Source organism: Mauremys reevesii, linkage group 2, assembly GCF_016161935.1.
Source record: "Mauremys reevesii isolate NIE-2019 linkage group 2, ASM1616193v1, whole genome shotgun sequence".
In the NCBI taxonomy this organism is placed as follows: Eukaryota; Metazoa; Chordata; order Testudines; family Geoemydidae; genus Mauremys; species Mauremys reevesii.
In genome coordinates this window covers 75,569,993-75,679,603 of record NC_052624.1, presented here as the reverse complement: position 1 = coordinate 75,679,603, position 109,611 = coordinate 75,569,993, and the positions used below count along the sequence as shown (strand labels likewise).

Sequence of the window (109,611 nt, the reverse complement as noted above, 5' to 3'; positions counted from 1 at the left end):
AGAATTGTATTTACTTGCAAGAATCCAATCTGAGAGCCTGTGGGTGCTTGGATGAGTTATTCTAAAACATTTCCTAGACTGCTTTATCTTACATGGATTATATGACTATGTATTGATACGGAGCTCATCACCATAGTACTTAAAGTACAGAAGGTGGCATTGTGTATGAGTCTTAAATTTCTTTCAAAATTGGTGTTTGAGTCCCATATTAATCCTGCCAGGATTCTTCCTACTCCTACTCCTGGCCTCATCCCTATGATGTCCTGTTTCACACAATGAATTTAAAAGTGTCCGTGGGATTCTCTGTACTGGAGAAAAGAGCCTTTAGAGATAGCATCCAGCTTCTTTGAACACTTATTTTTATATCTTTGTAGTGATGTTTTATTTTTATGACATAAGATCATGTCAGCATCCAAAGTACTATAAGTATTACAAAGATTCATACATATTTAATAATGATCTGGATATAACAAATATGCTATTTTCAGCACCTGTGGCAATAACATCTTCAGGGCTAAATCCTCAGCTGATACACATTGGCATAGCTCTGTGGAAGTCCGTGGAGCCCCTGAGATCATACCTTTAGATAATTACCATTTTTAGTGTGCAGTCTTCCTCCTTTGTTTAATTCTATAAGCTTTATATATGTAATAATGGCTTTTTCTTAACACTGGATTGCTTTTGGGACCAATGCTTTAAGACTGTTTCCATACTTTACTCATCTGCAAACTTAAGTACACTCTTCTGTATTAGTCTGTACTATTTCTTCAGATTTGGTTCTCCAAAATTTTGATACATTTAATTCCTGTTTAATATTGTTGGCTTTTTTTATATTTGCTGCAGTAAGTGTGGGCGTAGCTTAATCAATTCCACTTGTTATACCATCAGTATTACTGACTTTGTTACCAGCTGGTCACATTTGTTGTCTTGGAACATATATCTGTTGTCCCCTCTTGCAGTAAGGTTGAGACTTGAGGATGAAATCCTATTCTCTAAGGCAAAACTCATTGCCTTGACTAGGGCCTGGGAGTCTCATTCTGTTAGGCCTCTTGATATTTTTTTCCCCAATCACACTATCAGCAATCTTGGAAAAAATATTTCTGTGAAGTTGTAGACTTAGTAAGACATTTTTGAGGGCGGCAGGAATTCTTGTAATTTTGTTATTTGAGTTTTAAGTGTAAGTTAATATATTTTGTAAAAGTAATGTTTGCTGATATTTCATGTTTTCTTGGATTTCTCATTTAACTCCACCCCATACCTCTTCTTTTGACACATGCATGGGGGGGGGGTTCTCTTGCAATTCTTACTCATGAGTACTCCTTAAGTTCTGCACCTTGAAATCAGTGCAGTTGTATGATCAGGCCCTTGGCCAAGTCTACATTAGCTATGTCAGCAAATATTCCTAGTGTAGACACAGCTCAAACTAGCAGAAAAGTGTTTGCCTGTATAGCTTATACTGGTTCAGTAAGTGAAATAAGCTACTCTAGCAAAAGCACTTTTACACTAGTATAACTGTGTCTACACTAGGGCTTTTGCAGTTATAAAAGTGTTCCAAAAAATAACCATGATACTCCTCAGGGGTACCTATGCTTGTCTGGCATCTTACCACCACCTGCCCTCAATGTTAGGCAGTCTTGTCTGTGACCGCTGGTGGTCACATCTGTTAGGAGTCAGGGCTTGCAGCAAAACCAGTCTCTGGTCAGTTTAATGAGCACAGCTGGCCTGTAGGAGGCTGTCTGGCTACACCACCTGACTGGTGGGAAGAATCAGCAGATCAGCTCTTAAGCCCAGCAGCAGCACTAGTTTGCTGGCTGCTCAGAGCATTTGCCAATGATAACAAGGTGATACGTAACATCATGGATTTGTCAAGACTAAATCGTGTCAAACAAACCTAATAGCTTTCTTTGACAGGGCAACAAGTCTTGTGGGGGAGCGGTAGATGTGGTATATCTTAATTTTAATAACGCTTTTGATACTGTCTGACATGACCTTCTCATAAACAAACTAGGGAAATGCAACCTAGATTGAGCTACTATCAGGTAGGTGCATAACTGGTTGGAAAATCGTTCCCAGAGAGTGGTTCACAGTGGTTGGAAGGGCATACCGAGTGGGGCCCGCAGGGATCAGTTCTGGGTCTGGTTCTGTTCAATATCTTCATCAATGATTTAAATAATGGCATAAAGAGTACAATTATAAACTTTGTGGATGATACCAAGCTGGAAGGGGCTGCAAGTGCTTTGGAGGATAGGATTATAATTCAAAATGATCTGGACAAACTGGAGAAATGGTCTGAAGTAAATAGGATGAAATTCAGTAAGGCCAAATGCAAAGTACTCCACTTAGGAAGGAACAATCCGTTGCACACAAACAAAATGGGGAATGACTGCATAGGAAGGAGCACTGCAGAAAGGGATCTGGGGGTCATAGTAGACCACAAGCTAAATATGAGTCAACAGTGTAACACTGTTGCAAAAAAAGCGAACATCATTCTGGGGTGTATTAGCAGGAGTATTGTAAGCAAGACACCAGAAGTAATTCTTCTGCTCTACTCTGCGCTGATTAGGCCTCAGCTGGACTATTGTGTCCAGTTCTGGGCGCCACATTTCAGGAAAGATGTGGACAAATTGGAGAAACTCCAGGGAAGAGAAACAAAAATTATTTAAAGTCTAGAAAACATGACCTATGAGAGAAGATTGAAAAAATTGGGTTTGTTTAGTCTGGAAAAGAGAAGACTGAGAGGGGACATAACAGTTTTCAAGTACATAAAAGGTTGTTACAAGGAGTAGGAAGAAAAAATGTTGTGCTTAACCTTTGAGATATGGGGCAAGAAGCAATGGGCTTAAATTGCAGCAAGGGAGGTTTAGGTTGGACGTTAGGAAAAACTTCTGTCAGGGTGGTTAAGCACTGGAATAAACTGCCTAGGGAGCTTGTGGAATCTCCATCATTGGAGATTTTTATGAGCAGATTAGACACACCACTTGTCAGGGATGGTATAGATAATACTTAGTCCTGTCATGAGTGCAGGGGACTGGTCTAGATGATCTCTCAAGGTCCCTTCTAGTCTTATGATTCTATGGGAGGGACAGCTCAGTGGTTTGAGCACTAGCCTGCTAAACCAAGGGTTGTGAGTTCAATCCTTGAGGGGGGCCACTTAGGGATCTGGGGCAAAAATCAGTACTTGATCCCTGCTAGTGGAGGCAGAGGGCTGGACTTGATGACCTTTCAAGGTCCCTTCCAGTTCTAGGAGATAGGTATATCTCCAATTACTATTATTATTTTATGAAACCTTAGAATCTTGGTTCATTTGCCCACAGTATTTTCTCCAACTCTTTCTTTGCTTTTTTAATAATTCTTTGTGCCACTGCTTTACATCTTTTATAGTTCATTAAGTCCTTGCTACTCATTGTACTTTTTGCTTGTTTGTATGCTTTCTTTTCTTTCTTTCTTTCTTTCTTTAATTGCTGCTTTACAATCTTCATTCCACCAGGGAATTGGATTTCTGCATTTTTGGCAATTTGATGTCTTACATATAGCTAGGTTGGCTGCTGCTACAACTTCCTTTATTTTATTATCATGAAATTCCTGTAGATTATCACTTAGGTCATTGGTACTTAGATACTCAGCACACTTACTCTTAAATAATTTGTTTTTCTAAGGCTATGTCTATGCATGTTCTTTAAAGGCTTACGTCGGCATAACTTATGTTGCTCAGTGGTGTGAATAAATCACCCCTCTGAGTGACATAAATTACACTGACATAAGCACCGCTGGGGACTACACTATGTCAGCAGGAGAACTACTCCAGCTTCTGCCACTCACAGAGGCTGGAGTAGTTAAGCCAACGGGAGACCACTCTCACGTCAGCTTAGAGCAACTACATTAGAGAGCTTACAGTCGTGCAGCTGCACTGCTGTAAACTCTCTAATATAGCCATGCCTAAGGCTTCAGGTAGGAATTCCTTCAGTGTTTTCAACATTACCTTTTCCTTGATATGTAATTAGCGGAATGGGAAGTGATCATTTCCTATTCCATCTTCAGAGATTTCCCAGCCACAACTACTTGTTGCAATTCCCAGATCTAAACATGAAAAGGTTCCACACCAAATTAACCTAATAGGTGCTCCAGCATAGGCACTAACTTTCCCTGGTGCCAGTGGGGGCTCATGCTCCCCCGGCCCCGCCCGACTCCACCCTTTCCCCGTGCCTGCCCCGCCCCATTCCAACCTCTTCCCCAAATCCCCGGCCCCGCCTCTTCCCCGAGCGTGCCGCATTCCACCTCCTCCCCCCTCCCTCCCTTCCTCCCTCCCAGCCACACGAAACAGCTGTTTCGCAGTGCAAGCACTGAGAGCTAGCGGGGGAAAGCAAGCACGCAGCACGCTCAGAGGAGAAGGTGGAGGTGAGCTGGGCGGGGAGCTGCCGGTGGGTGCTGAATGCCCACCAATTTTTTCCCGTGGGTGCTCCAGCCCCGGAGCACCCACAGAGTTGGCACCTATGTACTCCAGTATTGAGCAATACCATGTTATGCATGTCAATGAACTGTTTCAGGCATTTGCCATTATAATCCGTTTTCCTGCTTTCCCATAATTCATTTGGCTATTAAAGTCTCCACAAATAATATACTCGCCTTTGACACCCTTAACTAACTCTTCTAATTGTAGATTATCTAGCTTTTTACATGGGTTGTAAACACTATAGGTTCCTACGAAGGTGGTATTATTCTGCAGAGGAACCTCTACAGCATTGTACTCAAAACTTAAGTTCTGTACATCTGTTTCAACATAACTAAGACCTTCCTTTGTAAATATACGGATCCCTCCTCCTCTTGTTATTCTGTCAGATCTGATTATATCTTACCCTGGAAGTCTACGCATAAGTTCTCTCGCTAATCATGTTTCTTGTACACATATATCAGGTTTTCGTTTTCAAAAACATTTTTCTTTAATTCCTGACCAAGTGTGGTTAAACTACGTGTGTTCCAGCAAAAAACTGTTAGAACCATGTTGTTTAAACTACTATTACCTTCATTTAAAATTACATGAATGCAGACTATTGAGAAATTGCCAATATGCAAATATTTTTCTGCCACTTTTGTTATAATTTATCTTCTTTGTCTTCTTCCCTGTCTTTCATCATAAATGCTATAAACTTCACTTTATCTACAAGCAAAACATTATCTTTCCTGCCCTAAACAGTGCATTGTTGTACCAGTAGCTGTTTTCCTTCTCTGGTATTTTCCTCCTTCTCCACATTCCACCGTGAATATCTTTTGTTAGCTACTGCATAGGAGATTTTATGGATAGTTTTAGTTTTCTGTTTCTCTCCAGCTCGTTCTGCTCCCACTGTGCTTATCCCCACAATTGCTGCATTTTAGTTCTGTTCCTTCCATACAGTTTTCATATGCGTGTTCTCCTCCACATTTACCAAGCCTCGTTTTCCCCTTACGGCTTGTGGACGGCTACCACATGCCCAAACCTTGGACATTTATAACATCTCAAACGGGCTGGGATATATGGTTTAAACCCAGAAGAGTTGATATCCTATACTAACCCTATTGGGTAGCATTGCATCTTTAAATGTTAAACCATGTCTCCCCCTTTCCTTCTAATTAGTTGCTTAACAAACAGCACTTGGTCCTCATCTGTACCCCTTTTAATTTTATCCTCAGTCATGCCTAGAGGAACTCCATACATTACCTCTCTTGCTTCTGTCATAAATTTAGGTAGCTGGCAAATTTCTTCTATTTTTCCTAAAAACGTAGTTTTAAGTTTATCAGACTGTTCCTTGTGTGTACATTCTAATAAATCTCCACCCTGCATTCTTTTAGCTCTTAATATATCTGACACTTCACATTAGCCATTCTGCTGTTTCAAGGGATTAGCATCTCCTATCTCCACATCTTCAGCAAATGATTTGATAATTATAAAATGTTGATCCTTTCCCTTATTCTTTGTATCATACCCATCTGCTCCCTTCTTTTCAGATACAGATATCACCATTCTTTTTTCTTCTTCCTACTCTGAAGCCATTCCTCACCCCTTGCTGCTTCTCCCTCATTTTCCATCATAACTTCCAGCCTCTCCCTCTCAACCTGTATTCTCAGCTCTAGCCAGCAAGCCCAAGCTGCCTCTGAATTCCCAGCCCAGGCCCCTTCTTTTCTCAGGTTTATCCCTGAATACAGGCCCAACCTGCTCCTTCACAAGTGAACTTCATCTTCCATTAGGTTTTATGAAGTCCTGGCTCTCCTGCAGGTGCTGTATGTTAATTGACCTAATTTAACCTGCTCTGCTTGGGTGGCATGGGCACCCATCACAGTTTCCTTATTCCACATTACCAAAAAGCTTTTGACCTCTAGGTGGCACTATATTACAAATTAATATATTTTCCCTTTAATACATATTTTAATATATATAAATGCAGCATTTTAAGGTGGAGTTATGGTTTAAAATGTAAGCTAATTAGTCAAAACATGTCATGTGCAGCCATTAGGAATTAATTTGGCAATCACATTCTATATACACATCACAAACTTGTTACAATTGTGAAATGAGTTCTTTTGAAGTGATAGGCAGCACATTGACCTACAGAATAAGGAATGGTGCTTCAGCACCTTTGTTTGTTTACATAGTGTAAATAAAATAACAATTGAACAGGAAGTCAGTGGAATACTTATGCTGCAACATCCTGAATAAACTTTTCATGGTAGTAGTTCTTGAAAAGAGGTAACTATCTTTCTCCCCAATCTTTGTACTCACCTTCAAAGCACTGCATGACTCTTTCCCTCCCCACACCTACATCTTTATTCTAATTTTTTAATACTATGTTTCTCCCATTTTCTCTCCTGAAAGATCCAGTGTTGTCCTCCCAGTAATTGGTCCAGTTCTTGGGAGCAGCTGAATTGTGCTTGGTGCAAAACTCGCTTGGGGTGGGGAACAAAAATGGCTTTATGCCACCTTTGCAGCTCCCCAGTTTTGGTGTTGGCCAGAAGCAGTTTGGCCCCCAGTGTCAGTACTTCCAAACATCATGGGATTTAATTGGTCCTGCTTTGAGCAGGGGGTTGGACTAGATGACCTCCTGAGGTCCCTTCTAATCCTGGTATTCTATGATTCTATGATTTGGGGAAGAAAAACTAGAATATTCATATTCAATGCACTATGTGTTAAATGCTCCTCTGTGCAAAGGGCTACCACAAAGTCTATATTCCTCTCAAGCGTTCAAAATAGGATTTAAGTAAGACTTGAGTGATACTTTGCACATGGGAGCATTTCAGCATAGGTATATTATAGTCCAATCCTCAATGAGGCAAAATTTCCATTAAGGTCAACTTCCATGTGAGTAAGAGCTAAAAGATCTGGCCCTTTACTTGCTTTGACATATTTATGTAACCAAACAAAATGTCCCCTAGTTGATGCAAAGCACTGACATGCTTGCATGACAAGTTGATTTGTATCATATGCATCTGAACAGTACTTTACATCCTGCCACATTGCTACCTTGTTTATTGACGAAATGATCTAAGATTCAGAAAATTGAAGACGTGTACATATATTGTATTAAATCTGTAGCCTTGAATAGACATTGGTCCTTGAGAATTTTCATTCTCGATGCTTTTCAATAAACTTACCTGTTTCATTCTGTGGAGGAGGTAAAAACTGAACATTTGATACCCTAGTGCATTTGAAACTTTAGTAAAATTGGGGGTGTTCAGTTAAAAATGAAATTAACAACTCTCCTAACATGAATGATAAATAAATGAAAAAGGAGAGAATTTACAGAATATTATTTTTTTGTTTGTGGTAGCGCTCATGATGTTTTACACATTTTTCCAGACATTCAAAAAGGAATGGGTCCTTCCTGAGGAGCTGTTGAAGTGTTTTCTCCAAAGATGTTGTCCATCTCCTACCCCTTCCACCAACTTAGGCCTGGTCTACACTAGGAGGTTAGGTCGAATTTAGCCGTGTTAGGTCGATTTTATAATGAATGCATCTACACAACCAACCCCGTTCCTCCAACCTAAAGGGCTCTTCAAATTGACTTCTATACTCCTCCCCAACGAGGGGAGTAGCGCTAAAATCTACCTTCCTGGGTCGAATTTGGGGTAGTGTAGATGCAGCACTGTGCAATTTGATGGTATTGGCCTCTGGGAGCTATCCCAGAGTGCTCCTATGTGACCGCTCTGGACAGCACTTTCGACTCTGATGTACTAGCCAGGTACACTGGAAAAGCACTGGGAACTTTTGAATTTCATTTCCTGTTTGGTTAGTGTGGTAAGCTCAGCAGAACAGGTGACCATGCAGTCCCAGAATCGCAAACGAGCTCCAGCATGGAGCGAACGGGAGACATTGGATCTGATTGCTGTATGTGGAGAAGAATCTGTGCAGGCAGAACTCTGATCCAGCAGAAGAAATGCTGATATATGTGCCAAAATCGCAAAGGGCGTGGTGGAGTACAGCGGGGCGGTTACCCTGCTCTGGCCTGGGAGGGGTTAAAACAGCCCTGGGAAAGGGCTGCCTCTGGGAGCCAATAGTTTAGGCTGATTGGGGAAGCTACCACAGCTGGGGCCACGCCCCAGTCATGCCACAGCTGGCCCTATAAAAGGCCAATGAGCCAGGAGCTGACACACTCTCTCTAGCGCCTTAGAGAGAGAAGGACCTGGCTGCCTGGGAAGGGTATCTAGGGTGGAGCAGTGCTGGGGATGGGTAGAGGGAGCTGGGGAGTTCCAGCCTAGCAAAGCCCCAGCCTGCAGGCCAAGTTAAGGGCCCACAAAGAGGGTACTAGAGCTGCAGAGGGGCAGCCCAGGAATAGACAGAGGCAGCTGGTCCAACCCCCCTTGCCGATGATGAGCGGTTTACAGACTGCTGTCTGCCCCAGTGAGCAGGGGCTAAATGGAGACTGGCAGTAGCCCCTGAGGCAAGGTGGGGATATGGGGTTGGGGGTTCCCCTGGGTGAGGAGACCCAGATTGTGGGTTGCTGCTAGGGGGCAGAACCCTGATGTGAAGGGCACCGGGGTCCGGGAGGGACACAGAGGCCAGCAGTAGGCGAGACACCGGCCTGCAGAAGGTGCTCCAGAGGTTGGAAGAGCTAATTCCATGCCGACCAGCAGGAGGCACTGTGCCGGTGAGTCGTCGCCCCGCCGCATGAAGAGAGGCTACACCAGGGATGCACAGCAGTGCAGTGTGAAAATTAAGAAGCTCAGGCAAGCATTCCAAAAGACAAAGGAGGCAAATGGTTGCTCCAGGTCAGAGCCCCAGACATGCCGCTTCTATGATCAGCTGCATGGCATTCTAGAGTGGGACCCTACCAGTACCTCAACACTCTGCGTGGACACCTGCAAGGTGGCAGCCTCACGCAACACGGATGAGGATTTTATGGATGAGGAAGAGGAGGAGGAGGAGAATGTGCAGCAGGCAAGCAGAGAATCCGTTCTCCCCAGCAGCCAGGACCTTTTCCTCACCCTGGAGTCAATACCCACCCACGGCCTATTGTTCCCGGACCCTGATGGTGGAGAATGCACCTCTCGTGAGTGCACATTTGTAACGACAGGGGTTAAAAGCAATTATGTTTAATGTTTGATTTGCCCTGGGATGCATTCGCGGACAGTACAGCTAATGGCAAAGTCTGTTAACGTGGCTGGAGATTGAGATATTCTCCAGGGATATCTCCATGAAGCTCTCCTGGGGGTACTCTGAAAGCCTTTGCAGAAGGTTTCTGGGGAGGGCTGCCTTATTTCGTCCTCCACAGTAGGACACTTTACCATGCTAAGCCAGTAGCAAGTGGTCTGGAATCATTGCAACACAAAGCATGGCAGCCAATGATCCTGGGTTTCAGTCGCATTCATGCAACATTCGGTCTTTATTTTTCTCTGTCAGCCCCAGGAGAGTGATATCATTCATGGTCACCTGGTTGAAATAGAGGAAGTTTTGTAAGGGAACAGTAATCCTCCTCTGTTTGGTGATCCCTGACACATTAGACCCCGGTCATGCTGGGCTGTTTGCGCTTGGCTAAAAGGGATCATCCTGGAGAATAGCCACATCCACCCCAAAACCACAGCCCCTCCTTTTAAACGACAAACACACTCCCATTGGTTGCTATGGGAAAGGAGGGTGCTGGAGTTTGAAACCATTCCCACATGTTATGAACGTGGAAGAAGCCAACCCCATGTACCCTTTGGCTTACCATGGCTGCCTGCAAACCAAATTCTGTTGCCCAGCCATGAGTGGTGTGTCACCATACCGGCAGGCGCTCAATATAAAAGGCAAAATGCAGCCTTGTACCTAAAACACATGTTCTGTCTGCTGTGAATTGCTTGATTCACTGTGAAAGAGTCTCCCTTTTGTTCTCAGAAATGTATCTTCTTTAAATTCTACTCTCCCTTTTTTCCCCCTCTGCAGCTGCAAATGCTTCTGTGCTCCCTGCATCAACTCTGTCCCTGAGATTATTGCAGATTAGAAGGTGAAAAAAACGCACTCGCGATGACATGTTTTCAGAGCTCATGCAGTTCTCCCGCACTGACAGGGCACAGCTGAATGCATGGAGGCATTCAGTGGCAGAGGCCAGGAAAGCATACAGTGAGCATGATCAGAACACGCAGGAGGAGATGCTGAGGCTACTGGGAGAACAAACGGACATGATGCGGTGTCTGGTGGAGCTGCAGGAAAGGCAACTAGAGTACAGACCCCTGCTGCATCCATTGTGTAACTGCCTGCCCTCCTTGCCAAGTTTCATATCCTCCTCACCCAGACGCCCAAGAACGCTTGGGGGGAGGCTCTGGGCACCCTGTGCCTCAACTACAGGGGATGGCCCAAGCAACAGAAGGCTGTCATTCAAACAGCTTTCATTTGTAGGGTGTGGCTACAATAAGCACTGTGGCCTTGTCCTTCCCCACCCCGTTATCAAACCCTTTGTACACCCCGGCTTCCTTTTACTAGTCAGAGTTGTCAGTGATCTAAAGTTCTTTTTAATAAAGAACGAATGGATTCAGAACAATAGGGACTTTATTTCCTGTGCCAGCTATGGTCGACGGGGGGAGGGAGATTGACTTACAGGGAAGTACATTCACCAAAGGGGGTGGCTTTGCATCAATGACGAACACACACAACTGTAACACCGTAGCCTGGTCAGTCATGAAACTGTTTTTCAAAGCCTCTCTGATGCGCAGCACACCTAGGTGTGCTCTTCTAATTGCTCTGGTGTCTGGCTCTTCAGAATTGGCCACCAGGCGATCTGCCTCAACCTCCCACCCACCATAAACGTGTCCCCCTTACTCTCAGAGATAGAATCATAGATTATTAGAGTTGGAAGGGACCTCAGGAGATCATCTAGTCCAACCACCTGCTCAAAGCAGGACCAAGCCCCAAATGGCCCCCTCAAGGATTGAACTCACAACCCTGAGTTTAGCAGGCCAACAGCAACCAGTAATAACAACGGGAATATTGCTTTCGCTGAGGTCTAACTTACTCCACAAACTGCGCCAGCGCCCTTTTAAACATCCAAAGGCACATTCTACCCCCATTTTGCACTTGCTTAGCCTATAGTTGAACTGCTTCTTACTGCTGTCCAGGCTGCCTGTGTACGGCTTCAAGAGCCATGGGAGCAAGGGGTAGGCTGGGTCTCCAAGGATAACTATTGGCACTTCTACATCCCCAATGGTAATTTTCTGGTCTGGGGAAAAAGTTCCTTCCTGCAGCTTTCCAAACAGCCCGAAGTTCTCAAAGATGCTAGTGTCATGCACCTTTCCTGACCATCCCACGTCGATGTAGATGAAACAGCCCTTGTGAGCCACCAGTGCTTGCAGCACCATTGAGAAGTACCCCTGGCGGTTTATGTACTCTTTGGCAAGGTGGTCTGGTGCCAAGATAGGGATATGCGTTCTATCTATCACCCCACCACAGTTAGGGAACCCCATTGCAGCAAAACTATCCTCTATGACCTGCACATTTCCCAGTGTCACTATCCTTCCTAGCAGAAGGGTATTGATTGCTCTGGCTATTTGGATCACAGCAGCCCCCATGGTAGATTTGCCCACTCCTAATTGATTCCCGACTGACTGGTAGCAGTCAGGCATTGCAAGCTTCCACAGGGCTATCGCCACTTGCTTCTCAGCTGTCAGGCAGGTTTCATCTTGGTATTCCTGCACTTCAGGGGAGGGGAAGGCAACTCACAAAGTTCCATGAAAGTGGCCTTATGCATGAGACAGTTTCGTAGCCACTGGGAATCATCCCATACCTGCAACACTATGCGGTCCCATCAGTTTGTGCTTGTTTGCCAGGCTCAGAATTGGTGTTCCATTGTATCAACATGCCCCAATGCCACCATGGTATCCCAATTGCTACATCCCGGGCTTTCAGGAACGTCTGTGTCCATGTCCTCCTCATAATCTTCCTTGTGCTGGTGGCTCCTAGCTAGGTTCTGTACATACTGCAGGATAATACGCAAGGTGTTTGCAATGCTCACAAAAGCAGTGTGCAGCTGAGCAGGCTCCATGCTTGCAGTGCTATGGCATCTGCACAGATAACCCAGGAAAAAAGGCGCAAAATGATTGTTTGCCGTTGCTTTCAAAAAGGGAGGGAGAAAGGGGAGACTGACGACATGTATCCAAAACCACCCGCAACAACGTTTTTGCCCCATCAGGCATTGGGAGCTTAACCCAGAATTCTAATTGGCAGCGGGGACTGTGGGATAGCTACCCACAGTGCACCACTCCGTGAGTCAATGCTAGCCATGGTATGGAGGACGCACTCCGCCGACCTAATGCACTTAGTGGGGACATGAACTATCGATTGTATAAAATCGGTTGCTAAAGATCAATTTCTATAAAATCGACCTAATTTCGTAGTGTAGACATGCCCTTAGTGTTCACCCTTTACTCTGTTATACTATAACATTTGCAAGTATTTTACTAATAGGGTAGTAAACTAAAAGGGGATACTGTATTTCAGGGTTCGGCAACCTTTCAGAAGTGGTGTGCTAAGTCTTCATTTATTCACTCTAATTTAAGGTTTCGCATGCCAGTCATACATTTTAACATTTTTAGAAGGTCTCTTTCTATAAGTCTATAATATATAACTAAACTATTGTTGTATGTAAAGTAAATAAGGTTTTTAAATGTTTAAGAAGCTTCATTTAAAATTACATTAAAATGCAGAGCCCCCCTGACTGGTGGCCAGGACCTGGGCGGTGTGAGTGCCACTGAAAATCAGCTCGAGTGCTGCCTTTGGCACACGTGCCATAGGTTGCCTACCCCTGCTGTATTTGCATTACTACCTACCTTTTACCAGATGTTACCTGAGCCAAAAAATGAGTCTCAATAAGAGTTCTCAAAGCAGACTATGTGCCTCCATATCGGAAAGAAAAATTTTAACATACTTTTTCATTACAAGCATTTTTTTTTTAATTTTCTAAAGATGTTTCAATAATACTGAAGCATTTTTCCCCATGCCAAACCTAACATAAGGCTGGCTATATTTTGTAGCAGTCATGCACTTTGCTAGAAGGCACTCGAATATTCCAATTAATTTTTTTTGTTGCTGTTGATATAGAAGAGGCTTTGTTTATTTACTATTTTACTAACAGACTGATCCTCTGTAAAATTCAGCACCCGGTGTTTTATAATACATATTTGCAGATCACATGAGTGACATCCAAATTTTTTGTTACTTATGTGAAAACCAGCAGGGAATCCATAGTTATTGACTCCCCTTATTCTGTGTGCCAAATCATAAGGTCCTTACTCCAGATGGCTTCAGGATCTTAGCATGTGGCACTTTATGATTACATATGTTGTTGTTCTTTTTTGGCCTAGGTTTTAACATGCCCCGTTTCATAATATAATTAAATCCGTTGTTTGTAGCTCTGATCAATTCAGGGTGGAAGGATTTAGTAATAAAGTGTTTTTTCCTCAGGCAAGTGCACCGCAGAGTAAAAAACAAAACAAAATAGTATCTTCAGTTTATTTTCCAAGTTGCTAATACACTGAATTCTATTTGTATTTCACTGGAAATCCTATCAGCTTCTAAACACTCCAGCATCCTAACCTTTGCCCCTGGTTAATATATGTGGCTTCAGAGGAATGAGAGTTGTCCCCAGATTTTGATGCAGTCATCAAAATGCAATAGCAAAATATTTTGCCTTGTAGTTCTTTGTGGCTGCATTTGGCCAGCATATCTTCCCTTTTCACACTCTCTTTTTGTAGTTTCTAGGATGATCCTGGCAGTTCAAGTACATTTGCTCAGCTCTCTTCATGGCAACTCATATTTATCAGCCAAAATGGTAATTAGCATCCATGTTCAGCACATTGTTCACATTCCTTAAGTAAGACAACACTCACTAAAATGTGGACTAAACCAAATTCCTACACAGTTTCCTGAAGACTATATATAGCTCTAGAGACAAAGGTTTAGGATCACTGACTGTTGCAGTGTACAGGAGCAGGGTAATTCTGCTGACTTATCTTGGCATCCAGACCAGGTGCATTGTCATCAGATCCAATAATCATAGAAATGAGAGATGTAGAGCTGGAAGTGACTCACAGTCCAGACTAGACTTTAAAGTCCGAAGGGAGCATCATGATAATCTAGTTTGACCCCCTGCACAGTGTAGGCCATAGAACCTCACCCACTCATTCCTGTAGTTGGCACCATAACCTCTGAGTTACTGAAGTCTTCAAATCTTGATTTAAAGACTTCAAGTTACAGAGAATCCTCCATTTACTCTAGTTCAGACCAGCAAGAAATGTGTACCCCATACTGCAGAGGAAGGTGAAAAATCTACAGGGTCTCTGCCAATCTGACCTTGGGAAAAAATTCCTTCCCGACCCCAAATATGATGATCAGTTAGACCCTAAGTATGTGGGCAAGAGTCATCAGCTAAACACCTGGGAAAGAATTCTCTGTAGTAACTCAGAGTCTCCCCGTCCACTGTCCATCTCTGCCACTGGAGATATTTACTAATAGCAGTCACAAATGGGCCATATGCCACTGTAAGCAATCTCATCATACCATCCCCTCCATAGACTTATCAAGCTCAGTTTTGAAACAAGTTAGGTTGGGTTTTTTTTGTCCACACTACTCCCCTTGCCCATTTGGAAGGCTGTTCCAGAACCTCAGCACTCGCATGGGTAGAACATTTCATGTAATTTCAAACCTAAAATTGTTGATGCTCAGTTTATATCCATTCATTCTTGTGCCAACACTGACCCTTAATTTAAAAAACTCCTCTCGTTCCCTGGTGTTTATCCCTCTGATGTATTTATAGAGAGCAATCATATCTCCCCTCAGGCTTCGTTTTGTTAGGCTAAACAGGCCAGGCTCCTTAAGTTTCCTCTCCTAAGGTAGGTTTTCCATTCCTCTGATCATCCTAGTAGACCTTCTCTGCACTGTTCCAGTTTGAATTCATCTTTCTCAAACATGATATCCCAGATGAGGTCTCTCCAGTGCCTTATATAATGGTAAGAACATTTCCCTATCTCTACTGGAAATACACTGTGTGATGCATCCTAGGATTGCATTAGCCTTTTTCACAGCTACCACATATTGATGGTTTATAGTCATCCTGGGATGGACCAATTCACCCACGACTTTCTCCTCCTCTGTTGATTCCAACTGATACATCCTTAGCTTGTATAAAAAATTCTTGTTATTAGTCTCTGAGTGCGTAACCTCAAGAAATGATCAAGTCCAGCCCCCTGTGCTGTAACAGGACGAAGTAAACCTAGACCATCCCTGGCCTCAGGTGTCTGTCCAACTTATTTTTAAAAACTTCCAATGTTGGGGATTCCACAACCTCCTTTGGAAGCCTATTCCAGAGCTGAACTACCCTTATAGTTAGAAAGTTTTTCCTAAGATCTAACCTAAATCTCCCTTGCTGAAGATTAAGACCATTATTTCTTGTCCTACCTTCAGTGAACATGGAGAACAATTGATCACTGTCCTCTGTATAACAGCCCTTAACATATTTGAAAACTATTATCAGGTCCCCTTCAGTCTTTTCTCAAGACTAAACAAGCCTGGTTTTTTAACCTTTCCTCATGGATCAGATTTTCTAAACCTTTTATCAGTTTTGTTCCTCTCATCTGGACTCTCTCCAATTTGTCCACATCTTTCCTAAAGTGTGGCATGCATAACTGGACATGGTACTCCAGCTGAGGCCTAACCAGTCCCAAATAGAGTGAGACACTTACCTTCTATGTCTTGACTATGACACTCCTGTTAATACACACCACAAAGATATTAGCTTTTTTCACAACTGCATCCATTGTTGACTCATATTCAACTTGTAATCCTCTATAACCCAGATCCTTTTCAGCAGTACTACTACCTAGCCAGTTACTCCCCATTTTGTAGTTGTGCATTTCATTTTTCCTTCCTAAGTGAAGTACTTTTCAGTAGGCTTTTATTTAATTTCATCTTGCTGAATTCAGACCAGTTCTCCAATTTGTCAAGCTCATTTTGAATTCCAATTCTGTCCTTCAAAGTGCATGCAACCCCTCCCATTTTGGTGTCATCTGCAAATTCTATAGGCATACTCTCCATTTCATTATCTAAGTCATTAATGAAGATATTGTGTAGTACTGGACCCAGAACTACAGGACCCTTGCAGGACCCTACTAGATATGCCCTCCCAGTTGGACAGCAAACCACTTATAACTACTTTTTGAGTACGGTCTTTAAATCATCTGTGCATCCACCTTATAGTAATTTTGTCTAGACCACATTTCCCTAGTTAGCTTATGAGAATGTCATGTGGGACTCTCTCAAAACCCTTACTAAAATCAAGATATATCACATCTACTGCTTCCCCACTACCCACTAGGCCGGTAACTATGTCAAAGAAGGACAGAGTTTGGGTGTGGCATGATTTTACAAATCCATGCTGGTTATTCCTTATAACCTCACCTCTCGTCCAGAAGTTCTCAAAGATCATTGTTAACAGTTCTGAGATTGCTTCAGCTAGTTCTGTAGGTACTCTAAGGGTATGGCTACACTTGCAGCTGTACAGCGCTGGGAGTCAAACCTGTCTTCGTACAGCTGAGTAGGGAAAGCGCTGCAGTCTGTCCACACTGACAGCTACCAGCGCACTGTCGTGGCTATATTTGCAGCATCTGCAGCGGCATTGGGAGCAGTGCATTATGGGCAGCTATCCCAGCGTTCAAGTGGCTGCAACGTGCTTTTCAAAAGGGGAGGGGTAGAGTGTAACAGGGAGCGTGGGGGAGAGAGAGAGTGGATTTTTGGAGCCGACACTCTGTCAGAAGCTGCAAGTTCCGACCCCCTCCCCCATCCCTCTCTCACTCACTGAAAGCAAACATCCCTCTTTGTTTTTTTCCTCACAGACCAGATAAGCAGCCTCCCCGAAACGGCCCCCGCCCCGCGCATGCCTCTCTCCTCAAGCCCCCTCTCCAAGCAAACACTAGCTGTGGGCGTTCCAAAGGGAGCTCATTCACAGCAAACAGTAGCTGTGTTAGCAACAAAGAATCCTGTGGCACCTTATAGACTAACAGACGTTTCTCAGCAGAGAGCTTGGTGGTGAATATACACTTCAGATGCAAGTAGCTGTGTTTGTTTTTTTGATAAGCAGCTTCGGGAGCCCGGAATTCACAACAAAACAAACAGAGGCATCACAACAAAACAAAGCATTATGGGAAGCTTCCGGAGGTCAGTTACAGAGTAGTAAGATTATTCCCTGTTTACACTGGCACCCCAGCGCTGCAGCACCAGCACTATTCTCTTTATTCCTCTTGTCGAGGTGGAGTACATCCAGCGCTGTAGCCAGGGAGATACAGCGCTGTATGTGCCTTGCCAGTGTGGACGGGGAGTGAGTTACAGCGCTGTAAAGCCATCACCAGCGCTGTAACTCTCAAGTGTAGCCAAGGCCTAAGATGAAATTTATCAGTCCCTACTATCTTCAATACATCTAATTTATCTAAATATTATTTAATTTGTTCTTCCCCCTTGTTAATATCAATTGTGTGGAGTATCTGGGCACCATTAAACTGTTTAGTGAAGAGTGAAGCTAAATAGGCATTAAACATCTCAGCTTTCTTGATGCCTCAATAATTAGCTCTCCTTCTCTGTTAAGTAGAGGACCTATGTTTCCCTTCATTTTCTCTTGCTTCTAATGCATTTAAGGAACCTCTTTTTATTGCCTTTAATGCCCCTTGTAGGGGCATAAAACTCATTTTGTGCCTTAGCCTGTCTGATTTTGTTCCTATGTGCTTGTGCTATTCTTTTGTACTCCTCCTTAGTAATTTCTCCATGTTTCTACTTTTTGTAGGATTTCATTTTTATTTTCAGGTCAATAAAGAACTCCTGATGAAGCCATCTTGGCCTCATACTATTCTTCCTATCTTTCCTTAGCATTGGGATAATTTAATACAATAATAATGTATATCAATAATAATTATATAACACTTAATGGGTTTGATTTTTTTCTTCCATATGTAAATGCGAAATAATTCCATTTAAGTCAATGACATTGCAGAGTTATGAAACTGGTTTAACTGCACAGCAAATCAGGCCCTAAAGCTTCAACATGCAATACAAGTATTAAGTAATTGATCTAAGTAATCCAAGTAAGTGCAGTATGTGCAACCATGTTGCAGTTCATACAGTAACTCCACACTTAAAGTCATCCTGGTTAACGTTGTTTTGTTGTTATGTTGCTGATCAATTAGGGAACATGCTCGTTTAAAGTTGAACAATGCTCCCTTCTAACATTGTTTGGCAGCCACCTGCTTTGTCCACTGCTTGCAGGAAGAGCAGCCCGTTGCAGCTAGCTGGTGAAGGCTTGTAACCAGGGTGGACCGGCAGCCCCCCTATCAGCTCCCCGCTTCCCTAAGTTCCCTGTGCTGCAGCCACCCAGCAGGCTAGCAATCAGCTGTTCAGCTGTCCCTCCCCCCACTGCCATGTGCTTCTCCTGCCCTCTGCCTTGAAGCTGCTCCCAGAGACTCCTGCTTGCTGTGCAGGGGGGAGGGGGGAGGAGGGGCTAATGTCAGGGTGTCCCTCTCCCCCCTGCTCCTGCACCCTGCTTAACCCTTCTCCATATAGAGTAGGGAGGAGACACAGACGGAGACAGAGAGAGCTTGGGGCAGCAGCTGCTGTCTCAACTTCCTGATCCACCTAAGAAGACAATGCACTTAAGAGTGGGTCAGCTTACTTAAAGGGTCAGTGTGCATCTCTCTCTCTCTCTCCCACACACAAGGTGTGTGTCTGTCTCTGTCGGCTATGCTGTCTCCCCTCCCTCCTGTTCGTGCTGCCATGATGAAAGGCTACATTAACAACAATGTGTTAACCCTTGAGGGCTCAGCCGAGTGCTAGTTCATGATTTAGCAGCAAGGTGTTCCCTGGGAAAAATCCCTCCCTCTTCCTCCCTCTAACTTTACCACCTCAACCAAGCTTCACAATCATCATAGCTGTGAACAGTATTAAATTGTTTGTTTAAAATGTATACTGTGTGTATATCTATATAATATATAGTTTTTTGTCTGGAACCTAACCCCCGCTCCATTTACATTAATTCTTATGGGGAAATTGGATTAGCTTAACATCGTTTCACTTAAAGTCACATTTTTCAGGAACATAACTACAACGTTAAGCGAGCAGTTACTGTAGATTAAATTTCCTACCAAAATATCGTGGGCTGGATTCTGGATAAATCCACTGTGTAAATCCAGAGCAAATCCACTCCAGATTGACACTGATATAACTGAAATCAGAATCTGGTCCCAAATGTTTGAATCTCAAACAAACATGTAAGTAGCAGATCATCGAAGGAAGACATTTTATGGTTCATTTGCCTTTCACCTGTCCCAGCAATAAAATGTGTGTCTGTCAAGAGCTAGGGGAAGGAAAAGGAAAGCCTCTGGCCTGCATAGATTCCAGGTCCAGACAACAGCCAGGAGAACTTGTGTCTGAGAGAGGTTAAGTTAGGCTCTGTTCAAGTCTGTCCTCTTACTGGGCAGTCTGTTGGTGCTTGCTGTTGAGGATTGGAGAGTGGGATGTTAATCATGGTTTCTGGTTCACTGAATTATCCTGTAATGACATTAGCACATATTTTGCATTCTGTGTGCAGGATACTGTCCTTCCCTTATTTGTCGCTCAGAACCAGTGAAGAGATAAGAACTGACGCTTGAAAATAATACAGTGCTATGACCCACCTAGGATATAAGTAAGACAGTCTCATTGGATGCAGAGAATCCAGCAGCGTGAAGCGTTTTTTGCCTTGTCCAGCTGGTGTCCTACACTCTCCAATGCAATTCAAAACACAAAGCTGCTTCTAGACAGCACTGCTTTGTTATTCACTTGACTTTACGAGCCTTGTCACAGTTAATTGGATTTGTGACGTGTTCAGATGTTTATTTCTTGACTCATCTATCCTTTCCCCTTCACAACACACATGCATGTAGAAACTACAGTAGACAAAATGTCACATGTGATTTAATACAGGACCTAAAAATATGCAGCCATGCATGGATGTGCAGTGAAAACTTTAAAATGTACACGGTGTTGCATACTTAAAATATTTAATTCTGATACATTTAAATATATTTTTCACTTTGCTTCTGTTTGTTCAGTCATAATGGATGTAGCAAGACCCTGTGCAGCTTCTATATTGTCTGGAGTTAGAACAATACTGAGTCATGCTTGTTACCAACACACCATCCATCCAGGTATTTAATCAATGTACACAAAGAACTATACAGACCCATTTGTGTGTTTCTAACAATGTGTGTTACCATTCCTTCATAAGTTTGGGTTTAAATAATAAAATATAATGTTTACATAATGCAGTGTAGTACCAGTGTTACTAAAATATCAAAGAGAGAGCGGGACTTCAATTCAGAAAAGCATTTAAGCAAATACATAACTTTACATTTGTACTTATCTCAGACTGAAGTCAGTGTGACGGTATTATCCCCCACTCTGGGTTGCCACCTGATGTACTGGGGTACCACTGAGCCTGCCTGTTCCACCAGCCTGGGCTCCTTTACACTGTCCTGCTGAGCCAGATCCTCAAGCTTCCTCTAGCACACACACAGGTAGGGACACGCCCAGCTGAAGAAAGACAGACACATAAATCAGCTCTGCATGGGAAGAATCAGCTAGGGAATTGCCCAGCACTCAAGTGCAGTCCCCCTCTGAAGAGTAAACTCAAAATTGTATTGTCTTGTGCTGCACAAAGAAGTGTACAGCGTAAGCTAATTGAATTTCGCCTCCTCCCTCAATGTGGAGGAAGATATGCACAGCTTTTTGTCTTTCCCTCCCCCCATTATGAATTCCACAAACTGGCTTTAGAATAAACAAAAACAAGTTTATTAACTACAAAAGGTAGATTTTAAGTGATTATAAGGGATAGCAAACAGGTCAAAGCAGATTACCCAGCAAATAAAACAAATGTAAGCTTAAGACACAAAAGAAACTGGCTACAAGTAGTAATTTCTCACCCTAAATGTTGTTTTAGGTATTTCTTTCACAGGCCAGACACCTTTTCCAGCCTGGGCTCAGCTCTTCTCTCCCCCTTTTGTCTTTATTTCTTAGATCTTTCCAGCAGTCATCCTGACCAGGGATTTAGTGAAGAATGCACCCTGATTAACTCACTTCCCTGCCTTAAATAGGATTTACATAGGGCAGGAATCCTTTGTTTCCCAGTTTGATCCCCACCCCATATTAGTGGAAAAGTACTAGTAGTCCAAGATGGAGGCCAGGACTAGGTGACATGATCCCATGACCTGCAGTGTCAAAGCAGCCATGAGTCAAAGGTTGTTTGCAGCATCCCAGGGAGATTAGCATCTTCAAAGTCCTATCGTTCTCCCTAATGGCCCATTTAGGCAGGTGTAAACCCACTTGTAATTATTACATAGTCAATATTCCTAACTTCATATACAGAAATGATACGTGCATACAAATAGGATAATCATATTCAGTAAATCATAACCTTTCCAATGATACCTCACATGACTGATATTGCATAAAACACATCTTAGTTATATTCAGATCATAACAATATCTCTCTGAAGAATAAGGGGCATAGTGTCACAGTCAGTAGCTATGCAATCGGTGTTATGATTTACAGCAGCTGAGGATCTGGTCATTTGTAATAATATAACGCAGTAAGATCTGATATTAAATCTTTGTTCGGAAGTGTGGTGAGACAACTATTTTTAATGTATAAATTTTACAGTGTGCAGTTTACGGAGATGTGAAATAGCAAGGTTCTGCTATGTTATTAAACTGTACAAGAGAATAGGGAAATCAAAGAACCGTTGATTGATGATTAACTCTAATCTCTCAGGTAAAAGACAGTGGGCCTGATTCACCACTATATTACTCCAATTTTATATCAGCATAACACCACTCATTTCAAAGGCTGTAATATCAAAGTAAGCCCAGCTGTGAGTTCAGACCAAGCTTTGCTTCACTGTGTATCAGTCAATGAAGACATGCTAAGTATGTAGCATGGTCAGAATAGGAAACAATATACTATGGTGTATTAGAAGGAGATAGATAATTATACTGAAAATGGTATAATGCCTTTTTCTTAAATACAAGACGAGTCCCGGTCCACACTGCAGCTGTTTTGCACCAGTCTGCCATCAACAAAATGACTGTAATGTTAGTAGACCTGACTGTCTGGCGATTCCCCAGCCTGGGGGAAATGGAGGTCTGCCATAGTGACTCCTATGCTACCCTCACTTCCAGCCTCATTGTAGGGTGTATAAATAGGAAAAAGGGGCATGGCCAGGATATTTATTTTCCCTGATGATCCCCAGTTGTACCTCAAGACTGGCTTGGCATCTGGCCCCCCCAGGACCAGATTATAGTGGGAGGAGACATACAGGTAGCTTAATGCCACCTTTATTGCCCCACTCAACCAAGCTTCAGAATCATAATCGCTGTGTACCAGTATTAAATTGTTTATCTAAAACTTATACTGTGTGTGTGTGTGTATTGTGACAGGGTCAGGCCAGATGGCTACAGGAGAGTGATAGAAGGCAGATATATTAGCCCCAGGTTAAGTAGGTCCCCTTTCCCTGGGTACAGTAACAGGGAAGGTTCCAGAATAATCAGGAACTTTCTGGAAACAATTAAGGCAGACAGGCTGATTAGAACACCTGCAGCCAATCAAGAAGCTGCTAGACTCAATTAAGGCAGGCTAATCAGGGTGTGACATTATTGATATAAATTGGGACCATATAGAACATGGGTTGCAACCAAGGTCCTGTAGTGGCACCAAATCTTATGTAAAGGGGGTCATATAAGGTGTCTAAGACCAGGTTATGGGTTGCTCGTTATGATTATGCTGTCTGTATGTATGTATCATTTTGTAGTTGAAGTTATAAGTATTGGCTCTGTACTGTCTGTACTTCAAACTTATGTTGTGCTTCTGGGAAACATCCCAGACAAGCTGGTGTTAGCCCTGCCTAGCCTGCTTGATGGCCCATTAAGGACCATCAGCTACACAATTGACCCATGGAGAGAAGGCAGACACGCCTTGTGACTCAGCAAAGTATGCAGGGACTGGCCCATGTGACTCCAGACTCCATTTTGCTGTAATTTAAGGACAAAGAGATTCTTGCACCTGGAAAAGCATATATAAGGCTAATGCCTCATCTCCATCTGGTCTTCAATCCTGCTTCTTACCTCTGGAGGGACTTTGCTACAAGCTGAAGCTCTGCACAAAGGACTGATGACCCATCCCAGCAGGGGATGTTCCACAGACTTGATTTGAACCTGCAGTTTATGCCATCACTGCTGCAAGCCTGAACTAAGAATTTTGCCATTACTGTATGTAATTGATTCCATTTAACCAATTCTAGCTCTCATCTCTACCTTTTTCCCTTTATGAATAAACCTTTAGATTTTAGATTCTAAAGGATTGGCAACAGCGTGATTTGTGGGTAAGGTCTGATGTGTATATTGACCTGGGTCTGGGGCTTGGTCCTTTGGGATCGAGAGAACCTTTTTCTTTTATTGGGGTGTTGGTTTTCATAACCATTCATTCCCAGGATGAGTGCACTGGTGGTGATACTGGGAGACTGGAGTGTCTAAGGATATTGCTTGTGTGACTTGTGGTTAGCCAGTGGGGTGAAACCGAAGTCCTTTCTGTCTGGCTGGTTTGGTTGGCCTTAGAGGTGGAAAAAACCCAGCCTTGGGCTGTGACTGCCCTGTTTGAGCAATTGGTCCTGAATTGGCACTCTCAGTTGGGTCCCGCCAGAACCGCATTGTCACAGTACCCCAACGCAAAATCGATGCAGGAAGGGATGACACAAACATCACTGACTGCATCCCAAGAGCCCCCCCTCCTTGGGTCTGTCTCACTACAGCTAGTGTTGGGCTAGAGGCCGTACCAGTGTATAACAGAAATGGTTTATCAAAGTCATGTTCAATAACATGACTGAATCTCTTTACAAACACAAGGTAAAACTTGGTTTGAACAACAGTGGATTGGATCTGCTTTTGCCTAACAGAAGTCACTGGCTGATGGGGTGGGCTCTCTGTGCTAACAGCTATTAGCAAGTCTTTCTTTTCCCTGCCAGCCAGGTAATTTGCATCAACACAAACTTTTAACTCCTTATCTGCTACCAATTCCAAGGCTGGACTCTGTCTTACAGAGATACCACACAAATCCAAAGGGTCTGAGAGCGAGAGCTGGCTTGCTCTCCTCTGCATCCTCAAGCATTCAGCCATAAAACTGTTCTGCTCTGAAACACCAGTAACTGAATCTGTCCTCAGATCCTGAAGCACAGACTGATCACTCACAGATTCAGCATGGAGACATTCCTGTCCCAACACCATTGTCTTCCCAACAAGCTGGCCACACACAGCCACCTGGTTATAGGGCTGCTCAACTTCCTTAACAGCTCCTACTCCATTTGAGACCTTTTCAAAGCTACCCACACTGGATCTCTCAAAAGGAAAGTCAGTGGATCCATTCACAACAGAAAATTTCTGGCTGTTAGGAACTAAAACTTCCTTGATTAAATCACTTTCGCACCCTTAAGTTGCAGTAAACTGCTTGCACAAATTACCATGAGGATTCCTTTCCCTATGAGCTTTTCTAAGCAGCAATTCACCCCTCTCAGAAATTCTGCTCTCACCCTCTTCACCTAGGGCTTGCTCTAAAGGAACACTTTCCTGAGCAACCACAGACTCTTTCTGGGTCTCACTTACATTTAGAATCACCTCAGGCCCATCAGGCAGATCTCTACACAATCCCCTTTCAGGCAAACTTATAGACTTTCTAGATAACCGGTTAGAAGGATTCTCCTTCCCTTGGCCATGAACAAGTTCAGGAATCTTTTCCTTCTTGCTACAAGTTGTCAAACTGTCAGTAGGTAACACAATTAAATCACCTTCCTGCTCTCCTTGTGCCCTGGCTAGGGTATCACCCTGATCAGACAGAGTTGCTGCACCCTTTTCCAGCCACACATTAGCAACTGGCAAACTACAAGCACCAGAATTGTCTGGTCTTTGGGATCTTGCTATGACACTAACTGGATGCAACCTAGTTACAGTGCCATTCTCCCCAGCAGACACAAACTTAGGACCATTCCCTTCCTGGGCTTTAGCTGTATTTACCACCAACTCCGAGACAACTGAATCACCCTCAACCATCACAGGCTGAAAGGCACCTTCTGTCTGCTCCACAGACACAGAAGAGCCAGAGACACATTCTCCTTCACCAGACACACAGCTTGGGATCTCATTTCCCTTGTGCCAGCACACAGGGCTGTTCACAGACAACTGCTTGGAGATTGGGGTAACTTCCTCCATAGGCAAGTCAATACCCCTGACAGACATAGGCACATTCCCTTCACTGTCACATTTCTCCACACAGGACACAGGTAAGGGATAGGGACACTCATCTTCCACTATCCCTGTCTTCCCAAACTGCTGACTAGACAAAGCCATCAGCTCACAAGGCTGCCTAGGCTCCTCCAAACTTTCCCTACCAGGCACATTGCCACTCCCAATGGATAAGCTGCTGCTTTTTTCACTACACTGAGCTACTTTCAGCAAATTAGTTACCCATTTCAGGTTCACTTCTACAAGCTGCACTAGCCACCAATCCATTGCCCATTACAAATTTACCCTCTCCTTCCTCAGTTAGGGCTTCCACCTGACTATTTACTTTAATTTGCTCCTGAGAAACATTTTCCTCACCCATGAGATCTTTCTGCTCTTGATCTAATTTCAGATTCACTTCTGAGATATCAGACCGACATTCAGAAACTCCATTCACAGACACACTGCTTTCTGGCACAGACAAACAGCTATTTTCCACCAGGTTAGAATCCCCCTCTCCACGGCCATAGCAAAACTGGTTAAACACAGAAAACTGCCCAGAGTAATACCACATATCAACACAGTTATAAACTGGATTTTCAAGAGGATACAGTCTCTGCTGTTCTTCCCTTGCTTTTTTGACTTGGAGCTGAAGTCTGGCAGTTTCTTGTTGCATCTTGTGAGTCTTCTCCTCAGCAGCCAGCAGCTCCAGACGCCTCTTACGAGCTTTTTCTTCTCTCTCAGCAGCTTCTTTCTTTCTCTCAGCAGCCTTTTTCTCCATTCGAATTTCTGCCAGTTCTTGCTCATATTCAAACTGCAGGCTATCTCTCAAGGCTTGCAGTTTCCTTGCTTTTCCTGATGCTTTCTGTCTCATGGTCACTGATCTTTAACCAACCAAACTCTCAATCCCAAATTTAAAATTTGGATAGCGTGGGGTTCTGACCCAAAGCTTAATTGACCTGGTTCTGTTTATCCAAGCACGACTACGCCACTGTGACGATGCGGTTCTGGCGGGACCCAACTGAGAGTGCCAATTCAGTACCAATTGCTCAAACAGGGCAGTCACAGCCCAAGGCTGGGGTTTTTCCACCTCTAAGGCCAACCAAACCAGACAGACAGAAAGGACTTCGGTTTCACCCCACTGGCTAACCACAAGTCACACAAGCAATTTCCTTAGACACTCCAGTCTCCCAGTATCACCACCAGTGCACTCATCCTGGGGATGAATGGTTATAAAAACCAACACCCCAATAAAAGAAAAAGGTTCTCTCGATCCCAAAGGACCAAGCCCCAGACCCAGGTCAATATACACATCAGATCTTACCCACAAATCACACTGTTGCCAATCCTTTAGAATCTAAAATCTAAAGGTTTATTCATAAAGGGAAAAAGGTAAAGATGAGAGCTAGAATTGGTTAAATGGAATCAATTACATACAGTAATGGCAAAGTTCTTAGTTCAGGCTTGCAGCAGTGATGGCATAAACTGCAGGTTCAAATCAAGTCTGTGGAACATCCCCCGCTGGGATGGGTCATCAGTCCTTTGTGCAGAGCTTCAGCTTGTAGCAAAGTCCCTCCAGAGGTAAGAAGCAGGATTGAAGACCAGATGGAGATGAGGCATTAGCCTTCTACAGGGCCGGCTCCAGACCCCAGCGCGCCAAGCACGCGCTTGGGGCGGCATTTTACCAGTAGGGCGGCAGCCGGCTCCGGCGGACCTTCCGCAGTCATGCCTGTGGGAGGTCCACCGGAGCCGCGGGACCAGTGGACCTCCCGCAGGCATGACTGCGGAGGGTCCGGTGGTACCGCGGCTTCCGGGGACCTCCCGCAGGCATGACTGTGGCGGGTTCGCTGGTCCTGCAGCTCGGGTGGACCTCCCGCAGGCGTGCCTGCGGATGCTCCACCGGAGCCGCGGGACCAGCAGACCCTCTGCAGGCACGTCTGCCAGAGGTCCCGCGGCTCTGGGAGATTAGGACCGCCAGAGCGCACCCCGCGGCGCGCCACCCTGCTTGGGGCGGTGGGATTCCTAGAGCCACCCCTGGCCTTATATATGCTTTTCCAGGTACAAGAATCTCTTTGTCCTTACTGTGGAAAATTACAGCAAAATGGAGTCTGGAGTCACATGGGCCAGTCCCTGCATACTTTGCTGAGTCACAAGGCGTGTCTGCCTTCTCTCCATGGGTCAATTGTGTAGCTGATGGTCCTTAATGGGACATCAAGCAGGCTAGGCAGGGCTAAACACCAGCTTGTCTGGGATGTTTCCCAGAAGCACAACATAAGTTTGAAGTATAGACAGTACAGAGCCAATACTTATAACTTCAACTACAAAATGATACGTACATACAGACAGCATAATCATAACGAGCAACCCATAACCTGGTCTTAGACACCTTATATGACCCCCTTTACATAAGATTTGGTGCCACTACAGGACCTTGGTTGCAACCCATGTTCTATATGGTCCCAAGTTATATCAATAACGTCACACAGGGCACCTGGGTTTAAAAGGGAGCTCACTTCAGTTTGTGGTACACGTGTGAGGAGCTGGGAGCAAGAGGCGCAAGGAGCTGAGAGTGAGAGGGTGTGCTGCTGGAGGACTGAGGAGTACAAGCATTATCAGACACCAGGAGGAAGGTCCTGTGGTGAGGATAAAGAAGGTGTTTGGAGGAGGCCATGGGGAAGTAGCCCAGGGAGTTGCAGTTGTCATGCAGCTGTTACAGGAGGCACTATAGACAGATACAATCCACAGGGCCCTGGGCTGGAACCCAGAGTAGAGGGCGGGCCCAGGTTCCCCCCAAACCTCCTGACTCCTGATCCAACACAGGAAGATCTCTGAGGCTAGCAAAATCCACCAATAAGCGCAGGACCCACCAAGGTAGAGGAGGAACTTTGTCACTATATATAGATGTATATAATATAGTCTTTTGTCTGGTGAAAAAAATTTCCCTGGAACCCAACCCCCCCATTTACATTAGTTCTTATGGGGAATTGGATTCGCTTAACATCGTTTTGCTTTAAGTCGCATTTTTCAGGAACATTACTACAACGTTAAGCGAGGAGTTATTGTAAATTTGACTATAGTGTCCCTATTTATCATAGATATATTAACTTGCTAAAACTTGTATATTTATCATTCTTCTCCTTTTGTTTATTGTATTATATAATTCCATGTCTATCTCAGGTGGGATGGTTTTCCAGTGATTTTCTCATAGCTATAGAGTTTGACCTCTTTTAAGCCTTTCTTTTCATTGAGATCCTTTATCCACTTCTTTATCTTTGGAGCTAGCTGGTGGGGGCTTGGAACCAGGGTGGACCGGGAGCCCCCCTATCAGTTCCCCATTTCCCTAAGTTCAACTTACCATTATAAGTGGTAAATTATGTCTCCGGAGGTAAATATGGAATTGTATGATGAAATTAAAAGAGGAAAAGGTGTGTTAAATGTGCAATCTGTTTGTGATAATAAGGGATGCTATGGCCCAATGTATACTAACAGCTCCAAAGATGTAAGACCAGGAAGAGTGGAAACAGCATTCTGCATTCCTTCATCTCGGACTCAAGAAAGCTGTAAGGCTATTAAATTTTGTAGTGATTTTGATGGCTGAACTGAAAGGGATAATACTGGCATTAAATTAGGTCACAGATGTGCACCCAGACACCATGGTCATTCTGTCTGATTCCTTATCAGGACTACTAGCAATCAGAAATGGCATTTCACGTGGCAGAAATGATATACTTAATGAAATATTGCTGCTAACAACAGAATTGATATATTTGGATGTAATCGTAGTAATAGCATGGATCGCAGCACATGGAAGGGTTGTGGGCAATGAGCTGGCAAAGTGGCAAAAAATGCTGTCAAACCACGAGCAAGTTGATTTAGAGATCCCGTTAAGTAAAGTGGAGTTTAAAAATCCAATTAAAAATGAGTTAAGAGAAGAATGGCAGGAAATGTGGGCAAAAGAAATAAAAGGGAAAAGATTCTGTGAAATATGCCCAAGAGTTGAAAATGCTGATATAATTCAAGGCCATCAGAGAAACAGTGAAGTGGCTCTATTTATAATATTAACTGGTCATTGTTGCTTAAATAGTAATTTGTTTCTAATATACAAAGATAAAGATGGATTACGTGGGGTAGGTAAGATCCAGGAAACAGTTGGTACTCTCTTTACGCTCCCACAGGAGATCATCAAAAGGGGGTATTTATATGAAAAATGTAGAGTCCTTAAAGTATCAACATTTTCACTGTAATGTCTAATAAGAGCATCAGAAAAATGGGATCCTATAAAAAAGCAATACTGAAATTCTTTAAGAGTACTGGGAAAAGTGAAAGATTTGAATTCAAGAATTAATCTATGTTGTCCAGTGTTTGGCAGTCATAGACTCAGCAAGTGAGACTGCTTCACCATAAAACACAAGAAAAAGAAGGAGGCTGCAGTCACCCCCTGGGATGAGGGAGGCCGTTAGTGAGAATGAGGAAGTCCAGGGGAAGAGTAATCTCTGAGATACTGTCCTGGAGTAAGGAGTCTAGCAAGAGGCTAGGAGGGGGTGAAGCAGCCATGGGGAGGTGGGGAGGTTTCTATGGCAAACCAAGAAACAGACAAGGGAAAAGAAAGAGGCTGTGTAGGAAAGATCCCAGGAAAACAGCAATAGGGATGGAGACTGAGTAGACTTAGATTGCTGGTTATAGGGTCCCTAAGTTGGAACCCAGTGTAGTTGGCAGTCCCGAGTTCCCCTGCCAGCCATTAGTAAAGAGGCACAAAGTCCTGAGCAGGGGCTGAACACCATCTGGAGAAGGCATTTGGACAGCAGTCCTGCATCTTCTTGTCTTTCTCCAGGCACGGCACTGCCATCTTCTGCCAGCTTCTTTAGGAGATTGAGACAATGTCAAAAAAAGATGAGTAAAGTAGAGCAGAGTGATCTACCACAAACTAACCACAGTTTAGTGGATGGGAATTTTCATGAAGCTGATAGCACCCAAAAGCTAGATTGAGTGAAAGCTAGATTGATGTATTTGAGTATCAAACTGAGAACATGTGAAAGTTAAGGAAAAATATTAGAACTAACCAGTTCCTCAGCTGGGGTAAATCAGATAGGCTAATTTCAGGGGCGGCGAGTTGTATGGGCCCGTGGTGCCCTGGCTCCAGCAAATTCAGGGCCCGGCTCCACCAATGTTTAGGGCCTGGTCTCTCCCCCGGTCCTGCCTGCTGCCCCCGCACACCTCCCCCGGAGCGTCACCTGGCCCTGCCTGCTGGCACTGCACACCTCCCCCAAACATCTCTGCCTGCCCTGGGCAGCAGGCAGCTGCCCACTACAGCTCCTCACTGCACTCTCTTGCGGCTGCTATTGCAGCAAGCTACAAGGGAGTGGTGCCGGGAGCAGGCTGAGGCGGCTACTGCGCCTGCGGAGGGAGGAGGGAGGCTCATTTACACCTGTGGAAAGTGCTACCACATCAGAAAGGTAGTATTTTACATCCACTTTGCATTAACTTAGCACAGGTGCAAATGACTGTGAAAGGTGCCAGAAGTGAAAAAAAATCAAGCCTTAGATGTCAAAGCACCTTACTAAGTTGGAAAGTATTATTATCCCCATTTTACAAATGGAGAAGTGGAGGCACCGAGAAGTTACAGTGCATGGTTTACCCAGGAAAACACAGAGCGTCCATGGCAGTTATTCACAGAATCAAGGGTGAAATCCTGGCTACACTGAAATCAGTGGGAGCTTTGGTCTTAACTTCAGTAAGGCCAGGATTTTACCCCAGATCTCTTGACTTTCTTCCTCTGCTCTATTCGCTGTATACAACATTGTCTCCTCTCCTACTAGCAGAATCCAGTCCTGCTCCCATTTACTTGTCTCATGGGGCTCTGGCTGCAGGGCTGTTTCATTGCTGTGTAGACTTCTAGGCTCTGGCTGGAGCCCAAGCTCTGGGACCCTCCCATCTCTCAGGGTCCTGAGCCCAGGCTCCAGACCAAGCCCAGAAGTCTACACAGCAATGAAACAGTCCCAAAGCCAAGCCCCATGAGCCCAGGTCTAGATGCTGTGTAGATTCACACTATCATCACTCTGAGAGCTAGAACCACGCTGGAGAGGACCCTGAAGGATGCCATCCACTGCCAATATGTGGAAAACCTGAAATGGAAGCTGGACCAGGGCAAGGCATTCAAGGTGACGTGGAAGTGGGATGCCAGCAACCACTTCCTCCCCGGGGGAAGCTTTACCCGATTTGTCAACTGGAGGTTCATCCACAGGGCTCGGCTCAACTGCATCCCACTGAACAGAGGCGTCCGCCTTGAGAATTGGGACAAGTGATGCAGGAAGTGCGACTATGCCAACGAGACACTACCCCACAACCTGTGTAGCTGCAAGCCCCATTCGAGAGCTTGGCAGCTGCAACACAACACCATCCAAGATCGCCTAGTCAGAGCCATCCCAACACCCGTGGGGAAGGTTGCTGTAAACTCCGCCATCCCCGGAACCGACAGCCAACTGTGACTGGACATCATCATCACCAACGAGGACCAAAGAAGATCATCATGGTGGACGACATAGTGACGTTTGAGAACAGGACCCCGGCCTTCTACGATGCCTGAGCTCGAAAGGTAGAGAAATATGCCCATCTGGCTGAAACCTTGAGAGCTAAGGGTTACCAGGTCCAGATACATGCACTGATCGTCGGAGCCTTAGGCGCATGGGACCCCAGTAACGAGCGAGTGCTGAGGAAATGCAGAATCAGTCAATGCTACGCTCGGCTGATGTGGCAACTCATGGTGTCGGACGCCATCAGGTAGTCAAGGGACATCTACATAGAACACATCACCAGACATCGCTAATACCAGGAGAGATGAGCTGGAGTGCTGATGAGAAGCGCAGTCAGGAAAGTAACTGAAATACTTTCCTCATGGATTGTATTTTCTAAAGGGACAACCTACCTAATTCTCAATTATTGAGGGATAATCTCCACTCACTGATATATTTTGTGTTCCACAACCAAATCTCTGTACAACTTTTCATGAGCAATGTACCCGAGTATTTGGATTCTAATATCTAAGCTGTACTATTAAATCTATTCACCTAAATTTGGGTTATTGAGGGTTATGTACTCTATTTATCATCTGACTTTTAAAAATCTAACTTTGTATTTGTGGATAATGTAAGCACTATACCTAGATGTACAGAAACTCTTTTCTCAATCTGTGTATTATATAATTTTTTTAACATTAGCTTTAATAAAATCTTTATACCCTCAGAGAACAATTAGCACCTCACAAGATCAGGAGCTAATCAACCTAACCTTATATGCTGGTGTATACTGTGCACCTGAAAAGCTCAGATTTTAATAGTCCATTTTTAAAATATGTTTCTTTCTGTAATATCAAAATAAAGAGGTTGCATTTATTGTGTGAGGACACTCACACGATATGAAAGGAGTTTCTGCTATATCAGACTACGTTAACCCTCCCATGAAAATACATTATGAATACAGGTTCCAGAATTGCCTTCTGTATTGGAGTCATAATAGGACATTCCATTTTGCTTTTATAAATCACAGTGGTTTCATTAAAGCACATATAGTCACTGCAGAATCTAGCAACTGTCATAGATGACTACCCAAAGGCATTGTAAACATGCATCTCCAAAGCTACCTGGTGTAGTAAGTGCAGGCCCTGATAAAGGCCCAGTATGAGGCCTGAGGCCTGAACTAAAGTAATGGTCAAGACTTTGCTAACATAAAGCAAAGTTAAGCTGTGAGCCAGAGGTAGGCCCTGCTCACAGAAGCTGGCACGAAAAGGGCTGATGCTGCATAAACATATATTTACCTAGCATAAACATAGCACTAGAACACACTATACTAAAACATTCCATAAATAACAGGAGGACAGGCCGACCCATCCCAATGACAGGGGCAAAAGGGTAAAATAATGGATAAAGTTGTTTTGTTCGAACCAACATGTACAAGGTAGAAGGCAAGGGTTGTAACAGAGGAGGCACCTAAATATTTCAGGTGTGATTTGTAACTTGTTTGTATCTGTGTATAAGAATGCATCCTTGGGGCGGTGTCTTTGTCCAGCCTAGGGGGCAGTGGAAATCCCGCCACTGACTGAGCTGAGTCCATTGTCAGGGGTACTGGCTAGCTGCACCTTGTCAGCACCCTGGACTACGTTTGCCGGGGAGCCGGAGGCTGTTCTTTTTTCGACAATAAACCTGGCCGACGTGCCTTCGTACCTTACTAGACTTTGTGGTTATTGGGGGTTCTCATCGGGTCTGCTGGGTCAGCTATCTTCGAAGAGCTGGGGCAGCACACAGAGGGAACACACGCATGCAGCTGAGTGATATCAACATTGGAGAGAGCAGAGCACCACACCGATACTGCTCTGACAACACTGGTGACCCCGACCTCTGATCTGGTAAGTAAGCGAGCTGTCCGCTGTAAGAATCGCAATCTAACATGGCAAAAAACCTCGTGCTAGGGAACCCCCTGTACCCCTCCCTTTTGAGCCCCACGGAGTTTAATAACTCCTGGACCCGCCGAATTGCCAGTAAAGGGGGTCAAAAGTAAGTGCACAGAAGGAAAGAGTAGCAAACAATACTCTCATTAAATTGGTAAATCAAATGAAGGAAAAAATGGAACAGTTCACAGAGCACATTAGAAGACAGAAGCTGCAACTCAATCGCAGGAAAGTGAATAAAAAAAAATTTCAAAGTAAAAAACTAAAATTAAGCAGGGTAACATCTACAATATGTACAATGTGCATAACCTTGCTAAACTGTTTAACCAACACACAGGTACAAATCAACAAACGAATGGCAAAAACAACATAAAAACAAGAAAAAAACAAATTGGTAAAAAAACTAAGTTACATAGTAACTACAAATTGGGTAAACAAATTGCCTGTTAGTACCAGTCATAATTTAGGTCAGTGACACTGTATCCTAACTAAGGCACATGTTAGTCAAAACAATCTTGTTCAGTGTCTGGGTACCAATATTAAATCCAAACGCAGCAATATTTAATAAATTGGTTACTGTCCATTCAGTAGGGTATCTGGAATACAGCATCCATAAAAAACAACTGGATCTACATCAACCAATGGAACAGAAAAGCTACCCACTTCTGTTTCCTGCCCAGTAAAGCTGACCAAAGGGTAACAACCAGCTTTAAGGATAACCTATAACATGAATGGACAGTACTGTGTCGTAACTAATTACAATATATTTATATATAAAGGCCTCAGTGGTAGTGTCACTACTCCAAATTTCTGTTTTACTTCTCACATAGCAGTGTGGGACACACTATCATAATCCCCATCCCAGTATTTTAAAACACTCAGCCTACTACTAATAATAAAAAAAATAGTCACTAAAATTGCCCTAATAGGGGTGTGTGTCTATCTGTATCACCAAAGTAAAAGGGCCAAAGTACACCAGCAAATTAAAAAAACATGGTTATGCTTGAATATAAGGTGGTGTCATATGTACACATACATACTATACATATATGCCCATACACGCTACAAATATATATGCTATAACCATATAATTTATATATATTAATTATTTGGGAGTGCCTCTAAGGCTCAATCATAATACTACCTTTATATTTTACATTTACATTTACATTTGTATGGTCTCACGAGGCCCTCAATAAAGTGCAGGCCCTGATAAAGGCCCAGTATGAGGCCTGAGGCCTGAACTAAAGTAATGGTCAAGACTTTGCTAACATAAAGCAAAGTTAAGCTGTGAGCCAGAGGTAGGCCCTGCTCACAGAAGCTGGCACGAAAAGGGCTGATGCTGCATAAACATATATTCACCTAGCATAAACATAGCACTAGAACACACTATACTAAAACTGCTCTGACAACACCTGGGATCAGTAAACTGCACTACACTCTCCTTGAATGCTGTCATCGTGATTTTATTTAATAATCACACTTCTGAATTCCTAGCTGAGGTCTCTAGCCTTTTGCCCAAGGGTACACTGAATTCATTTTCTCTGCATGATTTAAAGAATAGTACATTAATATGTACTTTTCCTGCCACTGGCATAAAACCCACATACTCATGGGGGCTACGTGAGATATAGTCCACAACCTTTTTATCCTCTCTCAATGCCTTTTATTCAATCCAAAAGTGAATACAAATAAAAAGAAAATTTCTCACAGAAAACTGAGAATATACTTACAATGCAAGATGCAACCTAAATCACCAAAAACAAAGTCAGGTTAATTACACTGCACTGTAAGTGTGCATAGGTGGAAGATGTCTGACAAAGAATGGAATCTCTGTCCCTAAGGAATTTACAGTCTAATAGTTCAGTTCTCCTCATGTCAGAGCTCTGTTCAACACAGAGGAGAGATGAGGCAAGCAGCTCCCTGATCCCGCACTGCCAAACCTTGGTATTAGAGCGGTTGAGAAGCTCCTCTAACTTACACCATTGATGCCTGTGGAGAAACATAGCAGAGTTCTGCTCCAGCATGTCCCCACTTTGCCCCAGAACACTTCCTCCCTTCCTTGACACCATGGGTGAGGGGGAGCTGGTGCAGGAGCTGGTTCTGCCTCCTGCACCCACTATACACCAGTGGAGAGTTCCCCTGCCCAAAGGGGATTCTCCATTGGCTGGTTGTAGTTGAAATCTGTTCAGTTTGCAAGTGAATGTTGCTAAGAGAACCGAAAAGACCTGACAATCTAGCCTAAAGGCTCTGATGCTATAAACTGATCTTCATGGGTGGACCTCTGCTAGGGTGACCAGATGTCCTGATTTTATAGGGACCAGGGCCAGCTCCAGGTTTTCTGCTGCCCCAAGCGGCAAAAATTTTAAAAAAAGCCATGGCAGCGCGATAGTGCTGCTCCACTCTTCGGCGGCAATTCGGCGGCAGGTCCTTCACTCCGAAAGGGAGTGAGGGACCCACCACCAAATTGCTGCCGAAGACCCGGACGTGCCGCCCCAATAGCGGCCGGAGGGCCACCCCTTGGTGTTGGCCACCCCAAGCACCTGCTTCTTTAGCTGGTGCCTGGAGCCGGCCCTGATAGGGACAGTCCCAATTTTTGCTCTTTTTCTTATATAGGCTCCTATTACCCCCCACCCTGTCCCGATTTTTCACATTTGCTGTCTGGTCACTCTAACTTCTGCACCTCTTTGGAGCCCTATGTTTTGATTCAGAGAAGTTGCCAAATTGTTATTCTTAGAGACTGAAAACTGCAAATTCTCCAATACACCTCTGTCATATGAAAACATTAACTGAGGTTCCTGGAGCCAGAGGATGAAACATAAGAGCCACAATATTAAAAATTAAGAGCACTGTGTGGGGTCCCAGGGAGCCAGGAGAGGCACAAGAAGCCTCTTTCTACACTTTTCAAACACTTTTGTGCAAGGACCTGCCACAGGGACTCTTGGAGCAGAGCCACTGCTTCATACTAGTGCATGTTCTAGCTTTCCCAAAGCTGGCAGGGAAGGGTAAGAGCGGGATCATAGCCAGTGCTTCCTCTCCACTGGCTAGCAGAACTGGTTAGGCTTGGAGGGAAAGGGAACACCCACTGCACCTCTGAAGGGTTGGCAGAGCTGCCATTGCGTACACTCCCCAGGAGCTCCAGGAGGAATTCTAGTATATTAATATTAAAAATTCTGAGGCTCCCATTGCAGTGAAGCTCCTGTGTCCCACCCCCATCCCCAGGGGCGGCTCTAGCCATTTCGCCGCCCCAAGCACGGCGGCATGCTGCAGGGGCGCTCTGCCGGTAGCCGGTCCCGCGGCTCCGGTGGACCTCCCGCAAACGTGCCTGCGGAGGGTCCGCTGGTCAGAGCGCCCCCCGCGGCATGCCGCCCCAAGCACGCGCTTGGCGTGCTGGGGCCTGGAGCCACCCCTGCCCATCCCAAAGCCTTTTAGGCATAATCTAGCCCTCAATATTCATATTTCATCAGAATACATCAACATTCCTAAACATAATGGCCCAAATTTTCCTTGGTGTAATTCAACGAGAGTTAGTGAAAGCAGCTAACAAGAGCATAGCACAGAAAAATTCAGCATGCACAGATTCATTGCAGGAACCAGTGAGACCATCTTGTGCAAGCCTGGCACTTCTGTGAAAAACAGCCCTTTCATTAATGCGCTGGCAATTAGCTGGCTTTCTGTTTTCATTTTACATACCCTTGTTCCCTGACATTTCTTGTAAAGTAAAACAAAAGCTGTGCCCCTCTGCTTCTCAATGAACTGAGAAGTGAAAATGGCTTGTAGCTATAAGAACTGCTTTCAATAGCACTCACTTCTGCTAAATCTTCATGAAGGGTTAAGTAGATATGGGTAGTATCTCACCAGTCAAAACAGCAGCAAACAGATTGTAAAATGTAGAGTAGGTGCACTTTTCAGTGTGTCAGTAGAATCAGCTTGTAGTTATTTTTAACTACTTTGAAAGCTTAGCAGGCTGATACAGTTAATCTTTTAAAGGATTTGCAGGTAGTCATAGCTTAAAAAATAAGGATAGTGGAGTTAAACCAATAGAAGATTGTAGTCATCCAAAAAAACAAAACAAAACACTTTTGTGCACTAGTATGCAAAAAACAAAAACAACACCCCTTCCCCCAACAAACACCAAAAATCTGATTATAAATATTTTTTTATAGCTTCTGGCAATCAGTCTCAATCAATGGCATGTGCCAGAGAGTCTTGTAGTCATATGAAATTGAAATGATAATTATACAAAATTATCAACAGAGTCTGTCAAATTAATGATCAAACGAGTGTATTTTTGTGTCTCCTCTCCTGTTCCAAGTGTTGCCTTACATATCCTTTGAGTAGCAAAACTGCACCCAGAGAAAACATGAGAAAGCCATGTTAACAAGCAAACACACCCACTAATGCAACATAGAATGGCCTGTACTGACAAAAACTGCTTCTTGATAGTGGAAAAAGAATGGCTCAGACTAGTTTTAATTGCTCAGATCTGCTTGTATTCTCTCCTTCATAAAAAGCTGCCCAAGGTAAGAGAGGTTTAGGTGGCTTTCAAACTTTTTTACTGGTGATGCCTTTCACATAGCAAGTCTCTGAGTGTGACCCCCCCTTATAAATTAAAACATTTTTATATATTTAACACCATTATAAATGCTGGAGGCAAAGCGGGGTTTGGGGTGGAGGTTGACAGCTCGCGATCCCCACCTGTAATAGCCTCATGACCCCCTGAGGGGTCCCGACCCCCAGTTTGAGAACCCCTGGACTAGAATGATGGGTGCTACTGTAAGGAACAATATTCACTGGCAGATTTGTACAGGTAAATTTGCTCAGCTCATAGCTCTATCACTATTATTTATATAGAACCAAGAATGAAAAATATTACAGTGATAACAGAAGTCAATGTTGCTGCCCCCAAATGCTTATAATCAGAGCTCTGCTACTCTTGGATATTTGGGCAGTTGAATTTGTCACCGAATCCACCACTTGAGCAGAACTGTGCAGCAGGTTTGAAACTTGCATTTAGAAAAATGTCCAACTCTTATGGTTGCAATAATAACCTCACAAATGTAAACTGAATGTAAATCAATGCTATGTTAAGTCCCCAGGCCTTCACAGAGCTTGAAACAGCTCCCTGAGAAGGATGACGTGCACCCAATCATCTCAGTGGGGTGGAAACTCGGAAACCTAATGATGACAATTGTGTGATATTTATATCACTGCTGACCATTTGGTAAAAACACGTCACTAACGTGTTAGTGGAACATATGGAGGTACATAAGTGTACTCATCTTCAAGTTCCTACGAGCTGCCAGAGAAGGAGAGAAATGTAGGCAGAGCAGTAGGAGCAGAAGATGTAGTGTTCACAAGTGGCTCTGCTTTTTTGTGTCCATTCTCTAGTACTCCCATGTTCTACTCATCCCACCATCTAGTCCACACTGATTAGCTGGCCATGTACTCCCTCCCTTCTTCCTGGCTGCGAAGGATCTGTTCCAGCCAGCAAACTTGCTCTTGTCAGCCATGCTACCACATAATGCTGCACAGCATCAGAGAACAAGGCCTCAGACTGCCTGCCACTGACTTAACTGAGCCGACAGTTCCCTCTCACACTGGCTTTGGTTAGAAATGGCTTGTCTACACATGGAGTTATTCCTGATTAACTATCCCTAATTAACTTAATATGTGGACATTCTTTATAGCCCTAACTCATTTTGAGTTGGGGAGGTTGGGTCCAGGAGTGGGCACAAGAGTAACTGATTGGTCAGTGGAACCTGTCCTGAGAAAAAAAGGAAGAGGGGACAGTTCGTAAACTTGAAGGAGACAGCAGCACAAGTAACATTTAAACTTTTAAAGAAAATCTTATGGAAGGAGCAGGACTCCCACCCCCCTGGAAATAGGAACAGCCCTAGGTTGAGAGGTACTGCCCAAGGGAGACATCAGGACACCCTTCCCTGCAGAAAGACTCACTGGGTGGATAAATGACCCACTGTAGGAGGTGATGTATTATGTGGTGGGGGAAGAATGGCCATTATGGCAGAGACCCACACTGGAGGGATAGAGACCTCTGCTCCCCCAAGCAGAGCTCTGCTGGCAGGAGCAGGACCATGTTCCCACCTCATTCCCTCCCCAGACCCTCTGAGCAGTTCCTGAGATCAGGATAACATTCAGACCAGAACTCCTGATTTTCAAGTGCTTGAGGATGGCAATCCTGGAAATGAGCGCCGTGGATTACAGCAAGAGGATGGCTTGAGGGGAGATGGGGACAGTCACTCTCTTAACAGAGCATAGCAATCAATAATATTAATCATATTTATTATTTGCTATTTTTATACAGTTAGGGCTTAAGTGGATCATTGTGTGTCACACATCCCCAGGGTGAGCTCTGAGGAGATTGTCCCTCAAGAGGCTCATCTTCTTCCCACCCCCATTTCCTTAGTTTGTGCCTCCCAAAGCATTAGAAGAGAAAAGAGAGCAACCCTCCTAGGTTCCTCTGCATGTTGGGACTGTAATTTTGCCTGGCCTTTGCACAAGGAGGAGCAGGGCTCCTTATGCCCCTTCCCCCACACGTGCACAACTGTACAAAGCATAGGCACAACCTGGCCCTTATATTTTTTCATTGCAGTACTAACCTTTAAAAATCAACATGCAAATCTTTCAGAGTATTGCTCAAAATCAATGTCATTCTCTTAAATGTTTCTGCACCAAACAGATTTACCAGGGGACAGTTCCAAAGCAAATGAAAAACATTTCAATTTCTTCTTCCACATCTCCAACATTTATTATTTTCTGTTTTGTTTTACTCTCATTTTTATGCACCAAATTCTTCCCTCATTAACATTAATGTAACAGAGTTTGAACCTCCATTCATAACTTGATTGCACTAGACAGAGTTACCTATTCATGTAGTTTCAAGGATAAAACATTAATAGGATGTTTTGCCTTATTAAGAACTAACAGGTTGTGTCCTTAATGGAGAAATCACCATTCATTAGCTGCAGAAAATGGAAGGGAAATATTGCAATGAATGTCTTCCTCTACCATGAGAAACAACACATCACTGACTTAAAGTAGGAATTACCAGCCAAGAATTTCAAGGAAACGCATATTTCTTAGCTCCACAGCATTTCAGTGACAGACTCTAAAATGGGAAGGGAAAAAAGGGAGGGGAGATCAATTACACTTGGGGCATATTGACTTATGTCAATAAACAAAACTTATATTATTTTTTGTATTAATAGTGAAATGGAATTAGAATTACCTACAGGAAAGTGACGAGATAACTTCTGGAGCACAAGTATAATTGGATTCAGTGGGTGAAAGCTATCAGATTCACTAGCTACAGGAAATGATGAAAAGTAGAACACCAGTAAGCTTAGTTAAAATATTGCCATATTCAGAACATCGCAGTCAGGAGCCCAATGCTATGAAGTACTGAGTGCTCTACTCCCACTGATGTTAGGGTGCTCATTACCTCTCAAGAGGTGCTCAGAATTTTGCAGAATTAGGCCCCTCTGTTATTAGGAATTAGCTATGAACACACTGGCTGTACTAATAATAGAGAACTATGGTAATACAAATAAATTATCACCATCATCATCATCATCCAGGCTTTTAATCTAGAGATTATCTCAGACCTGGTTATAGCCAGGTTGTACTAAGCACCCTTCTTTCAGGCCCAACAGAAGGAGCAATTAAATGCCTCTATGGAGTGTGATAGCTGGAAACAGTAGAAGCCACTACCCCAAGCAACGGGCCATATGGCAAAGTCTGATCAGAAGCTAAACCATGTAGGCTGACTGGTTCTCTGATTGCAAATGCAGGGGTGAGAGGATGGTTTGGCAAACTGCATGAGTGAGCCAGAAAGCCAGGAGAAAGTGGGCAGACAGCAAAAGAAGCAGTTGTGAGCATGGCCCTCAGATAAAGCAGAGAGATAGAGTTCCTTGCAGCATAGAACTGACTGAAAGGGCAGACCTGGAAATAGCAAGGAAACTGACTGCTGCTGTTTGTTTCTTCTGTGTTCCGGGAGACACCCCTTTGTGAACATTCTTTGTGACTAAACAGGATTACACCAAAGAACATATCAGACTTGTATCATCCATTTCTCTTCCTAATGCAAACAATCTAGCAAGCAAGGCCCTGAATGTTGGCTAATTGCTCGGGCAAAAGGGGCAACAGTATTTATCTTGTTTGCACCTGGTCCTGCAAGATGTGGGAAACCTCCCTTAAGGTGATTAGTACCTTTGACTCCCCCTGAAATCAGTGGGGGTTAAGAACACTCAGAACCTTGCTGCATCAGGCCCTATAAGGGATATTATGTTTTCCATGTACAAAAAGCAACTATACACTTTTGGTCTGAGGCCTCAATTCTGCAAAACACTTAAGCACGTTTAATTTTAAGCACATGCTTAAATCCCATTGACTTCAACTGTATTTCAGCATATGCTTAAAGCTGACCATATGTTTAAGTGCTGTGCTGAACCAGGGTTTGACTGACTACTATTTTAGATTGAAGGAAACAACAAAACATAAAAGACAAAGGTAAAATCTCCATGAGAACAAACAGCCTGTGTTTCCTTTGTAACATGCTGCATTACTCTACCTCACAAAACTATAGCTATCCTTGCAGACTCTTGGAAATTTAAAAGTGCAGTAGTGTGTATAGAAAACAAAATCAGAGCAGTCACGTAGCTGCATGCTCCACAGCTTATATTACCCATCATCACGCAATATTATTGGAGAAATAAAATGATTTGTACTTGGCTCAATGGAAGATAGAGATATCATAGACAGAGCTGGTCAAATAATTCATTGTGAATAAATGAATAATATTTGTTATTAATTTATTCCATTTCACCACCCCAGATGTATTTGTTATTCTTATGTATTCTGCAAATAGTTTATGTTAACCAATTTCAACTTACAGCAAGGGTTGGCAACCTCTGGCACGTGGCTCACCAGGGTAAGCACCCTGGCGGGCCTGGCCAGTTTGTTTACCTGCCTTGTCGGCAGGTTCAGCCAACCGCTGCTCCCACTGGCCGCAGTTTGCCGTCCCAGGCCAATGGGGGTGGCAGGAAGTGCCACGGACTGAGGGATGTGCTGGCTGCGGCTTCCCGCCACCCCCATTGGCCTGGGACGGTGAACCGCGGCCAGTGGGAGCTGCGGTCGGCTGAACCTGCCAACGCGGCAGGTAAACAAATTGGCCCAGCCCACCACGGTGCTTACCCTGGCGAGCCGCGTGCCAGAGGTTGCCGACCCCCGACCTACAGGTTGCTTGTATTTGCTAATTGTGGCATGTGATTGGTCACCTACGTAACATTGTCTTTTTTCTGCTTCCGGATTGGATGACTGAAGCTTTTTAAAATCATCAGTAATGCACTTCCAGTATGAATTTTCAGATGACTAATCATTCATGCTAAAATCTATGGCACTTTCAAGAATTACAAATGTTTTCATGAAAGCTCTCTGAATATTCATAACACCAAACTTGTCTTTTCATTTGCAAAAATGTTTACCTTTGTATTATTTGATGAGCTCCAGTCAAAGATATCAATGCATTTTCTTGGAAAGGCTGTGTATTCTGCTTCTTCATTGCTGCTATTTTAGAGGCATAAGAACATAAGAACGGCCATACCAGGTCAGACCAAAGGTCCATCTAGCCCAGTATCTGTCTACCGACAGTGGCCAATGCCAGGTGCCCCAGAGGGAGTGAACCTAACAGGCAATGATCAAGTGATCTCTCTCCTGCCATCAATCTCCATCCTCTGACGAACAGAGGCTAGGGACACCATTCTTACCCATCCTGGCTAATAGCCATTTATGGACTTAGCCACCATTAATTTATCCAGTTCCCTTTTAAACATTGTTATAGTCCTAGCCTTCACAATCTCCTCAGGTAAGGAGTTCCACAAGTTGACTGTGCGCTGCGTGAAGAAGAACTTCCTTTTATTTGTTTTAAACCTGCTGCCTATTAATTTCATTTGGTGACCCCTAGTTCTTGTATTATGGGAATAAGTAAATAACTTTTCCTTATCCACTTTCTCAACCTCACTCATGATTTTATATACCTCTATCATATCCCCCCTTAGTCTTCTCTTTTCCAAGCTGAAGAGTCCTAGCCTCTTTAATCTTTTCTCGTATGGGACCCTCTCCAAACCCCTAATCATTTTAGTTGCCCTTTTCTGAATCTTTTCTAGTGCTAGAATATCTTTTTTGAGGTGAGGAGACCACATCTGTACACAGTATTCGAGATGTGGGCGTACCATGGATTTATATAAGGGCAATACTATACTCTCAGTCTTATTCTCTATCCCCTTTTTAATGATTCCTAACATCCTGTTTGCTTTTTTGACCGCCTCTGCACACTGCGTGGACATCTTCAGAGAACTATCCACGATGACTCCAAGATCTTTTTCCTGACTCGTTGTAGCTAAATTAGCCCCCATCATATTGTATGTATAGTTGGGGTTATTTTTTCCAATGTGCATTACTTTACATTTATCCACATTAAATTTCATTTGCCATTTTGTTGCCCAATCACTTAGTTTTGTGAGATCTTTTTGAAGTTCTTCACAATCTGCTTTGGTCTTAACTATCTTGAGTAGTTTAGTATCATCTGCAAACTTTGCCACCTCACTGTTTACCCCTTTCTCCAGACCATTTACTTTCTAAACAATAAAATACTGGTATTACTGAGTAATATGACCTTTATGTTTTTATTTGCAATAGCAAGGACTGTATTGCTAAAAAGACTGTTTTGCCTTAAAGGAAAAATCTCTCGAAGAGAAATGGATCTTTTAAATTGAATTGAACTGTAACAATTCACTTCTATAGGCTTATGAGAAAAACGGCCTAGGAAACTCACAGACAATTATATAGTATTTGGCCATTAGCAGTGCATGTATACAGAGAATCTGATCCATTATTTTTTGGATTTCATACAATGGTAATTCAGAGAAAGTTCTTAAATAAATAGTGGCTGTGAGTGATTGGCCCTAAGTTTCCTCATATATTAAAAATGTGCAAAGAGGTACAAAGTAATGAAAGAACATAAGAACAGCCATACCTGGGTCAGACCAAAGGTCCATCTAGCCTAGTATTCTGTTTTCCAACAGTGGCCAATGCCAGGTGCCCTAGTGGGAATGAACAGAACAGGTAATCATGAAGTGATCCATCCCCAGTCACCCATTCCCAGCTTCTGGGAAACAGAGGCTAGGGACACCATCCCTTCCCATCCTGGCTAATAGCCATTGATGGACCTATCCTCCATTAACTTATCTAGTTCTTTTTGAACCCTTTGATAGTCTTGGCCTTCACAACATCCTCTGGCAAGGAGTTCCACAGGTTGACTGTGCTTGTGTGAAAAAATACTTCTTTTTGTTTGTTTTAAACCTACTGCCTATTAATTTAATTTGGTGACCCCTGGTTCTTGTGTTATGACGAGTAAATAACACTTTGTTATTTACTTTCTCCACAACAGTTGATTTTATAGACCTCTATCATATCCCCTTAGTTGTCTCTTTTCCAAGCTGAAAAGTCTCAGTCTTATTAATCTCTTCTTATATGGCAGCTATTCCATATCTCTAATCGTTTTTGTTGCCCTTTTCTGAACCTTTTCAAATTCCAATCTATCTTTTTGAGATGGGGTGACCACATCTGCACGCAGTATTCAAGATGTGGGCAAACCGTGGTTTTATATAGAGGCAGTACGATATTTTCTGTCTTATTATCTATCCCTTTCTTAATGAATCCCAACATTCTGTTTGCTTTTTTGACTGCCGCTGCACATTGAGTGGATGTTTTCAGAGAACTATCCACAATCACTCCAAGATCTCTTTCTTGAGTGATAACAGGTAATTTAGACCCCATCATTTTATATGTATAGTTGGGATTATGTTTTTCAATATGCATTACTTTGCATTTATCAACATTGAATTTTATTTGCCATTTTCTTGCCCAGTCACCCAGTTTTGTGAGATGCTTTTGTAGCCCTTCACAGTCTGCTTGGGACTGAACTATCTTGAGTAGTTTTGTATCATCTGCCAATGTTGTCACCTCAGTGTTCACCCCCTTTTCCAGAGCATTTATGAATATGTTGAATAGGACTGGTCCCAATACAGACCCCCGGGGGACTCCACTATTTACCTCTCTCCATTCTGAAAACTGACCATTTATTCCTACCCTTTGTTTCCTACCTTTTAACCAGATACCAATCCATGAGAGGACCTTCCCTCTTATCCCATAACAGCTTACTTTGCTTAAGAGCCTTTGGCGAGGGACCTAAGTACACTATATCCACTGAATCCCCCTTGTCCACATGCTTGTTGACCCCCTCAAAGAATTTTAGTAGATTGGTGAGGCATGATTTCCCTTTACAAAAACCATGTTGACTCTTCCCCAACAATTTATGTTCATCTATGTGTCTGACAATTTTTTCTTTACTGTAAAAATTTTCAATGATTGTTCTTTACTATAGTTTCAACCAGTTTGCCCAGTACTGAAGTCAGGCTTACTGGCCTGTAACTACCGGGATCACCTCTGGAGCCCTTTTTAAAAATTGGCATCACATTAGCTATCCTCCAGTCATTTGGTACAGAAGCTGATTTAAATGATAGGTTACAAACTACAAAACAAATTAGAAACGGTCTGGTATCTACAAGAAAACTCAATATCCCATTTCTGAGACTCTCCAACTAGTTATACATAGTATCAATCTTTCTCTGTTCCCATCGACCCCCTCTTTTGCAATGGCAGCATAAATTGTTCAGAACTATACAACTGGCTCCCTGTCAAGTTCTGCACTTTGTGATACCTCCAGCAAGGCTTGCAGACTGCAGAGAGGAATGTAGACCTTGTCTACAGTAGGAAATAGCACCATTTCAGTAAGCATCTTAGCAAAACTGTATTGACCAGGGTTTGTCCTTGTCTACACTTATAACTAAACCCTGGTTAGCACTGGTTCAGCTAAAGCAATTGCTAACAACTAATGGCTGAAATGGTGCTGCTTCTTATTATAAACAAGGGCCCTGATTCTCTACTGTCTTGCACCTTCTTTAGTAATCTACATCTGTGCAGAGTGGATATAAAACTTTATCAGATCAGAATGGTAGAGATTTAGGGCTCGACTACACAAAAGTTGCATTGGTTTAACTAAATCTGTTAGACCAGTGCAATAGTAGTGAAACTGGAGCAGCTTTTTATGATCTCAAGATTTCATACTCACTTTGCACAGGGTAAATGACTACACGAGGAGTGAGGCAGCCCAGAATCAGGCCCACTGCCTTTAAACTGGTTGGGGCAGCATTACATTTAGTCCCCTTTTGCAATTTTGTTACGGGAACAAGCTGTATGGAAGGGCTGTTCCCATGCTCCATTCCTTTAATCACCAATTATGCCCCCTTTGCCACACACAAGATTTTTTTTATAGAGGTAAAAATGTGTAGAGGGGGGAAATCCCATGTAGTTGCTTTTCCCTTTCATGTAGCTGCCCCACCCCCGCCACAGTTTTTTCCAGTTTTGCTTCTCCTCCACACTACACAGCTGTAGGAAGTATAGGCAACATTGTGAGTAGCAACCTATGTATAACAGAATCTTGCTTCTTCACAAAGATACTCTATCAAAGTAAAAGAGTAAATGTGGGCTTGATTTATCACTGTTTTGCTCCAGGCCAGATCTCACCCTGTTTCTTAAGATTGTACAATGACCAAGCATTTCCCTTTTCACTTTCTCCTTTGCAGCTCCTGAGCAAGAAGGAAAATGGGAGGATGTGTGTCTGTGTGGAAGGGTGAAGCAGTTATGCCAAACAGCCGTCATCAAGGCTGTCAAGCTGTGACAATATGAACAAGTGAGCTTTCAGAAAATTACGAGGGCATTGTGAATGTCTCTCTGAAGAGACATCCTCCATTACAAGATCCTCCATTACAAGTGGGTGAAACAGTAAAAACTACCTTAAAAATAAATCCAGAATGAGTGAAAGGGGGAGGAGCAGGGGAGAGGAAGGAGATGACTGTCTCTTTCACATGGAATTGGATTTGGCAGCTCAGCTATCACTAGATTATTTTTTTTTCAGAAAGGAATATTGATCTATGTGAAAACAGGAGAGCAGAGAAACAGCAGTATCTCTCTACAGTTCTTTCCTACAGGGATTCTTTTTTCATTATTATCATCATGTTCTTCCCCAGCACAAAGTGATGTATTTCCATTTCAGTCAGTCTTTTATGTGTTCTGTGCTTTTCCGCAGTATCTATTTATTTAAAATTGTGCTTGCTGTGGTAGCCTCATTGGATACAGATATTGGTTTCATGAAGGTCCTAGGGGACGGTATTTACATAGATTTATTGCAATATATTTCATTACCACACAATCAATCTAATACAGGACACCTAGTATAAAATAGCAGGTAACACTGAACAGCCACAATTTTTTTTCCACCATCTAAATGAATTACTTGTAAAAATGTATCTCTGGCATTTTAAAAGATTCTCCACTTTGTAGGAGGGGTAGGAAGCCACACTCCTGACTGAAATAGAAAACACCTCATTCAGAGAAGGAATCTTCCCTTCCTCCTTCAAACACGCAATAGTCCAACCAACACTGGAGAAACCCACCTTAGATACTTCAGTCCTAGCCAGCAACCACCCAGTGTCAAACCTCTTATTCCTAAGCAAGCTGATAGAGAAGATAGCAAAAGGTGAAATACAAGCTCATCTAACTGAAGCTAACATTCTAGACTGGGCTTAGTCTGTGTTCAGGACAGGACACAGAATCGAAACCTTATGGCACTGATGGATGATCTCTTCCATGGGTGGTGGGTGAACCCCACTTTGGGGAGGCTAGCCTGCTCGCCCCTCCGTTCTGCCCGAGGCCCCACCTCTGCCCACCAGAGCCACCCCCCTGTGGCTGGAGGAGCCCCAAGCCCCCCCCCCCGCTAAGGCTCGAACAACCCTGCCCCACCCACCCCAGCTGATCCCCCCCCCCAGCATTGGATTGACCCCCAATGCCAGGCTGAGCTAGTGATCCTCCCAGTGCTGGCCTGAGCCGCTGACCCAATTCCCACCCCCCCCAGCCAGTCCGACCCCCCCTGGGCCGACCTGAGCTCCACCCCGGGCCACTGGCAGGCCCAAGCTCCAGGCCACCAGCTGGAGCTGAGACCCCACTGGCTTCAGGGCACAGCGGGGAAGGATGGGGTCTCCCGGTGGAACATGGGCGGGGCCACGGCCTGGGTCAGGGGAGGCTTAGCCTTTGATACCCGCCACTCATGATCTCTTCCTGTCAATGGTGGGCAGAGGAAAGTATTCTGAAGAGCTTGCAGCTATGGTACAGTCTCTGTTCATTGAATATACATACCCACAATTGGTCAATTCAGTGTGTAGTCTAGGAGTACTCTTGGATTCCTCACTGATACTAAGTAGCCTAAAGGCTACTTCTACCTTTTCATGTTCTCTGTATGTATAAATATCTTCTTTCTGTGTGTTCCATTCTATTCATCTGAAGAAGTGGGCTGTAGCCCACGAAAGCTTATGCTCAAATAAATTTGTTAGTCTCTAAGGTGCCACAAGTAAATAATAAAGCAAATAAAAGCGAAAATACATCTAACACATACTCTAGCAAGGTACAGACTTTGTTTAAGGTGTTTTTCTCACCTGTATTTAGTTACCTGAAACCACAACATGCCCCTCTCCTCTTGGTTAAATGATCCATCCTTCTTGGCTTGCAAGACCTCTGGTCTCTTGTGTCTGTCTATGATGGATGCCAAAGATAGCTTCTGTTTTTACTTATATCTTCCAAAGTTGTACCTATCCTATAGAACTGGAAGGGACCCTGAAAGGTCGTCAAGTCCAGCCCCCTGCCTTCACTAGCAGGACCAAGTACTGATTTTGCCCCAGATCCCTAAGGGGCCCCCTCAAGGATTAAACTCATAACCCTGGGTTTAACAGGCCAATGCTCAAACCACTGAGCTATCCCTTTGTTTCAAGAGGCAGCATGCTTCTTGTGGGTTTCCCATCCCCTTATATGTAAATAGTTCTTCCATTGTTTTGATTCTGAAATGATTGTTTTGCTGTTTAATTTGATGTTACAGAGGAGACCTCTCCTATCTGGGAGGGAACCTGTTTGGCCACAGACTTTAAAACATAATATCATTAAGTATCCATATTTCCTCATATAGTCTTAATACATACATTTCACAATGATATTCATCACTGTGTGTCATTAGCTTTCAGAGAAGACCTCACTCTATATACTTTTATAATACAGTAATATTGTATACCACCAGTTGATTCAATTGCTTATTGCTTATTGCTTGAGGTTCAACCCCTTGGTCTTTACAGACCAGCAAACATTTGAAATGGATTCTTCTGAGGGTTACCCCTCAAAGTTAAGTTTATTCAAGCTGTGAGAAAGGTAACAGAGTCTGGTAGTAAAGGAAGCACCATGCTCTTTCCTCCCCCACTTGTGTTTTCTGAAATGTAAAATGTTGTTTCCTGACATTTCCTCCCGCTGACGTCTTGATGATCCTGTTTACTGTTTATATGTAACCTGAGGTAAACACAAATTCCTTTGTTTAGGATACTCTGTTTAACAGCTCCTTGTGACATACCTGGTTTTCACACACTTTAGTCATAATTCAAGTATATGTTCAGAACTCTTAATGCTTACCGCATACATACATAACCCAACAGTATTAATGATCTGTGAGTTATTACCAGTAGTTTTCAAATGATACCTCACAAGGCATATTTTGTACAAAGATCAGTACAATTGTGTGTAGGGTGTGAATACAGGAAGTGCTTAGTGTCATAAAGACACTTCACAGCACACACTTTTCCCTCTGGGGAGACAATGAGAGAACAAACAACATATGACAGATGTGTAGTCATGATGCCTAATTCACTGCTGGAAGGCACTCAGATACTACAGTTATGAGCGTAGTATAAAAACCTATATAGAAAAATGCCATCAAAGCTGCAGACAGAGATAAACATAAGGTTGTAATCCATTTATTAAATTAAATGCAAATCATATTAAAATATTGTTGCCCCTTGCAATCCAAACAGTTAACCAATATTCAGAATTGACGGGTTGTTTCTGTTACCAGGAGAAATTGATGATAGAATAAGGTATTTATTTGATGAAATCCTGTTCATTTACAAAGGATGTACACAAAGTCCTTTTTTCTTTGTAGACAGTAGGAATCAAAAAATCGGAGAGCTTCTTAGCTCACCGTTCCAAGCCTCTTTCCAGCCAGTGCACTGCCCCAAAAGCTCTCTCTCAGCACTTTTTCTTAAGATCACACTGCAAGTGCTTTTCTTGCTGTTTCCTTGGCTGCTTCTTTCTGCGTATTCCCTGGCTGCTGCTTCTCTCTGGGCAGCTCTACACTACCTACTTTGACATAACTATGTCGCCTAGGGGTGTGAAAATCCACACCCCCGAGCAACACAGTTATACCAGGTTGGCATGTATGAATATACACACTATGGTGGGGGTGAGGTGTATTGAACATTAACACATTATCCATGCATTTTAAAAATTGTATGTTTTATGTCTTTCCCAGACTTTGTCATCTTAGAAGTGTGTTTTCTTCAGGACAGGCAGTGTGTTACATTTGGAGACTGTGTAGCACATTGTACATAGTAAATAACAATGACAATCATTCTGAATCAACAGGATGGGACAAGGGACTATGATTTAAAGAGGGGGGATTTTTTTCTAGATCTTGCCTTCTTCATTGGCCTCTCCCACGACTATCTTCTTAATAAGTAGTTTGGCCTGAGAACAGCTCATCCAGGGGACTTGTGGTGACAGAAAGGAAATTGCCTCCCCTCCCCCCAAGCTCTCTCCCAGGGAGAGTGGGTAACAGCCCTAGGTGTGGTTAGGGTGCCCATATGTCTCCATTTTATAGGGATAGTCCTGATAGTTGGGGCTTTGTCTTACCTATGCGCCTATTACCTCTTGTCTCATTCCTGATTTTTCACACTTGCGATCTGGTCATCCTAGGTCCGGTGTGTGGGATGCTGGGTGAGCCAGCCACCTGCCTGGGGCCCGCAAAAAATCCTCCCCAGCCCGTGGATAATCCCAGAGGCACGTGGAGGCGCTACTGTGCGTTCTACGCCGGGCGTGACTGGGCGCCGGGCCGCCCACTGCGCCCCACACGCGGGTACCGGCCCCGCCCCCTTTTGGCCCCGCCCCTTCTGAGCTCCCAACATCCGGGTACCTGTCAGCCGGCCGCGCCGCCGCCCGCTCTCTGTTCTCTCTCATTGAGGCGGACGGGAGGGAGCGCAGGGAAGATGGCGGCGGCGGGGCGAGCCGGCTCCTTCGGTTCCTCTTCCTCCTCGCCGGGGCTCGGCGCGGGGGGTGGCCCGGCCGCCAGCAACAACGCGGAGCTGCGGGCGGGGGGCGAGGAGGACGATGGGCAGAACCTCTGGTAACCGCCGGGCCGCCGCCCGTTACCGTCCAGCGCCCCTGCCCCGCCAGAGCCTCCGCCCCGGGGGGGGGGAGACACAGCTCCCTTCGCGGGGCCCCCTGTGAGGCCAAGTAACGGGGGGGGGCTGCTCTTGGTGGCGGCGCCCCCGCCCCCATCCCTCTGTGCGCGCCCCGCCCATCCCCGTGTGTGTGTGTGGGGGGGGGGTGTCTGCGTGGCCCCGTCCTGACCGGGCTCTGTCTCCTCTCAGGTCCTGTATCCTCAGCGAGGTGTCCACACGCTCCAGGTCTAAACTGCCTTCGGGGAAAAACGTCCTGCTGCTGGGTAAGTCGGGGAGGGGTCTGGCGCCGGGCGGCGCCCCGGTTGTGGGGAGGTGGGGCGGAGTGTACAGGTTGCCAGGGGCTGGGCTAAGCGCCCCACGGAGCTGCTGCTATTTGTTGGGCGGGGCGAGTCGTGCCCCAAGTCTCGTAGCGCCTCCCCCCGTTGGGAGCTGGGGTTGCCCCCCTGAGGGGGCGGCTTTGGAGGAGGGTGGCGCTTGCCATCTGTCTTCCCTCTGGCGAGGGCGGGTCCGCAGTGTCCCTAGGAGGCTCCCTCAGCATCTCCCTCATTCAGGCCTTAAGCATGGCTGGAGATCGTGGCCAGCCCGTGTCCATAACACACAAAATCTGTGTCCAGAGCCCCTGCAGTGTCCGCCCTGCAGTTTTTTGTTAACTGGGTGGGCGGGGTAGAGGCTGTTTAGGGGTCCCGGCTGGGTCCTGGCCACCATGTACAGGGCTTGTCAGCAGCCGTATCATCATGATGTGCAGCAGCAGTGGCATCTCTCACAGTGGAAGTGTCCAAACCCTGGCTTGCTTCTGGCTGTACTTGGCGCTTACTGTGGCCTGAGGACGATCACAGTTATTTGCGGGGGGTCGGGGGGAGAACTAGAAGCTGTAAAAGTAAATAACATGCAGTCATGCAAAATACAGAAAACTTATCATGTGTGGGAAGGGACAGATTGCACTTCTTGACAGAAAAGCTATTAAACAGAGCCAAGAACAGACAACTTAAGCCTTAGGGGATTCATTGATGAATTTCTTGACTATCTTCCCTTACAACATACTAATACAAATCAGTTTGCAGAGCTGTATTAGGAAACCATGTCTCAAGATCCTGGAAGAGGCAGCTCTTGTGGTCTCCAGTGAATCTTTGTGTGGAGAGTTTGTCATGCTTATCTATTGGTTAATGTCCCTTGAGAGAGTGATTGAGATTCTTTTATTCAAAAAGAAATCAGTGTCCTTTTTCTCCTTCCCAGTATACATTTAAGTGGGGGACTTAAGATGGCCAATACGGATGAAAGTGTCATGTAAGGTTGAGGGATGTTCTAGTGGAACTGGCATAGGTCTCATAAATTTTTAAACTTTTTTTTTGTTTTACATTGTGAAGTGGGATAGTGAGATTGATACTCCTTTTAACTGCCTCCTGTTCCTAGCTATACTGTGTTTTTTGTCTCACATTTTCATGTATGAGATGACTGAAATGGGTAGTTATCAGCATAGTTTTTATGGTAAGCATCTTTTGAAAGTTAAGTGGGTTGACTTATTTGTGCTGGACTGGGGAAATTTCTTTCCAGGTGTGGTCCTGGCTGCCAATATTACTCCTCTCCCCTTTCCTTTATTCTCTTCCTCTTCTAGCCTTAGAGCAGTGGTTCTCAAACTTTTTTTGTTTTTTTGTGGACCACTTGAAAATTGCGGAGGGTCTCGGCAGACCACTTAATGATCTTTCCAAATGTTTGTACTGTTGTAAAGCGCTTTGGATAAAAGTGCTATATTTAAAAAAAAAAAAACTAACTTTTTTTGTTCTACAAATAAAAGCACACAACTCATATTTTAATATTAGTAGCCTTACCTTTCTAATGTGATGGATATGCCCTCTCTCCCCTGCTGTGTCAGCCCCCAAGCTGGGGCTGGGAAGGAAGGGGATCTCTCCCCTGCCACAGGGCTGAGGCTGGGAAGGAGGGCTGTCTCTCCCCAGCAGCTGCAGCCCTGGAGCTGGGGAAAGTTGCCTCTTTCTCTGGCCGCTGCAGCCCTGCACATCCGAAATTCCCCCTACCCACTCTTCTCACCACATTGCCCCCTCCCACCTACCCCATATTTCCCACAAGGCCACCACCTTACATGTGTGTCTTCTACAGTGTCCACCTAATTAGTGGAGCCACACCTGCGCGGCTCCACTAATTAATTAGATAGGTGGCCTTTCAGTCTCTTGTGTGTGGCTGCCCAGAGGGAACTTAATTCCCTCTGTCCGTGGACCACCTGAATGGAGCTCGCGGACCACTGGTGGTACACGGTCCACAGTTTGAGAACCTCTGCCTTAGAGCATATTGACCATCCATTAAAGGTCTTCAACCTTTTTACGCCCAAGATCACTTTTTGAATTTAAGGGCAACCTAGGATCTACCCCGCCCCTTCCTCAGAGCCCCACCCCACTCACTCCATCCACTCCCCTCTCTGTCACTCACCCTCACTCACTTTCACCGGCCTGGGATAGAGGGTTGAGGTTTGAGAGAGGGTGTGGGCTCTGGGCTGGGGTCAAGGGGTTTGCAGTGTGGGAGGAGGTTCTGAGCTGAGCCTGGGGCAGGAGGTTGGGGTGCAGGAGGGGTGAGGGGTGCAAGCTCTGGGAGGGAGTTTGGGTGCAGGAAGGGGCTATGGGCTGGGGCAGAGTGTTGGGATGCAGGAGGGTACAGGGTGCTGGCTCTGGGAGGGGGGTTCAGGGCTGGGGCTTGGGGTGTAGGAGGGGGTTCGGGATGCTGGCTCCAGATCAGGGCTGGGGGTTGAGGTGTGGCCTCCCGCTGGGCAGCACTTACTTCTGGTGGGTCCTGGTTGGGGTGTAGTGTGGCTGCCACTAAGGCAGGCTCCCTGCCTACCCCGGCCCCACTCCGATCCCCAAAGGGGCCAATGCGCCCCTGCATCCCCAGGGGCGGTGGGTAGCACATGGCTCCACACGCTGCCCCTCTCTGCAAGCACTGCCCCTGCTCCCCAGGGCTGTGGGGCACATTGACCGCTTCCATGAATGGTGTGGGGCCAGGGCAGGCAGAGAGCCTGTCTTAGTGGCTGACCCGCTGCTCTGCCAGAGATCGTGATTGACTGGGAGATCCTCTAGGAAGATTTTTTTTTTATACGGATCTGGCGGTTGTTCTTGTTGATCTTCATCATGTTATCAGGATGCTGCCTAATGCATATAGCTAGCAAAAGTGGGAATGTGGAAATGGACCCAATAGATCAGAGACTAGGACATACCTGACACTGATATCTCAATATCTGCTTCCTGAAAGCATCCAGAGGAGTGGCTGTTTAGATTGTCATCTCCTCTGCTCACTTTAGTATTGAAGGTAATAGGAGTGGTGAGGTTTGCCAATATCTCCTCTGGAGTTTCCTGCTGATAGTGGCAGGAAAATTTATATTAGACGTATGAGAAAAGGGAAGTCTTGTCCCTCCTAGTATAATTTTTATATACACATTGAACTAACTTCTGGAATGAAGGAAGGGGCAACTAATATTTTTAGCAAGTTGTCATACAGATGAATTGCAGCATGTTGAATATCATGTAGATGTCTGAGTTCAGATATTCCAACTAATATCTTTAAGTAAATTGTGAAGTGGATTCAGTCAGTAGCATACAAAATTGTTCTAGTATGCACAAGGCAACTGATAGGCTCCCTAACCTGTAAGGGAACAAACCAGCTGCTTTCTCTCTGCCCACCTATTTCTCTACATTCTTATAAAGTCTATCCAGCCTATTGCCACTAAAATTCTCAGCACCTGCTTTAACTATGTCAAATTCTTTGAAGCCATTCAATGAGTTCTGTTGCGTTCCACTATGCTAAAAGACATTCCTAACTTCAAGGGCTAAACACCGTTGCTCATGTTTAAACTGAATCTGGTTTTCCCCTTCTCCATGTATTTAGCTCTGCTTGATGTTCAGGATGAACAGTCTTAAGAATCAGTATTTTTTTTTAGCCTTGTTACCTCCACATTTTCTCTGAACCCCAAGCATCCCACGTTGCATGGCTAAACCATTTGAGTCTTTGAGAGTGAGACCCTGCTCCTGAGGAGTGGCTGCCAGGAGGTCTGGAGAGGGAATGGGAGGGATCTCAAGCCTAGCTTCCACAGTCTCCAGCTAAGAATTTTACGAAACTATAGCTAACTTATCTACTTACACTCTTCTGTTTTTGTAGTGGGGAAGGAATGGGTATGGCCACTGCTGTATCTTCTCCTTCAGCAAATAGTTTTTCCTCTGATAGAATTATTTCTGGATGACCTAGTGAGTAGCAGTGAGCTTCAGAAGTCTAGTCTAAACTTGTAAAACTGTCATGAGAATGTACCATTCCAAGCTACAAAATCTACTTGCCTGACCTTACTCTGATAATGTTAGTGTGTTGTTCATCAAAATTTTCACCAAGTTTAATAGTCTGAATGAAAATAATTTTCCCTTTCATTTTAACTTGTGACATGTCGTCATTTAAAATTTTTTAAAATCATCATAGTCCTGTCAGTTCTCAAGTCATCCATAGTGTCTAAAAAAGACAAACTATACAAGACCTGAATTTTTTTATGTGTGTGGGGGGGAAACAAAACAGAAAATTACATAAACAAAACATCTTTCAGGCCTTCTACATCATAAAGGAGCAAAAAGGCCTGTCTTTTTTTTTTTTTTAAATGAGACTTAAGAAAGATTGCTTCTTCCATGTAGAGCATTGTCAACAACAAAAATGTGAGAGATGCTTGATTTGGGGAACGGGGGAGAGTTTTTCCTTTTCCCTAGTATCAGCAGCCTATAGTCTCTCTTCTGGAGAAACCTGGCAGCACAATGAAATTTACAAGACTCCAGTTTTGCTTGCTGCTGCAGTCCCTAACAAGGATTGAAGTCAGTGAGATTTCAGAACCAAAAAAAAATCAAGGTAAAGGATAATTAAAAGTGAAGATGTACACACTAGGCTGGGCAGGGAATAGCAGACACTAGATGAGGTGCAGAGATTGTGCCTCAACAAGGGTGGATGAGCGTGCACTGCAAACTAGTGGTCATGTCTTACCCAGAGGCTGCAAAAATATGTGGTTGGGGCAGTAGGATCCGAGGCGAAACTTCAGTGGGAAACTTGGCATGCCTGGCTACTCCCAGCAGTCAGAAGGGTATTGTTCTGAGTGTTGCACTAGCATGCTGCCCTTCCTATATAGAATAGAAATAAAAACTAAGTAGTGGGCAGAGCCGTTTACTCTACTTGTAGCTTTGGATGAGTTTGTTTACTCTTTTGAAGTAGAGGTATTTTTAGCTGCTCTACAACTTAGAGTTTGGACATGAACCTTTCAAGCCATGGATGCAGTTCTTGTTGGCGGAAGCTGTTTTGAACGGAAAGCTTCAGCAGCATACCTGGCAGTGTGCATGAGGGAGATTTTCTTTTGTGGGAGGGGGGCACAACCCATTTTGAACTGTATTGAGTACAGGAAACACCTCGGTCTCTGTTCTCCAAGTGATTGACCATTCTTTAACATCTAGAGATGAGAAACAATGTATGAAAACTAAGTATTTTACTGTTAAAGAGGTAGTGCTTGGCCTTAGCTAACTATGACCTTTGAAAATGAAACTATTACCTCAGTACCAGAATTGACTGTGGGAGTCAGTGCAGAGCACACATGTGAGCTGGCCAGCCTGTCACAGTTAGGAGACACGCTGCAGTATGTTGTATAAGGTGGGGCTTCCCATGGCGCTCTCTACCAAATATAAGTGAACATGTTGCTGTAATCTAGTCTAGATGTTACACAGACATGGATCACAGTAAATTGAAGGAGTGAAATGTAATCTTCCTAAACAAAGTTAGAAAAATGCATTTTGGACTGCTGCTTCTGTTTGTGTCTAGGTGTAGGCATGAGTGAAATAAGACCGAAAGTATACACCACTTTCACAGACCAGAAGGCAGATGCTCTTAATAAAGGTGCAGTTGTAGTTTCTGATAGTTAATCAAAATGCTTTGCCTTACTTGCATCACCAGAATTATGTTGAACCAGCTACTTCTCGTATAAGCTCTTATTTCTTTCAGACAAGTGTCACCCACCTGCCTAACATCCCCTCTTTATGTAAGGGGGAATGCATGATTTCCCTCCTCTTTTAAACGGACTTCCAGGATAGCAAAGATGTTCTAAAATCAGTCTCATGAACAGGTCTTGTTCTTCCAACCACCCAATTATCATTTTAGTCCTATCAGCTATTTTTACTGATGCCTTCATATGGTCAGACTGTCTAATTAGGAACAGTAATTCAGCAAAAAATAAAAACTACAAGAGGATAGTTGCTTCTGATTCTGCCTTTTGTGGTTTGGTTCTTCAGGCTGCTGTTAATCTTTACGTCTGTTCCACTGCACTTTCTCTCTCGTCTAGGGTTTTTACTGCTTGTTAAATCAGAGATACACTTTAAACTGCTGGAGATGTTATCTGTATGAATAAGACCATTTCTTACCTGTGAACTTGTATAGGGAACAAGAGATCTGAGTTCTGTTTCTGACTTACAGATCCATGTGACTTTTCTGTTCTTATTTCTCCATCTATAAAATGAGGGTTCCTGTCAGGATCTTTGATATTTAGTACATCTTTGTAAAGCACTTACGACTTCTATTGAGCCTTGAATCCCAGGATCTCAAAGTATCACAGTTACTTCAGTCCAGAGGACCTCTTCCTATGCTAAAGTTAGATACTGCTTCTTTTTATTATCAAAGTATGGTCATATATTTATGAAATTCTTCATCAGTTTCTGTTTGAAGTTGTGGTCTATTTCATTTTTGTCTTGGGACCCAAAATACCAGCACAGTGCCCTCTGTATGAGACTGTCATTGTAACTCTGCCCTCTTGGACTGTTTTGAAATCTTATAAGGAAAGAGCACAAGTGAGAGATCTTTTTTTTTTTTTTAATACAGAACTTGAATCAAATGCATCACTGTTTACTTTTATAACTCCTACAGATATCTGCATGCTGTGCATCAGTTCTGACATTATAGTCAAAGGCTGCTGCAGGCAATTAGAAAGTTTCAGGCAGCTGATAATTAACCGTTTCTCACCTTCCACAAAGAGCAGGGCAGCTTGTGTTTCACACTCAGCACTCCTGGATCCTGCTTAGCACCAACATTCATTTTTGTGCTCCAGCTGATTGATTGGTATGTCACAGAATTCTTTGTAAACATATGTAGGGTCCACTACCTAATGGAAAGTGGGAAAACAGCTTGCCATGCTTAGAGATTTTCTGAGAAAAGGCTCATCATTAGACAGATCATCGTGCCCAGTCATCTAATCTTGTTTAAGATTGCAGTTGGTCTCTCCTCCTTCCCCGTCCTTCCCCAAAACAAACCCCCTGCTTTCTTGATGTGAAAGTGCTAACACAGGACCCACTTCTACTTCCTTGTTTTGCTCTACCTGTTTAAAGCAGGGTGATATAGGTTCATCAGAGGCCATTTTATAGGAGCTCTGTCACGCTAGGAGAGATACTTACATATGTTGCAACCCTACCTCGCTGTAATTGTGAACTTCATATTGATTCTCTTTATTCTGAATTTTCTCCTGTCTGAGGTTCATTTGGTTTAGTGAGATGCATAATTTTTGGTTGAGCATTCTAAATCAAATACTGAAAAGAGATTATTGACAGAGGATGTCTTCAAAAGGCTGTAATACCTACCTGGTCACAATCTGATAAGGGTTGGTTGATTTGGGTATTTATACAATTGGTTGCACTGTCAGTGTTCTGGTCACTTACCTTAAAGTTACCTTAAAGCATTTGATATAATATGCTTGGAAAGTCAAGTGAATATTTACCACTTAATCTCCTCCAAAGTACAAAAGGATACAAGTACTCAAATTTAAATGGTCACACATTTAAAGAATATAGTATAAATGTGCATTTTTTGATTTGTAGATAAAATGTTCTGTTTTCTTTAAGAAGATGAACAAGACACAGCTAAACAAGATGAGTTAACTGGGAGTTGACTTCATATGAGGCCCTGTAGCAAATAATTGTTACACAAGTTATTTCTTGCTAATGATTCACCCTCCAAATAATGCAATTTGAAAAATGGGTGGATGTTTACTAAAAATCTCCATGGATAAGGTGGAAGCATTTGCAAGTGAAAAAATGAAAAATATTTTTAAACTCTGATAGAAGACACAATTATTGATGTTGTTATAAGTCTTTTACGAAGAAAATTGCTCCCCCCCATAATCCTCAAACTGTTTTCTTGTGCTGTGCCAGTTACCATTGACTTTTCTACATCTACTCTAATTCAAGACAAAATTATTGGAGTGCTCCAGTAAAAATAAAACACCAGTTCATGCTGAAGCTTAACATTGTAGAGGTGACTTTAAGGTTTCAGGAATAGGGTATAGCTTTTGTACAGTGCTTGCTTATCTCCTTTATGGTATAAAATAAAATCTTGTCTGTAGAAAGGACATTCTGAAATCTTGTCTGTGCAAGAGAAAAATGGCTGAACTTTAGCCACTTCCATCAAAAGTATCTCTCTACTGGTGGTAGAGATGTATAAATGCTAGTATTGTAGACTGCTCAAGTGTTCAGAGACTGTTTTCATGACATAGGCTTTGGCTACACTTGCATTTCAAAGCTGCGCGGGCAGCGCTAGCGCCAGTGTAATCAGCCAGCGCGCGCCAGCGCTGCTCCAGCGCAGTGTCCCCCCTCCACTCCCCTGGGGGGGGGACAGCGCGCGCCGGCTGGCGCGCTGGCGACTGGCTGGCGCTGGGGCACACTGGCGCTTGCAGCGCTTGCAATTTGCAGTTTTCACACCTGCAGTTTTGCTGCTGCTGCTGCAGCTGCATGTAATTGCCAGTAGTAAATATCTAAACTACAGGTCATTCTGTTGCTAGTACAGTTGGAGCTGCAGTGGTAAAGAAAAATGTTTATGAATTTTCCTAGTGCTGACAACATCTAATAGACTTCACTACTAGTATGGCATTAAAGCAAACAAAAAATAGCATACAAAAACAGTAGCTGATTGTCCCTAAAACTAGTAAAACTAAATGACTTCTTTAAAATAATTATCATGAAGCCTCCTGTGCCACCACCTTGTCTGATAGACAAGTGAAGCTACCTTCTCACAGAAGGCAACATGACAAAATGAGTCATTCAAATCTTGGCAAAATTATAGCAACTTCAGCGGCATATGTGCTTTCATAGCAGCTTGTAATAGAAAGTCTTGCCATTTGTTCATGAGTGACAAATTTAGGAAGCCCAGCTGAAAATTTGCAACAAAGAATGTAGCCATGGGTACTCCAGTCCCAAATGGTGAGGGAAGCTTGAACTCTTTCTGTGGCAGACAAAAATTTTAATTAGAACTAGCTGCTATACAACAAAATAGAGATCCTCACCGGGGGTGGGAATCAGACTTCTTAAGTTGTGAAATCTGATTTATCTGCATTTTTGGAGAAATGGCTCTGCTTTTTGCTAAATTTAGAAGCAGTGGAATATCAGCTATATTTTGGCTTTTGCACTAGCAAAACTGAAAGATGTAACTTCACTTTAGTTGTAATTTAGTTATAATTGCCTGTTCTTACTTGTCTAAAATTTCTCAATTTTTCCTTTTGGTCTTAAAGTTTTTCATCTTGAAATGTTAATTAGATAAGCAGGACTTTCATAAAATGGAAAAATTCTTAAATCTCTTTTGGCACAAAACTAAACCCAAAACCAAACTTCAAAATTATAAACTTCACATGACTGGACTCACTGGGGAATGTAATTCGGGGTAAGTTTGAATTCTTTGTAGCTAAGGCCTTATCTACACTACAGAGGTAAGTCGACCGAAGTTACGCAGCTCCAGCTACATAGCTTAGGTCGACTTACTGCAGCGTCTACACTGCGCTGCGTCGATGAGAGACTTACCTTACACTTCTCATTCTGGTAGAGTACTGGAGTCAACAGGAGAGTGATCTGAGGTCGATTTAGTGGGTCTAGTGAAGACCCACTAAATCAATCCCTGGTGCATTGACTGCAGCAGCATTGATCCCTAGGAAGTTTAGATGTGTCCTAAGATAAGTGACTAAAATGCACTGTCTCACTATTCTGTGGTGTTATAAATGTAGCCATGAAATCCTGTGTAAAAGAACATTTATCAATCCCTGGTGTATGAGAACTTTTCATTATGATACATAATGGCAAAATGACTATCAAAAAAAAAATCTTCACATGCAGTCAATGCACAAAAGTTTGTGAGTGTTAACTATAGGTGGGAAGCCTGAAGAGTCTGTTATTACATTAAGACAATTTGGGACAAAAGAAGTCTGGTCCAGGGTGCGCGCTCTCTCTCTCTCTCTAATATTTATATTTTTAGGACCCATTTTTCATTTTAACTTCTAGACCAGTTAACAGTTATTTGTAAATTCTCAGAATTCATTTTGTACTCTCAAGTAAGTGCTTCTAATTTTGAGGACATACATATAGAAGATGGTGTAAAAAAGTGGCTAATTCCTGCTTTATGTGCAAAAGTCAATATAACGTTAACTATGGAACTTCAAGTGGCACTTCCATAATACTGATTCTTATAATATCCCTGAGATGGGGAAACTAATTATTGAGAATAATCACTGGCAGCATTTGAACCAATTGTATACGTAGGTTCATGCTGCAAGGCTCATTGGACCTCCAGGCTTCTTTGGGATGCATAGCTAGTGTGAGGGAACAGAGAGAACATCACCTTTTTGGGCATTATTCTAATTGATTTTCATTGTAGATATGCCCAAACACTTAAATCTTGGGCATAGTGTTAGGAAACACTGAAATAATTTTATATATTGTCTGGAAGTGGGTAGGAAGGAAGGTGTCACAACAGTAACCTGTTTTAAAGCTGTGTTCTAGGTCTTTCAGGGGACCAAGTTTCCCCTGGCTTTATAAAATAAGGATATAAAAAACAAATGTGACCCCATTAGATTGTCTTACCTGAGTAGTGTTCCATGCTGTCATACTGATATCCACGGTGCTTTGTTTGAAATAGTGTTCTTTTGTTTTTGTGAGTAGACAACAAGTTGGCTATTAAACATATACCTCATTCTAGCACGGAGTAGACAAACTACGGCCCACGGGCCACATCTGGCCTGACAGCTGACTTAATCCGGCTCCCGCTGGGGAGTGGGTGTGACATTCCTATCTGATGTTATCTGGATCTACTAGGTCCCTCCAATCCTTGACTCTGGGAGCCAGCCTTACCCTGCTCTGCTGTGAAAACCCCCACTCCTGGGCTGTTCACGCACAGCCTCTGGCATGTAAGCTGCTCCTTGGATTCTGCAACTGAATGAAACTGGCCAATATCTCCAGTCCCAGACACAACCCTAGGAACCTCCATCTTGCAGCATCCAGTGGGCATAACTGGATGCTGCTGCAAGCTTATATGCGTTTGTCAGTTTAACAAAGAAATTGATATGTATCAGGCTTGTTATCCCAAGGGGAGCCTCTGACATACTGCAAACCAAACACTGCTTCAGGTAGAATAAAAAACCAAATGTATTAACTATAAAGATATATTTTAAGTGATTACAAGTCAAAGCATAACAAGTCAGATTTGGTCAAATTAAATAAAAGCAAAACACATTCTAAGATGATCTTAACACTTTCAGTGCCCTTACAAACATAGATGCTTTTCACCACAGGCTGGCTGGTTGCCCTTCAGCTAGGTCTCTCCCCTTTGATCAGCGCTTCAGTTGCTTGGTGTGGTGTCTGTAGATTTTGGTGGAGGAAAGATCGAGAGAGCGTGGCAAATGTCTCTCCCTTGTATCATGTCCTTTCTTCCCTCTTGGCTTTGCACCCCGCATTTCCTTCAGAGTCAGGTGAGCATTACCGTATCACAGTTTCAAACTGACCAAAGGAAGGGGGGTGACTCCCTCCAGAATCTAACAGATTCTTTGTTGCTGCCTAGGCCAGTGTCCTTTGGTCTTGTGAGGCTGGGCTGGGTTTGTCCCATGCCTGCCCTGCTGAGCTGTGAACTGCCTCTCTGTTCTTGGAGAGTTTTTTCCTGGGCTTATTTTAAGCCATGATGAGGCTGAAAATGTATCCTAACTACATACATGAAATTATAACCTTTAACAGTTACTATAACATCATTATAACAACCGTACTCAGTGCATCATGAGCCTTCTGAAGACACCTGACATGACAAATTTTGCATTGGATACCACGCAGTCATTTTACAAGGATGAACATGGGGGTGCTGGGTGTTCCTCTGAGGTACAGAGTGTCACAGCGGGCTCTGGGGCTTGCCCCCGCTCCTGCACTCCAGCTGGGCAGCGGGGTTGGTGGCTGCTCAGTGCAGCTTCCAGAAGCAGCGGCATGTCCCCCCTCCGGCTCCTACGTTTAGGGGTTGCCAGGGGGCTCCATGCACTGCCCAAGCCCCACCCCCACAGCTCCCATTGACTGGGAACTGTGGCCAGTGGGAGGTGCAGGGGCGGCACCTGCCGATGGAGCAGTGCAGAGAGTCACCTGGCCACACCTCCACATAGGAGCCAGAGGAGGGACATAACGCTGTTTCTGGTAGCTGCCCGAGGTAAGCGCTGCCCAGAGCCTGCACCCCTGCCCCCCTCCCGCACCCCTGCCCCAGCCCTGATCCCACTCCTGCCCTCCAAATTCCTTGGTAACAGCCTGGAGCGCCCTCCTCCACCCCAAATCCCTCATCCCCAGTCACACCCCAGAGCCTGCACCTCCAGCCAGAGCCCTCTCACACACTCCCTATACCCCACTCCCCTGCCCCAGTCCAGAGCCCCCTCCTGCACCCTGAATTCCTCGTTTCTGGCCCCACTCCAGAGCCTGCACCCCCAGCCAGAGCCCTCACCCCCTCCTGGATCCCAACTTCAATTTTGTGAGCATTCGTGGCCCGCCATACAATTTCCATACCCAGATGTGGCCCTCGGGCCAGAAAGTTTGCCCACCTCTGTTCTAGCAGGATATGAAATGCCAACCATAGCTCCAAAAGCTGTCTTTGCTGTTTCAGTGACATGCAAGTGACTGACCTGTGTGTGAAATACTTAATCATTTTCTAGATACTAACTTTTATATAAATCTTTCCAAATTTCAGTTAAATGTACAGGTAACCAAAATATGCTATACCTTCTAGTGCAGGGGTGGCCAACCTGTAGCTCCAGAGCCACATGCAGCTCTTCTGAAGTTAATATGTGGCTCCTTGTATAGGCACCGATTCTGGGGCTGGAGCTACAGGTGCCAACTTTCCAATGTGCCAGGGGGTGTTCACTGCTCAACCTCTGGCTCTGCCTCAGGCCCTGTCCCCACTCCACCCCTTCCCGCCTACTTCCCTGAGCCTGCCATGCCGTCGCTCTTTCTTCCTCCCCCCCTCTCCCCCCGAGCCTCCTGCATGCCATGAAACTGCTGATTGGGAGGCGCTGGAAGGGGGGGGCAGTGTGGAGCTGATGGGGGAGGCTGCTGACATATTACTGTGGGTCTTTGGCAATGTACACTGGTAAATTCTGGCTCCTCCTCAGGCTCAGGTTGGCATAGTACTGTTCTAGTGCATAGTATATTAAACATTACATAGCATAGACTGTATAAAAGAAAATCCACGGGTAGTGAGATAGGGCAATGACAATGTAAACATTACATTAATTGACAAGATAATAAAATTGCACATTAATAAAAGGGCTAATGTTCACAGGCTGAAAGTAGTGAGATTCAGTTTGTATTAAAAGGGAAAAATAGATAAGAGAATATCTCAGTGTGAGTACAAATCAGATTCTGAAGACATTCGATAAAGCAGGAATCAGTCATATAAAAATCTTTTCTCATCCTCAATAAGGGGAAAGTAAGATTTTTCTATTGTATATTCTGAGAGGAGGAGTTTGAGACCTTCCAAGCATATCCAGCACATCTGTGTCATCTACTTCAGAACTTGGAAACTTCGCACATGGTGAATACAGTAACCACCTCTTTTCATCCACAGAAACTTTCCTTATGTTTTTTTCTGTTGAACCAAACATGAAAATCATGGCTGGATTGGTTCGTTTTGATGAAAGCACAGACTGTTGCATTTCAGGATTGAGGGAGGGAATAAGTTTCTCCTTTTATTACCTGTGAAACAATGCCTATGGCTAGTATTTCCTCACACTTTCCATTATAATCCCCTGTTTTCATTTGCTTATAATTTTGCCAAACTTTAACCACTCTGGATTAATTTTTCCGTATCTGTTCTCTTTCTGGATGATGAGGCAAGGGTAGGTAGTGCTTCCAATGTTAATTTTTCTGATTGTTTTTAAACAGCTCTTGCACCTTTGGTTTTGAGCATGACTTGAAATTTGTCAGAGGAACAGTCCTGGGGTCAGAGAAATGCCTTTTGTGCTCTCCATGGAAAAATAGATGGATTTATCAGAATTATTATCCTTTCAAAATCTTCTTGTGCACATGCAACAGATTAATTTTTCTACTCTTCCTTTATTTTCAGACCATTTCAGCTGTACTGTGTGCATGCTCCCAGACCTTATGAGCTGCCTGCCTGCTGGCTTGCTCTTTCCCATCAAAGTATCCTTTAGCCTGCAGGAGGATACTCTCTGGGCTGGGATCCAGAAAATCATAAGCGTTATGCTGCAATCTAGTTTCATGATCACATACATTGTTTTCTGGGATCACTGATTCATTCAGTACACAAGATAATGAATATGCTCCCTCAATTGCTGAACACTATCTCCATTACTTGCTAGTATACCTCTACCTCGATATAACGCTGTCCTTGGGAGCCAAAAAATCTTACCGTGTTATAGGTGAAACTGTGTTATATTGAACATGCTTTGATCCACCACAGTGCACAAACCCTCCCCCCCGAGCACTGCTTTACCGCGTTATATCCAATTTTGTGTTATATCGGGTGTCATTATATCGAGGTAGCGGTGTACTGCATCAGACGTACATTCCAGAATTAGGTTTTTGCCTCCAGGACAGACTTCAGGAAGTTTGTCCTACAATGATAGTGGAATAGTTTTAGCAAGTCCCAACTGAACCCTGTCATCATGCTATACTAAATACACCAATCTAGTAAGTTCAGCTCACAATTGTTACCATAGAGGCAACTCTGTAGTACAGTGGTTTTCAACTTCTTCCATACTACAGCCACCTCCCATTTCCCAGTATGGGAGGTGTGGGTTGGTTGCAACCTTGAGGTGGAGAACTCATTCCACCTAACTCTCCTTTGTGGGGAGATTGAACAAGTACCAGGTCCAGTGCTGTAACAAGGGCGAGGCGAGTGAGGCACTTGTCTCGGGCACCTAAAGCTGAGGGGTGCAGAAAGGCCCCAGAGTGTCCCTGCCAGAATGAAAGCTGCTGCTGCCTTGGCAACAGGATGCCAGCAGGCAGCCGAGCAGCCCGCTGAGGCAGCTGCTGCATATCAGGAGGGGGAGAGGAGGGGCGCACACACACACATGCTTCTCAGCCCTCCCCTCCCCCAGCACCCACCTGGAGGAGATGCCGAGGAGGCTTCCGGTGGGAGACAGGATCATCTGCAGCCAGTGGATCTCACTCACCTGAGCAGCTTCTGGGGCTTTGGTGAGTGTTTGACCCTGTGATCTGCCCCCCTAACCTCCTCCCCTGCCACCACTCCTGCAGACTAGGCAAGGGGCAGCCCCATCCCCCACCCCCAGTGAGGCTACAGTGAGGGGCAGCTGGGGAGGAAGGAAGCCACATGTAATTGCAGTCCCCTCCCCCTCAGAGCCCTCCCCACCCTCCAGCCCCCAAACTCTGTCCCAAAGCCTGCCTCCAGCCCTCCGCACTCCTGCCCAGAGCTTGCACCCCTCCACCCATCCTGCACCCCCACCCCGTGCCCCAGCCCAGAGCCTGCACCCAGCCCTCCATACTCCCTCCCAGAGCCTGCACCCCTCCACCTATCCTGCACCCTCACCCTGTGGCCCAGCCCGGAGCCTGCACCCCAGACTCCCTCCCAGAGCCTGCACCCCACCTTGTTCCCCAGCTTAGAGCCTGCACCCAGCACCCAAACTCTATCCCAGAGCCTGCACCCCAGACTCCATCCCAGAGCCCAACCTCTCAACCATCCTACACCCCAATCCCCTGCCCCAACCCAGGGCCTGCATCCCAGACCATCTTCCCCCAACCCAAACTCCCTCGCAGAGCCTTAGGCAGGTGTGGGGCAGAGTTCGGGGGTGTGGTGGGGGGAGCTCTGAGCATTCTGGGCACCACCAAAATGTCTACAAACCTGCTGTCCCTGATACTTGGAGGGGGGGTGAGGTGGCGAATCGGTGGATCCATTTTCAGTATTTTAATTTTTGGTACTGCATTGATTGACTGCTGCGTGCATTAATATAGTGACCCCCTGGGTCTTTGAATGAGGTTTTATACTTGGGGGTGGAGGGGTGAGGAGGTGAGCGTCAAGTCAGTGGCTAGAGGGGGGCAAATCTCCCAGGTTCAAAATCTGTGTCTGTTGGTCCTTTTTGCTGCTTTTCTCTGGGCTGCAAAGAGGGGGTTACCAAAGGAAGGTGCTTGCTTGTAACCCCCTAGGCCATTAGTATGTCTGCTCTTCTCTAGTCAGACCACTTGACAAGTTTGATTGTCCTTGGTCTGGCTCCCAGTCCCTCTCCAAGGGTTGCAGCTGTCTGGAGGTGCCTGCCTTCCACACCTTCCTCATTCACACCTCATTCATTCAACAGGGCAATTGATTACAAAGTGGGGGCAGATCTTATTCTACTTCTAGCAAAAAGACATTTTTCTTTTACCTTAATTATGATACCTTATACAAAAATGCATAATGCAGAGATTTATCTACAACTGCATTGATTGACTGCTGTGTGCAGTAATATAGTGACCCCTGGGTCTTTGAAAAAGGCTTTATACTTGGGGGCGAGCAGGTGGGCAAGTGGCGGGTGGGCAAAGAGGCGAGCAGTGAGCCAGCAGGGGTTCTAGGGGTGGGCATGGGGGTTTCTGGCAGGGGAGGGAGAAGGTGAAAAGAAGCGAGTGGTGGGTGAGGGACTTGACTAGGAGGGACGCAGCAAGCCAGCAGGGAGCTAGGGGGTGAAGAGGGGTGTGATGGTGGGGCCGAGCAGGGAGGGGGTGGGTCCTGTTTTACTGCTGTGATCTGGTCACCCTATCGGTGCCGTTTCTCCCCCTCCCCTTTCCTTTTCGGCCCACAGCTGTTTTGGCAAGGTGCCACTGGGGAAGGAGGGTTTGTTTCCGCGGGGTGGGTGGCACTGGGTGTGTGTTTCAGGGGTGGGGGGGGGTGCAATTTTATATTCTTGCCTCGGGCTCAAAAATAGCTAGTTACGGCTCTGACCAGGTCCTAGCATGCCTTTGCTGCAGCAAAATGATGACTTCCATGGCAAAAAGGCCAAATTCTCTGTCATGTTGGAAAAAATGCCATGGTCTCTTGGCTACAGAATTGAAGAGTTCACAGGGCCTTTGCTGAAATGGATGGGATAGTTAGCACTTCTTTAGAGCTGTTTCAGACTGCATGTGTATTTAGATAAAAGCAGCAAAGAGTTCTGTGGCACCTTATAGACTAACAGACTATTGGAGCATGAGCTTTTGTGGGTGAGTACCCACTTCTACATGCATCCAGCGAAGTGGGTATTCACCCACGAAAGCTCATGCTCCAATACGTCTGTTAGTCTATAAGGTGCCACAGGACTCTTTGCTGCTTTTACAGATCCAGACTAACACAGCTACCCCTCTGATACTTGTATTTAGATAGGCATCACTTAGTTTGTTTTTGATGTGATATCTGCAACCATAAGGGCTAGAAATTCTTTTTTAAAGAGAAAAGAAGGAAACTGTGACACCCCTCTTCACACACATCACCTTTTAATCTGCCCTTGTAATTATTGCTTACCACCCTGATGGAGGGCTGACTTGAAGTCTGTGGTAGTGGCAACCAGGGAACTACTTTTGGGAAAGTTAATTTGCTGCAGAAAAACGTTGTTCATTTCTTCCTTTCCCAGTCCTCATCTGAAGACATTTCATTTAACTGCTTTTAAAAAGATTGTACAAAACATTAAGATTTAGACTACTGCACTTTGCAGTTGACTTTATAGTATTTGTAAGATATTTGAATAATATACTTACTGTCTGTTATCGTGTTCATATTGGAAAAATAATACTGTGCATTCTCATGGATTGAATTGAAATCTAGGCTTTTGTGGACTTAAACCATATTGAATGTCAAAATTTAACTTAAATAATTAGTGATTGTGCAATACTCTGAAAATGTTAATTAAGCTAGGAAATAAGAGGAACATTAAAAATACTACAGTAGAAAAACTACAGTGGTAAATATATTAATATTATAAATAGATATGATTCATATTTGTTATGTTGAGGCTGATGCATATGTTTGGAATAAATCGAACACCCATGTTTTCAGATTGCATGAGCTTCTAGCTGAGTGGCTGCCATCGTTACCTGATATTTCACTTTGCCCCAAAAGAAGTTGTCAGTAGGTAACATTATTTACTCAAAGATTTGATCTATATTAACTTTTGTCTTTTTCTAGGGGAAGATGGTGCAGGAAAAACTAGCTTAATAGGCAAACTTCAAGGAATAGAGGAGTACAAGAAAGGAAGAGGAATGGAATACTTGTACTTAAATGTGCATGATGAAGATAGAGATGGTAAGTATCAGTTGTCTCTCCTCAGCAGTGAGAAGATTTTTAATTCTAAACTGTATGGCTTACAGGCTAATAATGGGATATGGAGTTTTTAATTTCCTAGGTCACTTGCTCAAATTTAGCCCAGGTCTTTAGTAACACTTAACTTAAAGTGGCAGTTTGGTTTATGCGAAATGTATGTCCAATTCCCAATAAACGGATAGCTGCATAACAGAAATCATGATAGGTGCCCTCTGTTTAGACTGTCAAGGACAGAATGGTGTTGTGTCTTTAGAATACTTATTATTTGTATTACTATAGCCCCTAGGAGCCCTGGTCAAAGACCAGGACCCCATTAAGCTAGGTGCTATACAAATAGACAACAAAAAGATGGTCTTTGCTCCAAAGAGCTTACAATATATGACGAGACAACAGACCAACAGGAATGTGTGAGGAAACAATGAGATAGTATTGGCCAGCATGATATAGAGTAGTCTCAGCACATCAGTAGCCTAGTTGTCCAGTATTTTGTAGACATCATAGCAGAAGATAGTTTTAAGGAGATATTTGATGTGGGAAACTGAGGTGGATTTGTGGATGTTTATGGGGAGCCCCTCCCAAGCATGAGGGGCAACCTGGAACAAAACAGGAAGGTACTTGTTTGGAATTTTCAAAAAAGTGGTTGATGTAGGTTGGCATCATGGGGATAGGAGGCAGGAAGTGACATTTCAGTAGTGAATGAGTGTAGGATGGGGATAGGATGTGAAGAGCCAAGAAAGTGACCACAAGTAGTTTGTGTTTAATGCATTAGTAGAGGGAGCAAGTGGAGGGATGGAAAGGAATGACATGGTCAAAACGATGGCCTAGGAAGATTATTTTTGCAGCAGCAGTCTGCATGGATGAGTGGAGAAAGATTGCATTTGTCAATTTCAGAGAGAAGGCTATTGCGGTAATTGAGGTGTGAGATGAGAGCCTGGATGGATAGAAAAGGCCATATCCCCCAGATGTTATGCAGAAAGAAATTGCAAAACTTAGGGGTAGCCTGGAAATGAGGATAGAGTGAGGTCCGAGTCGAAGATTACACCCAGGTTACAGTCCTGAGTAACAGGCAGGTGATGTCTACAGTTATTGAGAAAAGAGGGGTGTTTGTGTGTTGGGGGGATGAATAATAGTCTGTTTTAGCTATATAGAGTTTGAGCTCATAGCTAGACATCCCTGAGGAGCTGTAAGAAAGGCTGAGATTTTAGTTTGGACAGAAGGAGACGGGTCTGAAGTAGAGAAGTAGATCTGAGAGTCATCAGCATAGAGAGAATAGTTAAATTTGTGTTTGTGGATGCGATTACCCAGGGATAAGGTGTAGAGGAAGAAGAGACAGGGACCCAAGGTCAGAGCCTTGTGGAATCTCCCTAGAAATTTGAAGGAGGGTTGAGAAGGGTCCTCAAAGGACATACTGAAGGAGTGATTAGAGTGGTGGGAAGAGAACCAGAAGAGGACAGTCATGGAAGCCAGAGGACAAGATTTCAGAACCTGCATGGTTGGTAGCATCAAAGGTGGATTAGGGGTCAAGGAGGATAAGAATAGAGTCCTGGCTCTGAGCTTTGAGGAAGAGGTTTTTGTAGATTTTGGTGAGGACTGTTTCAATGCAAGAAGCAGGATTGGAGTGGGTCTAGGATGGAATTGTAGAGGAACTACCGACAGCAATTGTAGACCGTGTATTCAATGAATTTAGAGATGAAATGAAGATAGGGCAGTAATTAGAGAGACAAATGGGGTCAATGGTGGCTTTTTAAAGATAGGAGAGACTTACACATGCTTGTATTGTGAGGGGAAAGAGCCAGGGGCGATCAAGAGGTTAAGGTGGGGATGTGAGTTGTTATGAGGGGGTGGGATGGGGTCACTGAGGGAAGTGGATGGTTTAGAGGAGAGCAGACAAAAACTTGAGTCTGTGATGGAGGAGGAGCATTGTAGGAGGGGAAGGGAAGGTCACACATTTTGTTAACTTTCTCTTGGAAGAAATTGACGAGATCCTGTGCAGAGAGAGAATTAGAGGAGGGAGAGGTTTTGAGGAATAAGTCAAAGGTGGCAGAAAGGCAGCTGGGATTGTGGGCATGGATTCAATTAAGTTAAAGTAGATCTGTTTTATCTAGAAAGATGGCAGGAAGGAAGAGAAATTCGTAGTGGATAAAGTCAGACTGGTCCTGGGACTTCCTCCAGAGATGTTCTGCATAGCAGGAGCAGAGGAAGCAAATGTTGTGGGTGATCCAGAGGGGTTGGCAGGGCAGACCTTGCAATAGGAGAGGGGGGCAAAAGTTAAGGGTGGAAGCATGGAGAGAATAAACAACCATATTAATGGGGAAAAAAGTGAAGAGGGGGCTGGGAGCAGATGGAAAAGTCATCAACACTGATGGAATGGAGGTCACAGGCAGTGACAGGTTGAGGGAGTGGGGTGGCTGATGCACAGTGCTGAAAAAAGGTAGGAGATCAGATTGGAGAGGGGGAATTTGGTAACAAATAATAGAAAGCGGTCCTTGGTGAAGACAAAATCCAGTGAAATGTCATTTTTGATGAGTGGGAGCATTGAACCAGGGCTACAGTTTGAATGAAGAGGTAAGATCAAGGAAATGTGCAGTTAAAGGGCTGGGTTAGGTCGTCATCATGGAAGCTGAAGTCAGGTAGAATAAACAGATTTATTAACTACAAAGATAAAATGTAAGTGATTATAAGTCAAAGCATAACAAGTCAGATTTGGTCAAATTAAATAAAAGCAAAACTCATTCTAAGCTGATCTTAACACTTTCAATGCTCTTACAAACACTAGATGCTTCTCACCACAGACTGGCTGGTTGCCCTTCAGCCAGGCTCTCCCCTTTGATCAGTGCTTCAGTTGCTTGGTGTGGTGTCTGTAAATGTAGGTGGAAGAGAGAGAGAGAGCGTGGCAAATGTCTTTCCCTTTTATCATGTCATTTCTTCCCTCTTGGGTTTGCCCCCCCCGTTCAGAGTCAGGTGAGCATTATTTCATCGCAGTTCCAAACTGACCAAAGGAAGGGGGATGACTTCCTCCAGAGCAGTGGTCCCCAGCCTTTTCGGTGGAGCATCCGCCGAAATGCCGCAGAAATTCGGCGGATGCTCCACCACCGGCCAGGACGTGGGCACATTTAGATGCCCCTGTGGGCGCCATGGCGCCCGCGGGCACCGCGTTGGGGACCCCTGCTCCAGAATCTAACGGATTCTTTTGTTGCTGCCTAGGCCAGTGTCCTTTGTTCCTGTGAGGTTGGGCTGGGTTTGTCCAATGCCTGCCCTGCTGAGGTGTGAACTGCCTCTCTGTTCTTGGAGAGTTTTTTGCCTGGGCTTGCTTTAAGCCATGGGATACATTTTCAGCCTCATAACTACATACACGAAATTATAACCTATAACTTCACTGTAAAAATTACTAGAACATCACTATAATAACCATGCTCAGTGCATCATGAGCCTTCCGAAGACACCCAATATGACACATTTTGCATTGGATACCACACAATCATTTTACAAGGATTAACATGGGGGTGCTGGGTGTTCCCCCGAGGTACAGAGCATCATAGTCATAGATTACTGTGATCTTTCTAGATATCTCAAGATAAAAGATGGAGGAGGAGGATGGGTGTGAGATTAAGAATGGTGGTATGAGAGGCATGGTGGGGAGTGGAGTGGGTGGGGATGGAGTGGGCCAGGATTTGGGTAAATGTCACCAGAGGTCACAAGGTTGCAGATGTGGAACTTAGATTTGTGCTGGTGGGAGGAGTGGGGAGCTCAAGGTAGAGAGGAGGAAAGTAGGCAGAAGTGGTGGGGAACTGTAAAGGGATAAGGGTAACCACAAAAGTGGGGTTGAGTCACTGGGGAGGAGAGGAGGAAGATGGATGAGGCACAGTGGATAAGTGATGTGAAGTTTGCGCTTCTGACTACGCTGTATTTACCTGTTATGTGAATAAACAATACTCCATATCCAATGTTGTCAAATCAACACTCTTAATGAACACTAAAAACAAGATTTTAAAGGAAAACTGCCCTCATTTTACTGAACCTGACAACTGTAAATGTTCCAACACTTTTAAATGGCTCACTGGGGGGAAAAATGTGTAATTAAAAATGAATGTTTATATTAAACTTAAGAGCGTAAGTATTTTTGGGAGGGGATATTTTGTATTTCTTGCAGATGCAGGGGACTAGCTGTAAAGTATCCCTGTCCATTTCTCTTCTTTTCCCCCTGCAAAAAAATCAGGTTTCTGTTTCCTCTAATTCCACCTTTTTCAAGGCCTGGTACTGTTTCTGCCCTTTTGGGCCCATCATGCCATGGCACACCCTGTCCCTAGTACTTATGGGTATCATAGAGAAGGCTATGTCTACACTACAGCCGGGATCAACAGCCTAAGATCAATCCACTGGCAGTCGATTTAGTGGGTCTAGTCAAGACCCACCAAATCGACAGCAGATTGCTCTCCAGTTGACCCCTGTACTCACCTTACTCTTCTCGTAAGAGATAAAGTCGATGGGAGAGTTTCTCCCGTCGATACCCTGCGGTAACTCGACCTAAGGTACATTGACTCCAGCTATGGTATTCACATAGCTGGAGTTGCATAGCATAGGTCGACTTACTGTGGTAGTGTAGACATAGCCGAATGGAGAGAGGCAGAGACATTAGAGGGAGCCATATTGGATTGTGGCTGCTCAAAGCGGGGATGTAAAAGTGATCCTTCAGCCCTGATCTAGCTCAGTTCTTAAGGGACAGCTGATAGTTTTGGGCATTGAAGGCCTAAATATTCTATTACTATAGTACTTGCTTTACACTAATACTAATGAAGACTAACATTAAGTACTTGCAGATGTAAAGTTACACAAGTGCCAAGTATTATGTTGAGGTAATGTGCTTTCACCTTCAGGAACTTGTTCTAGGGAAGTTAAGATACATTTAAATAAATTCATAGACTCTAGGACTGGAACGGACCTCGAGAGGTCATCGAGTCCAGTCCCCTGCCCTCATGGCAGGACCAAATACTGCCTAGACCATCCCTGATAGACATTTATCTAACCTACTCTTAAATATCTCCAGAGATGGAGATTCCACAACCTCCCTAGGCAATTTATTCCAGTGTTTAACCACCCTGACAGTTAGGAACTTTTTCCTGATGTCCAACCTAAACCTCCCTTGCTGCAGTTTAAGCCCATTGCTTCTTGTTCTATCCATAGAGGATAAGGTGAACAAGTTTTCTCCCTCCTCCTTATGACACCCTTTTAGATACCTGAAAACTGCTATCATGTCCCCTCTCAGTCTTCTCTTTTCCAAACTAAACAAACGCGATTCTTTCAGCCTTCCTTCATAGGTCATGTTCTCTAGACCTTTAATCATTCTTGTTGCTCTTCTCTGGACTCTCTCCAATTTCGCCACATCTTTCTTGAAATGCGGTGCCTAGAACTGGACACAATACTCCAGTTGAGGCCTAACCAGCGCAGAGTAGAGCGGAAGAATGACGTCTCATGTCTTGCTCACAACACACCTGTTAAATCATCCCAGAATCACATTTTGCTTTTTTTGCAACAGCATCACACTGTTGACTCATATTTAGCTTGTGGTCCACTATAACCCCTAGATCCCTTTCTGCTGTACTCCTTCCTAGACAGTCTCTTCCCATTCTGTATGTGTGAAACTGATTGTTCCTTCCTAAGTGGAGCACTTTGCATTTGTCTTTATTAAACTTCATCCTGTTTACCTCAGACCATTTCTCCAATTTGTCCAGATCATTTTGAATTATGACCCTGTCCTCCAAAGCAGTTGCAATCCCTCCCAGTTTGGTATCATCTGCAAATTTAATAAGCGTACTTTCTATGCCAACATCTAAGTTGTTGATGAAGATATTGAACAGAGCCGGTCCCAAAACAGACCCCTGTGGAACCCCACTTGTTATACCTTTCCAGCAGGATTGGGAACCATTAATAACTACTCTGAGTATGGTTATCCAGCCAGTTATGCACCCACCTTATAGTAGCCCTATCTAAATTGTATTTGCCTAGTTTATCGATAAGAATATCATGTGAGATATCAAATGCCTTACTAAAGTCTAGGTATACCACATCCACTGCTTCTCCCTTATCCACAAGACTCGTTATCCTACCAAAGAAAGCTATCAGATTGGTTTGACATGATTTGTTCTTTACAAATATCTTCTTTAAAGTATCTCTTCTTTTAAAGAAACCAATTTGTTGGCTGATAAATTGCAGATATAAGGTACAGTAACTCCTCACTTAACATCCTCCTGCTTAACGTTGTTTCAAAGTTACGTCACTGCTCCATTAGGGAACATGCTCATTTAAAGTTGTGCAATGCTCCCTTATAACGTTGTAAGATTCTGTGGAAGAGCAGTGACTTTACAAGGGAGCATTGCACAATTTCCTCTTCTCTGCCGCCTTCTCCTCACTCCCAGCGCTTCCCCCGTCTCCAAACAGCTGTTTGGCAGCGCATAGGACTTTCTGGGAGGGAGGGGGAGGAGTGGGGAAGCACTGTCTCTCTCTCCAGAGAGGAGGTGGAGCGGGGGTGGGAAGAGGCGGGCCTGTAGCATCCCCCGGCAAAGTAGGCGCCTGTTCTTCTGGGGAGAAGCTGCCGCTGCATCCTTGCCTGCAGCGGGCTGTGCCTGTGTGGGATAAGCCAGGGGCACCTCCCAACCACAGTACAGTATATAATGCCTTTTGTCTGCCCCCAAAAAATTTCCTTAGAACCTAACCCCCTGCATTTAGATTAAATCTTATGGGAAAATTGGATTTGTTTAACATCGTTTCACTTAAAGTTGCATTTTTCAAGAACATAACTACAACGTTAAGTGAGGAGTTACTGTATGCAAAGATGGTGCATGTTCCTTGGGTTTTACATACCGTGTCATGGAGGCCAGGAGCTAAGAAATCTGATATTAGTAGAACTGTCAACACAATTCTAATATACTAACCATGATCCTATAGACTACATTTTAAAAGGATAATTTACAAGACATAAACTAAAATCTGTATTTTCTACTTTTTATTACAGATCAAACAAGATGTAATGTGTGGATTTTGGATGGTGACCTGTATCATAAAGGTCTCCTTAAATTTGCAATGGAAGCTAACTCTCTAAAGGACACTCTGGTTATGCTGGTCGTAGACATGTCTAGGCCTTGGACTGCATTGGATTCCTTACAAAAGTGGGCAAGTGTTGTAAGAGAGCATATTGACAAATTAAAAATTCCTCCTGAAGAAATGAAAGAAATGGAACAAAAGTGTGAGTATTTTAAAAAATAGAAACTGCTGAAATTAATGCTTTTTTGATCTATTTAACTTCTGATGCAGACTGTTTTTATTCTTTGGAAACTCAGTAAAGTAACTATTTTGAATTAGGTTATCTAAACTGTTCTATTAAAGTACCTTCAATGCACAAGTAATATTTCTCTGTTTAGAAAAACTTTGAATTAGCATAAAAGTTGTAACTTCTAAAAGCCTTGCTCTTCAAAGTTTGTGTCTTGCAGTTCTGTTCGACTGCACAGCTAGGTAGATATAAGGCATTGGGCTTAAAAGGCAGCACATAGGCACTGTTTCCACCTTCATCGCTTGGGTAATACTAATTGTATTTGTTCAAAGACCTTGTCTATGCTGGAGAATTTTGAACGAATGTGCCTCTGTTCAGGCTTTCGTGACGTAGTAAAAATGCCTGAGCCCTGTCTACATTAACTTTTACACCACTGATAGCACTAGTGCTAGTGAGCATCAGCTGCTAAGTCAGGTGTTGCAACACCAGGTGGAGCAGTATCTAACTACATTTAAAAATCTGGGCCTAAGTGACATGCTCACAGTGGTACAGGAAGTCTGTGGCAGAGCAGAGATTTGAACCCAAATCTCCGAATCCTAGGCTAGAGCCCTAACAGCCAGATCATCCTTTTTAGGTAGAACTGGGCTTTGACACAGTTCTGGAATTGAAACCTTAAGTTAAATGTTAAGACGATCTGCTCGTTTATATATTTGGTTAAATATCTATTGGGGCTTTGTATAAGGATGGATTATCATTGTGAGTCACATTCAATCATTCCTTCAAGGATTTTCTTAAAGGACTGGCTTAGTGGCTGTTTTTTATAGGGAAGCCCAAAACCTGCTCCAAGACCTGGTTTTATTCATTGGGTTGGAAGCATTATGGAGGCAATGTCTCTGCCTCAAGTAAAATAATGCTGGAATCTTTGCCTCTGGTTGCCTAATAGTGTCCCTTACTTGGTGAATGTCACTGAAAGGCTATAAAGTGTTCCATGTGAAAAATAAATTTTGCCTGCTTTCTTTAGTGCTTGTTTCTTTATTGAGCACATCTGGTTCTTGTGTTTGCTGTCATACATATATACAGGAACTCCGCACTTACGGTTGTAGTTTGTTCCTGAAAAATGCGACTTTAAGCGAAACGATGTTAAGCTAATCCAATTTTCCCATAAGAATTAATGTAAATGAGGGGGTTAGGTTCCAGGGAAATGTTTTTCACCAGACAAAAGACTATAAGTTTTAAACAAACAATTTAATACTAGTACACAGTGATGATGATTGTGAAGCTTGGTTGAGGTGGGAGTCAGAGGGTGGGATATTTCCCAGGGAATGCCTTACTGCTAAATGAACTAGCAGTTGACTGAGCCCTGAAAGGTTAACTCTCAGAACACTGTACAAGGCAGCAGGAAAGGAGGGAGGGCAGACAGAGACACACACCCTGTGTGTGAGAGAGAAAATGCACATTTCCCCTTTTAAGTAGCTGACCCCAGACTTAAGTACACTGCTTTGTTAATTAAATGAGCTTGCTGAGACCTGAGATGGCAGCTACTGCCTAGAAGCTCCCTTCCTCCGTCGTGTGTCTTCCCCCATCCCCCCCGCTCTATGGAAGATGGGGTAAGCAGGGTGCAGGAGCAGGGGAGAGCGGGAGACACCCTGACATTAGCCCCCCCTTTTCCCCTCTCCCCCCCCCATACAGCAAGCAGGAGTCTCTGGGAGCACCTCCAAGGCAGAGGTCAGGAGCAGCACATGACATTGATGGGAGGGTCAGCTGCTGCACAGGGAACTTAGGGGGCTGCTGGTCCACCATGGTTCCAACCACCCACCAGCTAGCTGCAACGTGCTGCTCTTCCTGCAAGCAGTGGGCAAAAAGGCGGCTTCCAAACAAAGTTAGAAGGCAGCATTTCGCAACTTTAAATGAGCGTGTTCCCTAATTGATCAGCAACATTAACCAGGACGACTTTAAGTGAAGAGTTCCTGTACATACATGGTTAACTCTAGCCACATAGCAAAAAGTGAACTAATAAGCCCTGGCCATAGACTAACCTAAGCATATCCTATAGAAGCCCTACCCTCCATCCATGCAAAAGTTGTAAAGGGTTGAGAGAGGGCTCTTGTGACCCTCCTAAGGTTCTGCTAGAGCAGGGGTTCTCAAACTGGGGGTCGGGACCCCTCAGGAGGTTGGGAGGTTATGTGGGGGGTTGCAAGCTGTCAGCCTCCACCCCAAACCCCACTTTGCCACCAGCATTTATAATAGTGTTAAATATATAAAAAAGTGGTTTTAATTTATAACCAGGGGTCACACTCAGAGACTTGCTATGTAAAAGGGGTCACCAGTACAAAAGTTTGAGAATCACTGTGCTAGAGAAACAGGAAATGAGCTCTTCTTCTGCAGCCATTGGTTCCATTGCTGAACATTCTAAGAATACATCTACATTGGGGTAAAAGACCTGCGGCTTGTCCACGTTGGCTGACTCAGGCTTGCGGGGCTTGGGCTGTGGGGCTTAAAAATGGCTGTGTAGACATTTGGGCTTCGGCTAGTGCCTGGACTCTGGGACCTTCCCCTCCCCCCGGGATCCCACAGCTTGGATTCCAGCCTGAGCCTGAACATCTACACATCAGTTTTTCAGTCCTGCAGCTGAAGCCCAAGTCAGCTGACCCAGGCTAGCTGTGGATGTTTAATTGCTGTACAGGTGTATCCTAAGTGTGTCTTCTCTGCAGCGCTAACTTAGGTGATTAGCACCTGGGTCAGCCTAACTCAGGTGTGAGCAACAACACTCAAAGCCATATTCAAATTACTCTCCTCACTGGTGCTGTGTATCGCTAGGACTTCTAGGGGCCATCCCATTGTGCTGCAGTAAGTTGAACTGCGCTGATTCTTTTCCTGGGAGAACTTGCCTGTAACTTCTGGGGACACAGAGGGAATTGTGGGCAGGCATTTGAGGACTATCAGCACTTGAGTGATTAGGTTGAATCCTCATTGCAAAGTGGGTGGGTTATGAGCTCAAGTGAAAACCTCACTTGGATTTTAGCCTATATTCCCAGATGAGCTAGCTAACCTAGGTTGAAAGAACCACCATATTTGAGTGAGAGGATTTTATATAGACAGGAGGATGGTTTGAGGCAAGACTTGAGTAGGAGTCTGACTTTGCATGAAGATATACCCTAAGAACTTCACAGTAGAGCAGCTCCCTTTCAGGCTCTCAAAGGTCACGAGAGAGTAGGAGAAAAGCTAGCTCATTTTGGAGATGAGGCTTGGGAGGCCAAGGAGCCCTTGATATGCTTTCACACAGAAAAAAGTTACATGCTGGGCTCGAAGTACAATGGTGTAAAGCTTCAGCAAGTTCCTGTTTATAAAAAATATATATATTGTGCTTGGATCATAGTGCTTTTCCATGCAAATCCTGGTTTGTTTCAATGGCACCCATGCCTCCCTTCCGTACAATCTGGCCTGTCTAGGGTCACCATAGCTCAGACCTGCTAAGGAATGTAGAACTGCAGATGAGCAAGGCTCCATCTAGCAGGTCTATAGCTGGAGTAGGAGTCTTATGGAGCTCTCAAACTCTTCTGGAGGAGGGACTTTACTCTGATGGTCTTACGAAGTGTGACAGCAGGCTCTCCACAGCACCTGTGTTTGCAGGAGAGGTTTTTCCCTCCTGTGAACATGAAAGGTGTGTGGGACAAGGCATTTTTTGGTAGTATCCACCTAAATAGATCCAAATGATGATGGAATTGGGGTGTGGGAAGAATCTAGGAAAATCAGTTTAAAAAAAAAAAAAACTTGCATGGCAAGTAAGGAATTGAGTAAACTTTTACTATGCAGCCTTCATTATGTCCCTTTGATCATATTTATTATTGTAGCCTTTAATTACCTGGTCATACATAATTTCTCCAGTTCAGAGTCATTTGTTATCATGTGCATGTACTCTACTATATACCTTACAGTCCATGAAATTCATTTACATGAAAAACACACTGTAATCAATACTTATGATATACAGTAAATGAATCATAAAAATCTAGAGCTGGAAAGGACTTCAGTAAACCATCTAGCCAAGCCACCCCCATACTGAGAGAGGCCATCCCTGACAGGTGTTTGTCTAACATTTTCTTAAAAACCTTTAATTACATGGATTCCACAACATCCCTTGTAAGTCTATTCCAATATTTAACTATCCTTATAGTTGTGTTTTCCTAATATCTAACCTAAATCTCCCTTGCTGCAGATCAAGCCAATTGTTACTTGTCCTACCTTCTGTTCTCTATGTCCAGTGTTGATCACTATCCTCTTCATAACCGCTCTGAACATATTTGAAGACTATCATCAGGTTCTTCCTTCAGTCTTCTTTTCTCAAGACTAGTTTTTAACCTTTTTCTCATAAATCAGATTTTCTAAACCCTTTATCACTTTTGTTGCCCTCCTCTGGACTCTCCAGTTTGTCCACCTCTTTCCTAAAGAGTGGTGCATGAAGTTGCACACACTACTCCAGATGAGGCTTCACCAGGGCCAAGTAGAGTAGTACAGTTACCTCCTATGTCTTTCTTGTGGGGGGAGGGATAGCTCAGTGGTTTGAGCATTGGCCTGAGCATTGGCCTGCTAAACCCAGGGTTGTGAGTTCAATCCTTGAGGGGGCCACTTAAGGATCTGGGGCAAAAATCAGTACTTGGTCCTGCAGGAGGCTGGACTTGATGACCTTTCAAGGTCCCTTCCAGTTCTAGGAGATAGGTATATCTCCTATTATTAAGACTCTCTTGTTAATATATTGCAGAATGATACTAAACTTTGTTTTGCAACTGAATCACATTATTTTTTGACTCTTATTCAGTTTGTGATCCACTGTTACCCCCAGATCCATTTGATTGGTACTACTGCCTAGCCGGTTATCCCTCATTTTGTATTTGTGCATTTGATATTTTTTTCCTAAGTGAAGCACTTTGCATTTGTCTTTACTGAATTTCATCTTGTTGATTTAGGACCAATTCTCCAATTTGTCAGTCATTTTGAATTCTAACCCTGTCCTCCAAAGTGCTTTCAACCCCTCCCAGCTTGGTGTCATCTCCAAATTTTATAAACCTACTCTCTACTCCATTAATCAAGTTATTAATACAAGTATTGAATAGTACCAGACAGACCCATGTGGGACCCCACTAGTTACATCCCCCCCACCCCAGTTTGACAGCAAACAATTGGTAACTACTTTGAGTATGGTCTTTAAATCGGTAGTGCTCCCACCTTGCAGTAATTTCATCTAGACAACATTTCCCTAGTTTGCCTATGAGAGTTCATGTTAGGATTATGTCAGAAGCCTTACTAAAATCAAGATATGACATCTACTGCTTACCCTTATCCAGTAACCCTGTCAAAGAAGGAAATTACGGTGCTTTGGCATGTTTGGCTCTTGATAAATCCATGCAGACTGTTCCTTATAACCTTATTCTCTAGCTGCTTACAAACTGATTGTTTAATAATTTATTCCAGTATCTTTCCAAGTATTGTGAAGCTAGGCTGACTGGTCTATAACCTGTGGATTCTTTTTGTTCTCCTTTTTAATGTACTATGTTTGCCCTTCCTCTGTCTTCTGGGACCTTACCTATCCTCCATGAGTTCTCAATGATAATAGCTAATGGTTCGGAGATTGCTTTAGCCAGTTAGTTAGTACCCAAGAGTGAATTTCATCAGGGCCTACTGAGTTGAATACATCTAACTTATCTAAATATTCTTTAACATCTTACTGTATTCTGGCTTATGTTCCTTCCTACTTGTTAATATTGTGTTAAGCATCTGGTCACAGTTAACCTTTTTAGTGAAGACTGAAACCAAATAGGCATTTAACACCTCAGCCTTCATGATATTATCCATAATTAGCTCTCCTTCTCTGCTAAATATTGGACCTACACTTTCCGTCATCTTTTGCTTGGTCCTAATATAGTACCTTATCTTGTTGCCTTTTATGTCCCTTGATAGGTGTAGCTCATTTTGTGCCTTTGCCTTTCTGATTTTGTCCCTATGTGCTTCTGCTATTCTATTTTATTCATCCTTTATAATTTGTTAATGTTCCTATTTTTTGTAGGATTCCCTTTCGATTTTCAGGTCATTAGAGCTCCTGGTGGAATCAAATTGATCTTTTATTATTCTTCCTATTTTTTCTTCACATTGGGACAGTTTGCTGTTGTGCTTTTAATATTATCTCATTGAGAAACTGCCAGCTCTCCTGAAGTCCTTTTTTCCCCCTCAATATTCTTCCTGTGGGACCCTACCTACCAATTCTCCGAGTTTGTTAAAGTTCACTTTTTTGAAGTCCATATTCCTTATTCTGCTGCTCTGACAGTTTTCTTAGAATCATGAAATCATCATTTCATGATCACTTTCACCTAAGTTCCCTTCTAACTTCAGATTAACAGCCAGTGCTTCCCTGTTACTCAGAATCAAGTGTAAAATGGGTTCCCCCTAGTTACTTCCTCCACCTTCAGAAATAAGAAGTTGACTCCAATGTATTTCCAGTAACTCATAGGAGATTTTGTTTTGCTATATTACTGTACCAACAGATATCTGGGTAGATAAAGTCCCCTGTTACTAACCAGGTCTTGTGTTTTGGGTATGTGCTACTTGTTCTAGAAATGCCTCATCCATGTCTTCCTCCTGATGTCTATACCCCTACCATGATGTTGCCCCTAGTTTCCCCTTTTATCTTCACCCAGAGAATTTTAATGTAATTGACTACTATGTTGTTCAAAGAGTATGAATAATATAAGCTCATAGTTGTGAATTATAATGTCCTGCTGTACGAGCAAATTTTCATGAAATTAATCTCATAATTAACCATCTTGCTGTCTGAAATGCAGCTAAAGCAGGCTGTGTGGCTGTTTGAAAAGAAAACGTGTTTACACAAATAGTATAATACATAACTTTAAGAAAATAATATGCATATATGTACAGAAATGAAAAAAGTTTGAATGTCTAAGGTTGTAGAAAATATGGTGTATTTGAGGAATAAAATGTGGTTATGTAATTAGACTATTGCATGTATGCAGGAGGGTAGAATTAAGGTTACAACCTTATGGTGTTATCACTTCCTAACTTTGGAATGCTTAGTCATGCCTCCTTAAGCTTTTCTTAATGTTTTAAGTGAAATTTATATTGCTAAAATTCAATCTCTGCATACAATTCTTATCTTTTTATCTACCACTATTCTGCCTGTTCCCTAGTCATTGTTCTCTGTACCATAATGAACTTTACAAAAAGGAGTTTCAATAGTAGTTTAGTAGAAGTTCTGTGTACTTTGTTAATCCATACAGTTTGTAATTCACACAAATAATATGGTCTGGTTTAGGCTTTCAGATATAATAGAAAAATTCTGTAGTGACACTCCTTCCTACTATAGTGTTAAAATATTCAGGGTATAATGTTAAACACTACAGTGGCCAAAATAAAATGAAATTACTTTGTGGTCTATCGGGTGAAGGGGGTTGTTCACTTTACCAATTGACAACAGATAGTTATTCTATAGTTAGTGGAAATTAGTGATGTATTGCTGTCTTACTGTGGTATATTCCCTTCTATTTTTGTTGCTTGTTACTGTGTATTTGTAAAGAGATGTAAAAATTTGGATGACTATTCCTGATTTTAGTTTCACTGGCACAACACAACAGCTAGGCAGATTGTCTACAGTGAATACTGCTGCTTCTGCTAATCATAATTCTCACTGTTGCTATCCACCTTCATCTGCTTATATCCACTCTGTCTCATGATATACTTGAAATAATCTCTGCCTCAAAGAGCAGAACTTACCTTTTCATTGGGTGTGTAGTGCCTTTTGCAGTGGGAAACTGACTGAGACCTCTAAATGCTTCCACAGTAGAATCTAAACAATAGTTTTATTTATAGTGTCCTGCATATTGACTGTGCTCTTATAATTCTTTAGTAAACTTAATGTCTTGCTGTACATTTCTTTCCAGTCATGGATGTATCAGATACTAGACTTACTAGTATTCTTCTGCATTGTACTGGCCAAACATTACTGGTAGTGTTTCATGCGCTTTTTTGAGCTTTTTAAACATGAACAAACACTTACTGTGTAGTGTACAGTAAGTGGATTTTGTCAGTGGGAACAATTATTGTTGAAATAATAAGTGGCTGCCATTAAAGATTAATATTTTTCTTTCATTTCAGTGGTAAGAGATTTCCAGGAATATATAGAACCAGGAGAGGATTTTCCAGCTTCTCCACAGAGAAGAAATACATCAATACAGGAAGACAAAGATGACAGTGTGATTTTGCCGTTGGGTGCAGATACGTTAACATGTAACTTAGGCATTCCAGTAGTAGTAGTTTGCACAAAGGTTTGTTTCAAATTTTAGAATTGTTTTTGCATATTTTACTTTAAAAGTGTGCTTCTGGTTATGGATGGCTGGCAATATTTGGCTCTTCTAAACTGAAGAAAGCACTCTAGATTATAAATACTTTGTTTTTTCCCTGATAAAAATTTTTTTAAAAGCTACTTTTTGTGGAGCCTCGGCATTTTTCTCCCTTGAAATGAATTAACACTTTTCTGAATGTCGATGCTAGTAAACAAAGATATCTAGACATGAGGTGCTATTGTTTGTATTCTTTTACTTCAGATATGTTCAAAACATAATGGCACTTCTGGGAGAAGAGTCAATTTTACTATCTCGAAAGTTGAAATAAGGGTAAAATCATGTAAATGTTCGGAGGCTACTTAGCACAGGATTGCAAATCAAGCGTCCTAAAGTAAGGAAGTACCAAATTTTAGGTTTTTCCTGAAGTTTTAGGAATTGGTTTATTTTTATGTCCTCAGGTTAGATGTGGAAGATGTAACTAAAAGCAGCTGACAGTACTTGATCACAGACAGGTCATTAATTTATAAATTAAAAAAATACCTTGTTAACATCTTTATCATCCTAATTCTAGTGAATCTTTTGAAGATTGATTTAATCAAGCAAAATGAGCATAGTATTCAAAGACATTGGTTCTTCTGCTCTTGATACCAAACTTTGCAAATAAAAAACAAACAAAAAACAAATTCTGAGCTATATCAAAATCATTATCCCCCGAGTCTGATTCATGCTTGTGGTGCAGCTGTTAGTCAAGCAGTTTTTCACGTGTGCACGCGTGTGTGTGTGCGCGCGTACGGGCAGACCAGAAGTTTAATTCTTATTTAATTACTAATTGGCTCACTTCTGCTAACAGAAGCAGCTCTGTGATGTGTCTAGGCTTTCCAAAATAAATCTGACATGACTACAGAAAATGCCGCCGCCACCAGCACATCTACAGCCTGATCTGGGTTTCTTTAAAACAAATTACACAAATACAATTCCATCTTTTGGGTAGGATTTTCCTATCTTGCTGAATTTTTTTAAATTGACTTGGCACATGAAAATGAAGCCACGTACATATTTTAACATACTCTGACCTCCCTCTTATAAATGGAGAGTATTGCAAAAAAATTGAGTTGAGTTCTTTGGTTAGCAGTTTAGGTGTTTCTGCATTATATTTCCCAGTTTTTAGGATTCTTCTGATAATCTCTTCTCCTTAACTTTCATAAGTAGTTGGGTGACCCACCTTCTTAGCAAGGTGGATTTGGGTATGGTTCTCTTGGGATCCATTTCCTTTTGGCCCTTCAATGGTCATCGACATAAGCAAGCTGTATTTTTTCAGTGTGTCCTAGCTCAGGGAATGAGGGAATAAGCTTGTTGTCATACTATTACTGTCACTTCACCACTTGGCCAATGCTTTCACCTTTTTAGTCAAAACCCTGTTTTCTTGTGGTGTGGTTTTTTGTTGTTGCAGAGCTAGATAGGATTTTTGTATGTCTAGGTGTTTTGATGGCCCTGATACCACTATAGCTAAACCCGCTGCAGAGAGTACCATGTTTTGATTTCAGCATAGGTGCAGTCCTCCGCTGTGTGATTCTTAGAGCCCTGCAAATCCAGGGCTATCTGCTTTATATCCGTGGACCGTTTCTGTGAATAGCGCAGATGCGGATACAAATTTTGTATCTGCGTAGGGCTCTGACGGTAAGAGCTGGGCAGACAGCTGTGAGGAACCATGTCGTGGACCCTCCACCTGCCCTGGGAGCCTGGGGGGGCGGGGACACAAGCCGGGGGCTGATTGGGCCCCCTGCCTAGGGCAGGTGGGGGGGACTCAGGCTCCCCACAGCTACCAGCGCAGCTTTCCCTGACCCAGCTCTGGCCAGGGTGGGCGGCTCTCGTAGTCACAGCCCGGCCATGGTAAGAGCTGGGCGGGCAGCTGTGGGGAGCCACAGCGGACACTACAGCTGCCCTGGGTGGGGAGCCTAAGCAGCTCCACAGGTCATCCCCCACCCCAGCCAGGCCAGCGTGGCGCCCAGCTGGGGAGCCACAGCGAACCCTCCACCTGCCTGTGGAGAGGGGGAGGGCGGAGCCTGAGAGCAGCCCCGGGCTGTGTCCCTGCCTGGCTGAGGGCAGGTGGAGAGTCCGCGACTCTGTGCGGCCTCCCCACAGCTGCCCTTGCGGCTCTCCCAAGCCCAGCTCCAACCGAGGGGAGAGGGAATGGCTTTTGGAGCTGTAGCCTGGCCATGGTGTAGAGCCCTGCAAATCCGCAGGTGCGGATACACGTTTTTGTATCTGTATAGGGCTCTAGTGAGTCTTTCACTGCATCTGAAAAACTTGCAGTTCTTACCATTCCATGGCCAGTTGTAACTCCCTGCCTTTAGTGCTGGTTATAATGCTGCCTGTGTCAGCTGTAGGTTCCTTAATTTGTTCCATTTGGGTGGTTAAATGTCTTGATAATTTTTTTTCTTTTCCCATCTGCTAATTGGAGGATGCAATATTGCTTGTTTGTCTGTTTAACTCGACAGTGTGATGCCATTAGTGTCCTGGAAAAAGAACATGACTACAGAGATGAACACTTTGACTTCATTCAGTCACATATCCGACGGTTTTGTTTACAATGTATCCTTTCAAGTTTGAAATGTGCAATAATGGCATATCTGTAATCCTTATAAAATGTGACAAACTTGTATGGCTTGAACACAACTATTCTAGGAACTAGCCTGAGTTCACTACTGAGTGACTGGCTTAACTGAACCAAGGTCCCAAGGGAAGATTCTGTTATGCTGGGCCATGTCAGGTTTAACCTTCTTTATGCTGTCAAGTGTTGTGGATTTTTTTTTTTTAATGGGGGTATCGGGATGAGAAGTCCGGCATACCCTTTTGTCCATGGTTTCCTAGATTTTCCTTCATCAACCCTTTCATAATAAAATGCTGAATAGTTGCCCTAAAACTGAGTTTAAGATGTTCACTGAAATAACCTACCAACTGCAAGATAATTCTCACTTCAATTTACATTTGAGTATACTTCAAGTACACTTGATTATAAGGCATGTAATCATTTTGGCCTGACTGTTGGACCAGTCTTTTGCAATACTGAATAGTTCTCCAAGACTTTTTGAATATTAAAGATGTAGGAAAAATGCATAACTTTACCTGGAAGTATAAGCTGGCTTTGCCTACTTTAGAGGCATGTGGATATATAGAGATCATATTCAAGCTGACTGTCAGCGTTTTTCTTAAGTTCCCAAAATTGTTCCAACACAAATGGGAACATTACAGTAGAACCTCAGAGTTACAAACTGACCAGTCAACCCCACACCTCCTTTGGAACAAGAAGTATGCTATCAGGCAGCAGCAGAGACTCCCTCCCCCCAAAAGAAATGTAAATACAGTACTGTGTTAAACATAAACTAAAAAGATAAAGGGAAAGCAGTATTTTTCTTATTCATAGTAAAAGTTTCAAAGCTGTATTAAGTCAATGTTCAGTTGTGAACTTTTGAAAGAGCAACCATAATGTTTTTTTTCAGAGTTACGAACAACCTCCATTCTCAAGGTGTTCGTAACTCTGAGGTTCAACTGTACTATGCACCATTTTATCCTTAGTCATCTAACCTTGCAAAGAGCAGGTCTAGAGCGCATTTAAAATTCCAGTAGCTTGTCCACACTATTTTACCAGCATTGGAGCTTCAGTGAAGGGCAATGTTAAGAAAGGTAGCGTAGACAAGACCATAGAGAAGTTAGCATTTGTGGATAAACTATAGTTCAAGAACTTGAGGCCCCAGTCAGGATTGGCACAATGCCTGCCCCAAACCGTTTATAATTTAAGACCCCCATCCTCCAGTTGGGATCTATGCCAGCAGACCAAATTGCAGAATTGACACCCAGTACAATGCAAATGGGTATAACCAAAAAGGTGAGGGAGGATATTAAGTGATAGTATACTGTTACTTCTATGTGTACAACTTGGTTTTTTAAATATAGGATATAAATCTATCTAATAAGTATTAGAAATCCCACTGGATATCTTCCTAATCATTATGAAAAAGGAAAGTTATAAGTTGAACTACGCATACTGAAATGTACCCTTTACCTTTTTTGGAGATGTTCAGCTTCTAATATCCAAGTTTCAATTGTTTTAAGTTTGCCAGACCCTCTTAAAGAATCCCACAAACTTCCAATAATATTTTATGATGCTGTAGAGCACTTAAAAAAGACAAAGCACTGTAAGTGTTAAACATTTTTCTTAATATTTATTACATAATTTAAAGACTGATATATAGCTATTTAGAGATGTCATAATTAAAAACTTTAAAGACTCTGAAAGAGCAATACCATCTTAGGGTCATATTGGTGTTGGCAGGTAGTTTCAGGCACATCAACTAACTATGCACATCTGTGTTGGCATTATACTCACCCCTTGTAGGGAAACGTATAACTTCATTTTATATGGTACAACTCTGCTCCTTTGCTTTAAAGCCTCCTATAATTTCTTTCTAAGAGATCTTTGGCAATAACTGCAGTACTTTTGAGATGACCAACTTTGATAGTTTACCATTAATGTTGTGCTAGCATTGTGGGCTTTTCGTTGGGGAGTGGGAAGAGCCTGTTGCTATAAAAGCTTACAACATACAACTGACTCACTGAGTAGAGGTATTTATTTTGCCTGGCTTTTTCGGGCACTAAATGAGTTTATACAATTAAGGTTAGTTTCAAATAGAATTTTTCTTTGAATAGTTCCAGCTGTTATAAAGTTTGCTTTTGGAAACAATGAGCAGTGTTCTAAAAAGATTAGTTGTAAACTTAATTGTTAGCTTGCACTAATAAAACTCCTGATTTTTCTTTTAACAAATGTGTTCAGATGGTGCAGCACTTATTTACACTTCAGTAAAGGAAAATAAAAATATCGATTTAGTGTATAGATATATTGTCCAGAAATTATATGGATTTCCTTTCAATGTATCTGCTGCTGTTGTGGAAAAAGATGCAGTATTTATGTAAGTTTCTTTATTATTAAATACTCATGCATGTATACATTTGTATCTACACAGTATAGTGTGTATAAGAAGTAGTGGTTCTATAAAGCTATTTCCATTTTGTTTCAACATTAACATTCAGTAAATTTCTATGTTTAAGTGTTACAGATTCACCCTAAGAACAGGTTTGGGTTTTTCTGGATTGTTAGTTAATGAGTTAAGACTGTTGGTGAGCAGTCACTGTTGTTTTGAGAGAGGAAGTGTCAAGCCAATTTTTAAAGTGGAATGTTCCACCAGGAGAAAATCACTTCTCCAATATGTTACACTGAGCAAAATAAAAATACTTCATACAGCTGACGCTGCTAATCACTGACTGGCTGCTGTAGAGGAAGGGAGTTATTAAAACTTTTGTTTTGGCATTCAACAATGGTAATCTTTATCCACAGGTTGATATATGGTATTAGGGAACAACCAAGTGAGTATTTAAATTTGAAGATCAATGTCTGTATTTGTTTACCTTAAGTCCTGCAGGATGGGATAATGACAAGAAGATAGGAATATTACATGAAAACTTTCAGACACTAAAAGCAGATGACAGTTTTGAAGATATCATAACAAAACCACCTGTCAGAAAGGTAATTTGATTTCAGTAGGTTTCAAAGGAAACCTATTTTGTTAACCTGTAGGAATATAACACACATTGCAACTTGGGTGCCATACTTTAGAGCATTTCTCCCTTCCCTTGGTTGGCTACCCCCTGCCTATTAACCACAAGACTTTTTTGTTTATTTTCTGGTTACCTTCCTTATGTGAGTTCTCCAGTTTGCTTTTTGCTTCCTCTTGAAAGCCACCAGAAACTAGCTCTCATTACTTACTGTTTGTGTTATAGTTAGTTGCTGTCCAACATGGAGAGGAAGAAACAAATGGGTGTTGCTGTATATAGCACACTACTCCCCTCAATATCTGGCTTATTTTGCTCAATCTGAGCAGCAGGGGTGAAAGTAATTTACAGGATTTACCGGTACTGCCAAAGTCCTGAGGGGGCGTGGCCTCATCCAGAAGAGGCATGGCCTCAACCAGAAGAGGTGGTGCCTCTCAAGATTTAAAGGCCCTTGGGCACGGGCTGTGGCTGGGAGCCCCAGGGCCTTTAAATCAACCTGCTGCAGAGGTGACTGGGAGCCCCCAGGGCTCTGGCCGCCACAGAGCTCTGGGCCCTTTAAATCCCCACCGCAGCTCCGGCAGGGTGCTGGTTCCAACAGCAGCTTTGGAAGAGGCATAAACATCTAACTCAAACTGTTCATGATGAGTTGTATTCTTATGTCTCTGCCTTCATGGAGGTGACTTGAACTGGATCTGTAGACAATCCTCTGGGTAATGGATGTGGTAAAAATGAAGGAACAGCCTTCCAGGTAGGATCTATGTCCTAGGTTCAGACATAGTTAAGCTAAACTGAGCCTTGTGTATGCAGATTTCTTAATTCTAGCTCTATAAAAAGAGAATACAGGCCTGCTGTTTGCTCTCCTCAATCACCAGTGTTTCTTCTCCATTACTTAAAGGGTTTATTTATTTCATCCAACAAAGAAATGCGTTTGTAGAATTTTTTTTCCACCCTTCTTCTCCCTGTTGCCATTATTCTCTATAGAACTTTCTTCAGAAGAAAGGAAAACTTGATGAAAATTCAGAAACACAACCTAAAGTCCCCCCCCCCACACACACATTTCATTCTTACAAGAAAGCCTCTTAAAATGTCTAGGATTACCTGGTAAAATGCTATAAAAAACCCTTCTGTTCTCTTCACCTATAGAAAAAGATACAGGGGGCAAAATCATTTAGCCATTGAGGTGTCTGGAACCAAACTAAATCAGGCTGCAGTACCCTAGGTGTCAGTTACTGACCTCATAATCTCAAATTATAAACTCAGTAATGAGTCAGAGTAGCTTGTGTCTTCCCTTCTCCCCAGTCTGCTCCAAATACTAATGCATCCCCGGCTCATTGATTTAAGACCCACATTATAGAAACACCGAAGATGTAAATAGAAAACTTCTTGATTTAGTTGCTTCTCAGTTAGTGAGACAAAGTGGGTGAGGTAATATCTTTTATTGGACCAACTCCTGTTGGTGTGAGAGACAAGCTTTTGATTTTATTCAGACCTCTTCATTCCTTACTCTGAAGGAATGTCTACATTGCAATTAAAAACCCCTGGCTGGCCCATGCCAGCTGACTCTGGCTATCAGGGCTCGGGCTATGGGGCTATTTAATTACAGTGCAGACCTCTGGGCTCTCGGATACTGCAAGATAGGAGGATCCCAGAGCTTGGGCTGCAGCATGAGCAGGAAAGTCTGCACTGCAGGTAAACAGCCCCGCAGCCTGAGCCCTGTGAGCCTGGGCCAGCTGCAAGTGTCTAGTTGCAGTGTAGATATACCAAGAGTGTCACAGCTAAATACAAGATGGAATAGATTGTTCTTCTTTCAGAGCTTGTTCATATCAATTCCAATCAAGTGCGCGCGCATGCGGTAGCCAGGAGTTTATTCCCCTAGCAGTATCTGTCAGGTCAGTCCGGGCGCCCCCTGGAGTGGCGCCATCATGGCGCTCAATATAGGGCTCTACCGTCCCACCACCACCTCAGTTCCTTCTTACCGCCAGTGACGATTAGCTGGAACTTCCACTTGCTCTTGTCATGACAAGCGTATTTGACAGTCTGTGTACAGTTTTCATTAGTTCTGTAGTTAGTGTTAAGTAGTTAGTGGGTACTTTACTTAAGTTTCCTTTGGAGGGGCTTCCCCTCCAGCACTATCCCGGCACTAGGACATGCCGCAGTCTCCTGGCTTCAAAGCCTGTGAGAACTGCAGCAAGTATATGCCCAGAAGCGATCCTTACACTTTGTGTTTGAAGTGTTTCGGGGAGAGCCATCAAAAGGATCGCTGTAGGATCTGCAGGAAGTTTTGCCCCAGGACACTGAAAGATTGTAGGATCTTCAGGCGCTGATCTCTAACGGAAGCAGCACTCTGGCCCCAGTCCGACCCCAGGTTGGCGTACCCGGTACCAAGTACCTCCTCAGTACACAGTGCCCCAGGCCACACTACTTTGGCCTCACTGCCAGAGACGGTCACATTGACTCCTGCCCCCATGGAAGGGTGGTTGAGTCCGGACACTTCTCGCTTGCCGAGGCCGAGCCGACAACTTCACCTCCTGTCGACCCCGGAGGCGTTTGAGGCAGCACTGGACCTGCTCCAGCTCACAGCACCATTCTCCCTGCCTAGACGGGAGAGGTTACCGACACCGGTTGCTCCCCCGGGATCATCAAGGGGAAAGCCCATAATGATGGCCCAGTGGTCTCCATCCTTGGTGCACTGCTCCCTGTGCCAAACAGGGTAAGCAGCCTCGTCGATCCCCAAGCCCTCAGCGCAGACCCTGGGTGCCTCAAAGTACTGCTCCTCTGTCATCCTCCTTTTCTGAGATCTCTGAGTCAGACTCCTATCGATCTCGTAGGAGCACAAGTAGATGGTCCAGGTCATCACGAGACTGGCACCCTTACCTGGCACCATGGCCTATGCAGTGGCAGCCCCCAGCACAGTGGCATTTTTGGACTCCCTGGGCCTTTCACCAAGGCCAAGGGTCATGTTCCAGGGTGGCATTGGTGGCCTCAGCCACTTTTATACTGCCTCCAGCATGGTTGGCATCAGCAGGATCAGGGGTAGCTCCTTTGCTCCCTCACCCCACCATCCCAATCCTTTCTTCTGCCTATGTGGTGCAACACTCCAGGCTCAGATTCTGGCCTCTCCAATCATGGTTAGCCTCGGTGTATTGGCCAGCTTGGGACAGTTTGGACAGGGTCGTGACTCTGCCTTTCCCGGTCCTCGACTCTCTCCAGTGGTGGCTCGACCCGCCCGTAGTGTGTGCAAGGGTCCCCTTCCCTCTTGCTAGTGATGGATGCGTAGCCCTTGGGCTGGGGAGCACATCTGGGAGACCTCGGGACACAAGGCCTCTGGTCTCAGGTGGAACTCGCTCTCCGCATCAGTGTCAGCTGAGAGCAGTGCATCTGGCATGCCAGACTTTCCGAGCCCACTTGACAGGGAGATGTGTATCAGTCATGACTGACAAGACCACGGCAATTTTCTAGATCAACAAATGGGGGTGCATGCTCCTCTTCCCTGTGTCAGGAAGCCCTCCCACTGGGACTTTTGTTTAGCTCATTTGATACACCTGCAAGCATCGTACCTCCCAGGAGTACAGAACGACTTGGTGGACCGTCTCAGCAGGCAGGTCTTTTCATGGCTACGAGTGGTCCCTCTGACCAGATATCACAAACTCCATCTTCCAGTGGTGGGGCTTTTCCCAGATGGATCTGTTCGCCAGGTGATGCAACGAGAAATGCCAACAATTTTGCTCCTTCCTGAATCACAGACTGAGCGGCATTGCAGACACTGTCCTCCTCCCATGGAGAGGCCATCTTCTCTGCACGTTCCCGACCATCCCTCTCTTGAGCACCTTGTGAACAATACGGAGGGAAGAGACTTCAGTGATATTGATAGCTCCAGCCTGGCCCCACCAACACTGGTACACATCTCTCCTGGAAATGTCCATGGAAGCCCCAGTTACCTTGCTGTGCCTCCTGGACTTAATAACTCAGGATCACGGCCATCTCCAGCACCCGAACCTCGAGTCATTGCACCTCACGGCGTGGACGCACCATGGCCGAACCCCATGGAGCTCTCCTGCTTGGACCTGGTTAAACAAGTCCTCCTTGATAGTAGGAAACCCTCCACCAGGGCTACCTACTTTGCCAACTGGAAGAGATTCTCATTCTGGTCAGCGCAGCATCAATCATCCCTGACACTTGCCTGTATACCACTCATACTGGACTACCTTCTCCATCTCAAGCTGCAGGGACTGTCCATCTTGTAAGTAAGAGTTCACTTGGCTGCCATCTTTGCCTTCCATTCAGGTTCAGAGGGCCGGTCAGTGTTTGCCAACCCTGGGTCAGCAGTTTTCTGAAAGGTCTCGACAAGCTATATCCAGCAACCAACCCTGACCTGGGACCTCAATCTGGTCCTTTCCAAATTGATGGGTCCACCCTTTGAACCACTGGCAATGTGTGTTCTGCTCTATTTGTCATACAAGGTGGTGTTTCTGGTAGTGATACCCTCAGCCAGGAGGTGTCTGAGCTCAAGGCCCTAACATCAGAGCTCCCTTACACCGTGTTCTATAAGGACAAGGTTCAGCTCAGGCCACATCCAGCTTTCCTCCCCTGAAGGTTGTCTCCCAGTTTCACATCAACCAGGACATCTTCCTCCCAGTGTTCTATCCTAAGCCATATTCAAGAGGCAGAGAGTAGAGGCTTCGCTCATAAGATGTCTGCAAAGTGCTAGCCTTTTACATTGAAAGAATGAAACAGTTTAGGAAGTCCATTCAACTTATTTGAGGCCGTGGCAAACAGGATGAAGGGTCTTCCAATCTCCTCCCAGTGAATTTCCTCGCGGATCATTTCATGCATCCATGAATACTATAACATGGCAGAGGTGCCTGCCCTTCTGCTCACAGCACACTCCACTAGAGCGGCGATGTGGTCCTCCATACATACTTTCACTGCACATTATGCAATTACCCAGCAGGCTAGAGATGATGCGGCCTTTGGTAGAGCAGTGCTCCAGTCAGTGGACAGCTCCGACCCCGCCTCCTGAATTTAGGCTTGGGAGTCACCTGATTGGAATTGACATGAACAGGCACTCGAAGAAAAGGTTATTTACCTTGTAACTGTTCTTCGAGATGTGGTGTCCACATCCATTCCAATACCAACCCACCTACCCCTCTGTCGGAGTAGCCAGCAAGAAGCATCTGAGGGGGTGGCAGGTTGGTAGGGCCCTATACTGACCACCATGATGGTGCCACTCCAAGGGGTGCCCAGATCGACCCAATGGATACTGCTAAGGAGAAAATCTTCTGGCTGCCATGCGCACGCGCACACACCTGATTTAGAATGGACATGAACAACAGTTACGAGAAGGTGAGTAACCATTTTTTTTAGCATAAGTAGTTAACACATTTCTAGAGATGATTCAAAGTAAAATGGCCTGTTAACACCCCTCCATTACATTTCCTTTGTAGATCTTCACTGGAGTTTGATGCTTTACTTTGCCAAACTATGGCAGTTAAACCATTAGGGTTGCTGCCATACTCAAAGAAACATAAATCTCTTATGCTTAGATTCAGATTCAGACTTTAAGACGAGAAGGGACCATTGTGATCATCATGTCTGACCTTCTGCACACTGCAGGCCACAGAACCTCACCTGCCCACTCCTGTAATAGACTCCTGACATCTGGCTGAGTTATGGAGTCCTCAAATCACGGTTTTAAGACTTAAAGTGTCAGAGAATCCACCCTTTACTCTACTTTAAACCAGCAAGTGACCTGTGCCCCATGCTGCAGAGGAAGGTGAACCCTCCCCACCTCCCAGGCCCCTGTCAATCTGACTTGGGGGAAAATTCCTTCAGTTAGACCCTAAGCTGGTTGGCGACCCCCACCATGCAGACACCTGGGAAAGAATTAACTGAACCCTCCCCATCCAGTGTCCCATCTCCAGCAGGGGGAAAAATATATGGGTACATCTTTAGTTTCCAAATGGGACCAAACATTTATAGGTCAACATTTTCATTATAATATGCCCCCAAAATGGTTTACTAACTCAGATTTTTTTTTCCCCAAAAGCAGGCAAATTGAATGGACCGCATACAATGTAATAAAATGCAACATTAAAACATTTAATTTAGGTAGGCACCTCTTGTGCTTTTTTGCCATTGTGCCAGTGTTTATGGAACAGTGTTAAGAAATCACAGCCTCAAATAATTTCAAATACGTATGTGGTATGCCTGCACCAACTATTTAAAAGGTTGATAAAATTTTTGAAGTTTATTAACCTTTTCCCTCACTTCTTTTTAAATTTCTTTTTGTTCAGTTTTTATGAGCTGTAGCTATAAATGCAGCTGGAAGCCCAGCAAATACATTTAACAGAAAAGCTGAGGCAACTTGACTTCTTTCAGACTTAGCTTCTAATTTCTAATAGGAAAAATCTAATTTAGGAATGTTAAATCAGTTTTAATTTCATATTTTATCATATTAAAATTGGAAAGGCTTCAGAGACTACTGGATACATCTTCGACTGCAAGCTTCCATTCAGTCTTCAGATGGGAGCATTGTATTTAAAAGTGTCTTCCTCTATCACTGCAGCCACAACACTTACGTCTAACTTCTGCTCTTTTGGAAAGCTAAATTGCATTGATTTATGAGTTAAATTCAGGATGTACTAACTCTCAGCAAACCTGAGTATTTAAAATGCCTTTATAAATTTCTTATGAATTAAAAAAATCTTAACTCTTCCCTATTTCCTATGTTCTGTAGTAGAAACACATGGTTGTAAACAGTATTTAACACCAAAAGTAGGCAAATAAAGCCAGGAATTAAACAAGAAGATAAATCTATATTGGATGTGCAACATATACAGCAAACTTTCTGTACTTAGTACATTTTATAAATACTTGTCTTAATTGTTCAACGAGATGCCATAAGCAAAGGACAAATAAGGGGAGAGGGGAACTAAAGACCAGTACTTCTACCTCTCACCTAATGAAGCTGATATTTTAGAATTATGCTGCAACTTCCCACTGCATGAGCTACTTACAAATACTTAATGAGAAAAGTGACACTCTAATCTGCACAATCCTGGAGAAACCAAGATATGTAGTAGTAGTGTAATATACCAGGTGCTCAAAAAAAATTCACCTGTTTCTACATGTATATATAGACTTCAGGCCTGATTCTCAGTAAAAATTTTATTTGCTTTAAGACACCTTTTGCCTGCCGGAGCATTTGTTAAGAAGGGTGATATTGTGATTGAGGCATAGAACTGGGACTCAGGATTTCTGGGTTCAGTTTCTAGCCCTACTATCAATTTCATGTGATCTTGAGAAGGTCACATCTGTTTTGTTTTTCCTCTGTAAAACAGATATTTTCCTAGATCACAAAGTGGTTGTGAGGATAATTTGTTGTTTATGAGGCTCTCGGAAGGTGAGGAAGGTAAAGTGCGGTGGCATATCAGTACCTAGATAGTCCCCAGACATACTCTGAGGTTCTTCAGGCTAAATTAAATTTTCAAGATCTTTGATCAGTCTGAGAACTACATCACTTGATGATCACGCCCTGTAAACTGAACACTTTTGTACTAAGTATGTAACAATGCCTTCCATAGAGCATGTCTAAACTGTGTTGTAATTAAAATGTTAACAAAATAAAACACTTAAACAATGTCTCTTGCTTTAAAAATAAATGCTGAGGTAAAGACATTCAGCTAGCAGCATGTGAAGATAGTTACCTTATGGTCACTCACATTGTGTTAACAATTAGAAAATGTGTAAAGCACTAGCACAGCTTTAGGTTGAAGACCATGTTGTCTTGAGTCCATTTCATGCATTTTTTGTGCCTCTTCATATTAATCTATAAATAGAAAAAGACGACATCTAGTTTTTAAATGACATCAGTCACAACCGTATTGAAATGTTTTTTATATTGCAGTTTGTGCATGAAAAAGAAATAGTAGCAGAAGATGATCAAGTATTTCTTATGAAGCAGCAGGTAGAGTTACTTTGCATTTAGTTTCATTTAAACATGTGGTGTTCAATTAAATTTATTTTTGAGCTTGTTACAGTAAATGCAAACAGTAATGTCTAAAATATTTTATTTTCCAGTCTCTATTAGCGAAACAGCCACCTACTGCAGCTGGAAGGCCAGTGGTTAGTAACAAAGATTTTAAATACTAAAACTGAAAATAGCGCATTCCTTGGTTTTGATTAATACAATAGCATGTTTGGGTGAGAAGATTGCTGACTTCTAAAAGCACTTCTGATCTACAAGCTTTTTCTTAATGCTTTTCTACAGTTTTCTTATTGCTGTAAAAATACTTAAGCCCAGAATGAAATTGAACTCCAAAGTGTGCAGACTTGTGTATACATGTGTATTACCTACATTTTAGATGAATTTCTGGAACTAGTATATAAAATGCTCAGCAGTGTAACTCTCGTTACTTATTTAAGTTCAAATTTAGAAAAAATTGCAAGACAGCTCTTGTAACCTTTTTTCAAGTGACAAGCAACTATTCAGTAATATGACCTATTAAGTTGCTTTTGTGAGGCAATGAAAGTAGTAAGTTTTCCACGCAGTTTGCTTTTGATAAAAAAAATTCTTCTTTCCACCATATTTGCCACAACTTGCCTCAGGGCCGCCCAGAGCGGGGGGGCAATTTGCCCCAGGCCCCGCAGAGGCCTCCAGGAGAGTTTTTCGGGGCCCCTGGAGTGGGGTCCTTCACTCGCTCTGGAGGCCCCAGAAAACTCTCACGGGGCCTGGGAGCTTCTTCTGCTCCGGGTCTTCGGCAGCGGGGGGGTCCTTCCACTCCGCGGTGGAAGGGCCCCCCCGCCACCAAATTACTGCCGAAGCGGGACTCGCCACCGAAGTGCAGCCCGGTCTTCGGCGGTAATTCGGTGGGGGGGGGCCTTCTGTTCCGGGACCTGCCACTGAAGGGCCCTGAAGACCTGCGGCGGGGACTCCCAGCCGGCGAATTACCGGCGAAGACCAGGCTGCACTTCGGTGACGGGTCCCACTTTGGTGGTAATTCGGCGGCGGAAGGCCCCCACCGCGGGTCTTCGGGGCACTTCGGCGGTGGGTCCCGGAATGGAGGGACCCCAGCTGCCGAATTACCGCCGCAGCGGGGGCCCCCCGCCGCTGAAGACCCCAGGCCCCCTCAATCCTCCAGGCGGCCCTGACTTGCCTTCATACTACAGAGAGCTTAGTGTAGCTTCTCCATGAACTAGGGAATGCAGTTTCCCAAACAACCAGAGCTTTAGCACTCTCTCATCAGGGTGAAGTCCCCACCCTCTGCAGTGCCTCCAGTTGGACTGCAGTTCTTAGTTGCAATACTGTTTTTTTTCCGTTAACTTTCAAGTGCTTTGCTAATGTATTATACATACTTCTGTAAAAATTTGTATCTCACAGCATTTCAAGATTTCTCATTTAAAACAGATTTTTTTTTGCAACAAGTATTCCATTGAATTACATGATCAGTATTAAATGTACCTTTTTTAAAAAAAGTGGAAAAAAATAGCAAAATGTAATTAAATAGTTCTGCTTGTCTAGATTAATAGATTATTTCTGGAAGTTGAGTACACAAAATAGTTTGAATATTCAATCTTCTACTTTTGTGTAGGATGCTTCGCCCAGAGTTCCTGGAGGCTCCCCTAGGACACCAAACAGATCAGTAACATCCAACGTGGCCAGTGTCACACCCATCCCTACTGGCTCAAAAAAAATTGATCCTAATATGAAAGGTATATTTCTTGTGCAGGGAAAATGTGGGAATAAGTGAGCTATTCTTGACTGCTTACTTGAAATACGTTTGTATTTCTTTATACTGACCTAATATGTGTAAGAGACAAGGTGGGTGAGGTAATACTGGGGAGGCATTTTAGTACCCATGGCTGTTTACATGGTTTGGACAAAGTGTTGTTGAATATAAAGTTATGGGTGAGGATAAAAAAAAGAGATTGTCAATGTGTTTGGGATGGATTTCTGGACTTTGTCCATTGTCTTATAGATATTTGAGACAGGCTGCAAGCAATCTATCTCATCTCGTGTTTAGCTTGAATGCTTTGGTTTCCTTCTCCAAACCTGAAGAAGAGCTCAGTGAAGCTTGAAACCTTGTACCTTCCACCAACAGAAGTTGGTTCAATAAAAGATATTACCTCACCCACCTTTGTCTTTCTCATATCCCGGGATAAACCCAGTACTACAACGCTGCAAACAACTATGTAGTCTGCATTTATTTGGAAAATGTTGTTTTTCATATATAAAATACCTTTCTACTTTTTTGATGTAGCTGGAGCCACAAGCGAAGGCGTCCTAGCTAACTTCTTCAACAGTTTGCTGAGTAAAAAAACCGGTTCCCCAGGTGGTCCTGGCGTTGGCGGTGGCAGCCCTGGAGGAGGGGGCAGTGGAGGTGGTGGCAGCAATTTACCACCGTCAGCAAAAAAGTCAGGTATGATTAATCATAAAGCATCACTGGAAATTTCATTTGTGCAAGGAATATCTTTAATCTAGCATGCAATATTTGTTAAAATGCAGTTAGAAATGTGGCAAGATAAGTAATACAACTTAAATGTATACAGCATTATCCATGGCTCAATGACGTAAAATCTGAGAGGCTGACAATGGTAAGCCAAGATGAGATCATAGTAGATCTTAATGTGGGAGGATGTTATGGGTGTATTGTGAGCCTGTGAGCTTTTTTTGGGGAAAATCATATTGTATTAATATCTAACTGAAATTTGTTAATAATATCCTGTTCCTTACCTGTTAGTCCTTAGTATTGTGCATCTCTGAGGTTTTTAATCTTCCTTCTATCTGCTGTTTTCCAATATTTGTGCGCTAGAATCAGAGCGTTTGTGGGGAGAACAAATACAGACCCAGAGACTCTCTTGCATTCCTGCAGGGGAATAATGAGGATAAGTAATATGAATGCCCATCTATTAAGTAGTCTCTTTTGTTCCTCATCACCTGGATTTCTCCCTCCTATTAAGGAAGGTGAAAAGAGCAAAGAGGCCCTTCTGGGTAATAGCTGCATGAGCCTGTGGTGTTAGAAAATAAAGGAAGCACTCTAGCTATATTCATCCCCACTTAGCATGCCTGTAACACACCTAGCATGCACACGCAAGTGCTCCCAGTGGTGTTAAACAGGCTTTTACTACTGCATTTTCATTCTTTTCACCCACTTGTTGTCCTTTAAGATTCTAAGCTTTTTGGAGCATGGGCTCTTTTGATGTTTGTACAGCACTTAACACAATAGAGGTCCACTTGCTTGGAACTTCTAGGTACCACTGTAATAGTCCTACTCTTCCTGTTCTCAGAATGCTAGGATTTTCAAAAACTCTGTGCTTCATGTACTTTGCCTGGCCACCATATGAACCTGCCTCGATGATCCATTAAGGCCTGCATCACAACTGAAAATACTCTTTCCTGGGCTGATTGCAGAGAGTATAGGGGAAAGATTCAGAATGGGCACAGATTTCATCAATAGCTTCTGCATAGTTTCGGAATCCTAGTTGTTTAAATCCCTCAGTGATCACTGAACATCGGCTGCCTAGATCACACAACCCTCACTATGAAGTATTGTGCAAATCTACATGACATCATGGTCTTCCTGACTCCAATCTGGGGCCATATTGATCAGGAATTATCTAGAGTAGCCAGTTTCCGTAGGGATGCTTTTTCTTCCATGGAGTGATACTTTTGTCCTCGTTAAAGTGAGCACATCATAGAGTTACAGAAATTTTTCCTCAGTCTTAAGTTACAGGGCGACAGAGACATGCTGATCCTATCTCTAACTATCACACTTGTCTGGTAATAGTACAGACCCCAAAGTGTTGCTTCTACTGATATACATCTTAAAGAACTACACAGAGCCAGAATCTTCAGGGGTGGGAGGTACGTGATGGTTGCAGCATAAATTGTCAGCTGTTGCTCTTATCCTCTGGCCCTCAGCAGATATGCCAGAACACCCTCCATCTAATCACTGGAGCTGCCTCATGACTACTTTAGAAAAGCTGCAGCAGAAACTTTTATTGCTGAATACAGAATGAGAGCCTAGCTAAACCTGTCAATATGGACTGAAAACTCCATTACCCAGCACTAGATGTGTGGGCTATAAGGAGGATTGCCACACTGACTTCAGTTCTACTGTATGCATATACAGTTCTGCCATCTTATCCATATGCATTACAATACAACTTTGTGATACTCACTTCGGGAGGGTGGATGGGAATTCAGAGTCTTCAACTCAATCAAGAATTGGTAAATAGAGGCGCAAAGGATCTCCAGCCTGTATTTGAAGAGGGGGGCAGTATCCATGTGGGGGCTGTGTGACGAAGTTGGATTGTTCTTAATGTTTCCTCTGAATACTGTGTGAGTGCCTCAGTTTCTGGCCAACACTGTCTCCTGGCAACTAATGGCCCAGGCCCTTCCCTCCTGCAAGGGGATGCTAAAGGTGTGGGAGAACAAAGAGGTCAGGTGATCTCCTGGCCCAGGAAAGAGACTCAGCAGAGGAGAGGCTGGAGGGGGTTTCAGTTTTGAAGCTGGCTGGGGACGAGAAGTGAGTACAGACCTGGGTGTCTGGCTCGCTGCCCCCCAGGATGGACCTGGCTGAGGGGTCCTGTTCTCTGTACCTACAAGCTCTGTTTTAGACTGTTTTACTGGCTGGCTAAGAGTCATGTCTGACTGTGAAGTGGGGGTGAGTGCAGGACCTTCTGGCTTCCCCAGGACCTTGCCTGGGCAGACTCGCTGTGGGAAACGCACGGAGGGGCAGAGGATGCTGAATGCTCCAAGGTCAGACCCAGGAAGGTGAAGCCGTGTGAGCTTCTTGCCCTGAAAACAGTCTGCTCCAAGGGAGAGGAGGCTCCCCAGAGTCCTGACTGGCTTTGTTTGGAGCAGTTCCAAAGCATCGCCCGGGGACTCTGTGACAGGGTGTATTCCGATTCATATGCAAAGACTGGTAATAGGCTTCTTCTGGGGAGGAAATTTCACAGATCTTTAATAGCTGAAAAGATTTGGTCTGCTTTTTAAGCTCAGTCGGCTAAGACTTATTAAGGATCTGTGATCCTTGAAATAAGAATTTTCATGTAAACATAGATAAAATAATCCTATTTCCCCCATGCCTGTGTCAAGGGAGGTAAGGCGATTGGGAATGTGAAGAGTTTGTTTTTTCTGTTGATAAACTGTACGGTCAGTCACTTGAGAGCACTTTGGTTCATTATGAAATATACTCAAGAGATCAAATCAATATCAGTCAAATTCATTATTTTCTAATGCCAAAGTTGATTTCAGCTTTGCAAAGTGTTAAAGGGTACTTAAAATAAGTGAATAGGTTTATAGAAAGACATAGGCCAATTCTGGCCATGTAACTGTTTGAAATATAAATCAGTATATTGTTGTGTGCTTAATACATATTAATATGTGTGTGAATAATACATACTGATAATGTGAGTCCAACGTTCATTGGTCAACACCTCCTAGAAATTTTAGGAGATGTGTATCATTTATGTTAGGATTTTATAGGATTTGCTTTCCACACACAGTGCAAGACTTTGAGAGAACTGTTGTAAAAATGGCTTGTTAGCCAAACAGTAGGGTAACCCACACATCTAAAATTGCTACAAACTAAATATGTTCTCCATTTTACTATATCTTTACTCTAGTGTATGTGAAGTTTGTAAATGTGACATGCATGACACAACTTCTTCAGTATTGTATTAAAGCAGGAAAACTTAACTTTTTTTAATGGATGTTATTATGAAATAACATAGTTGTGGGAAAACAAGTCCTTTAATTTTTAAGCATGACCAAGTGTTGTGTGCTTTTTTTGTGTGTGTACAGGCCAGAAGCCAGTCTTGACTGATGTTCAGGCAGAATTGGATAGAATTTCACGAAAACCTGAAATGGTCTCTCCCACAACACCTACATCGCCCACAGAAGGTGAAGCATCTTGAAGACACCAAATAAAGCAATTTATTCAGTTTTCTGGGATAATTTAAACTTGCCTCTGCCTCTTCCTTCAGTGACTGGAACTAGACAGCTGAAACACTTTTTCAGAGAAGGACAAACAGTTGATGTCTTGATTTCATGTGTTGCCCAGCTTTACAAAAGGGATCTAATACAGATGGAAAACTATACCACAACATATAGGACTACTGTTCACGGTGCAACTTAAAGAATTAACTAATTCCTGGATTTTGTTGAAAAGTTGGTGTAATTGTGTAAAATGGCACATATGTCCACTTAATCATATAATGTTAAAGGCTGCTTAAAGAGTTGGAAAATGATATGTAGCATGGGCACGTAATGTATATTGATCTCCCAACCTAGTATAGTTGAATTTAATACAGGTTAACCTTTGAGAGAGAGAACTACTAGTTTTGCTGGAAGAGAGGATAATCATTTGTTATAATTTTGTGCCCCAACAATAAACTAACCTGAATAAAATTCAACACTTCATGTGGAATATGACAGCAAACCTGTCTAATCTCCATTTAAGATTTTATACTGCATCAAAAACTTGGGCTAAACTTTCATTCCAGCATAAGACTTTAAAATATTGGCCAATTTGATAACTTCAGACACTGAATAAACTATTTGTGTAAAGAAAAAAGCAGAGGTTAACTTAATAAAAAATGTACAGATTATCAGTATCCAGATTTTTTCTGTATATATGGCTCAGCCTTAACTCCCCTCCCCCCCCCATTTTTGTTTCCCAAATTAGTTATGGTTTTAAATCAGACATTAAAACTGTGATCAGTTAATAAAGTATTATCTGCATTCAGATATAAATAGATTCATTGCATTCTCTTGTATTAATGTATATTAGCTAATCAAAATATTTAGTGTTTCACTCTTGAAGACTAGGTACTTTAAACGTCCCTCCCTCTTATCTGTCACCTTTCTGTGAATAATAGTATGGCCCAGCTTTAAGCTTCCCTAAAACGTGATAGTTCTGGAAGAAACAGATGAGTCTGCTACTCATACAATATAGCATTGTACTAATGTTCCTACGTGCAAAACTTTGATCATCAGATTTTGGGGATGTAGTCTTTAGTTTAAAAGCCCACTAGATATACGAAGCATCCTACTGATGATTTTTCAGTGCACTCTGTGGAATCATGTGTCAAAAGTTAGCATTTTATTGGTTATTTCAGCTTTCAGTTCACAGTATTTGAGAAACACTTGAGATCATAAACGTAATGTGAGAAGTCTCCCACTGAAGCTCATGGTATACTGAGATTAGAACAACTTTCAAAGCTTATCCTGAGTATTTTTATTAACACTTCTTAAATAGGTGTACAATTTTTTTACTACAACAGTGGGTATAATATACACAATTTCCCTAATTTACTAATTGGAAATCTGCTAAAAAGTGTTAGGAGAAAACATTAATATCCATAATTTTTATTCTGGGTATGGTATTATACTTGATATTGCTGTTTAAATTCCTACTTTTGATACAGATTTTTTTGATTCCCCAAAAAATTAATGTTTTTGAGACTAACATACTAGAATGTTTTGCTTTTGTTAGCTTTGATTTTATTGCTTGCGCTTCAGGGAACTTTTTAAAATATTGGCTGCTTATCAATGCTAAAAATCTGAGACTAGCTGTCTTATCTAAACAAATCTATTGAATTATTTTAAACATGGGATCTCATTAGATTTATTCCTGATCAGATTATTCAAAAGTACAACAATGTTAAAATGCTGCCCTTGCAACCAATAATAATGGTCCAACTCTCCTGACCAAATATGTGAACTGTTGAGGAATAACTGTATAGAATATATACATGAAGGAAATGGTTTCTAATCACAGATGCATTACATGCATCGCTGTTCCTTGAACAATTCACTACTGTGCTTACACATGTACAGTAATTTTTTTAACATAGTAATTTAAAATGTGCATGACAGCTCTTATCCTGCTGATGAGATCACCGGTCTGTTTCCTATCTAAATTCTAGTGGTACACCATACTAGCATTAAAAGGCAGAAACTTAAGATTTTAGCATGTTTAAATTGCAAAACTATTTTTGTACTGTTTTAGTTTTTGCAAAGAAAACACTTTCAGTTTCTAAACTCTTCAGTTCTGTTCATTTGAGCATATCTGATATCAAAGTAAAGGCCTTTTTGTTAAGTTGGACAAATGTCTCAAAAGAGATCAATAAACATCCATTACACAGTTTATTTTTGGGGCTTTATTTTAGAAAAAGAAATTATAATGGAGTCTCAATACTAAAGTGCATGAAAACAGAACCTCATTTCTGCATATTTGAAGTTTTTGAAATATATGCATTGAAGGATTCCTTAGCCTCTCTTTATCAAGGACAAATCTGCTACAAAGGAAAAGGCAGTAGAAGGATGCTGTGTGCTCTGCCCTCATGTTTTAGAGAAAATAAAGACCGTGTTCTGTGGAAAAATGCATCAAAAATCTATTGCAAATAAGTAGTTTAAACACTTGTTTTTTTAAAGTGGCTGTTGCCAAATCAGTATGAACTGTATCTGTTGTACGATACCATCTGTTTAAACATACAATAAAATCATGACAAAACTGGCACAATAAAGCAGCTACAACAAAAAAAGAAAGGAGACTAGAGGCTATTGTCCTCTAACTGGGATTAAACACTCAGTTGCCACTCAGTAATCTATTTTATCATTCTATTAATGGGAGTAGAATGTCTTCTTGAGTCTAATTTCCTCTTGCTGTTTCAGCTGTCAAAAAGGTCCATGTTGAGCTTAGCCAAACCATTTTTTCTGGAATAATTTTAATAGTACATTTGTGCTGTCAGGTTTGCAAATTCATATCCATTAATAATAATGGTACACAAACAAACCCATCAACTCTGTAAGGCAGGGATCAAAACATAGTGGAGGAGGAGAATGGAGAAAACTGCGGGAGGGAACTATTGTGTAATTTATTAGAAATCATAAAAATACAGTAACTGCAATAAAGTGTAGACCTGTAATAAAAGAAAATGATTTCCAATTTATCTATAATAAATGGGGAACTGATTTAATACAGGAGAAAGTCAACTAAACGTGAGTGAATGAATAAAGCCATTAATTATTTATATAATGCTACAACACAATCCCAACCGTGAAAAGTCTCCAGTCCAGCAGACAAGAATATGTACTAGGTAAGGAAAGATGTGGAGAGAGTACAGGTTGA

The 109,611-nt window shown here is 43.3% G+C and overlaps 1 protein-coding gene across 3 annotated transcripts; it reads left to right on the top strand.

The window, feature by feature from the left end:
- Window positions 1–52,395: 52,395 nt before the first annotated feature.
- On the top strand, window positions 52,396–109,174 carry DYNC1LI1 (dynein cytoplasmic 1 light intermediate chain 1). Of its 3 annotated transcripts, none has more exons than XM_039525200.1 (13): window positions 52,396–52,623; window positions 52,871–52,944; window positions 71,120–71,236; window positions 78,264–78,494; window positions 86,679–86,848; window positions 89,365–89,458; window positions 91,698–91,833; window positions 92,336–92,447; window positions 100,380–100,439; window positions 100,553–100,597; window positions 102,064–102,184; window positions 102,733–102,891; window positions 106,281–109,174. In XM_039525200.1, the coding sequence occupies exons 1-13, from the start codon at window positions 52,487–52,489 to the stop codon at window positions 106,391–106,393; spliced, it is 1,569 nt and encodes a 522-aa protein (XP_039381134.1). In that variant the 5' UTR covers window positions 52,396–52,486; the 3' UTR covers window positions 106,394–109,174. The 3 variants fall into 3 exon arrangements, with proteins under 3 accessions (XP_039381134.1, XP_039381135.1, XP_039381133.1); XM_039525201.1 differs by lacking the exons at window positions 52,396–52,623; window positions 52,871–52,944 and adding exons at window positions 67,085–67,152; window positions 68,073–68,169; XM_039525199.1 differs by lacking the exons at window positions 52,396–52,623; window positions 52,871–52,944 and adding an exon at window positions 67,923–68,169.
- Window positions 109,175–109,611: the final 437 nt, after the last annotated feature.

Bases quoted from the DNA above. Each gene is read 5' to 3' on its own strand.
- DYNC1LI1 (XM_039525199.1), top strand. From the start codon at position 67,938: ATGAAAGCTGCTGCTGCCTTGGCAACAGGATGCCAGCAGGCAGCCGAG. The intron at 78,495-86,678 runs GTGAGTATTTTA...CTTTCATTTCAG, and splicing joins GAAAGAAATGGAACAAAAGT to TGGTAAGAGATTTCCAGGAA. The intron at 91,834-92,335 runs GTAAGTTTCTTT...GTTTACCTTAAG, and splicing joins GAAAAAGATGCAGTATTTAT to TCCTGCAGGATGGGATAATG.